Here is a 128,471-nt window from a genome sequence, read left to right as displayed (position 1 = left end):
GTTGTGGAGTCTCTGATGTAGCGTGAAAAGTCATAACTTTTCCACAATACCTGACAACCATTTAATTTCTGAGATTCCGTGGCTCAATGGTTAGCGCGTTCGGCTGTTAACCAATAGGTTGGTGGTTCGAGCCCACCCGGGAGCGGTGTTATGGGATCTCAAATGTAACGTAAAAAGGCAAAGTTTTTCCACAATACCTGACGAACATTTAATTTTTGGGCTTCCGTGGCGCAATGGTTAGCGCGTTCGGCTGTTAACCGAAAGGTTGGTGGTTCGAGCCCACCCGGGAGAGGTGTTGTGGAGTCTCAGATGTAGCGTAAAAATTCAAAACTTTTCCACAATACGTGACAACCATTTAATTTCTGAGATTCCGTGGCTCAATGGTTAACGCGTTCGGCTGTTAACCAATACGTTGGTGGTTCGAGCCCACCCGGGAGTGGTGTTGTGGGATCTTAAATTTAACGTGAAAAGTCATAACGTTTCCACAATACCTGACAACCATTCAATTTCTGAGCTTCCGTGGCTCAATGGTTAGCGCGTTCGGCTGTTAACCAATAGGTTGGTGGTTCGAGCCCACCCGGGAGCGGTGTTATGGGATCTCAAATGTAACGTAAAAAGTCAGAGTTTTTCCACAATACCTGACGAACATTTAATTTTTGGGCTTCCGTGGCACAATGGTTAGCGCGTTCGGCTGTTAACCGAAAGGTTGGTGGTTCGAGCCCACCCGGGAGAGGTGTTGTGGGGTCTCAAATGTAACGTAAAAAGTCAGAGTTTTTCCACAATACCTGACGAACACTTAATTTTTGGGCTTCCGTTGCGCAATGGTTAGCGCGTTCAGCTTTTATCCGAAAGGTTGGTGGTTCGAGCCCACCCGGAAGCGGTGTTATGGGTTCTTAAATTTAACGTAAAAAGTCAGAGTTTTTCCACAATACCTGACGAACATTTAATTTTTGGGCTTCCGTGGCGCATTTTTTAGCGCGTTCAGCTGTTAACCGAAAGGTTGGTGGTTCGATCCCACCCGGGAGAGGTGTTTTGGGATCTCAAATGTAACGTAAAAAGTCATAGTTTTTCCACAATACCTGACGAACATTTAATTTTTGGGCTTCCGTGGCGCATTTTTTAGCGCGTTCAGCTGTTAACCGAAAGGTTGTTGGTTCGAGCCCACCCAGGAGAGGTGTTGTGGGGTCTCAGTTGTAGCGTGAAAAGTCATAACTTTTCCACAATACCTGACAACCATTCAATTTCTGAGCTTCCGTGGCTCAATGGTTAGCGCGTTCGGCTGTTAACCAATAGGTTGGTGGTTCGAGCCCACCCGGGAGCGGTGTTGTGAAGTCTCAAATGTAACGTAAAAAGGCAAAGTTTTTCCACAATACCTGACGAACATTTAATTTTTGGGCTTCCGTGGCGCAATGGTTAGCGCGTTCGGCTGTTAACCGAAAGGTTGGTGGTTGGAGCCCACCCGGGAGAGGTGTTGTGGGGTCTCAGATGTAGCGTGAAAAGTCATAACTTTTCCACAATACCTGACAACCATTCAATTTCTGAGCTTCCGTGGCTCAATGGTTAGCGCGTTCGGCTGTTAACCAATAGGTTGGTGGTTCGAGCCCACCCGGGAGCGGTGTTGTGAAGTCTCAAATGTAACGTAAAAAGGCAAAGTTTTTCCACAATACCTGACGAACATTTAATTTTTGGGCTTCCGTGGCGCAATGGTTAGCGCGTTCGGCTGTTAACCGAAAGGTTGGTGGTTGGAGCCCACCCGGGAGCGGTGTTATGGGATCTCAAATGTAACGTAAAAAGTCAGAGTTTTTCCACAATACCTGACGAACATTTAATTTTTGGGCTTCCGTGGCACAATGGTTAGCGCGTTCGGCTGTTAACCGAAAGGTTGGTGGTTCGAGCCCACCCGGGAGAGGTGTTGTGGGGTCTCAAATGTAACGTAAAAAGTCATAGTTTTTCCACAATACCTGACGAACATTTAATTTTTGGGCTTCCGTGGCGCATTTTTTAGCGCGTTCAGCTGTTAACCGAAAGGTTGTTGGTTGGAGCCCACCCGGGAGAGGTGTTGTGGGGTCTCAGATGTAGCGTGAAAAGTCATAACTTTTCCACAATACCTGACAACCATTCAATTTCTGAGCTTCCGTGGCTCAATGGTTAGCGCGTTCGGCTGTTAACCAATAGGTTGGTGGTTCGAGCCCACCCGGGAGCGGTGTTGTGAAGTCTCAAATGTAACGTAAAAAGGCAAAGTTTTTCCAAAATACCTGACGAACATTTAATTTTTGGGCTTCCGTGGCGCAATGGTTAGCGCGTTCGGCTGTTAACCGAAAGGTTGGTGGTTGGAGCCCACCCGGGAGAGGTGTTGTGGGGTCTCAGATGTAGCGTGAAAAGTCATAACTTTTCCACAATACCTGACAACCTTTCAATTTCTGAGCTTCCGTGGCTCAATGGTTAGCGCGTTCGGCTGTTAACCAATAGGTTGGTGGTTCGAGCCCACCCGGGAGCGGTGTTGTGAAGTCTCAAATGTAACGTAAAAAGGCAAAGTTTTTCCACAATACCTGACGAACATTTTTTTTGGGCTTCCGTGGCGCAATGGTTAGCGCGTTCGGCTGTTAACCGAAAGGTTGGTTGTTCGAGCCCAGCCGGGAGCGGTGTTATGGGATCTCAAATGTAACGTAAAAAGTCAGAGTTTTTCCACAATACCTGACGAACATTTAATTTTTGGGCTTCCGTGGTACAATGGTTAGCGCGTTCGGCTGTTAACCGAAAGGTTGGTGGTTCGAGCCCACCCGGGAGAGGTGTTGTGGGGTCTCAAATGTAACGTAAAAAGTCAGAGTTTTTCCACAATACCTGACGAACACTTAATTTTTGGGCTTCCGTTGCGCAATGGTTAGCGCGTTCAGCTTTTATCCGAAAGGTTGGTGGTTCGAGCCCACCCGGAAGCGGTGTTATGGGTTCTTAAATTTAACGTAAAAAGTCAGAGTTTTTCCACAATACCTGACGAACATTTAATTTTTGGGCTTCCGTGGCGCATTTTTTAGCGCGTTCAGCTGTTAACCGAAAGGTTGGTGGTTCGATCCCACCCGGGAGAGGTGTTTTGGGATCTCAAATGTAACGTAAAAAGTCATAGTTTTTCCACAATACCTGACGAACATTTAATTTTTGGGCTTCCGTGGCGCATTTTTTAGCGCGTTCAGCTGTTAACCGAAAGGTTGTTGGTTCGAGCCCACCCAGGAGAGGTGTTGTGGGGTCTCAGATGTAGCGTGAAAAGTCATAACTTTTCCACAATACCTGACAACCATTCAATTTCTGAGCTTCCGTGGCTCAATGGTTAGCGCGTTCGGCTGTTAACTAATAGGTTGGTGGTTCGAGCCCACCAAGGAGCGGTGTTGTGAAGTCTCAAATGTAACGTGAAAAGGCAAAGTTTTTCCACAATACCTGACGAACAATTAATTTTTGGGCTTCCGTGGCGCAATGGTTAGCGCGTTCGGCTGTTAACCGAAAGGTTGGTGGTTGGAGCCCACCCGGGAGAGGTGTTTTGGGATCTCAAATGTAACGTAAAAAGTCATAGTTTTTCCACAATACCTGACGAACATTTAATTTTTGGGCTTCCGTGGCGCATTTTTTAGCGCGTTCAGCTGTTAACCGAAAGGTTGTTGGTTCGAGCCCACCCAGGAGAGGTGTTGTGGGGTCTCAGATGTAGCGTGAAAAGTCATAACTTTTCCACAATACCTGACAACCATTCAATTTCTGAGCTTCCGTGGCTCAATGGGTAGCGCGTTCGGCTGTTAACCAATAGGTTGGTGGTTCGAGCCCACCCGGGAGCGGTGTTGTGAAGTCTCAAATGTAACGTAAAAAGGCAAAGTTTTTCCACAATACCTGACGAACATTTAATTTTTGGGCTTCCGTGGCGCAATGGTTAGCGCGTTCGGCTGTTAACCGAAAGGTTGGTGGTTGGAGCCCACCCGGGAGAGGTGTTGTGGGGTCTCAGATGTAGCGTGAAAAGTCATAACTTTTCCACAATACCTGACAACCATTCAATTTCTGAGCTTCCGTGGCTCAATGGTTAGCGCGTTCGGCTGTTAACCAATAGGTTGGTGGTTCGAGCCCACCCGGGAGCGGTGTTGTGAAGTCTCAAATGTAACGTAAAAAGGCAAAGTTTTTCCACAATACCTGACGAACATTTAATTTTTGGGCTTCCGTGGCGCAATGGTTAGCGCGTTCGGCTGTTAACCGAAAGGTTGGTGGTTGGAGCCCACCCGGGAGCGGTGTTATGGGATCTCAAATGTAACGTAAAAAGTCAGAGTTTTTCCACAATACCTGACGAACATTTAATTTTAGGGCTTCCGTGGCACAATGGTTAGCGCGTTCGGCTGTTAACCGAAAGGTTGGTGGTTCGAGCCCACCCGGGAGAGGTGTTGTGGGGTCTCAAATGTAACGTAAAAAGTCATAGTTTTTCCACAATACCTGACGAACATTTAATTTTTGGGCTTCCGTGGCGCATTTTTTAGCGCGTTCAGCTGTTAACCGAAAGGTTGTTGGTTGGAGCCCACCCGGGAGAGGTGTTGTGGGGTCTCAGATGTAGCGTGAAAAGTCATAACTTTTCCACAATACCTGACAACCATTCAATTTCTGAGCTTCCGTGGCTCAATGGTTAGCGCGTTCGGCTGTTAACCAATAGGTTGGTGGTTCGAGCCCACCCGGGAGCGGTGTTGTGAAGTCTCAAATGTAACGTAAAAAGGCAAAGTTTTTCCAAAATACCTGACGAACATTTAATTTTTGGGCTTCCGTGGCGCAATGGTTAGCGCGTTCGGCTGTTAACCGAAAGGTTGGTGGTTGGAGCCCACCCGGGAGAGGTGTTGTGGGGTCTCAGATGTAGCGTGAAAAGTCATAACTTTTCCACAATACCTGACAACCTTTCAATTTCTGAGCTTCCGTGGCTCAATGGTTAGCGCGTTCGGCTGTTAACCAATAGGTTGGTGGTTCGAGCCCACCCGGGAGCGGTGTTGTGAAGTCTCAAATGTAACGTAAAAAGGCAAAGTTTTTCCACAATACCTGACGAACATTTTTTTTGGGCTTCCGTGGCGCAATGGTTAGCGCGTTCGGCTGTTAACCGAAAGGTTGGTGGTTCGAGCCCAGCCGGGAGCGGTGTTATGGGATCTCAAATGTAACGTAAAAAGTCAGAGTTTTTCCACAATACCTGACGAACATTTAATTTTTGGGCTTCCGTGGCACAATGGTTAGCGCGTTCGGCTGTTAACCGAAAGGTTGGTGGTTCGAGCCCACCCGGGAGAGGTGTTGTGGGGTCTCAAATGTAACGTAAAAAGTCAGAGTTTTTCCACAATACCTGACGAACACTTAATTTTTGGGCTTCCGTTGCGCAATGGTTAGCGCGTTCAGCTTTTATCCGAAAGGTTGGTGGTTCGAGCCCACCCGGAAGCGGTGTTATGGGTTCTTAAATTTAACGTAAAAAGTCAGAGTTTTTCCACAATACCTGACGAACATTTAATTTTTGGGCTTCCGTGGCGCATTTTTTAGCGCGTTCAGCTGTTAACCGAAAGGTTGGTGGTTCGATCCCACCCGGGAGAGGTGTTTTGGGATCTCAAATGTAACGTAAAAAGTCATAGTTTTTCCACAATACCTGACGAACATTTAATTTTTGGGCTTCCGTGGCGCATTTTTTAGCGCGTTCAGCTGTTAACCGAAAGGTTGTTGGTTCGAGCCCACCCAGGAGAGGTGTTGTGGGGTCTCAGATGTAGCGTGAAAAGTCATAACTTTTCCACAATACCTGACAACCATTCAATTTCTGAGCTTCCGTGGCTCAATGGTTAGCGCGTTCGGCTGTTAACTAATAGGTTGGTGGTTCGAGCCCACCAAGGAGCGGTGTTGTGAAGTCTCAAATGTAACGTGAAAAGGCAAAGTTTTTCCACAATACCTGACGAACAATTAATTTTTGGGCTTCCGTGGCGCAATGGTTAGCGCGTTCGGCTGTTAACCGAAAGGTTGGTGGTTGGAGCCCACCCGGGAGAGGTTTTGTGGGGTCTCAGATGTAGCGTGAAAAGTCATAACTTTTCCAAAATACCTGACAACCTTTCAATTTCTGAGCTTCCGTGGCTCAATGGTTAGCGCGTTCGGCTGTTAACCAATAGGTTGGTGGTTCGAGCCCACCCGGGAGCGGTGTTGTGAAGTCTCAAATGTAACGTAAAAAGGCAAAGTTTTTCCACAATACCTGACGAACATTTTTTTTTTGGGCTTCCGTGGCGCAATGGTTAGTGCGTTCGGCTGTTAACCGAAAGGTTGGTGGTTCGAGCTCAGCCGGGAGAGGTGTTATGGGATCTCAAATGTAACGTAAAAAGTCAGAGTTTTTCCACAATACCTGACGAACATTTAATGTTTGGGCTTCCGTGGCGCAATGGTAAGCGCGTTCGGCTGTTAACCAAAAGGTTGGTGGTTCGAGCCCACCCGGGAGAGGTTTTGTGGGGTCTCAGATGTAGCGTGAAAAGTCATAACTTTTCCACAATACCTGACAACCTTTCAATTTCTGAGCTTCCGTGGCTCAATGGTTAGCGCGTTCGGCTGTTAACCAATAGGTTGGTGGTTAAAGCCCACCCGGGAGCGGTGTTGTGAAGTCTCAAATGTAACGTAAAAAGGCAATTTTTTTCCACAATACCTGACGAACATTTTTTTTTTGGGCTTCCGTGGCGCAATGGTTAGTGCGTTCGGCTGTTAACCGAAAGGTTGGTGGTTCGAGCTCAGCCGGGAGAGGTGTTATGGGATCTCAAATGTAACGTAAAAAGTCAGAGTTTTTCCACAATACCTGACGAACATTTAATGTTTGGGCTTCCGTGGCGCAATGGTAAGCGCGTTCGGCTGTTAACCAAAAGGTTGGTGGTTCGAGCCCACCCGGGAGAGGTGTTGTGGAGTCTCAGATGTAGCGTGAAAAGTCATAACTTTTCCACAATACCTGACAACCATTTAATTTCTGAGCTTCCGTGGCTCAATGGTTATCGCGTTCGGCTGTTAACCAATAGGTTGGTGGTTCGAGCCCACACGGGAGCGGTGTTGTGGGATCTCAAATGTAACGTAAAAAGCCAAAGTTTTTCCACAATACCTGACAACCATTTAATTTCTGAGATTCCGTGGCTCAATGGTTAGCACGTTCGGCTGTTAACCGAAAGGTTGGTGGTTCAAGCCCACCCGGGAGCGGTGTTATGGGATCTCAAATGTAACGTAAAAAGCCAAAGCTTTTCCACAATACCTGACGACCATTTATTTTTTGGGCTTCCGTAACGCAATGGTTAGCGCGTTCGGCTGTTAACCGAAAGGTTGGTGGTTCGAGCCCACCCGGGAGCGGTGTTGTGAAGTCTCAAATGTAACGTAAAAAGCCAAACATTTTCCACAATACGTGACAACCATTTAATTTCTGAGCTCCCGTGGCTCAATGGTTATCGCGTTCGGCTGTTAACCAATAGGTTGGTGGTTCGAGCCCACCCGGGAGCGGTGTTGTGGGATCTCAAATGTAACGTAAAAAGCCAAAGTTTTTCCACAATACCTGACAACCATTTAATTTCTGAGATTCCGTGGCTCAATGGTTAGCGCGTTCGGCTGTTAACCGAAAGGTTGGTGGTTCGAGCCCACCCGGAAGAGGTGTTGTGGAGTCTCAGATGTAGCGTAAAAAGTCAAAACTTTTCCACAATACGTGACAACCATTTAATTTCTGAGCTCCCGTGGCTCAATGGTTATCGCGTTCGGCTGTTAACCAATAGGTTGGTGGTTCGAGCCCACACGGGAGCGGTGTTATGGGATCTCAAATGAAACGTAAAAAGTCAGAGTTTTTCCACAATACCTGACGACCATTTAATTTTTGGGCTTCCGTGGCGCAATGGTTAGCGCGTTTGGCTGTTAACCAAAATGTTGGTGGTTCGAGCCCACCCGGGAGCGGTGTTATGGGATCTCAAATTTAAGGTAAAAGTCAGAGTTTTTCCACAATAGCTGAAGACCATTTCATTTCTGAGCTTCTTTGGCTCCATGGTTAGCGCGTTCGGATGTTAACCGAAAGGTTGGTGGTTCGAGCCCACCCGGGAGAGGTGTTGTGGAGTCTCAAATGTAACTTAAAAAGCCAAAGTTTTTCCACAATACCTGACGACCATTTATTTTTTGGGCTTCCGTAGCGCAATGGTTAGCGCGTTCGGCTGTTAACCCAAAGGTTGGTGGTTCGAGCCCACCCAGGAGCGGTGTTGTGAAGTCTCAAATGTAACGTAAAAAGCCAAAGTTTTTCCACAATACGTGACAACCATTTAATTTCTGAGCTCCCATGGCTCAATGGTTATCGCGTTCGGCTGTTAACCAATAGGTTGGTGGTTCGAGCCCACCCGGGAGTGGTGTTGTGAGATCTCAAATGTAACGTAAAAAGCCAAAGTTTTCCCACAATACCTGACAACCATTTAATTTCTGAGCTTCCGTGGCTCAATGGTTAGAGCGTTCGGCTGTTAACCAATAGGTTGGTGGTTCGAGCCCAACCGGGAGCGGTGTAGTGGGATCTCAAATGTAACGTAAAAAGCCAAAGTTTTTCTACAATACCTGACGAACATTTTATTTTTGGGCTTCCGTGGCGCTATGGTTAGCGCGTTCAGCTGTTAACCGAAAGGTTGGTGGTTCGAGCCCACCCGGGAGAGGTGTTGTGGGGTCTCAGATGTAGCGTGAAAAGTCAAAACTTTTCCACAAAAAGGTTGGTGGTTCGAGCCCACCCGGGAGAGGTGTTGTGGAGTCTCAGATGTAGCGTGAAACGTCATAACTTTTCCACAATACTGACAACCATTTAATTTCTGAGCTTCCGTGGCTCAATGGTTAGAGCGTTCGGCTGTTAACCAATAGGTTGGTTGTTCGAGCCCATCCGGGAGCGGTGTTGTGGGATCTCAAATGTAACGTAAAAAGCCAAAGTTTTTCCACAATACCTGACGACCATTTAATTTTTGGGCTTCCGTGGCGCAATGGTTAGCGCGTTTGGCTGTTAACCAAAATGTTGGTGGTTCGAGCCCACCCGGGAGCGGTGTTATGGGATCTCAAATGTAAGGTAAAAGTCAGAGTTTTTCCACAATAGCTGAAGACCATTTCATTTCTGAGCTTCTTTGGCTCCATGGTTAGCGCGTTCGGATGTTAACCAAAAGGTTGGTGGTTGGAGCCCACCCAGGAGAAGTGTTGTGGGGTCTCAGATGTAGCGTGAAAAGTCATAATTTTTCCTCAATACCTGACAACCATTTATTTTTTGGGCTTCCGTAGCGCAATGGTTAGCTCGTTCGGCTGTTAACCGAAAGGTTGGTGGTTCGAGCCCACCCGGGAGCGGTGTTGTGAAGTCTCAAATGTAACTTAAAAAGCCAAAGTTTTTCCACAATACCTGACGACCTTTTATTTCTTGGGCTTCCGTAGCGCAATGGTTAGCGCGTTCGGCTGTTAACCGAAAGGTTGGTGGTTCGAGCCCACCCGGGAGCGGTGTTATGGGATCTCAAATGTAAGGTAAAAAGTCAGAGTTTTTCCACAATAGCTGAAGACCATTTAATTTCTGAGCTTCCGTGGCTCAATGGTTAGAGCGTTCGGCTGTTAACCAATAGGTTGGTGGTTCGAGCCCAACCGGGAGCGGTGTAGTGGGATCTCAAATGTAACGTAAAAAGCCAAAGTTTTTCCACAATACCTGACGAACATTTTATTTTTGGGCTTCCGTGGCGCTATGGTTAGCGCGTTCAGCTGTTAACCGAAAGGTTGGTGGTTCGAGCCCACCCGGGAGAGGTGTTGTGGGGTCTCAGATGTAGCGTGAAAAGTCAAAACTTTTCCACAAAAAGGTTGGTGGTTCGAGCCCACCCGGGAGAGGTGTTGTGGAGTCTCAGATGTAGCGTGAAAAGTCATAACTTTTCCACAATACCTGACAACCATTTAATTTCTGAGCTTCCGTGGCTCAATGGTTAGAGCGTTCGGCTGTTAACCAATAGGTTGGTTGTTCGAGCCCATCCGGGAGCGGTGTTGTGGGATCTCAAATGTAACGTAAAAAGCCAAATTTTTCCACAATACCTGACGACCATTTAATTTTTGGGCTTCCGTGGCGCAACGGTTAGCGCGTTTGGCTGTTAACCAAAATGTTGGTGGTTCGAGCCCACCCGGGAGCGGTGTTATGGGATCTCAAATGTAAGGTAAAAGTCAGAGTTTTTCCACAATAGCTGAAGACCATTTCATTTCTGAGCTTCTTTGGCTCCATGGTTAGCGCGTTCGGATGTTAACCAAAAGGTTGGTGGTTGGAGCCCACCCAGGAGAAGTGTTGTGGGGTCTCAGATGTAGCGTGAAAAGTCATAATTTTTCCTCAATACCTGACAACCATTTATTTTTTGGGCTTCCGTAGCGCAATGGTTAGCTCGTTCGGCTGTTAACCGAAAGGTTGGTGGTTCGAGCCCACCCGGGAGCGGTGTTGTGAAGTCTCAAATGTAACTTAAAAAGCCAAAGTTTTTCCACAATACCTGACGACCTTTTATTTCTTGGGCTTCCGTAGCGCAATGGTTAGCGCGTTCGGCTGTTAACCGAAAGGTTGGTGGTTCGAGCCCACCCGGGAGCGGTGTTATGGGATCTCAAATGTAAGGTAAAAAGTCAGAGTTTTTCCACAATAGCTGAAGACCATTTCATTTCTGAGCTTCTTTGGCTCCATGGTTAGCACGTTCGGATGTTAACCAAAAGGTTGGTGGTTCGAGCCCACCCGGGAGAGGTGTTGTGGAGTCTCAGAAGTAGCGTGAAAAGTCATAACTTTTCCACAATACCTGACAACCATTTAATTTCTGAGCTTCCGTGGCTCATTGGTTAGAGCGTTCGCCTTTTAACCAATAGGTTGGTGGTTCGAGCCCACACGGGAGCGGTGTTATGGGATCTCAAATGTAACGTAAAAAGTCAGAGTTTTTCCACAATACCTGACGACCATTTATTTTTTGGGCTTCCGTAGCGCAATGGTTAGTGCGTTCGGATGTTAACCAAAAGGTTGGTGGTTCGAGCCCACCCGGGAGAGGTGTTATGGAGTCTCAGATGTAGCGTGAAAAGTCATAACTTTTCCACAATACCTGACAACCATTTAATTTCTGAGCTTCCGTGGCTCATTGGTTAGAGCGTTCGGCTTTTAACCAATAGGTTGGTGGTTCGAGCACACCCGGGAGCGGTGATATGGGATCTCAAATGTAAGGAAAAAAGTCAGAGTTTTTCCACAATAGCTGAAGACCATTTCATTTCCGAGCTTCTTTGGCTCCATGGTTAGCGCGTTCGGCTGTTAACCAAAAGATTGGTGGTTCGAGCCCACCCGGGAGCGGTGTTGTGGGATATCAAATGGAACGAAAAAAGCCAAAGTTTTTCCACAATACCTGACGAACATTTAATTTTCGGGCTTCCGTGGCGCAATGGTTAGCGCGTTCAGCTGTTAACCGAAAGGTTGGTGGTTCGATCCCACCCGGGAGAGGTGTTGTGGGGTCTCAGATGTAGCGTGAAAACTCACAACTTTTCCACAATACCTGACAACCATTTAATTTCTGAGATTCCGTGGCTCAATGGTTAGCGCGCTCGGCTGTTAACCGAAAGGTTGGTGGTTCGAGCCCACCCGTGAGCGGTGTTGTGAAGTCTCAAATGTAACGTAAAAAGCCAAAGTTTTTCCTCAATACCTGACGACCATTTATTTTTTGGGCTTCCGTGGCGCAATGGTTAGCGCGTTCGGCTGTTAACCGAAAGGTAAGTGGTTCGAGCCCACCCGGGAGAGGTGTTGTAGAGTCTCAGATGTAGCGTAAAAAGTCAAAACTTTTCCACAATACGTGACAACCATATAATTTCTGAGCTCCCGTGGCGCAATGGTTAGCGCGTTCGGCTGTTAACGAAAAGGTTGGTGGTTCGAGCCCACCCGGGAGCGGTGTTATGGGATCTCAAATGTAAGGTAAAAAGTCAGAGTTTTTCCACAATAGCTGAAGACCATTTCATTTCTGAGCTTCTTTGGCTCCATGGTTAGCGCGTTCGGATGTTAACCAAAAGGTTGGTGGTTCGGCCCACCCGGGAGAGTTGTTGTGGAGTCTCAGATGTAGCGTGAAAAGTCATAACTTTTCCTCAATACCTGACGACCATTTATTTTTTGGGCTTCCGTGGCGCAATGGTTAGCGCGTTCGGCTGTTAACCGAAAGGTAAGTGGTTCGAGCCCACCCGGGAGCGGTGTTGTGGGATATCAAATGGAACGAAAAAAGCTAAAGTTTTTCCACAATACCTGACGAACATTTAATTTTCGGGCTTCCGTGGCGCAATGGTTAGCGCGTTCAGCTGTTAACCGAAAGGTTGGTGGTTCGATCCCACCCGGGAGAGGTGTTGTGGGGTCTCAGATGTAGCGTGAAAACTCACAACTTTTCCACAATACCTGACAACCATTTAATTTCTGAGTTTCCGTGGCTCAATGGTTAGCGCGCTCGGCTGTTAACCGAAAGGTTGGTGGTTCGAGCCCACCCGTGAGCGGTGTTGTGAAGTCTCAAATGTAACGTAAAAAGCCAAAGTTTTTCCTCAATACCTGACGACCATTTATTTTTTGGGCTTCCGTGGCGCAATGGTTAGCGCGTTCGGCTGTTAACCGAAAGGTAAGTGGTTCGAGCCCACCCGGGAGAGGTGTTGTAGAGTCTCAGATGTAGCGTAAAAAGTCAAAACTTTTCCACAATACGTGACAACCATATAATTTCTGAGCTCCCGTGGCGCAATGGTTAGCGCGTTCGGCTGTTAACGAAAAGGTTGGTGGTTCGAGCCCACCCGGGAGCGGTGTTATGGGATCTCAAATGTAAGGTAAAAAGTCAGAGTTTTTCCACAATAGCTGAAGACCATTTCATTTCTGAGCTTCTTTGGCTCCATGGTTAGCGCGTTCGGATGTTAACCAAAAGGTTGGTGGTTCGGCCCACCCGGGAGAGTTGTTGTGGAGTCTCAGATGTAGCGTGAAAAGTCATAACTTTTCCTCAATACCTGACGACCATTTATTTTTTGGGCTTCCGTGGCGCAATGGTTAGCGCGTTCGGCTGTTAACCGAAAGGTAAGTGGTTCGAGCCCACCCGGGAGCGGTGTTGTGGGATATCAAATGGAACGAAAAAAGCTAAAGTTTTTCCACAATACCTGACGACCATTTATTTTTTGGGCTTCCGTGGCGCAATGGTTAGCGCGTTCGGCTGTTAACCAAAAGGTTGGTGGTTCGAGCCCACCCGGGAGCGGTGTTATGGGATCTCAAATGTAAGGTAAAAAGTCAGAGTTTTTCCACAATAGCTGAAGACCATTTCATTTCTGAGCTTCTTTGGCTCCATGGTTAGCGCGTTCGGCTGTTAACCAAAAGATTGGTGGTTCGAGCCCACCCGGGAGCGGTGTTGTGGGATATCAAATGGAACGAAAAAAGCCAAAGTTTTTCCACAATACCTGACGAACATTTAATTTTCGGGCTTCCGTGGCGCAATGGTTAGCGCGTTCAGCTGTTAACCGAAAGGTTGGTGGTTCGATCCCACCCGGGAGAGGTGTTGTGGGGTCTCAGATGTAGCGTGAAAACTCACAACTTTTCCACAATACCTGACAACCATTTAATTTCTGAGATTCCGTGGCTCAATGGTTAGCGTGCTCGGCTGTTAACCGAAAGGTTGGTGGTTCGAGCCCACCCGTGGGCGGTGTTGTGAAGTCTCAAATGTAACGTAAAAAGCCAAAGTTTTTCCTCAATACCTGACGACCATTTATTTTTTGGGCTTCCGTGGCGCAATGGTTAGCGCGTTCGGCTGTTAACCAAAAGGTTGGTGGTTCGAGCCCACCCGGGAGCGGTGTTATGGGATCTCAAATGTAAGGTAAAAAGTCAGAGTTTTTCCACAATAGCTGAAGACCATTTCATTTCTGAGCTTCTTTGGCTCCATGGTTAGCGCGTTCGGCTGTTAACCAAAAGATTGGTGGTTCGAGCCCACCCGGGAGCGGTGTTGTGGGATATCAAATGGAACGAAAAAAGCCAAAGTTTTTCCACAATACCTGACGAACATTTAATTTTCGGGCTTCCGTGGCGCAATGGTTAGCGCGTTCAGCTGTTAACCGAAAGGTTGGTGGTTCGATCCCACCCGGGAGAGGTGTTGTGGGGTCTCAGATGTAGCGTGAAAACTCACAACTTTTCCACAATACCTGACAACCATTTAATTTCTGAGATTCCGTGGCTCAATGGTTAGCGCGCTCGGCTGTTAACCGAAAGGTTGGTGGTTCGAGCCCACCCGTGAGCGGTGTTGTGAAGTCTCAAATGTAACGTAAAAAGCCAACGTTTTTCCTCAATACCTGACGACCATTTATTTTTTGGGCTTCCGTGGCGCAATGGTTAGCGCGTTCGGCTGTTAACCGAAAGGTAAGTGGTTCGAGCCCACCCGGGAGAGGTGTTGTAGAGTCTCAGATGTAGCGTAAAAAGTCAAAACTTTTCCACAATACGTGACAACCATTTAATTTCTGAGCTCCCGTGGCGCAATGGTTAGCGCGTTCGGCTGTTAACGAAAAGGTTGGTGGTTCGAGCCCACCCGGGAGCGGTGTTATGGGATCTCAAATGTAAGGTAAAAAGTCAGAGTTTTTCCACAATAGCTGAAGACCATTTCATTTCTGAGCTTCTTTGGCTCCATGGTTAGCGCGTTCGGATGTTAACCAAAAGGTTGGTGGTTCGGCCCACCCGGGAGAGGTGTTGTGGAGTCTCAGATGTAGCGTGAAAAGTCATAACTTTTCCACAATACCTGACAACCATTTATTTTCTGAGCTTCCGTGGCTCAATGGTTAGAGCGTTCGGCTGTTAACCAATAGGTTGGTGGTTCGAGCAGACCCGGGAGCGGTGTTGTGGGATCTCAAATGTAACGTAAAAAGCCAAAGTTTTTCCACAATACCTTACGACCATTTAATTTTTGGGCTTCCGTGGCGCAATGGTTAGCGCGTTCGGCTGTTAACCAAAAGGTTGGTGGTTCGAGCCCACCCGGGAGCGGTGTTATGGGATCTCAAATGTAAGGTAAAAAGTCAGAGTTTTTCCACAATAGCTGAAGACCATTTCATTTCTGAGCTTCTTTGGCTCCATGGTTAGCGCGTTCGGCTGTTAACCAAAAGATTGGTGGTTCGAGCCCACCCGGGAGCGGTGTTGTGGGATATCAAATGGAACGAAAAAAGCCAAAGTTTTTCCACAATACCTGACGAACATTTAATTTTCGGGCTTCCGTGGCGCAATGGTTAGCGCGTTCAGCTGTTAACCGAAAGGTTGGTGGTTCGATCCCACCCGGGAGAGGTGTTGTGGGGTCTCAGATGTAGCGTGAAAACTCACAACTTTTCCACAATACCTGACAACCATTTAATTTCTGAGATTCCGTGGCTCAATGGTTAGCGCGCTCGGCTGTTAACCGAAAGGTTGGTGGTTCGAGCCCACCCGTGAGCGGTGTTGTGAAGTCTCAAATGTAACGTAAAAAGCCAACGTTTTTCCTCAATACCTGACGACCATTTATTTTTTGGGCTTCCGTGGCTCAATGGTTAGAGCGTTCGGCTGTTAACCAATAGGTTGGTGGTTCGAGCAGACCCGGGAGCGGTGTTGTGGGATCTCAAATGTAACGTAAAAAGCCAAAGTTTTTCCACAATACCTTACGACCATTTAATTTTTGGGCTTCCGTGGCGCAATGGTTAGCGCGTTCGGCTGTTAACCAAAAGGTTGGTGGTTCGAGCCCACCCGGGAGCGGTGTTATGGGATCTCAAATGTAAGGTAAAAAGTCAGAGTTTTTCCACAATAGCTGAAGACCATTTCATTTCTGAGCTTCTTTGGCTCCATGGTTAGCGCGTTCGGCTGTTAACCAAAAGATTGGTGGTTCGAGCCCACCCGGGAGCGGTGTTGTGGGATATCAAATGGAACGAAAAAAGCCAAAGTTTTTCCACAATACCTGACGAACATTTAATTTTCGGGCTTCCGTGGCGCAATGGTTAGCGCGTTCAGCTGTTAACCGAAAGGTTGGTGGTTCGATCCCACCCGGGAGAGGTGTTGTGGGGTCTCAGATGTAGCGTGAAAACTCACAACTTTTCCACAATACCTGACAACCATTTAATTTCTGAGATTCCGTGGCTCAATGGTTAGCGCGCTCGGCTGTTAACCGAAAGGTTGGTGGTTCGAGCCCACCCGTGAGCGGTGTTGTGAAGTCTCAAATGTAACGTAAAAAGCCAACGTTTCTCCTCAATACCTGACGACCATTTATTTTTTGGGCTTCCGTGGCGCAATCGTTAGCGCGTTCGGCTGTTAACCGAAAGGTAAGTGGTTCGAGCCCACCCGGGAGCGGTGTTGTGGGATATCAAATGGAACGAAAAAAGCTAAAGTTTTTCCACAATACCTGACGACCATTTATTTTTTGGGCTTCCGTGGCGCAATGGTTAGCGCGTTCGGCTGTTAACCAAAAGGTTGGTGGTTCGAGCCCACCCGGGAGCGGTGTTATGGGATCTCAAATGTAAGGTAAAAAGTCAGAGTTTTTCCACAATAGCTGAAGACCATTTCATTTCTGAGCTTCTTTGGCTCCATGGTTAGCGCGTTCGGCTGTTAACCAAAAGATTGGTGGTTCGAGCCCACCCGGGAGCGGTGTTGTGGGATATCAAATGGAACGAAAAAAGCCAAAGTTTTTCCACAATACCTGACGAACATTTAATTTTCGGGCTTCCGTGGCGCAATGGTTAGCGCGTTCAGCTGTTAACCGAAAGGTTGGTGGTTCGATCCCACCCGGGAGAGGTGTTGTGGGGTCTCAGATGTAGCGTGAAAACTCACAACTTTTCCACAATACCTGACAACCATTTAATTTCTGAGATTCCGTGGCTCAATGGTTAGCGCGCTCGGCTGTTAACCGAAAGGTTGGTGGTTCGAGCCCACCCGTGGGCGGTGTTGTGAAGTCTCAAATGTAACGTAAAAAGCCAAAGTTTTTCCTCAATACCTGACGACCATTTATTTTTTGGGCTTCCGTGGCGCAATGGTTAGCGCGTTCGGCTGTTAACCAAAAGGTTGGTGGTTCGAGCCCACCCGGGAGCGGTGTTATGGGATCTCAAATGTAAGGTAAAAAGTCAGAGTTTTTCCACAATAGCTGAAGACCATTTCATTTCTGAGCTTCTTTGGCTCCATGGTTAGCGCGTTCGGCTGTTAACCAAAAGATTGGTGGTTCGAGCCCACCCGGGAGCGGTGTTGTGGGATATCAAATGGAACGAAAAAAGCCAAAGTTTTTCCACAATACCTGACGAACATTTAATTTTCGGGCTTCCGTGGCGCAATGGTTAGCGCGTTCAGCTGTTAACCGAAAGGTTGGTGGTTCGATCCCACCCGGGAGAGGTGTTGTGGGGTCTCAGATGTAGCGTGAAAACTCACAACTTTTCCACAATACCTGACAACCATTTAATTTCTGAGATTCCGTGGCTCAATGGTTAGCGCGCTCGGCTGTTAACCGAAAGGTTGGTGGTTCGAGCCCACCCGTGAGCGGTGTTGTGAAGTCTCAAATGTAACGTAAAAAGCCAACGTTTTTCCTCAATACCTGACGACCATTTATTTTTTGGGCTTCCGTGGCGCAATGGTTAGCGCGTTCGGCTGTTAACCGAAAGGTAAGTGGTTCGAGCCCACCCGGGAGAGGTGTGGTAGAGTCTCAGATGTAGCGTAAAAAGTCAAAACTTTTCCACAATACGTGACAACCATTTAATTTCTGAGCTCCCGTGGCGCAATGGTTAGCGCGTTCGGCTGTTAACGAAAAGGTTGGTGGTTCGAGCCCACCCGGGAGCGGTGTTATGGGATCTCAAATGTAAGGTAAAAAGTCAGAGTTTTTCCACAATAGCTGAAGACCATTTCATTTCTGAGCTTCTTTGGCTCCATGGTTAGCGCGTTCGGATGTTAACCAAAAGGTTGGTGGTTCGGCCCACCCGGGAGAGGTGTTGTGGAGTCTCAGATGTAGCGTGAAAAGTCATAACTTTTCCACAATACCTGACAACCATTTATTTTCTGAGCTTCCGTGGCTCAATGGTTAGAGCGTTCGGCTGTTAACCAATAGGTTGGTGGTTCGAGCAGACCCGGGAGCGGTGTTGTGGGATCTCAAATGTAACGTAAAAAGCCAAAGTTTTTCCACAATACCTGACGACCATTTAATTTTTGGGCTTCCGTGGCGCAATGGTTAGCGCGTTCGGCTGTTAACCAAAAGGTTGGTGGTTCGAGCCCACCCGGGAGCGGTGTTATGGGATCTCAAATGTAAGGTAAAAAGTCAGAGTTTTTCCACAATAGCTGAAGACCATTTCATTTCTGAGCTTCTTTGGCTCCATGGTTAGCGCGTTCGGCTGTTAACCAAAAGATTGGTGGTTCGAGCCCACCCGGGAGCGGTGTTGTGGGATATCAAATGGAACGAAAAAAGCCAAAGTTTTTCCACAATACCTGACGAACATTTAATTTTCGGGCTTCCGTGGCGCAATGGTTAGCGCGTTCAGCTGTTAACCGAAAGGTTGGTGGTTCGATCCCACCCGGGAGAGGTGTTGTGGGGTCTCAGATGTAGCGTGAAAACTCACAACTTTTCCACAATACCTGACAACCATTTAATTTCTGAGATTCTGTGGCTCAATGGTTAGCGCGCTCGGCTGTTAACCGAAAGGTTGGTGGTTCGAGCCCACCCGTGAGCGGTGTTGTGAAGTCTCAAATGTAACGTAAAAAGCCAAAGTTTTTCCTCAATACCTGACGACCATTTATTTTTTGGGCTTCCGTGGCGCAATGGTTAGCGCGTTCGGCTGTTAACCAAAAGGTTGGTGGTTCGAGCCCACCCGGGAGCGGTGTTATGGGATCTCAAATGTAAGGTAAAAAGTCAGAGTTTTTCCACAATAGCTGAAGACCATTTCATTTCTGAGCTTCTTTGGCTCCATGGTTAGCGCGTTCGGCTGTTAACCAAAAGATTGGTGGTTCGAGCCCACCCGGGAGCGGTGTTGTGGGATATCAAATGGAACGAAAAAAGCCAAAGTTTTTCCACAATACCTGACGAACATTTAATTTTCGGGCTTCCGTGGCGCAATGGTTAGCGCGTTCAGCTGTTAACCGAAAGGTTGGTGGTTCGATCCCACCCGGGAGAGGTGTTGTGGGGTCTCAGATGTAGCGTGAAAACTCACAACTTTTCCACAATACCTGACAACCATTTAATTTCTGAGATTCCGTGGCTCAATGGTTAGCGCGCTCGGCTGTTAACCGAAAGGTTGGTGGTTCGAGCCCACCCGTGAGCGGTGTTGTGAAGTCTCAAATGTAACGTAAAAAGCCAACGTTTTTCCTCAATACCTGACGACCATTTATTTTTTGGGCTTCCGTGGCGCAATCGTTAGCGCGTTCGGCTGTTAACCGAAAGGTAAGTGGTTCGAGCCCACCCGGGAGAGGTGTTGTAGAGTCTCAGATGTAGCGTAAAAAGTCAAAACTTTTCCACAATACGTGACAACCATTTAATTTCTGAGCTCCCGTGGCGCAATGGTTAGCGCGTTCGGCTGTTAACGAAAAGGTTGGTGGTTCGAGCCCACCCGGGAGCGGTGTTATGGGATCTCAAATGTAAGGTAAAAAGTCAGAGTTTTTCCACAATAGCTGAAGACCATTTCATTTCTGAGCTTCTTTGGCTCCATGGTTAGCGCGTTCGGATGTTAACCAAAAGGTTGGTGGTTCGGCCCACCCGGGAGAGGTGTTGTGGAGTCTCAGATGTAGCGTGAAAAGTCATAACTTTTCCACAATACCTGACAACCATTTAATTTCTGAGCTTCCGTGGCTCAATGGTTAGAGCGTTCGGCTGTTAACCAATAGGTTGGTGGTTCGAGCAGACCCGGGAGCGGTGTTGTGGGATCTCAAATGTAACGTAAAAAGCCAAAGATTTTCCACAATACCTGACGACCATTTAATTTTTGGGCTTCCGTGGCGCAATGGTTAGCGCGTTCGGCTGTTAACCAAAAGGTTGGTGGTTCGAGCCCACCCGGGAGCGGTGTTATGGGATCTCAAATGTAACGTAAAAAGTCAGAGTTTTTCCACAATACCTGACGAACATTTAATTTTCGGGCTTCCGTGGCGCAATGGTTAGCGCGTTCAGCTGTTAACCGAAAGGTTGGTGGTTCGATCCCACCCGGGAGAGGTGTTGTGGGGTCTCAGATGTAGCGTGAAAACTCACAACTTTTCCACAATACCTGACAACCATTTAATTTCTGAGATTCCGTGGCTCAATGGTTAGCGCGCTCGGCTGTTAACCGAAAGGTTGGTGGTTCGAGCCCACCCGTAAGCGGTGTTGTGAAGTCTCAAATGTAACGTAAAAAGCCAAAGTTTTTCCTCAATACCTGACGACCATTTATTTTTTGGGCTTCCGTGGCGCAATGGTTAGCGCGTTCGGCTGTTAACCGAAAGGTAAGTGGTTCGAGCCCACCCGGGAGAGGTGTTGTAGAGTCTCAGATGTAGCGTAAAAAGTCAAAACTTTTCCACAATACGTGACAACCATTTAATTTCTGAGCTCCCGTGGCGCAATGGTTAGCGCGTTCGGCTGTTAACGAAAAGGTTGGTGGTTCGAGCCCACCCGGGAGCGGTGTTATGGGATCTCAAATGTAAGGTAAAAAGTCAGAGTTTTTCCACAATAGCTGAAGACCATTTCATTTCTGAGCTTCTTTGGCTCCATGGTTAGCGCGTTCGGATGTTAACCAAAAGGTTGGTGGTTCGGCCCACCCGGGAGAGGTGTTGTGGAGTCTCAGATGTAGCGTGAAAAGTCATAACTTTTCCACAATACCTGACAACCATTTAATTTCTGAGCTTCCGTGGCTCAATGGTTAGAGCGTTCGGCTGTTAACCAATAGGTTGGTGGTTCGAGCAGACCCGGGAGCGGTGTTGTGGGATCTCAAATGTAACGTAAAAAGCCAAAGTTTTTCCACGATACCTGACGACCATTTAATTTTTGGGCTTCCGTGGCGCAATGGTTAGCGCGTTCGGCTGTTAACCAAAAGGTTGGTGGTTCGAGCCCACCCGGGAGCGGTGTTATGGGATCTCAAATGTAACGTAAAAAGTCAGAGTTTTTCCACAATACCTGACGAACATTTAATTTTTGGGCTTCCGTGGCGCAATGGTTAGCGCGTTCGGCTGTTAACCAAAAGATTGGTGGTTCGAGCCCACCCGGGAGCGGTGTTGTGAAGTCTCAAATGTAGCGTGAAAAGCCAAAGTTTTTCCTCAATACCTGACGACCATTTATTTTTTGGGCTTCCGTGGCGCAATGGTTAGCGCGTTCGGCTGTTAACCGAAAGGTAAGTGGTTCGAGCCCACCCGGGAGCGGTGTTGTGGGATATCAAATGGAACGAAAAAAGCCAAAGTTTTTCCACAATACCTGACGAACATTTAATTTTCGGGCTTCCGTGGCGCAATGGTTAGCGCGTTCAGCTGTTAACCGAAAGGTTGGTGGTTCGATCCCACCCGGGAGAGGTGTTGTGGGGTCTCAGATGTAGCGTGAAAACTCACAACTTTTCCACAATACCTGACAACCATTTAATTTCTGAGATTCCGTGGCTCAATGGTTAGCGCGCTCGGCTGTTAACCGAAAGGTTGGTGGTTCGAGCCCACCCGTGAGCGGTGTTGTGAAGTCTCAAATGTAACGTAAAAAGCCAAAGTTTTTCCTCAATACCTGACGACCATTTATTTTTTGGGCTTCCGTGGCGCAATGGTTAGCGCGTTCGGCTGTTAACCAAAAGGTTGGTGGTTCGAGCCCACCCGGGAGCGGTGTTATGGGATCTCAAATGTAAGGTAAAAAGTCAGAGTTTTTCCACAATAGCTGAAGACCATTTCATTTCTGAGCTTCTTTGGCTCCATGGTTAGCACGTTCGGATGTTAACCAAAAGGTTGGTGGTTCGAGCCCACCCGAGAGAGGTGTTGTGGAGTCTCAGATGTAGCGTTAAAAGTCATAACTTTTCCACAATACCTGACAACCATTTAATTTCTGAGCTTCCGTGGCTCATTGGTTAGAGCGTTCGGCTTTTAACCAATTGGTTCGAGCCCACACGGGAGCGGTGTTATGGGATCTCAAATGTAACGTAAAAAGTCAGAGTTTTTCCACAATACCTGACGACCATTTATTTTTTGGGCTTCCGTAGCGCAATGGTTAGTGCGTTCGGCTGTTAACCGAAAGGTTGGTGGTTCGAGCCCACCCGGGAGCGGTGTTGTGAAGTCTCAAATGTAGCGTAAAAAGCCAAAGTTTTTCCACAATACCTGACGACAATTATTTTTTGGGCTTCCGTGGCGCAATGGTTAGCGCGTTCGGCTGTTAACCAAAACGTTGGTGGTTCGAGCACACCCGGGAGCGGTGTTATGGGATCTCAAATGTAAGGTAAAAAGTCAGAGTTTTTCCACAATAGCTGAAGACCATTTCATTTCCGAGCTTCTTTGGCTCCATGGTTAGCGCGTTCGGCTGTTAACCGAAAGGTTGGTGGTTCGAGCCCACCCGGGAGCGCTGTTGTGAAGTCTCAAATGTAACGTAAAAAGCCAAAGTTTTTCCACAATTCCTGACGACCATTTGTTTTTTGGGCTTCCGTGGCGCAATGGTTATCGCGTTCGGCTGTGGAAAAACTTTGGCTTTTTACGTTACATTTGAGACTTCACAACATAGCTCCCGGGTGGGCTCGAACCACCAACCTATTGGTTAACAGCCGAACGCGATAACCATTGAGCCACGGGAGCTCAGAAATTAAATAGTTGTCACGTATTGTGGAAAAGTTTTGAATTTTTACGCTACATCTGAGACTCCACAACACCTCTCCCGGGTGGGCTCGAACCACCAACCTTTCGGTTAACAGCCGAACGCGCTAACCATTAAGCTAAGGAAGCCCAAAAAGTAAATGGTCGTCAGGTATTGTGGAAAAACCCTGACTTTTTACGTTACATTTGAGATCCCATAACACCGCTCCCGTGTGGGCTCGAACCACCAACCTATTGGTTAACAGCCGAACGCTCTAACCATTGAGCCACGGAAGCTCAGAAATTAAATGGTCGTCAAGTATTGTGGAAAAGTTACGACTTTTTACCTTACATTTGAGATCCCACAACACCACTCCCGGGTGGGCTCGAACCACCAACCTATTGGTTAACAGCCGAACGCGCTAACCATTGAGCCACGTAAGCTCAGAAATTAAATGGTTGTCACGTATTGTGGAAAAGTTTTGACTTTTTACGCTACATCTGAGACCCCACAACACCTCTCCCGGGTGGGCTCGAACCACCAACCTATTGGTTAACAGCCGAACGCGCTAACCATTGCGCTACGGAAGCCCAAAAAATAAATGGTCGTCAGGTATTGTGGAAAAACTCTGACTTTTTACGTTACATTTGAGATCCCATAACACCGCTCCCGTGTGGGCTCGAACCACCAACCTATTGGTTAACAGCGGAACGCGCTAACCATTGCGCTACGGAAGCCCAAAAAATAAATGGTCGTCAGGTATTGTGGAAAAACTCTGATTTTTACATTACATTTGAGATCCCATAACACCGCTCCCGTGTGGGCTCGAACCACCAACCTATTGGTAAACAGCCGAACGCTCTAACCATTGAGCCACGGAAGCTCAGAAATTAAATGGTCGTCAAGTATTGTGGAAAAGTTATGACTTTTCACGTTACATTTGAGATCCCACAACACCACTCCCGGGTGGGCTCGAACCACCAACCTATTGGTTAACAGCCGAACGCGCTAACCATTGAGCCACGTAAGCTCAGAAATTAAATGGTTGTCACGTATTGTGGAAAAGTTTTGACTTTTTACGCTACATCTGAGACCCCACAACACCTCTCCCGGGTGGGCTCGAACCACCAACCTATTGGTTAACAGCCGAACGCGCTAATCATTGCGCTACGGAAGCCCAAAAAATAAATGGCCGTCAGGTATTGTGGAAAAACTCTGACTTTTTACGTTACATTTGAGATCCCATAACACCGCTCCCGTGTGGGCTCGAACCACCAACCTATTGGTTAACAGCGGAACGCGCTAACCATTGCGCTACGGAAGCCCAAAAAATAAATGGTCGTCAGGTATTGTGGAAAAACTCTGACTTTTTACGTTACATTTGAGATCCCATAACACCGCTCCCGTGTGGGCTCGAACCACCAACCTATTGGTAAACAGCCGAACGCTCTAACCATTGAGCCACGGAAGCTCAGAAATTAAATGGTCGTCAAGTATTGTGGAAAAGTTATGACTTTTCACGTTACATTTGAGATCCCACAACACCACTCCCGGGTGGGCTCGAACCACCAACCTATTGGTTAACAGCCGAACGCGCTAACCATTGAGCCACGTAAGCTCAGAAATTAAATGGTTGTCACGTATTGTGGAAAAGTTTTGACTTTTTACGCTACATCTGAGACCCCACAACACCTCTCCCGGGTGGGCTCGAACCACCAACCTATTGGTTAACAGCCGAACGCGCTAATCATTGCGCTACGGAAGCCCAAAAAATAAATGGTCGTCAGGTATTGTGGAAAAACTCTGACTTTTTACGTTACATTTGAGATCCCATAACACCGCTCCCGTGTGGGCTCGAACCACCAACCTATTGGTTAACAGCGGAACGCGCTAACCATTGCGCTACGGAAGCCCAAAAAATAAATGGTCGTCAGGTATTGTGGAAAAACTCTGACTTTTTACGTTACATTTGAGATCCCATAACACCGCTCCCGTGTGGGCTCGAACCACCAACCTATTGGTTAACAGCAGAACGCGCTAACCATTGCGCTACGGAAGCCCAAAAAATAAATGGTCGTCAGGTATTGTGGAAAAACTCTGATTTTTACATTATATTTGAGATCCCATAACACCGCTCCCGTGTGGGCTCGAACCACCAACCTATTGGTAAACAGCCGAACGCTCTAACCATTGAGCCACGGAAGCTCAGAAATTAAATGGTCGTCAAGTATTGTGGAAAAGTTATGACTTTTCACGTTACATTTGAGATCCCACAACACCACTCCCGGGTGGGCTCGAACCACCAACCTATTGGTTAACAGCCGAACGCGCTAACCATTGCGCCACGGAAGCCCAAAAATTAAATGGTCGTCAGGTTTTGTGGAAAAACTGTGGCTTTTTACGTTACATTTGAGATCCCACAACACCGCTCCCGTGTGGGCTCGAACCACCAACCTATTGGTTAACAGCCGAACGCGATAACCATTGAGCCACGGTTGCTCAGAAATTAAATGGTTGTCACGTATTGTGGAAAAGTTTTAACTTTTCACGCTACATCTGAGACTCCACAACACCTCTCCCGGGTGGGCTCGAACAACCAACCTTTCGGTTAACAGCAGAACGCGCTAACCATTGCGCTACGGAAGCCCAAAAAATAAATGGTCGTCAGGTATTGTGGAAAAACTCTGACATTTTACGTTACATTTGAGATCCCACAACACCGCTCCCGTGTGGGCTCAAACCACCAATCTATTGGTTAACAGCCGAACGCTCTAACAATTGAGCCACGGAAGCTCAGAAATTAAATGGTCGTCAAGTATTGTGGAAAAGTTATGACTTTTCACGTTAAATTTGAGATCCCACAACACCACTCCCGGGTGGGCTCGAACCACCAACCTATTGGTTAACAGCCGAACGCGCTAACCATTGCGCCACGGAAGCCCAAAAATTAAATGGTCGTCAGGTATTGTAGAAAAACTTAGGCTTTTTACGTTACATTTGAGATCCCACAACACCACTCCCGGGTGGGCTCGAACCACCAACGTATTGGTTAACAGCCGAACGCGTTAACCATTGAGCCACGGAATCTCAGAAATTAAATGGTTGTCACGTATTGTGGAAAAGTTTTGAATTTTTACGCTACATCTGAGACTCCACAACACCTCTCCCGGGTGGGCTCGAACCACCAACCTTTCGGTTAACAGCCGAACGCGCTAACCATTGCGCTACGGAAGCCCAAAAAATAAATGGTCGTCAGGTATTGTGGAAAAACTTTGGCTTTTTACGTTACATTTGAGACTGCACAACACCGCTCCCGGGTGGGCTCGAACCACCAACCTTTCGGTTAACAGCCGAACGCGCTAACCACTGAGCCACGGAATCTCAGAAATTAAATGTATGTCAGGTATTGTGGAAAAACTTTGGCTTTTTACGTTACATTTGAGATCCCACAACACCGCTCCCGGGTAGGCTCGACGCACCAACCTATTGGTTAACAGCCAAACGCGCTAACCATTGAGCCACGTAAGCTCAGAAATTAAATGGTTGTCACGTATTGTGGAAAAGTTTTGACTTTTTGCGCTACATCTGAGACCCCACAACACCTCTCCCGGGTGGGCTCGAACCACCAACCTATTGGTTAACAGCCGAACGTGCTAACCATTGCGCTACGGAAGCCCAAAAAATAAATGGTCGTCAGGTATTGTGGAAAAACTCTGATTTTTACGTTACATTTGAGATCCCATAACACCGCTCCCGTGTGGGCTCGAACCACCAACCTATTGGTCAACAGCCGAACGCTCTAACCATTGAGCCACGGAAGCTCAGAAATTAAATGGTCGTCAAGTATTGTGGAAAAGTTATGACTTTTCACGTTACATTTGAGATCCCACAACACCACTCCCGGGTGGGCTCGAACCACCAACCTATTGGTTAACAGCCGAACGCGATAACCATTGAGCCACGGTTGCTCAGAAATTAAATGGTTGTCACGTATTGTGGAAAAGTTTTAACTTTTCACGCTACATCTGAGACTCCACAACACCTCTCCCGGGTGGGCTCGAACCACCAACCTTTCGGTTAACAGCAGAACGCGCTAACCATTGCGCTACGGAAGCCCAAAAAATAAATGGTCGTCAGGTATTGTGGAAAAACTCTGACTTTTTAAGTTACATTTGAGATCCCACAACACCGCTCCCGTGTGGGCTCGAACCACCAACCTATTGGCTAACAGCCGAACGCTCTAACCATTGAGCGGCGGAAGCTCAGAAATTAAATGGTCGTCAAGTATTGTGGAAAAGTTATGAATTTTCACGTTAAATTTGAGATCCCACAACACCACTCCCGGGTGGGCTCGAACCACCAACCTATTGGTTAACAGCCGAACGCGCTAACCATTGCGCCAGGGAAGCCCAAAAATTAAATGGTCGTCAGGTATTGTAGAAAAACTTAGGCTTTTTACGTTACATTTGAGATTCCACAACACCACTCCCGGGTGGGCTCGAACCACCAACGTATTGGTTAACAGCCGAACGCGTTAACCATTGAGCCACGGAATCTCAAAAATTAAATGGTTGTCACGTATTGTGGAAAAGTTTTGAATTTTTACGCTACATCTGAGACTCCACAACACCTCTCCCGGGTGGGCTCGAACCACCAACCTTTCGGTTAACAGCCGAACGCGCTAACCATTGCGCTACGGAAGCCCAAAAAATAAATGGTCGTCAGGTATTGTGGAAAAACTTTGGCTTTTTACGTTACATTTGAGACTTCACAACACCGCTCCCGGGTGGGCTCGAACCACCAACTTTTCGGTTAACAGCCGAACGCGCTAACCACTGAGCCACGGAATCTCAGAAATTAAATGGTTGTCAGGTATTGTGGAAAGACTTTGGCGTTTTACGTTACATTTGAGATCCCACAACACCGCTCCCGGGTAGGCTCGACGCACCAACCTATTGGTTAACAGCCAAACGCGCTAACCATTGAGCCACGTAAGCTCAGAAATTAAATGGTTGTCACGTATTGTGGAAAAGTTTTGACTTTTTGCGCTACATCTGAGACCCCACAACACCTCTCCCGGGTGGGCTCGAACCACCAACCTATTGGTTAACAGCCGAACGTGCTAACCATTGCGCTACGGAAGCCCAAAAAATAAATGGTCGTCAGGTATTGTGGAAAAACTCTGATTTTTACGTTACATTTGAGATCCCATAACACCGCTCCCGTGTGGGCTCGAACCACCAACCTATTGGTCAACAGCCGAACGCTCTAACCATTGAGCCACGGAAGCTCAGAAATTAAATGGTCGTCAAGTATTGTGGAAAAGTTATGACTTTTCACGTTACATTTGAGATCCCACAACACCACTCCCGGGTGGGCTCGAACCACCAACCTATTGGTTAACAGCCGAACGCGATAACCATTGAGCCACGGTTGCTCAGAAATTAAATGGTTGTCACGTATTGTGGAAAAGTTTTAACTTTTCACGCTACATCTGAGACTCCACAACACCTCTCCCGGGTGGGCTCGAACCACCAACCTTTCGGTTAACAGCAGAACGCGCTAACCATTGCGCTACGGAAGCCCAAAAAATAAATGGTCGTCAGGTATTGTGGAAAAACTCTGACTTTTTAAGTTACATTTGAGATCCCACAACACCGCTCCCGTGTGGGCTCGAACCACCAACCTATTGGCTAACAGCCGAACGCTCTAACCATTGAGCGGCGGAAGCTCAGAAATTAAATGGTCGTCAAGTATTGTGGAAAAGTTATGAATTTTCACGTTAAATTTGAGATCCCACAACACCACTCCCGGGTGGGCTCGAACCACCAACCTATTGGTTAACAGCCGAACGCGCTAACCATTGCGCCAGGGAAGCCCAAAAATTAAATGGTCGTCAGGTATTGTAGAAAAACTTAGGCTTTTTACGTTACATTTGAGATTCCACAACACCACTCCCGGGTGGGCTCGAACCACCAACGTATTGGTTAACAGCCGAACGCGTTAACCATTGAGCCACGGAATCTCAAAAATTAAATGGTTGTCACGTATTGTGGAAAAGTTTTGAATTTTTACGCTACATCTGAGACTCCACAACACCTCTCCCGGGTGGGCTCGAACCACCAACCTTTCGGTTAACAGCCGAACGCGCTAACCATTGCGCTACGGAAGCCCAAAAAATAAATGGTCGTCAGGTATTGTGGAAAAACTTTGGCTTTTTACGTTACATTTGAGACTTCACAACACCGCTCCCGGGTGGGCTCGAACCACCAACTTTTCGGTTAACAGCCGAACGCGCTAACCACTGAGCCACGGAATCTCAGAAATTAAATGGTTGTCAGGTATTGTGGAAAGACTTTGGCGTTTTACGTTACATTTGAGATCCCACAACACCGCTCCCGGGTAGGCTCGAAGCACCAACCTATTGGTTAACAGCCAAACGCGCTAACCATTGAGCCACGTAAGTTCAGAAATTAAATGGTTGTCACGTATTGTGGAAAAGTTTTGACTTTTTACGCTACATCTGAGACCCCACAACACCTCTTCCGGGTGGGCTCGAACCACCAACCTATTGGTTAACAGCCGAACGCGCTAACCATTGTGCTACGGAAGCCCAAAAAATAAATGGTCGTCAGGTATTGTGGAAAAACTCTGACTTTTTACGTTACATTTGAGATCCCATAACACCGCTCCCGTGTGGGCTCGAACCACCAACCTATTGGTTAACAGCAGAACGCGCTAACCATTGCGCTACGGAAGCCCAAAAAATAAATGGTCGTCAGGTATTGTGGAAAAACTCTGATTTTTACGTTACATTTGAGATCCCATAACACCGCTCCCGTGTGGGCTCGAACCACCAAAATATTGGTCAACAGCCGAACGCTCTAACCATTGAGCCACGGAAGCTCAGAAATTAAATGGTCGTCAAGTATTGTGGAAAAGTTATGACTTTTCACGTTACATTTGAGATCCCACAACACCACTCCCGGGTGGGCTCGAACCACCAACCTATTGGTTAACAGCCGAACGCGCTAACCATTGCGCCACGGAAGCCCAAAAATTAAATGGTCGTCAGGTTTTGTGGAAAAACTGTGGCTTTTTACGTTACATTTGAGATCCCACAACACCGCTCCCGTGTGGGCTCGAACCACCAACCTATTGGTTAACAGCCGAACGCGATAACCATTGAGCCACGGTTGCTCAGAAATTAAATGGTTGTCACGTATTGTGGAAAAGTTTTAACTTTTCACGCTACATCTGAGACTCCACAACACCTCTCCCGGGTGGGCTCGAACCACCAACCTTTCGGTTAACAGCAGAACGCGCTAACCATTGCGCTACGGAAGCCCAAAAAATAAATGGTCGTCAGGTATTGTGGAAAAACTCTGACTTTTTACGTTACATTTGAGATCCCACAACACCGCTCCCGTGTGGGTTCGAACCACCAACCTATTGGTTAACAGCCGAACGCTCTAACCATTGAGCCACGGAAGCTCAGAAATTAAATGGTCGTCAAGTATTGTGGAAACGTTATGACTTTTCACGTTAAATTTAAGATCCCACAACACCACTCCCGGGTGGGCTCGAACCACCAACGTATTGGTTAACAGCCGAACGCGTTAACCATTGAGCCACGGAATCTCAGAAATTAAATGGTTGTCACGTATTGTGGAAAAGTTTTGAATTTTTACGCTACATCTGAGACTCCACAACACCTCTCCCGGGTGGGCTCAAACCACCAACCTTTCGGTTAACAGCCGAACGCGCTAACCATTGCGCTACGGAAGCCCAAAAAATAAATGGTCGTCAGGTATTGTGGAAAAACTTTGGCTTTTTACGTTACATTTGAGATCCCATAACACCGCTCCCGTGTTGGCTCGAACCTATTGGCTAACAGCCGAACGCTCTAACCATTGAGCCACGGAAGCTCAGAAATTAAATGGTTGTCAGGTATTGTGGAAACGTTATGACTTTTCACGCTACATCTGAGACTCCACAGGACCTCTCCCGGGTGGGCTCGAACCACCAACCTTTTGGTTAACATCCGAACGCGCTAACCATGGAGCCAAAGAAGCTCAGAAATGAAAATTTGTTTTCCTTTTTTTTCATATCTATTGGAATTTAAAAGGGGAAAAAAAGTGAAAAAGCCAACGGCACGCATTGTTCCTAAGTGGTCTCCCTCCGAAGTACAGACTGCGCTCGACGCTGCTTATTGTCGGTGATCGGACGAGAACCGGTGTTTTCAGCGTGATATGGCCGTTGCCAAGAGTGTTAGATAATAATTCGAATTTAAATTGAGTGAGACAAATTAACCTTCATCTTTTTAAAACAATAACAAAAAGAAAATAAGTTTGCTTTTTTTCATATCTATTGGAATTTAAATGAGGAAAAAAAAAAGTGAAAAAGCCATCGGCACGCAGTGTTCCTAAGTGGTCTCCCTCCCAAGTCCTGACTGCGCTCGACGCTGCTTAACTTCGATGATCGGACGAGAACCGGTGTATTCAGCGTGATATGGCCGTTGCCGAGAGTGCTAGATAATAATTTGCATTTAATTAACCTTAATCTTTATAAATCAATAACAAAATGAAGATATGTTTGCTTTTTTCATATCTGGTGGAATTTAAAAGAGGAAACAAAAAGGAAAAAGCCAACGGCACGCAGTGTTCCCAAGTACTGACTGCGCTCGACGCTGCTTATTGTCGGTGATCGGACTAGAACCGGTGTTTTCAGCGTGATATGGCCGTTGCCGAGAGTGCTAGTTTAAATTAAGTGAGACAAATTAACCTTCATCATTTTAAAACAATAACAAAAAGAAAATATGTTTGCTTTTTTTTCATATCTATTGGAATTTAAAAGAGGAAAAAAAAGTGAAAAAGCAAACGGCACGCATTGTTCCTAAGTGGTCTCCCTCCGAAGTACTGACTGCGCTCGACGCTGCTTATTGTCGGTGATCGGACGAGAACCGGTGTTTTCAGCGTGATATGGCCGTTGCCGAGAAAGCTAGTTAGTAATTCGAATTTAAATTAAGTGAGACAAATTAACCTTCATCTTTTTAATACAATATCAAAAATCTGGGGGCGGTGTTGTGGGGTCTCAGATGTAACGTAAAAAGCCGAAGCTTTTCCACAATACCTGACGACCATTTAATTTATGGGCTTCCGTTGCGCAATGGCTAGCGCGTTTAGCTATCAATCAAAAGGTTGGTGGTTCCAGCACACCCGGGAGCGGTGTTTTGGGGTCTCAGATGTAGCGTAAAAAGTCAAAATTTTTCCACAATACCTACGACCATTTAATTTTTTGGCTTCCGTTGCGCAATGGTTAGCGCGTTCGGCTGTTAACCGAAAGGTTGGTAGTTCGAGCACACCCAGGAGCGTTGTTGTGAGGTATCAGATGTAACGTAAAAAGCCAAAGTTTTCTCCACAATACCTGACGAACATTTAATTTTTGGGCTTCCGTGGCGCAATGGTTAGAGCGTTCTGCTGTTGACCGAAAGGTTGGTGGTTCGAGCCCACCCGGGAGCGGTGTTGTGAAGTCTCGAATGTAACGTAAAAAGGCTAAGTTTTTCCACAATACCTGACGAACATTTATTTTTTGGGCTTCCGTGGCGCAATGGTTAGCGCGTTCGGCTGTTAACTGAAAGGTTGGTGGTTCGAGTCCACACGGGAGCGGTGTTGTGAAGTCTCGAATGTAACGTAAAAAGGCTAAGTTTTTCCACAATACCTGACGAACATTTATTTTTTGGGCTTCCGTGGCGCAATGGTTAGCGCGTTCGGCTGTTAACCGAAAGGTTGGTGGTTCGAGCCCACCCGGGAGCGGTGTTATGGGATCTCAAATGTAACGTAAAAAGTCAGAGTTTTTCCACAATACCTGACAACCATTCAATTTCTGAGCTTCCGTGGCTCAATGGTTAGCGCGTTCGGCTGTTATCCAATAGGTTGGTGGTTCGAGCCCACCCGGGAGCGGTGTTATGGGATCTCAAATGTAACGTAAAAAGTCAGAGTTTTTCCACAATACCAGACGAACATTTAATTTTTTGCTTCCGTGGCGCAATGGTTAGCGCGTTCAGCTGTTAACCGAAAGGTTGGTGGTTCGAGCCCACCCGGGAGCGGTGTTATGGGATCTCAAATGTAACGTAAAAAGTCAGAGTTTTTCCACAATACCTGACGAACATTTAATTTTTGGGCTTCCGTGGCGCAATGGTTAGCGCGTTCAGCTGTTAACCGAAAGGTTGGTGGTTCGAGCCCACCCGGGAGCGGTGTTATGGGATCTCAAATGTAACGTAAAAAGTCAGAGTTTTTCCACAATACCTGACGAACATTAAATTTTTGGGCTTCCGTGGCGCAATGGTTAGCGCGTTCGGCTGTTAACCGAAAGGTTGGTGGTTCGAGCCCACCCGGGAGCGGTGTTGTGAAGTCTCGAATGTAACGTAAAAAGGCTAAGTTTTTCCACAATACCTGACGAACATTTATTTTTTGGGCTTCCGTGGCGCAATGGTTAACGCGTTCGGCTGTTAACCGAAAGGTTGGTGGTTCGAGTCCACCCGGGAGCGGTGTTGTGAAGTCTCGAATGTAACGTAAAAAGGCAAAGTTTTTCCACAATACCTGACGAACATTTATTTTTTGGGCTTCCGTGGCGCAATGGTTAGCGCGTTCGGCTGTTAACCGAAAGGTTGGTGGTTCGAGCCCACCCGGGAGCGGTGTTATGGGATCTCAAATGTAACGTAAAAAGTCAGAGTTTTTCCACAATACCTGACGAACATTAAATTTTTGGGCTTCCGTGGCGCAATGGTTAGCGCGCAGCACGTTCAGCTGTTAACCGAAAGGTTGGTGGTTCGAGCCCACCCGGGAGAGGTGTTGTGGAGTCTCTGATGTAGCGTGAAAAGTCATAACTTTTCCACAATACCTGACAACCATTTAATTTCTGAGCTTCCGTGGCTCAATGGTTAGCGCGTTCGGCTGTTAACCAATAGGTGGGTGGTTCGAGCCCACCCGGGAGCGGTGTTATGGGATCTCAAATGTAACGTAAAAAGTCAGAGTTTTTCCACAATACCTGACGAACATTAAATTTTTGGGCTTCCGTGGCGCAATGGTTAGCGCGTTCGGCTGTTAACCGAAAGGTTGGTGGTTCGAGCCCACCCGGGAGCGGTGTTATGGGATCTCAAATGTAAAGTAAAAAGTCAGAGTTTTTCCACAATACCTAACGAACATTTAATTTTTGGCCTTCCGTGGCGCAATGGTTAGCGCGTTCAGCTGTTAACCGAAAGGTTGGTAGTTCGAGCCCACCCGGAAGCGGTGTTATGGGATATCAAATGTAACGTAAAAAGTCAGAGTTTTTCCACAATACCTGACAACCATTCAATTTCTGAGCTTCTGTGGCTCAATGGTTAGCGCGTTCGGCTGTTATCCAATAGGTTGGTGGTTCGAGCCCACCCGGGAGCGGTGTTATGGGATCTCAAATGTAACGTAAAAAGTCAGAGTTTTTCTAAAATACCTGACGAACATTTAATTTTTGGGCTTCCGTGGCGCAATGGTTAGCGCGTTCAGCTGTTAACCGAAAGGTTGGTGGTTCGAGCCCACCCGGGAGGGGTGTTGTGGGGTCTCTGATGTAGCGTGAAAAGTCATAACTTTTCCACAATACCTGACAACCATTTAATTTCTGAGCTTCCGTGGCTCAATGCTTAGCGCGTTAGGCTGTTATCTAATAGGTTGGGGGTTCGAGCCCACCCGGGAGCGGTGTTATGGGTTCTCAAATGTAACGTAAAAAGCCAAAGTTTTTCCACAATACCTGACGAACATTAAATTTTTGGGCTTCCGTGGCGCAATGGTTAGCGCGAAGCGCGTTCAGCTGTTAACCGAAAGGTTGGTGGTTCGAGCCCACCCGGGAGCGGTGTTATGGGATCTCAAATGTAACGTAAAAAGTCAGAGTTTTTCCACAATACCTAACGAACATTTAATTTTTGGCCTTCCGTGGTGCAATGGTTAGCGCGTTCAGCTGTTAACCGAAAGGTTGGTGGTTCGAGCCCACCCGGAAGCGGTGTTATGGGATCTCAAATGTAACGTAAAAGTCTGAGTTTTTCCACAATACCTGACAACCATTCAATTTCTGAGCTTCCGTGGCTCAATGGTTAGCGCGTTCGGCTGTTATCCAATAGGTTGGTGGTTCGAGCCCACCCGGGAGCGGTGTTATGGGATCTCAAATGTAACGTAAAAAGTCAGAGTTTTTCCACAATACCTGACGAACATTTAATTTTTGGGCTTCCGTGGCGCAATGGTTAGCGCGTTCAGCTGTTAACCGAAAGGTTGGTGGTTCGAGCTCACCCGGGAGAGGTGTTGTGGGGTCTCTGATGTAGTGTGAAAAGTCATAACTTTTCCACAATACCTGACAACCATTTAATTTCTGAGCTTCCGTGGCTCAATGCTTAGCGCGTTGGGCTGTTATCTAATAGGTTGGGGGTTCGAGCCCACCCGGGAGCGGTGTTATGGGTTCTCAAATGTAACGTAAAAAGCCAAAGTTTTTCCACAATACCTGACGAACATTAAATTTTTGGGCTTCCGTGGCGCAATGGTTAGCGCGTTCAGCTGTTAACCGAAAGGTTGGTGGTTCGAGCCCACCCGGGAGCGGTGTTATGGGATCTCAAATGTAACGTAAAAAGTCAGAGTTTTTCCACAATACCTGACAACCATTCATTTTCTGAGCTTCCGTGGCTCAATGGTTAACGCGTTCGGTTGTTAACCAATAGGTTGGTGGTTCGAGCCCACCCGGGAGCGGTGTTATGGGATCTCAAATGTAACGTAAAAAGTCAGAGTTTTTCCACAATACCTGACAACCATTCAATTTCTGAGCTTCCGTGGCTCAATGGTTAGCGCGTTCGGCTGTTAACCAATAGGTTGGTGGTTCGAGCCCACCCGGGAGCGGTGTTGTGAAGTCTCAAATGTAACGTAAAAAGGCAAAGTTTTTCCACAATACCTGACGAACATTTAATTTTTAGGCTTCCGTGGCGCAATGGTTAGCGCGTTCAGCTGTTAACCGAAAGGTTGGTGGTTCGAGCCCACCCGGAAGCGGTGTTGTGGGGTCTCTGATGTAGCGTGAAAAGTCATAACTTTTCCACAATACCTGACAACCATTTAATTTCTGAGCTTCCGTGGCTCAATGCTTAGCGCGTTCGGCTTTTATCTAATAGGTTGGTGGTTCGAGCCTACCCGGGAGCGGTGTTATGGGTTCTCAAATGTAACGTAAAAAGCCAAAGTTTTTCCAAAATACCTGACGACCATTTATTGTTTAGGCTTCCGTGGCGCAATGGTTAGTGCGTGCGGCTGTTAACCGAAAGGTTGATGGTTCGAGGCCACCCGGGAGCGGTGTTATGGGATCTCAAATGTAACGTAAAAAGTGAGAGTTTTTCCACAATACCTGACAACCATTCAATTTCTGAGCTTCCGTGGCTCAATGCTTAGCGCGTTGGGCTGTTATCTAATAGGTTGGGGGTTCGAGCCCACCCGGGAGCGGTGTTATGGGTTCTCAAATGTAACGTAAAAAGCCAAAGTTTTTCCACAATACCTGACGAACATTAAATTTTTGGGCTTCCGTGGCGCAATGGTTAGCGCGTTCAGCTGTTAACCGAAAGGTTGGTGGTTCGAGCCCACCCGGGAGCGGTGTTATGGGATCTCAAATGTAACGTAAAAAGTCAGAGTTTTTCCACAATACCTGACAACCATTCATTTTCTGAGCTTCCGTGGCTCAATGGTTAACGCGTTCGGTTGTTAACCAATAGGTTGGTGGTTCGAGCCCACCCGGGAGCGGTGTTATGGGATCTCAAATGTAACGTAAAAAGTCAGAGTTTTTCCACAATACCTGACAACCATTCAATTTCTGAGCTTCCGTGGCTCAATGGTTAGCGCGTTCGGCTGTTAACCAATAGGTTGGTGGTTCGAGCCCACCCGGGAGCGGTGTTGTGAAGTCTCGAGTGTAACGTAAAAAGGCAAAGTTTTTCCACAATACCTGACGAACATTTATTTTTTGGGCTTCCGTGGCGCAATGGTTAGCGCGTTCGGCTGTTAACCGAAAGGTTGGTGGTTCGAGCCCACCCGGGAGCGGTGTTATGGGATCTCAAATGTAACGTAAAAAGTCAGAGTTTTTCCACAATACCTAACGAACATTTAATTTTTGGCCTTCCGTGGTGCAATGGTTAGCGCGTTCAGCTGTTAACCGAAAGGTTGGTGGTTCGAGCCCACCCGGAAGCGGTGTTATGGGATCTCAAATGTAACGTAAAAAGTCTGAGTTTTTCCACAATACCTGACAACCATTCAATTTCTGAGCTTCCGTGGCTCAATGGTTAGCGCGTTCGGCTGTTATCCAATAGGTTGGTGGTTCGAGCCCACCCGGGAGCGGTGTTATGGGATCTCAAATGTAACGTAAAAAGTCAGAGTTTTTCCACAATACCTGACGAACATTTAATTTTTGGGCTTCCGTGGCGCAATGGTTAGCGCGTTCAGCTGTTAACCGAAAGGTTGGTGGTTCGAGCTCACCCGGGAGAGGTGTTGTGGGGTCTCTGATGTAGTGTGAAAAGTCATAACTTTTCCACAATACCTGACAACCATTTAATTTCTGAGCTTCCGTGGCTCAATGCTTAGCGCGTTGGGCTGTTATCTAATAGGTTGGGGGTTCGAGCCCACCCGGGAGCGGTGTTATGGGTTCTCAAATGTAACGTAAAAAGCCAAAGTTTTTCCACAATACCTGACGAACATTAAATTTTTGGGCTTCCGTGGCGCAATGGTTAGCGCGTTCAGCTGTTAACCGAAAGGTTGGTGGTTCGAGCCCACCCGGGAGCGGTGTTATGGGATCTCAAATGTAACGTAAAAAGTCAGAGTTTTTCCACAATACCTGACAACCATTCATTTTCTGAGCTTCCGTGGCTCAATGGTTAACGCGTTCGGTTGTTAACCAATAGGTTGGTGGTTCGAGCCCACCCGGGAGCGGTGTTATGGGATCTCAAATGTAACGTAAAAAGTCAGAGTTTTTCCACAATACCTGACAACCATTCAATTTCTGAGCTTCCGTGGCTCAATGGTTAGCGCGTTCGGCTGTTAACCAATAGGTTGGTGGTTCGAGCCCACCCGGGAGCGGTGTTGTGAAGTCTCAAATGTAACGTAAAAAGGCAAAGTTTTTCCACAATACCTGACGAACATTTAATTTTTAGGCTTCCGTGGCGCAATGGTTAGCGCGTTCAGCTGTTAACCGAAAGGTTGGTGGTTCGAGCCCACCCGGAAGCGGTGTTGTGGGGTCTCTGATGTAGCGTGAAAAGTCATAACTTTTCCACAATACCTGACAACCATTTAATTTCTGAGCTTCCGTGGCTCAATGCTTAGCGCGTTCGGCTTTTATCTAATAGGTTGGTGGTTCGAGCCTACCCGGGAGCGGTGTTATGGGTTCTCAAATGTAACGTAAAAAGCCAAAGTTTTTCCAAAATACCTGACGACCATTTATTGTTTAGGCTTCCGTGGCGCAATGGTTAGTGCGTGCGGCTGTTAACCGAAAGGTTGATGGTTCGAGGCCACCCGGGAGCGGTGTTATGGGATCTCAAATGTAACGTAAAAAGTGAGAGTTTTTCCACAATACCTGACAACCATTCAATTTCTGAGCTTCCGTGGCTCAATGCTTAGCGCGTTGGGCTGTTATCTAATAGGTTGGGGGTTCGAGCCCACCCGGGAGCGGTGTTATGGGTTCTCAAATGTAACGTAAAAAGCCAAAGTTTTTCCACAATACCTGACGAACATTAAATTTTTGGGCTTCCGTGGCGCAATGGTTAGCGCGTTCAGCTGTTAACCGAAAGGTTGGTGGTTCGAGCCCACCCGGGAGCGGTGTTATGGGATCTCAAATGTAACGTAAAAAGTCAGAGTTTTTCCACAATACCTGACAACCATTCATTTTCTGAGCTTCCGTGGCTCAATGGTTAACGCGTTCGGTTGTTAACCAATAGGTTGGTGGTTCGAGCCCACCCGGGAGCGGTGTTATGGGATCTCAAATGTAACGTAAAAAGTCAGAGTTTTTCCACACTACCTGACAACCATTCAATTTCTGAGCTTCCGTGGCTCAATGGTTAGCGCGTTCGGCTGTTAACCAATAGGTTGGTGGTTCGAGCCCACCCGGGAGCGGTGTTGTGAAGTCTCAAATGTAACGTAAAAAGGCAAAGTTTTTCCACAATACCTGACGAACATTTAATTTTTAGGCTTCCGTGGCGCAATGGTTAGCGCGTTCAGCTGTTAACCGAAAGGTTGGTGGTTCGAGCCCACCCGGAAGCGGTGTTGTGGGGTCTCTGATGTAGCGTGAAAAGTCATAACTTTTCCACAATACCTGACAACCATTTAATTTCTGAGCTTCCGTGGCTCAATGCTTAGCGCGTTCGGCTGTTATCTAATAGGTTGGTGGTTCGAGCCTACCCGGGAGCGGTGTTATGGGTTCTCAAATGTAACGTAAAAAGCCAAAGTTTTTCCAAAATACCTGACGACCATTTATTGTTTAGGCTTCCGTGGCGCAATGGTTAGTGCGTGCGGCTGTTAACCGAAAGGTTGATGGTTCGAGGCCACCCGGGAGCGGTGTTATGGGATCTCAAATGTAACGTAAAAAGTGAGAGTTTTCCACAATACCTGACAACCATTCAATTTCTGAGCTTCCGTGGCTCAATGGTTAGCGCGTTCGGCTGTTAACCAATAGGTTGTTGGTTCGAGCCCACCCGGAAGCGGTGTTGTGGGGTCTCAAATGTAACGTAAAAAGTCAGAGTTTTTCCACAATACCTGACGAACATTTAATTTTTGGGCTTCCGTGGCATATTTTTTAGCACGTTCAGCTGTTAACCGAAAGGTTGGTGGTTCGAGCCCACCCGGGAGAGGTGTTGTGGGGTCTCAGATGTAGCCTGAAAAGTCATAACTTTTCCACAATACCTGACAATCATTCAATTTCTGAGCTTCCATGGCTCAATGGTTAGCGCGTTAGGCTGTTAACCAATAGGTTGGTGGTTCGAGCCCACCCGGGAGCGGTGTTATGGGATCTGAAATGTAATGTAAAAAGTCAGAGTTTTTCCACAATACCTGAAGAACATTTAATTTTTGGACTTCCGTGTAGCAATGGTTAGCGCGTTCAGCTGTTAACCGAAAGGTTGGTGGTTCGAGCCCACCCGGAAGCGGTGTTGTGGGGTCTCTGATGTAGCGTGAAAAGTCATAACTTTTCCACAATACCTGACAACCATTTAATTTCTGAGCTTCCGTGGCTCAATGCTTAGCGCGTTCGGCTGTTATCTAATAGGTTGGTGGTTCGAGCCTACCCGGGAGCGGTGTTATGGGATCTCAAATGTAACGTAAAAAGTCAGAGTTTTTCCACAATACCTAACGAACATTTAATTTTTGGCCTTCCGTGGCGCAATGGTTAGCGCGTTCAGCTGTTAACCGAAAGGTTGGTGGTTCGAGCCCACCCGGAAGCGGTGTTATGGGATCTCAAATGTAACGTAAAAAGTCTGAGTTTTTCCACAATACCTGACAACCATTCAATTTCTGAGCTTCCGTGGCTCAATGGTTAGCGCGTTCGGCTGTTATCCAATAGGTTGGTGGTTCGAGCCCACCCGGGAGCGGTGTTATGGGATCTCAAATGTAACGTAAAAAGTCAGAGTTTTTCCACAATACCTGACGAACATTTAATTTTTGGGCTTCCGTGGCGCAATGGTTAGCGCGTTCAGCTGTTAACCGAAAGGTTGGTGGTTCGAGCTCACCCGGGAGAGGTGTTGTGGGGTCTCTGATGTAGTGTGAAAAGTCATAACTTTTCCACAATACCTGACAACCATTTAATTTCTGAGCTTCCGTGGCTCAATGCTTAGCGCGTTGGGCTGTTATCTAATAGGTTGGGGGTTCGAGCCCACCCGGGAGCGGTGTTATGGGTTCTCAAATGTAACGTAAAAAGCCAAAGTTTTTCCACAATACCTGACGAACATTAAATTTTTGGGCTTCCGTGGCGCCATGGTTAGCGCGTTCAGCTGTTAACCGAAAGGTTGGTGGTTCGAGCCCACCCGGGAGCGGTGTTATGGGATCTCAAATGTAACGTAAAAAGTCAGAGTTTTTCCACAATACCTGACAACCATTCATTTTCTGAGCTTCCGTGGCTCAATGGTTAACGCGTTCGGTTGTTAACCAATAGGTTGGTGGTTCGAGCCCACCCGGGAGCGGTGTTATGGGATCTCAAATGTAACGTAAAAAGTCAGAGTTTTTCCACAATACCTGACAACCATTCAATTTCTGAGCTTCCGTGGCTCAATGGTTAGCGCGTTCGGCTGTTAACCAATAGGTTGGTGGTTCGAGCCCACCCGGGAGCGGTGTTGTGAAGTCTCAAATGTAACGTAAAAAGGCAAAGTTTTTCCACAATACCTGACGAACATTTAATTTTTAGGCTTCCGTGGCGCAATGGTTAGCGCGTTCAGCTGTTAACCGAAAGGTTGGTGGTTCGAGCCCACCCGGAAGCGGTGTTGTGGGGTCTCTGATGTAGCGTGAAAAGTCATAACTTTTCCACAATACCTGACAACCATTTAATTTCTGAGCTTCCGTGGCTCAATGCTTAGCGCGTTCGGCTGTTATCTAATATGTTGGTGGTTCGAGCCTACCCGGGAGCGGTGTTATGGGTTCTCAAATGTAACGTAAAAAGCCAAAGTTTTTCCAAAATACCTGACGACCATTTATTGTTTAGGCTTCCGTGGCGCAATGGTTAGTGCGTGCGGCTGTTAACCGAAAGGTTGATGGTTCGAGGCCACCCGGGAGCGGTGTTATGGGATCTCAAATGTAACGTAAAAAGTGAGAGTTTTTCCACAATACCTGACAACCATTCAATTTCTGAGCTTCCGTGGCTCAATGGTTAGCGCGTTCGGCTGTTAACCAATAGGTTGTTGGTTCGAGCCCACCCGGAAGCGGTGTTGTGGGGTCTCAAATGTAACGTAAAAAGTCAGAGTTTTTCCACAATACCTGACGAACATTTAATTTTTGGGCTTCCGTGGCATATTTTTTAGCACGTTCAGCTGTTAACCGAAAGGTTGGTGGTTCGAGCCCACCCGGGAGAGGTGTTGTGGGGTCTCAGATGTAGCCTGAAAAGTCATAACTTTTCCACAATACCTGACAATCATTCAATTTCTGAGCTTCCATGGCTCAATGGTTAGCGCGTTAGGCTGTTAACCAATAGGTTGGTGGTTCGAGCCCACCCGGGAGCGGTGTTATGGGATCTGAAATGTAATGTAAAAAGTCAGAGTTTTTCCACAATACCTGAAGAACATTTAATTTTTGGACTTCCGTGTAGCAATGGTTAGCGCGTTCAGCTGTTAACCGAAAGGTTGGTGGTTCGAGCCCACCCGGAAGCGGTGTTGTGGGGTCTCTGATGTAGCGTGAAAAGTCATAACTTTTCCACAATACCTGACAACCATTTAATTTCTGAGCTTCCGTGGCTCAATGCTTAGCGCGTTCGGCTGTTATCTAATAGGTTGGTGGTTCGAGCCTACCCGGGAGCGGTGTTATGGGTTCTCAAATGTAACGTAAAAAGCCAAAGTTTTTCCAAAATACCTGACGACCATTTATTGTTTGGGCTTCCGTGGCGCAATGGTTAGTGCGTGCGGCTGTTAACCGAAAGGTTGAGGGTTCGAGCCCACCCGGGAGCGGTGTTATGGGGTCTCTGATGTAGCGTGAAAAGTCATAACTTTTCCACAATACCTGACAACCATTTAATTTCTGAGCTTCCGTGGCTCAATGCTTAGCGCGTTCGGCTGTTATCTAATAGGTTGGTGGTTCGAGCCTACCCGGGAGCGGTGTTATGGGTTCTCACATGTAACGTAAAAAGCCAAATTTTTCCAAAATACCTGACGACCATTTATTGTTTAGGCTTCCGTGGCGCAATGGTTAGTGCGTGCGGCTGTTAACCGAAAGGTTGATGGTTCGAGCCCCCCGGGGAGCGGTGTTATGGGATCTCAAATGTAACGTAAAAAGTCAGAGTTTTTCCACAATGCCTGACAACCATTCAACCTCGGAGGAACCAACTTAACTGGAGGGGAAAAGTGTATACCTTTTACAGAGAGGTCTTACACCCACGGTTGGCAGTATAAAACACCCAGCATGCATCTCGCGTAAAGTGGGCCTACTCTTTAGGTAGCACCTCGTGGACAAAATTGTAAATAAGTTCCACCAGAGAGGTTTTTTTTTATAATTTACTGGCGTCTGCTAAATTTTAAATTTTTGGAAGAGGTTCAACTTTCAAGTTTCAACCGTCGGATTAGTCGTGTCACTTGTGTGCTTATTATGTGGTAGAATTAATTTGAAAATAAGTATTACCACTTATTTAAACTACTAATTAATAATGAAGTATTGCTGTTTCCAAAAATGTAAAAGTGATTCAAGGTATCACAAAGATCGTAAATTTTATCCCATACCAAAGCCTGGTAGGAATCCCCTAAATTATGATAAATGTCTTAAATGGATTGAGGCTATTAACCGTGATGATATAACGGTGGATAATGTAAAACCACATCATCGTGTATGTAATCTACATTTTGCTGACAGTCAAGGTCCATCACTACAAAATCCATATCCAAGTTCAGGTCTTTGTGAACACACGGTAAGATTGAATGTTCGTGAGCCGTTACAAGAATTTCAAGTTAACAAAACTAATGACACTAATTACTCAAAAACAAGGGTAAATGCTTATTTATATGTATTATTTCATCTTGCAAAGTTTATTTAGTTTCAAAATTTCTAGGAGATATTGAAAAACGTGCAAACACATTTAGTTCCTAGCAACTTGACAACTTTTAGTTTTTTGGACACGGAAATGGATATTGAGCAAACTCCACCAATAGAAGCGAATTCCGACTTTATTCAAGGGTCGTGCTTAAATACAACTATGGTAAAGTATTAAAAATAAATAAGCAAACCAATTTCAAATAGTATTTGATTAAATAGAGAGTGAATGGTAAAGAGGAGATAGCAACTAAAGAAATACCTTTCTTGCCTTCATCTTCTAACAATATAACTATGGTAAAGTATTAACATTAAATAAGCAAACCAATTTTAAATTATATTTGATTAAATAGAGAGTGAATGGTAAAGAGGAGATCACAACTAAAGAAATACCTTCCTTGCCGTCATCTTCTAACAATATTAACGCTGATAGCAATTCTGTTGAAAAATGTCAAGAAACCATTAAGAGAATTGAAAATTTTACTTTTGAAGAACTAAGTCAAAAGATCCGAACACACCATGAAAAAAATAAGACAACCTTTGAATGGTCAATATCCTTGGAAACAGATAAACTTATTTTATCAAAACAAAGCACAATTACTACAGCAATTAGGATTGAAATTGATAAAACAATAGCTTTTGATATAACCGTATTTGAGAAGAAAATTGATAGAAGACATGAAGTTTATGCAAGTGAAAACCTTCGCGTGAAATCATTTGAAGAGCTTTTAGACTTACTAAGTAATTTTGATAAGAATTGGAATGTGTGCTTGGGTGTTTCTGGAAGTAGTTTTGAACCTTATTTTCGTCATAAACTTAAAACAGCATACTATTGCTCAAAATCCAACAGCCTACGCTCTAATAAGTGTGAGTTTTTGAAAAGTAAATCTCACAGTTGGTGTCCAAAATGTTTTCTACTTCGAAATTGCCTCCTAAAACGAATACGTCGAAAATCTAAAAATGTCCATTGCCCGAAAAGTACTAATATTCGCTACTTGAACCTTGAAGAAATAAGACGAGCAATAGCTGCCAGAAAACAGAAAAATAAAGCCCTTTTACGAAGTAACAAGTCTTTAAAACAGAGAATTCAGAACCTAATTCAGAAAGATGGAGTTCAGGTAACTCCTGAAGAAAGTGAAGATTTGAAAAAGGTTATAGATGAAAATCCTTTTGAAACGCCAAGCAAGTTTCTAAGATTTTTCCTACAACAACAGTTGAAATATATCGATTCTAAAACCAGACGACCTCAAAAGTGGCATCCAGCAATAATACACTGGTGTTTATATTTGAAGAGCAAATCTACAACAACATACGAAGCTCTGCGTCAAGTTTTCACACTGCCAACCAAAAGAACGCTCTACAGTTATTCCGCAAATTTGAGAGCAGAGAGTGGTTTTCACCCAGAAACAATTATCGAAATGAAGGAAGATATAAAATTTGACACGTTAAAACAACACCAAAAATATATCTCAATCATGATAGATGAAATGACCATAAAAAAGATTTAATATATCGAGTTAGCACCGGGGAAATAGTTGGACTTACTAACTCAAATGATAGCCAAAATAAAATAAAGACCCTAATGAATAACGTGGGAAATAACACAGTGGAAACTCCAGAGCTCGCTACTCACGTGATGCAATTTATGATTCGGGGTTTAACTACAAGTTTTAAGTATCCATACGCTTATTTCCCATGCGACAATATGAAAGCCGATGAACTTTACAGTCTTTTGTGGGAGGCTGTGGAAAATTTGCAACTCGGAGGTTTTAACGTTCTGACAGTCGTGTGTGACAAGGCTGGAATTAACCAGAAACTTATTAAAATGTGTTGTGCTGATGATGGAAACCGTTTCCAAGTTGGATATAAAACTAAGAATCTCTTTTCTAAAGGAGAGTATATTTATTTTATATCAGATGTGCCACATTTGATTAAAACAATTCGCAATGGATTAGAAGCCAGTGGTAATTGTAAAAATACACGGTTTCTCAAGAAAAATGGGAAACACATGCTATGGTCTCACGTTGAAGAAGTCTTCAAAAAAGACTGTGAACTGGAATCTGGTTTAAAATTAGCATCGAAAATAAAATATGACCATATATACCTCACATCTTTTTCAAGAATGAAAGTGAACTACGCAGCGCAGGTTTTAAGTAAAACAATGGCAAGTGCTATGAAAATGCTGGTGGGAGACGAGGCCTCCGAGACTATCACTTTTATTGAGCTGGTAAACAACTTTTTTGATGCTGTAAATGTTACAAATCTCACCGATGGGAAACATAACCGCAACCATTTCAAAAATCCATATACAAGCTTATACGATTGGCGTTTTAAGGTAAATATTTAATCCTATCACTAAAAAAGGGTCAATTCCTTTTTTTATTATTAATTTATTGAAATATATATAATTGATTATTTTTGGTAGTGGCTCAAAGAAACCTTTTTGGGATACTTTGAGGAATGGCAAGTTGAAGTTGAAAACCTAGTTGTGCCCAAAGGCTTTGATAAATCAAAAATGCTTCTAAGCCGTGACACTCGAGATGGTATAACGATTACAGGTAATTTAATTTCCCTCCTTGAACCCCAAGTTTGTAAATGGAAGAAGTTTAAAAGTCTAATTGTTTGTGTAGTTAATTCAATAATTGAAGCAACTCAGACCTTGCTAAAACAAGGAGCGGACTTTGTTTTGACTGAAAGATTCAACCAAGATCCACTGGAAAGATACTTCGGAAAACAAAGAGCAGCATCAGGAGCCAATGATAATCCAAATGTCCTGAGTTATCAACAAAATATCCCAAACATTAAATGCCTGAGAAAGAGTTTTCCAAATGTTAGAAATGGAAACATCTCAGTAAAATCAAAAAAGGTCAAAATACTCCGAAGGCTCTTGATTGAAAATAGTAAAGAATGAGATAATAAAATTCAACATTGAACTTTTGTTTTACTGAAACTATTTTTGTTCATATTTACACTTTTGTGCCCTTAAATGTGACACGAAATTAATGTTTCTATAATTCATTAGAATAGGTTTTAACATTCACAGTCTGATAATATCTCATTTTAACTTTTTAAGGAGCTAGAAATCATTTCTGAAACTTTTTTAAACATATCATAAACTCTTTTCGGAACATTTGTACCTTCAAATCATGAGATTCAGATTTAATACTATCAGTAATTAATGATATCACATTTTAAGGAGCTAGAAAACCTTTCTTCGTTTTCTTAACTCGAGGAACTTTAACTTTGTTTTCATTTGGCACATCCTTGCATTTATCACAAGCCTTTTGATTTTTCATTTGCTTTCGCAAACTACTTGACTTAAGAGAAGCTTTTTTATCAATTTGTACATTTGTTTTAATTTTTCCCACATATCCCTTCCCCAGACAATTTAAAAATATTTGGTATGCCTTTTTCTTCGCAGCTTGCGAAACTTTACCATCCCCCCAAAGCTCTAACCATGTTTTCTCTAGAAAATCATTACTTTCTAAATCTTTAAAAGCTTTCGCTAATCTATATTTCATGGTAGCATTTCCTTTCTGAAAATTCACTTTTGAAAGAACATTCAGCTTAAATATAAAGTTAAATGCGTTGGGTTTTAACTTAATTAAGCGGCCATTGCTTAACAGCTGTGTCGATTTTGAGTAATTTTCAGTTTCTTCACTTGCATTAGCAGGTGTAGTAATGGAATTTCTTACAAACAAACGTGCATCGTTCCCGTATTGTAGAATCAGCTCGTGAGCAATGTAACCACCAATATGGTGAACCACATTTTCTTCCTTCTCAAGAGAATCTTTTATGGACATAAGAGGATATGGCCGGACTAGATTTGATTTTTTTGGTAATAACGAGCATTCTATTTCGACTTTCCTAACCAAAGCTTCATTTAGGAACCTTCTATTAAAGCATTGAACGAACTGATACCTTTCCATTTCAGACATTGACAAAAATCCCTGTTTAAAGACCATTTGACATGATTTAGAGTCCTTGTCCTATTTTTGGTCAAATCGTAACATACCTTAATATCTTTAAATACTATTTCCATTGCATCAGTAAACTTATCGTTGCTCATCAGTTTGTGAATGGAATGGATGAAAGTTGGTCTATCACTAACGTTCTTTTCACTGAATATATCAAGAAACATGTAAATATCTTCACTGAACGTAACTCTCTCTGGAAACTCTGCGATGTCTATTACACATCCCTTTAAAATATATATATTGAATATTGGCCCAATTAATTCATAAATATTTCAACTTCATGAGCCTTGTTTTATGGTCGTCACAAGTCGTTACTGGCTTATTGTACCAAACTCTCAAATAAATAAATAAATAAATGATTCGAATACTTACTTTAAACTCCTCGCTAACATTTTCTGAAATAGCACTTTTCATTTCCTGAGTGATTTTCTTTAATATAAGATTCCCGTTTTCAAGAAAGAACGAAGAATGTATTACTTGACTAGCCTGACTAGGTTCAGCTTTTCTTTTTACAACTCCTTTGGTCACATCTTAAATTATAACAGTGTTAATCTTTTTAACAATATGAATATATTATTCATATTCTTCAAAATTTATGAAACAAATGTAGTCACCTTTTCTTTCCTTAGTAGGCACTTTCGAATTCTTCGTGTAATTATGATCATGTAAATGATGAATTTCCATTATCATCGACCAAGGCCCGACAAGCTGAGCTCGGCTGACGGAACCTCGAGAGTCGAGACTGACCCTGAACCGTGAAAGTAAATAACTCCTGACCCGAAGTCCCGAGGCTCGCAATAGAAGGCGCTGCAATCTTAGGCCCACGTAAACTAAAGCATCATGGGTAACTTATTCTGCCGAGCGCGACGCACGAGATTCCGGCATATTTTCCCCTCCAGTTAAGTTGGTTCCTCCGAGATTCAACTTCTGAGCTTCCGTGGCTCAATGGTTAGCGCGTTCGGCTGTTAACCAATAGGTTGGTGGTTCGAGCCCACCCGGAAGCGGTGTTGTGGGGTCTCAAATGTAACGTAAAAAGTCAGAGTTTTTCCACAATACCTGACGAACATTTAATTTTTGGGCTTCCGTGGCATATTTTTTAGCGCGTTCAGCTGTTAACCGAAAGGTTGGTGGTTCGAGCCCACCCGGGAGAGGTGTTGTGGGGTCTCAGATGTAGCCTGAAAAGTCATAACTTTTCCACAATACCTGACAACCATTTAATTTCTGAGCTTCCGTGGCTCACTGCTTAGCGCGTTCGGCTGTTATCTAATAGGTTGGTGGTTCGAGCCTACCCGGGAGCGGTGTTATGGGTTCTCACATGTAACGTAAAAAGCCAAATTTTTCCACAATACCTGACAACCATTCAATTTCTGAGCTTCCGTGGCTCAATGGTTAGCGCGTTCGGCTCTTAACCAATAGGTTGGTGGTTCGAGCCCACCCGGAAGCGGTGTTGTGGGGTCTCAAATGTAACGTAAAAAGTCAGAGTTTTTCCACAATACCTGACGAACATTTAATTTTTGGGCTTCCGTGGCATATTTTTTAGCGCGTTCAGCTGTTAACCGAAAGGTTGGTGGTTCGAGCCCACCCGGGAGAGGTGTTGTGGGATCTCAAATGTTACGTAAAAAGTCACAGTTTTTCCACAATACCTGACAACCATTCAATTTCTGAGCTTCCGTGGCTCAATGGTTAGCGCGTTCGGCTGTTAACCAGTAGGTTGGTGGTTCGAGCCCACCCAGGAGCGGTGTTGTGAAGTCTCAAATGTAACGTAAAAAGGCAAAGGTTTTCCACAATACCTGACGAACATTTATTTTTTGGGCTTCCGTGGCGCAATGGATAGCGCGTTCGGCTGTTAACCGAAAGGTTGGTGGTTCGAGCCCACACGGGAGCGGTGTTATGGAATCTCAAATGTAACGTAAAAAGTCAGAGTTTTTCCACAATACCTGACGAACATTTAATTCTTAGGCTTCCGTGGCGCAATGTTTAGCGCGTTCAGCTGTTAACCGAAAGGTTGGTGGTTCGAGCCCACCCGGAAGCGGTGTTGTGGGGTCTCAAATGTAACGTAAAAAGTCAGAGTTTTTCCACAATACCTGACGAACATTTAATTTTTGGGCTTCCGTGGCATATTTTTTAGCGCGTTCAGCTGTTAACCGAAAGGTTGGTGGTTCGAGCCCACCCGGGAGAGGTGTTGTGGGGTCTCTGATGTAGCGTGAAAAGTCATAACTTTTCCACAATACCTGACAACCATTTAATTTCTGAGCTTACGTGGCTCAATGGTTTGCGCGTTCGGCTGTTAACCAATAGGTTGGTGGTTCGAGCCCACCCGGGAGCGGTGTTATGGGATCTCAAATGTAACGTAAAAAGTCAGAGTTTTTCCACAATACCTGACGAACATTAAATTTTTGGGCTTCCGTGGCGCAATGGTTAGCGCGTTCGGCTGTTAACCGAAAGGTTGGTGGTTCGAGCCCACCCGGGAGCGGTGTTGTGAAGTCTCGAATGTAACGTAAAAAGGCAAAGTTTTTCCACAATACCTGACGAACATTTATTTTTTGGGCTTCCGTGGCGCAATGGTTAGCGCGTTCGGCTGTTAACCGAAAGGTTGGTGGTTCGAGCCCACCCGGGAGCGGTGTTATGGGATCTCAAGTGTAACGTAAACGCGCTAACCATTGCGCCTCGGATGCCCAAAAATTAAATGTTCGTTAGGTATTGTGGAAAAACTCTGACTTTTTATGTTACATTTGAGATCCCATAACACCGCTCCCGGGTGGGCTCGAACCACCAACCTATTGGATAACAGCCGAACGCGCTAACCATTGAGCCACGGAAGCTCAGAAATTAAATGGTTGTCAGGTATTGTGGAAAAGTTATGACTTTTCACGCTACATCTGAGACCCCACAACACCTCTCCCGGGTGGGCTCGAACCACCAACCTTTCGGTTAACAGCTGAACGCGCTAACCTTTGCCCCACGGAAGCCCAAAAATTAAAGGTTCGTCAGGTATTGTGGAAAAACTTTGGGTTTTTACGTTACATTTGAGATCCCATAATCCGCTCACGGGTGGGCTCGAACCACCAACCTATTAGTTAACAGCCGAACGCGCTAACCATTGCGCCACGGAAGCCCAAAAATTAAATGTTCGTCAGGTATTGTGGCAAAACTCTGACTTTTTACGTTACATTTGAGATCCCATAACACCGCTCCCGGGTGGGCTCGAACCACCAACCTATTGGTTAACAGCCGAACGCGCTAACCATTGAGCCACGGAAGCTCAGAAATTAAATGTTTGTCAGGTATTGTGGAAACGTTATGACTTTTCACGCTACATCTGAGACCCCACAACACCTCTCCCGGGTGGGCTCGAACCACCAACCTTTCGGTTAACAGCTTAATGCGCTAACCATTGCGCCACGGAAGCCCAAAAAATAAATGGTCGTCAGGTATTATGGAAGAACCTTTCTATTTACGTTACAATTGAGACTTCACAACACCGCTCCCGGGTGGGCTCGAACCACCAACCTATTGGTTAACAGCCGAACACGCTAACCATTTGCCACGGAAGCTCAGAAATTAATTGGTTGTCAGGAATTGTGGAAAAGTTATGACTTTTCACGCTACTTCTGAGACCCCACAACACCTCTCCCGGGTGGGCTCGAACCACCACCCTATTGGTTAACAGCCAAACGCGCTAACCATTGAGCCACGGAAGCTCAGAAATTGAATGGTTGTCAGGTATTGTGGAAAAACTGTGACTTTTTACGTAACATTTGAGATCCCATAACACCGCTCCCGGGTGGGCTCGAACCACCAACCTTTCGGTTAACAGCCGCACGCGCTAACCATTGCGCCACGCAAGCCCAAACAATAAATGGTCGTCAGGTATTTTGGAAAAACTTTGGCTTTTTACGTTACATTTGAGAACCCATAACACCGCTTCCGGGTAGGCTCGAACCACCAACCTATTAGATAACAGCCGAACGCGCTAAGCATTGAGCCACGGAAGCTCAGAAATTAAATGGTTGTCAGGTATTGTGTAAAAGTTATGACTTTTCACGCTACATCAGAGACCCCACAACACCTCTCCCGGGTGGGCTCGAACCACCATCCTTTCGGTTAACAGCTGAACACGCTAACCTTTGCCCCACGGAAGCCCAAAAATTAAAGGTTCGTCAGGTAGTGTGGAAAAACTTTGGGTTTTTACGTTACATTTGAGATCCCATAACATCGCTCCCGGGTGGGCTCGAACCACCAACCTATTAGTTAACAGCCGAACACGCTAACCCTTGCGCCACGGAAGCCTAAAAATTAAATGTTCGTCAGGTATTGTGGCAAAACTCTGACTTTTTACGTTACATTTGAGATCCCATAACACCGCTCCCGGGTGGGCTCGAACCACCAACCTATTGGTTAACAGCCGAACGCGCTAACCATTGAGCCACGGAAGCTCAGAAATTAAATGTTTGTCAGGTATTGTGGAAACGTTATGACTTTTCACGCTACATCTGAGACCCCACAACACCGCTCCCGGGTGGGCTCGAACCACCAAACTTTCGGTTAACAGCCGAACGCGCTAACCATTGCGCCACGGAAGCTCAGAAATTAAATGGTTGTCAGGTATTGTGGAAAAGTTATGACTTTTCACGCTGCATCTGAGACCCCACAACACCTCTCCCGGGTGGGCTCGAACCACCAACCTTTCGGTTAACAGCTGAACGCGCTAAAAAATGCGACAGCGGAAGCCCAAAAATTAAATGTTCGTCAGGTATTGTGGAAAAACTCTGACTTTTTACGTTACATTTGAGACCCCACAACACCTCTCCCGGGTCGGCTCGAACCACCAACCTTTCGGTTAACAGCTGAACGCGCTAACCATTGCGCCACGGAAGCCCAAAAATTAAATGTTCGTCAGGTATTGTGAAAAACTCTGACTTTTTACGTTACATTTGAGATCCCATAACACCGCTCCCGGGTGGGCTCGAACCACCAACCTATTGGTTAACAGCCAAACGCGCTAACCATTGCGCCACGGAAGCCCAAACAATAAATGGTCGTCAGGTATTTTAGAAAAACTTTGGCTTTTTACGTTACAATTGAAAACCCATAACACCGCTCCCGGGTGGGCTTGAACCACCAACCTATTAGATAACAGCCGAACGCTCTAAGCATTGAGTCACGGAAGCTCAGAAATTAAATGGTTGTCAGGTATTGTGGAAAAGTTATGACTTTTCACGCTGCATCTGAGACCCCACAACACCTCTCCCGGGTGGGCTCGAACCACCAACCTTTCGGTTAACAGCTGAACGCGCTAACCATTGCGCCACGGAAGCCCAAAAATTAAATGTTCGTTAGGTATTGTGGAAAAACTCTGGCATTTTACGTTACATTTGAGATCCCATAACACCGCTCCCGGGTGGGCTCGAACCACCAACCTTTCAGTTAACAGCCGAACGCGCTAACCATTGCGCCACGGAAGCCCAAAAAGTAAATGTTCGTCAGGTATTGTGGAAAAACTTTGCCTTTTTACGTTACATTCGAGACTTCACAACACCGCTCCCGGGTGGGCTCGATTCACCAACCTTTCGGTTAACAGCCGAACGCGCTAACCATTGCGCCACGGAAGCCCAACAATTCAATGTTTGTCAGGTATTGTGGAAAAACTCTGACTTTTTACGTTACATTTGAGATCCCATAACACCGCTCCCGGGTGGGCTCGAACCACCAACCTACTGGTTAACAGCCGAACGCGCTAACCATTGAGCCACGGAAGCTCAGAAATTAAATGGTTGTCAGGTATTGTGGAAAAGTTATGACTTTTCACGCTACATCTGAGACCCCACAACACCTCTCCCGGGTGGGCTCGAACCACCAACCTTTCGGTTAACAGCTGAACGCGCTAAAAAATGCGACAGCGGAAGCCCAAAAATTAAATGTTCGTCAGGTATTGTGGAAAAACTCTGACTTTTTACGTTACATTTGAGACCCCACAACACCTCTCCCGGGTCGGCTCGAACCACCAACCTTTCGGTTAACAGCTGAACGCGCTAACCATTGCGCCACGGAAGCCCAAAAATTAAATGTTCGTCAGGTATTGTGAAAAACTCTGACTTTTTACGTTACATTTGAGATCCCATAACACCGCTCCCGGGTGGGCTCGAACCACCAACCTATTGGTTAACAGCCGAACGCGTTAACCATTGAGCCACGGAAGCTCAGAAATTGACTGGTTGTCAGGTATTTTGGAAAAACTCTGACTTTTTACGTTACATTTGAGATCTCATAACACCGCTTCCGGGTGGGCTCGAACCACCAACTTTTCGGTTAACAGCTGAACGCGCTAACTATTGCGCCACGGAAGCCCAAAATTTAAATGTTCGTTAGCTATAGTGGAAAAACTCTGACTTTTTACGTTACATTTGAGAGCCCATAACACCGCTCCCGGGTGGGCTCGAACCACCAACCTTTCGGTTAACAGCCGAACGCGCTAACCATTGCGCCACGGAAGCCCAAACAATAAATGGTCGTCAGGTATTTTGGAAAAACTTTGGCTTTTTACGTTACATTTGAAAACCCATAACACCGCTCCCGGGTGGGCTTGAACCACCAACCTATTAGATAACAGCCGAACGCTCTAAGCATTGAGTCACGGAAGCTCAGAAATTAAATGGTTGTCAGGTATTGCGGAAAAGTTATGACTTTTCACGCTACATTTGAGATCCCATAACACCGCTTCCGGGTGGGCTCGATTCACCAACCTTTCGGTTAACAGCCGAACGCGCTAACCATTGCGCCACGGAAGCCCAACAATTCAATGTTTGTCAGGTATTGTGGAAAAACTCTGACTTTTTACGTTACATTTGAGATCCCATAACACCGCTCCCGGGTGGGCTCGAACCACCAACCTACTGGTTAACAGCCGAACGCGCTAACCATTGAGCCACGGAAGCTCAGAAATTAAATGGTTGTCAGGTATTGTGGAAAAGTTATGACTTTTCACGCTACGTCTGAGACCCCACAACACCTCTCCCGGGTGGGCTCGAACCACCAACCTTTCGGTTAACAGCTGAACGCGCTAAAAAATGCGACAGCGGAAGCCCAAAAATTAAATGTTCGTCAGGTATTGTGGAAAAACTCTGACTTTTTACGTTACATTTGAGACCCCACAACACCTCTCCCGGGTCGGCTCGAACCACCAACCTTTCGGTTAACAGCTGAACGCGCTAACCATTGCGCCACGGAAGCCCAAAAATTAAATGTTCGTCAGGTATTGTGAAAAACTCTGACTTTTTACGTTACATTTGAGATCCCATAACACCGCTCCCGGGTGGGCTCGAACCACCAACCTATTAGATAACAGCCGAACGCTCTAAGCATTGAGTCACGGAAGCTCAGAAATTAAATGGTTGTCAGGTATTGTGGAAAAGTTATGACTTTTCACGCTACATTTGAGATCCCATAACACCGCTTCCGGGTGGGCTCGAACCACCAACCTTTCGGTTAACAGCTGAACGCGCTAACCATTGCGCCACGGAAGCCCAAAAATTAAATGTTCGTTAGGTATTGTGGTAAAACTCTGGCATTTTACGTTACATTTGAGATCCCATAACACCGCTCCCGGGTGGGCTCGAACCACCAACCTTTCAGTTAACAGCCGAACGCGCTAACCATTGCGCCACGGAAGCCCAAAAAGTAAATGTTCGTCAGGTATTGTGGAAAAACTTTGCCTTTTTACGTTACATTCGAGACTTCACAACACCTCTCCCGGGTCGGCTCGAACCACCAACCTTTCGGTTAACAGCTGAACGCGCTAACCATTGCGCCACGGAAGCCCAAAAATTAAATGTTCGTCAGGTATTGTGAAAAACTCAGACTTTTTACGTTACATTTGAGATCCCATAACACCGCTCCCGGGTGGGCTCGAACCACCAACCTATTGGTTAACAGCCGAACGCGTTAACCATTGAGCCACGGAAGCTCAGAAATTGACTGGTTGTCAGGTATTTTGGAAAAACTCTGACTTTTTACGTTACATTTGAGATCTCATAACACCGCTTCCGGGTGGGCTCGAACCACCAACTTTTCGGTTAACAGCTGAACGCGCTAACTATTGCGCCACGGAAGCCCAAAATTTAAATGTTCGTTAGCTATAGTGGAAAAACTCTGACTTTTTACGTTACATTTGAGAGCCCATAACACCGCTCCCGGGTGGGCTCGAACCACCAACCTTTCGGTTAACAGCCGAACGCGCTAACCATTGCGCCACGGAAGCCCAAACAATAAATGGTCGTCAGGTATTTTGGAAAAACTTTGGCTTTTTACGTTACATTTGAAAACCCATAACACCGCTCCCGGGTGGGCTTGAACCACCAACCTAATAGATAACAGCCGAACGCTCTAAGCATTGAGTCACGGAAGCTCAGAAATTAAATGGTTGTCAGGTATTGTGGAAAAGTTATGACTTTTCACGCTACATTTGAGATCCCATAACACCGCTTCCGGGTGGGCTCGAACCACCAACCTTTCAGTTAACAGCCGAACGCGCTAACCATTTGCCACGGAAGCTCAGAAATTAAATTGTTGTCAGGAATTGTGGAAAAGTTATGACTTTTCACGCTACTTCTGAGACCCCACAACACCTCTCCCGGGTGGGCTCGAACCACCAACCTATTGGTTAACAGCCGAACGCGCTAACCATTGAGCCACGGAAACTCAGAAATTGAATGGTTGTCAGGTATTGTGGAAAAGTTATGACTTTTCACGCTACATTTGAGATCCCATAACACCGCTCCCGGGTGGGCTCGAACCACCAACCTTTCGGTTAACAGCCGAACGCGCTAACCATTGCGCCACGGAAGCCCAAAAAGTAAATGTTCATCAGGTATTGTGGAAAAACTTTGCCTTTTTACGTTACATTCGAGACTTCACAACACCGCTCCCGGGTGGGCTCGATTCACCAACCTTTCGGTTAACAGCCGAACGCGCTAACCATTGCGCCACGGAAGCCCAACAATTCAATGTTTGTCAGGTATTGTGGAAAAACTCTGACTTTTTACGTTACATTTGAGATCCCATAACACCGCTCCCGGGTAGGCTCGAACCACCAACCTACTGGTTAACAGCCGAACGCGCTAACCATTGAGCCACGGAAGCTCAGAAATTAAATGGTTGTCAGGTATTGTGGAAAAGTTATGACTTTTCACGCTACATCTGAGACCCCACAACACCTCTCCCGGGTGGGCTCGAACCACCAACCTTTCGGTTAACAGCTGAACGCGCTAAAAAATGCGACAGCGGAAGCCCAAAAATTAAATGTTCGTCAGGTATTGTGGAAAAACTCTGACTTTTTACGTTACATTTGAGACCCCACAACACCTCTCCCGGGTCGGCTCGAACCACCAACCTTTCGGTTAACAGCTGAACGCGCTAGCCATTGCGCCACGGAAGCCCAAAAATTAAATGTTCGTCAGGTATTGTGAAAAACTCTGACTTTTTACGTTACATTTGAGACCCCATCCCATAACACCGCTCCCGGGTGGGCTCGAACCACCAACCTATTGGTTAACAGCCGAACGCGTTAACCATTGAGCCACGGAAGCTCAGAAATTGACTGGTTGTCAGGTATTTTGGAAAAACTCTGACTTTTTACGTTACATTTGAGATCTCATAACACCGCTTCCGGGTGGGCTCGAACCACCAACCTTTCGGTTAACAGCTGAACGCGCTAACTATTGCGCCACGGAAGCCCAAAATTTAAATGTTCGTTAGCTATAGTGGAAAAACTCTGACTTTTTACGTTACATTTGAGAGCCCATAACACCGCTCCCGGGTGGGCTCGAACCACCAACCTTTCGGTTAACAGCCGAACGCGCTAACCATTGCGCCACGGAAGCCCAAACAATAAATGGTCGTCAGGTATTTTGGAAAAACTTTGGCTTTTTACGTTACATTTGAAAACCCATAACACCGCTCCCGGGTGGGCTTGAACCACCAACCTATTAGATAACAGCCGAACGCTCTAAGCATCGAGTCACGGAAGCTCAGAAATTAAATGGTTGTCAGGTATTGTGGAAAAGTTATGACTTTTCACGCTACATTTGAGATCCCATAACACCGCTTCCGGGTGGGCTCGAACCACCAACCTTTCGGTTAACAGCTGAACGCGCTAACCATTGCGCCACGGAAGCCCAAAAATTAAATGTTCGTTAGGTATTGTGGAAAAACTCTGACATTTTACGTTACATTTGAGATCCCATAACACCGCTCCCGGGTGGGCTCGAACCACCAACCTTTCAGTTAACAGCCGAACGCGCTAACCATTGCGCCACGGAAGCCCAAAAAGTAAATGTTCGTCAGGTATTGTGGAAAAACTTTGCCTTTTTACGTTACATTCGGGACTTCACAACACCGCTCCCGGGTGGGCTCGAACCACCAACCTTTCGGTTAACAGCCGAACGCGCTAACCATTGCGCCACGGAAGCCCAAACAATTTAATGTTTGTCAGGTATTGTGGAAAAACTCTGACTTTTTACGTTACATTTGAGATCCCATAACACCGCTCCCGGGTGGGCTCGAACCACCAACCTACTGGTTAACAGCCGAACGCGCTAACCATTGAGCCACGGAAGCTCAGAAATTAAATGGTTGTCAGGTATTGTGGAAAAGTTATGACTTTTCACGCTACATCAGAGACCCCACAACACCTCTCCCGGGTGGGCTCGAACCACCAACCTTTCGGTTAACAGCTGAACGCGCTAAAAAATATGCCACGGAAGCCCAAAAATTAAATGTTCGTCAGGTATTGTGGAAAAACTCTGACTTTTTACGTTACATTTGAGACCCCACAACACCGCTTCCGGGTGGGCTCGAACCACCAACCTTTCGGTTAACAGCTGAACGCGCAGCGCGCTAACCATTGCGCCACGGAAGCCCAAAAATTTAATGTTCGTCAGGTATTGTGGAAAAACTCTGACTTTATACGTTACATTTGAGACCCCACAACACCGCTTCCGGGTGGGCTCGAACCACCAACCTTTCGGTTAACAGCTGAACGCGCTAACCATTGCGCCATGGAAGCCTATAAATTAAATGTTCGTCAGGTATTGTGGAAAAACTCTGACTTTTTACGTTACATTTGAGACCCCACAACACCGCTCCCGGGTGGGCTCGAACCACCAACCTTTCGGTTAACAGCCGAACGCGCTAACCATTGCGCCACGGAAGCCCAAAAAGTAAATGTTCGTCAGGTATTGTGGAAAAACTTTGCCATTTTACGTTACATTCGAAACTTCACAACACCGCTCCCGGGTGGGCTCGAACCACCAACCTTTCGGTTAACAGCCGAACGCGATAACCATTGCGCCACGGAAGCCCAACAATTTAATGTTCGTCAGGTATTGTGGAAAAACTCTGACTTTTTACGTTACATTTGAGATCCCATAACACCGCTCCCGGGTGGGCTCGAACCACCAACCTATTGGTTAAAAGCCGAACGCGCTAACCATTCAGCCACGGAAGCTCAGAAAGTAAATGGTTGTCAGGTATTGTGGAAAAGTTATGACTTTTCACGCTACATCAGAGACCCCACAACACCTCTCCCGGGTGGGCTCGAACCACCAACCTTTCGGTTAACAGCTGAACGCGCTAAAAAATATGCCACGGAAGCCCAAAAATTAAATGTTCGTCAGGTATTGTGGAAAAACTCTGACTTTTTACGTTACATTTGAGACCCCACAACACCGCTTCCGGGTGGGCTCGAACCACCAACCCTTCGGTTAACAGCTGAACGCGCTAACCATTGCGCCACGGAAGCCTAAAAATTAAATGTTCGTCAGGTATTGTGGAAAAACTCTGACTTTTTACGTTACATTTGAGACCCCACAACACCGCTCCCGGGTGGGCTCGAACCACCAACCTTTCGGTTAACAGCCGAACGCGCTAACCATTGCGCCACGGAAGCCCAACAATTTAATGTTCGTCAGGTATTGTGGAAAAACTCTGACTTTTTACGTTACATTTGAGATCCCATAACACCGCTCCCGGGTGGGCTCGAACCACCAACCTATTGGTTAACAGCCGAACGCGCTAACCATTGAGCCACGGATGCTCAGAAATTAAATGGTTGTCAGGTATTGTGGAAAAGTTATGACTTTTCACGCTACATCAGAGACCCCACAACACCTCTCGCGGGTGGGCTCGAACCACCAACCTTTCGGTTAACAGCCGAACGCGATAACCATTGCGCCACGGAAGCCCAAAAATTTAATGTTCGTCAGGTATTGTGGAAAAACTCTGACTTTTTACGTTACATTTGAGACCCCACAACACCGCTTCCGGGTGGGCTCGAACCACCAACCTTTCGGTTAACAGCTGAACGCGCTAAACATTGCGCCATGGAAGCCTAAAAATTAAATGTTCGTCAGGTATTGTGGAAAAACTCTGACTTTTTACGTTACATTTGAGACCCCACAACACCGCTCCCGGGTGGGCTCGAACCACCAACCTTTCGGTTAACAGCCGAACGCGATAACCATTGCGCCACGGAAGCCCAACAATTTAATGTTCGTCAGGTATTGTGGAAAAACTCTGACTTTTTACGTTACATTTGAGATCCCATAACACCGCTCCCGGGTGGGCTCGAACCACCAACCTATTGGTTAAAAGCCGAACGCGCTAACCATTGAGCCACGGAAGCTCAGAAAGTAAATGGTTGTCAGGTATTGTGGAAAAGTTATGACTTTTCACGCTACATCAGAGACCCCACAACACCTCTCCCGGGTGGGCTCGAACCACCAACCTTTCGGTTAACAGCTGAACGCGCTAAAAAATATGCCACGGAAGCCCAAAAATTAAATGTTCGTCAGGTATTGTGGAAAAACTCTGACTTTTTACGTTACATTTGAGACCCCACAACACCGCTTCCGGGTGGGCTCGAACCACCAACCCTTCGGTTAACAGCTGAACGCGCTAACCATTGCGCCACGGAAGCCTAAAAATTAAATGTTCGTCAGGTATTGTGGAAAAACTCTGACTTTTTACGTTACATTTGAGACCCCACAACACCGCTCCCGGGTGGGCTCGAACCACCAACCTTTCGGTTAACAGCCGAACGCGCTAACCATTGCGCCACGGAAGCCCAACAATTTAATGTTCGTCAGGTATTGTGGAAAAACTCTGACTTTTTACGTTACATTTGAGATCCCATAACACCGCTCCCGGGTGGGCTCGAACCACCAACCTATTGGTTAACAGCCGAACGCTCTAACCATTGAGCCACGGATGCTCAGAAATTAAATGGTTGTTGGTATTGTGGAAAAGTTATGACTTTTCACGCTACATCAGAGACCCCACAACACCTCTCGCGGGTGGGCTCGAACCACCAACCTTTCGGTTAACAGCCGAACGCGATAACCATTGCGCCACGGAAGCCCAAAAATTTAATGTTCGTCAGGTATTGTGGAAAAACTCTGACTTTTTACGTTACATTTGAGACCCCACAACACCGCTTCCGGGTGGGCTCGAACCACCAACCTTTCGGTTAACAACTGAACGCGCTAAACATTGCGCCATGGAAGCCTAAAAATTAAATGTTCGTCAGGTATTGTGGAAAAACTCTGACTTTTTACGTTACATTTGAGACCCCACAACACCGCTCCCGGGTGGGCTCGAACCACCAACCTTTCGGTTAACAGCCGAACGCGCTAACCATTGCGCCATGGAAGCCTATAAATTAAATGTTCGTCAGGTATTGTGGAAAAACTCTGACTTTTTACGTTACATTTGAGACCCCACAACACCGCTCTCGGGTGGGCTCGAACCACCAACCTTTCGGTTAACAGCCGAACGCGCTAACCATTGCGCCACGGAAGCCCAAAAAGTAAATGTTCGTCAGGTATTGTGGAAAAACTTTGCCTTTTTACGTTACATTCGAAACTTCACAACACCGCTCCCGGGTGGGCTCGAACCACCAACCTTTCGGTTAACAGCCGAAAGCGCTAACCATTGCGCCACGGAAGCCCAACAATTTAAAGTTCGTCAGGTATTGTGGAAAAACTCTGACTTTTTACGTTACATTTGAGATCCCATAACACCGCTCCCGGGTGGGCTCGAACCACCAACCTATTGGTTAAAAGCCGAACGCGCTAACCATTGAGCCACGGAAGCTCAGAAAGTAAATGGTTGTCAGGTATTGTGGAAAAGTTATGACTTTTCACGCTACATCAGAGACCCCACAACACCTCTCCCGGGTGGGCTCGAACCACCAACCTTTCGGTTAACAGCTGAACGCGCTAAAAAATATGCCACGGAAGCCCAAAAATTAAATGTTCGTCAGGTATTGTGGAAAAACTCTGACTTTTTACGTTACATTTGAGACCCCACAACACCGCTTCCGGGTGGGCTCGAACCACCAACCCTTCGGTTAACAGCTGAACGCGCTAACCATTGCGCCACGGAAGCCTAAAAATTAAATGTTCGTCAGGTATTGTGGAAAAACTCTGACTTTTTACGTTACATTTGAGATTCCATAACACCGCTCCCGGGTGGGCTCGAACCACCAACCTATTGGTTAACAGCCGATCGCGCTAACCATTGAGCCACGGATGCTCAGAAATTAAATGGTTGTCAGGTATTGTGGAAAAGTTATGACTTTTCACGCTACATCAGAGACCCCACAACACCTCTCGCGGGTGGGCTCGAACCACCAACCTTTCGGTTAACAGCCGAACGCGATAACCATTGCGCCACGGAAGCCCAAAAATTTAATGTTCGTCAGGTATTGTGGAAAAACTCTGACTTTTTACGTTACATTTGAGACCCCACAACACCGCTTCCGGGTGGGCTCGAACCACCAACCTTTCGGTTAACAGCTGAACGCGCTAAACATTGCGCCATGGAAGCCTAAAAATTAAATGTTCGTCAGGTATTGTGGAAAAACTCTGACTTTTTACGTTACATTTGAGACCCCACAACACCGCTCCCGGGTGGGCTCGAACCACCAACCTTTCGGTTAACAGCCGAACGCGCTAACCATTGCGCCATGGAAGCCTATAAATTAAATGTTCGTCAGGTATTGTGGAAAAACTTTGCCTTTTTACGTTACATTCGAAACTTCACAACACCGCTCCCGGGTGGGCTCGAACCACCAACCTTTCGGTTAACAGCCGAAAGCGCTAACCATTGCGCCACGGAAGCCCAACAATTTAAAGTTCGTCAGGTATTGTGGAAAAACTCTGACTTTTTACGTTACATTTGAGATCCCATAACACCGCTCCCGGGTGGGCTCGAACCACCAACCTATTGGTTAAAAGCCGAACGCGCTAACCATTGAGCCACGGAAGCTCAGAAAGTAAATGGTTGTCAGGTATTGTGGAAAAGTTATGACTTTTCACGCTACATCAGAGACCCCACAACACCTCTCCCGGGTGGGCTCGAACCACCAACCTTTCGGTTAACAGCTGAACGCGCTAAAAAATATGCCACGGAAGCCCAAAAATTAAATGTTCGTCAGGTATTGTGGAAAAACTCTGACTTTTTACGTTACATTTGAGACCCCACAACACCGCTTCCGGGTGGGCTCGAACCACCAACCCTTCGGTTAACAGCTGAACGCGCTAACCATTGCGCCACGGAAGCCTAAAAATTAAATGTTCGTCAGGTATTGTGGAAAAACTCTGACTTTTTACGTTACATTTGAGACCCCACAACACAGCTCCCGGGTGGGCTCGAACCACCAACCTTTCGGTTAACAGCCGAACGCGCTAACCATTGCGCCACGGAAGCCCAACAATTTAATGTTCGTCAGGTATTGTGGAAAAACTCTGACTTTTTACGTTACATTTGAGATCCCATAACACCGCTCCCGGGTGGGCTCGAACCACCAACCTATTGGTTAACAGCCGAACGCGCTAACCATTGAGCCACGGATGCTCAGAAATTAAATGGTTGTCAGGTATTGTGGAAAAGTTATGACTTTTCACGCTACATCAGAGACCCCACAACACCTCTCGCGGGTGGGCTCGAACCACCAACCTTTCGGTTAACAGCTGAACGCGCTGCGCGCTAACCATTGCGCCACGGAAGCCCAAAAATTTAATGTTCGTCAGGTATTGTGGAAAAACTCTGACTTTTTACGTTACATTTGAGACCACACAACACCGCTTCCGGGTGGGCTCGAACCACCAAGCTTTCGGTTAACAGCTGAACGCGCTAAACATTGCGCCATGGAAGCCTAAAAATTAAATGTTCGTCAGGTATTGTGGAAAAACTCTGACTTTTTACGTTACATTTGAGACCCCACAACACCGCTCCCGGGTGGGCTCGAACCACCAACCTTTCGGTTAACAGCCGAACGCGCTAACCATTGCGCCATGGAAGCCTATAAATTAAATGTTCGTCAGGTATTGTGGAAAAACTCTGACTTTTTACGTTACATTTGAGACCCCACAACACCGCTCCCGGGTGGGCTCGAACCACCAACCTTTCGGTTACAAGCCGAACGCGCTAACCATTGCGCCACGGAAGCCCAACAATTTAATGTTCGTCAGGTATTGTGGAAAAACTCTGACTTTTTACGTTACATTTGAGATCCCATAACACCGCTCCCGGGTGGGCTCGAACCACCAACCTATTGGTTAAAAGCCGAACGCGCTAACCATTGAGCCACGGAAGCTCAGAAAGTAAATGGTTGTCAGGTATTGTGGAAAAGTTATGACTTTTCACGCTACATCAGAGACCCCATAACACCGCTCCCGGGTGGGCTCGAACCACCAACCTTTCGGTTAACAGCTGAACGCGCTAAAAAATATGCCACGGAAGCCCAAAAATTAAATGTTCGTCAGGTATTGTGGAAAAACTCTGACTTTTTACGTTACATTTGAGACCCCACAACACCGCTTCCGGGTGGGATCGAACCACCAACCCTTCGGTTAACAGCTGAACGCGCTAACCATTGCGCCACGGAAGCCTAAAAATTAAATGTTCGTCAGGTATTGTGGAAAAACTCTGACTTTTTACGTTACATTTGAGACCCCACAACACCGCTCCCGGGTGGGCTCGAACCACCAACCTTTCGGTTAACAGCCGAACGCGCTAACCATTGCGCCACGGAAGCCCAACAATTTAATGTTCGTCAGGTATTGTGGAAAAACTCTGACTTTTTACGTTACATTTGAGATCCCATAACACCGCTCCCGGGTGGGCTCGAACCACCAACCTATTGGTTAACAGCCGAACGCGCTAACCATTGAGCCACGGATGCTCAGAAATTAAATGGTTGTCAGGTATTGTGGAAAAGTTATGACTTTTCACGCTACATCAGAGACCCCACAACACCTCTCGCGGGTGGGCTCGAACCACCAACCTTTCGGTTAACAGCTGAACGCGCTGCGCGCTAACCATTGCGCCACGGAAGCCCAAAAATTTAATGTTCGTCAGGTATTGTGGAAAAACTCTGACTTTTTACGTTACATTTGAGACCCCACAACACCGCTTCCGGGTGGGCTCGAACCACCAACCTTTCGGTTAACAGCTGAACGCGCTAAACATTGCGCCATGGAAGCCTAAAAATTAAATGTTCGTCAGGTATTGTGGAAAAACTCTGACTTTTTACGTTACATTTGAGACCCCACAACACCGCTCCCGGGTGGGCTCGAACCACCAACCTTTCGGTTAACAGCCGAACGCGCTAACCATTGCGCCATGGAAGCCTATAAATTAAATGTTCGTCAGGTATTGTGGAAAAACTCTGACTTTTTACGTTACATTTGAGACCCCACAACACCGCTCCCGGGTGGGCTCGAACCACCAACCTTTCGGTTAACAGCCGAACGCGCTAACCATTGCGCCACGGAAGCCCAAAAAGTAAATGTTCGTCAGGTATTGTGGAAAAACTTTGCCTTTTTACGTTACATTCGAAACTTCACAACACCGCTCCCGGGTGGGCTCGAACCACCAACCTTTCGGTTAACAGCCGAACGCGCTAACCATTGCGCCACGGAAGCCCAACAATTTAATGTTCGTCAGGTATTGTGGAAAAACTCTGACTTTTTACGTTACATTTGAGATCCCATAACACCGCTCCCGGGTGGGCTCGAACCACCAACCTATTGGTTAAAAGCCGAACGCGCTAACCATTGAGCCACGGAAGCTCAGAAAGTAAATGGTTGTCAGGTATTGTGGAAAAGTTATGACTTTTCACGCTACATCAGAGACCCCACAACACCTCTCCCGGGTGGGCTCGAACCACCAACCTTTCGGTTAACAGCTGAACGCGCTAAAAAATATGCCAGGGAAGCCCAAAAATTAAATGTTCGTCAGGTATTGTGGAAAAACTCTGACTTTTTACGTTACATTTGAGACCCCACAACACCGCTTCCGGGTGGGCTCGAACCACCAACCCTTCGGTTAACAGCTGAACGCGCTAACCATTGCGCCACGGAAGCCTAAAAATTAAATGTTCGTCAGGTATTGTGGAAAAACTCTGACTTTTTACGTTACATTTGAGACCCCACAACACCGCTCCCGGGTGGGCTCGAACCACCAACCTTTCGGTTAACAGCCGAACGCGCTAACCATTGCGCCACGGAAGCCCAACAATTTAATGTTCGTCAGGTATTGTGGAAAAACTCTGACTTTTTACGTTACATTTGAGATCCCATAACACCGCTCCCGGGTGGGCTCGAACCACCAACCTATTGGTTAACAGCCGAACGCGCTAACCATTGAGCCACGGATGCTCAGAAATTAAATGGTTGTCAGGTATTGTGGAAAAGTTATGACTTTTCACGCTACATCAGAGACCCCACAACACCTCTCGCGGGTGGGCTCGAACCACCAACCTTTCGGTTAACAGCTGAACGCGCTGCGCGCTAACCATTGCGCCACGGAAGCCCAAAAATTTAATGTTCGTCAGGTATTGTGGAAAAACTCTGACTTTTTACGTTACATTTGAGACCCCACAACACCGCTTCCGGGTGGGCTCGAACCACCAACCTTTCGGTTAACAGCTGAACGCGCTAAACATTGCGCCATGGAAGCCTAAAAATTAAATGTTCGTCAGGTATTGTGGAAAAACTCTGACTTTTTACGTTACATTTGAGACCCCACAACACCGCTCCCGGGTGGGCTCGAACCACCAACCTTTCGGTTAACAGCCGAACGCGCTAACCATTGCGCCATGGAAGCCTATAAATTAAATGTTCGTCAGGTATTGTGGAAAAACTCTGACTTTTTACGTTACATTTGAGACCCCACAACACCGCTCCCGGGTGGGCTCGAACCACCAACCTTTCGGTTAACAGCCGAACGCGCTAACCATTGCGCCACGGAAGCCCAAAAAGTAAATGTTCGTCAGGTATTGTGGAAAAACTTTGCCTTTTTACGTTACATTCGAAACTTCACAACACCGCTCCCGGGTGGGCTCGAACCACCAACCTTTCGGTTAACAGCCGAACGCGCTAACCATTGCGCCACGGAAGCCCAACAATTTAATGTTCGTCAGGTATTGTGGAAAAACTCTGACTTTTTACGTTACATTTGAGATCCCATAACACCGCTCCCGGGTGGGCTCGAACCACCAACCTATTGGTTAAAAGCCGAACGCGCTAACCATTGAGCCACGGAAGCTCAGAAAGTAAATGGCTGTCAGGTATTGTGGAAAAGTTATGACTTTTCACGCTACATCAGAGACCCCACAACACCTCTCCCGGGTGGGCTCGAACCACCAACCTTTCGGTTAACAGCTGAACGCGCTAAAAAATATGCCACGGAAGCCCAAAAATTAAATGTTCGTCAGGTATTGTGGAAAAACTCTGACTTTTTACGTTACATTTGAGACCCCACAACACCGCTTCCGGGTGGGCTCGAACCACCAACCCTTCGGTTAACAGCTGAACGCGCTAACCATTGCGCCATGGAAGCCTAAAAATTAAATGTTCTTCAGGTATTGTGGAAAAACTCTGACTTTTAACGTTACATTTGAGACCCCACAACACAGCTCCCGGGTGGGCTCGAACCACCAACCTTTCGGTTAACAGCCGAACGCGCTAACCATTGCGCCACGGAAGCCCAACAATTTAATGTTCGTCAGGTATTGTGGAAAAACTCTGACATTTTACGTTACATTTGAGATCCCATAACACCGCTCCCGGGTGGGCTCGAACCACCAACCTTTCGGTTAACAGCTGAACGCGCTAAACATTGCGCCATGGAAGCCTGAAAATTAAATGTTCGTCAGGTATTGTGGAAAAACTCTGACATTTTACGTTACATTTGAGATCCCATAACACCGCTCCCGGGTGGGCTCGAACCACCAACCTTTCGGTTAACAGCCGAACGCGCTAACCATTGCGCCACGGAAGCCCAAACAATAAATGGTCGTCAGGTATTTAGGAAAAACTTTGGCTTTTTACGTTACATTTGAAAACCCATAACACCGCTCCCGGGTGGGCTTGAACCACCAACCTATTAGATAACAGCCGAACGCTCTAAGCATTGAGTCACGGAAGCTCAGAAATTAAATGGTTGTCAGGTATTGTGGAAAAGTTATGACTTTTCACGCTACATTTGAGATCCCATAACACCGCTTCCGGGTGGGCTCGAACCACCAACCTTTCGGTTAACAGCTGAACGCGCTAACCATTGCGCCACGGAAGCCCAAAAATTAAATGTTCGTTAGGTATTGTGGAAAAACTCTGACATTTTACGTTACATTTGAGACCCCACAACACAGCTCCCGGGTGGGCTCGAACCACCAACCTTTCGGTTAACAGCCGAACGCGCTAACCATTGCGCCACGGAAGCCCAACAATTTAATGTTCGTCAGGTATTGTGGAAAAACTCTGACATTTTACGTTACATTTGAGATCCCATAACACCGCTCCCGGGTGGGCTCGAACCACCAACCTTTCGGTTAACAGCTGAACGCGCTAAACATTGCGCCATGGAAGCCTAAAAATTAAATGTTCGTCAGGTATTGTGGAAAAACTCTGACTTTTTACGTTACATTTGAGACCCCACAACACCGCTCCCGGGTGGGCTCGAACCACCAACCTTTCTGTTAACAGCCGAACGCGCTAACCATTGCGCCACGGAAGCCCACAAATTTAATGTTCGTCAGGTATTGTGGAAAAACTCTGACATTTTACGTTACATTTGAGATCCCATAACACCGCTCCCGGGTGGGCTCGAACCACCAACCTTTCGGTTAACAGCCGAACGCGCTAACCATTGCGCCACGGAAGCCCAAACAATAAATGGTCGTCAGGTATTTAGGAAAAACTTTGGCTTTTTACGTTACATTTGAAAACCCATAACACCGCTCCCGGGTGGGCTTGAACCACCAACCTATTAGATAACAGCCGAACGCTCTAAGCATTGAGTCACGGAAGCTCAGAAATTAAATGGTTGTCAGGTATTGTGGAAAAGTTATGACTTTTCACGCTACATTTGAGATCCCATAACACCGCTTCCGGGTGGGCTCGAACCACCAACCTTTCGGTTAACAGCTGAACGCGCTAACCATTGCGCCACGGAAGCCCAAAAATTAAATGTTCGTTAGGTATTGTGGAAAAACTCTGACATTTTACGTTACATTTGAGATCCCATAACACCGCTCCCGGGTGGGCTCGAACCACCAACCTTTCAGTTAACAGCCGAACGCGCTAACCATTGCGCCACGGAAGCTCAAAAAATAAATGTTCGTCAGGTATTGTGGAAAAACTTTGCCTTTTTACGTTACATTCGGGACTTCACAACACCGCTCCCGGGTGGGCTCGAACCACCAACCTTTCGGTTAACAGCTGAACGCGCTAACCATTGCGCCACGGATGCTCAGAAATTAAATGGTTGTCAGGTATTGTGGAAAAGTTATGACTTTTCACGCTACATCAGAGACCCCACAACACCTCTCGCGGGTGGGCTCGAACCACCAACCTTTCGGTTAACAGCTGAACGCGCTGCGCGCTAACCATTGCGCCACGGAAGCCCAAAAATTTAATGTTCGTCAGGTATTGTGGAAAAACTCTGACTTTTTACGTTACATTTGAGACCCCACAACATCGCTTCCGGGTGGGCTCGAACCACCAACCTTTCGGTTAACAGCTGAACGCGCTAAACATTGCGCCATGGAAGCCTAAAAATTAAATGTTCGTCAGGTATTGTGGAAAAACTCTGACTTTTTACGTTACATTTGAGACCCCACAACACCGCTCCCGGGTGGGCTCGAACCACCAACCTTTCTGTTAACAGCCGAACGCGCTAACCATTGCGCCACGGAAGCCCACAAATTTAATGTTCGTCAGGTATTGTGGAAAAACTCTGACATTTTACGTTACATTTGAGATCCCATAACACCGCTCCCGGGTGGGCTCGAACCACCAACCTTTCGGTTAACAGCCGAACGCGCTAACCATTGCGCCACGGAAGCCCAAACAATAAATGGTCGTCAGGTATTTAGGAAAAACTTTGGCTTTTTACGTTACATTTGAAAACCCATAACACCGCTCCCGGGTGGGCTTGAACCACCAACCTATTAGATAACAGCCGAACGCTCTAAGCATTGAGTCACGGAAGCTCAGAAATTAAATGGTTGTCAGGTATTGTGGAAAAGTTATGACTTTTCACGCTACATTTGAGATCCCATAACACCGCTTCCGGGTGGGCTCGAACCACCAACCTTTCGGTTAACAGCTGAACGCGCTAACCATTGCGCCACGGAAGCCCAAAAATTAAATGTTCGTTAGGTATTGTGGAAAAACTCTGACATTTTACGTTACATTTGAGATCCCATAACACCGCTCCCGGGTGGGCTCGAACCACCAACCTTTCAGTTAACAGCCGAACGCGCTAACCATTGCGCCACGGAAGCCCAAAAAGTAAATGTTCGTCAGGTATTGTGGAAAAACTTTGCCTTTTTACGTTACATTCGGGACTTCACAACACCTCTCGCGGGTGGGCTCGAACCACCAACCTTTCGGTTAACAGCTGAACGCGCTGCGCGCTAACCATTGCGCCACGGAAGCCCAAAAATTTAATGTTCGTCAGGTATTGTGGAAAAACTCTGACTTTTTACGTTACATTTGAGACCCCACAACATCGCTTCCGGGTGGGCTCGAACCACCAACCTTTCGGTTAACAGCTGAACGCGCTAACCATTGCGCCATGGAAGCCTATAAATTAAATGTTCGTCAGGTATTGTGGAAAAACTCTGACTTTTTACGTTACATTTGAGACCCCACAACACCGCTCCCGGGTGGGCTCGAACCACCAACCTTTCGGTTAACAGCCGAACGCGCTAACCATTGCGCCACGGAAGCCCAAAAAGAAAATGTTCGTCAGGTATTGTGGAAAAACTCTGACTTTTTACGTTACATTTGAGATCCCATAACACCGCTCCCGTGTGGGCTCGAACTACCAACCTATTGGTTAACAGCCGAACGCGCTAACCAATGAGCCACGGAAGCTCAGAAAGTAAATGGTTGTCAGGTATTGTGGAAAATTTATGACTTTTCACGCTACATAAGAGACCCCACAACACCTCTCCCGGGTGGGCTCGAACCACCAACCTTTCGGTTAACAGCTGAACGCGCTAAAAAATATGCCACGGAAGCCCAAAAATTAAATGTTCGTCAGGTATTGTGGAAAAACTCTGACTTTTTACGTTACATTTGAGACCCCACAACACCGCTTCCGGGTGGGCTCGAACCACCAACCATTCGGTTAACAGCTGAACGCGCTAACCATTGCGCCACGGAAGCCTAAAAATTAAATGTTCGTCAGGTATTGTGGAAAAACTCTGACTTTTTACGTTACATTTGAGACCCCACAACACCGCTCCCGGGTGGGCTCGAACCACCAACCTTTCGGTTAACAGCCGAACGCGCTAACCATTGCGCCACGGAAGCCCAACAATTTAATGTTCGTCAGGTATTGTGGAAAAACTCTGACTTTTTACGTTACATTTGAGATCCCATAACACCGCTCCCGGGTGGGCTCGAACCACCAACCTATTGGTTAAAAGCCGAACGCGCTAACCATTGAGCCACGGAAGCTCAGAAAGTAAATGGTTGTCAGGTATTGTGGAAAATTTATGACTTTTCACGCTACATCAGAGACCCCACAACACCTCTCCCGGGTGGGCTCGAACCACCAACCTATTGGTTATCAGCCGAACGCGTTAACCATTGAGCCACGGAAGCTCAGAAATTGACTGGTTGTCAGGTATTTTGGAAAAACTCTGACTTTTTACGTTACATTTGAGATCTCATAACACCGCTTCCGGGTGGGCTCGAACCACCAACCTTTCGGTTAACAGCTGAACGCGCTAACTATTGCGCCACGGAAGCCCAAAATTTAAATGTTCGTTAGCTATTGTGGAAAAACTCTGACTTTTTACGTTACATTTGAGACCCCACAACACCGCTCCCGGGTGGGCTCGAACCACCAACCTTTCGGTTAACAGCCGAACGCGCTGCGCGCTAACCATTGCGCCACGGAAGCCCAACAATTTAATGTTTGTCAGGTATTGTGGAAAAACTCTAACTTTTTACGTTACATTTGAGATCCCATAACACCGCTCCCGGGTGGGCTCGAACCACCAACCTATTGGTTAACAGCCGAACGCGCTAACCATTGAGCCACGGATGCTCAGAAATTAAATGGTTGTCAGGTATTGTGGAAAAGTTATGACTTTTCACGCTACATCAGAGACCCCACAACACCTCTCGCGGGTGGGCTCGAACCACCAACCTTTCGGTTAACAGCTGAACGCGCTGCGCGCTAACCATTGCGCCACGGAAGCCCAAAAATTTAATGTTCGTCAGGTATTGTGGAAAAACTCTGACTTTTTACGTTACATTTGAGACCCCACAACACCGCTTCCGGGTGGGCTCGAACCACCAACCTTTCGGTTAACAGCTGAACGCGCTAAACATTGCGCCATGGAAGCCTATAAATTAAATGTTCGTCAGGTATTGTGGAAAAACTCTGACTTTTTACGTTACATTTGAGACCCCACAACACCTCTCCCGGGTGGGCTCGAACCACCAACCTTTCGGTTAACAGCTGAACGCGCTAAAAAATATGCCACGGAAGCCCAAAAATTAAATGTTCGTCAGGTATTGTGGAAAAACTCTGACTTTTTACGTTACATTTGAGACCCCACAACACCGCTTCCGGGTGGGCTCGAACCACCAACCTTTCGGTTAACAGCCGAACGCGCTTAACCATTGCGCCACGGAAGCCCAAAAAGAAAATGTTCGTCAGGTATTGTGGAAAAACTCTGACTTTTTACGTTACATTTGAGATCCCATAACACCGCTCCCGTGTGGGCTCGAACCACCAACCTATTGGTTAACAGCCGAACGCGCTAACCATTGAGCCACGGAAGCTCAGAAAGTAAATGGTTGTCAGGTATTGTGGAAAATTTATGACTTTTCACGCTACATCAGAGACCCCACAACACCTCTCCCGGGTGGGCTCGAACCACCAACCTTTCGGTTAACAGCTGAACGCGCTAAAAAATATGCCACGGAAGCCCAAAAATTAAATGTTCGTCAGGTATTGTGGAAAAACTCTGACTTTTTACGTTACATTTGAGACCCCACAACACCGCTCCCGGGTGGGCTCGAACCACCAACCTTTCGGTTAACAGACGAACGCGCTAACCATTGCGCCACGGAAGCCCAACAATTAAATGTTCGTCAGGTATTGTGGAAAAACTCTGACTTTTTACGTTACATTTGAGACCCCACAACACCGCTTCCGGGTGGGCTCGAACCACCAACCTTTCGGTTAACAGCTGAACGCGCTAACCATTGCGCCATGGAAGCCTATAAATTAAATGTTCGTCAGGTATTGTGGAAAAACTCTGACTTTTTACGTTACATTTGAGACCCCACAACACCGCTCCCGGGTGGGCTCGAACCACCAACCTTTCGGTTAACAGCCGAACGCGCTAACCATTGCGCCACGGAAGCCCAAAAAGTAAATGTTCGTCAGGTATTGTGGAAAAACTTTGCCTTTTTACGTTACATTCGAGACTTCACAACACCGCTCCCGGGTGGGCTCGAACCACCAACCTTTCGGTTAACAGCCGAACGCGCTAACCATTGCGCCACGGAAGCCCAACAATTTAATGTTTGTCAGGTATTGTGGAAAAACTCTGACTTTTTACGTTCCATTTGAGATCCCATAACACCGCTCCCGGGTGGGCTCGAACCACCAACCTATTGGTTAACAGCCGAACGCGCTAACCATTGAGCCACGGAAGCTCAGAAAGTAAATGGTTGTCAGGTATTGTGGAAAAGTTATGACTTTTCACGCTACATCAGAGACCCCACAACACCTCTCCCGGGTGGGCTCGAACCACCAACCTATTGGTTATCAGCCGAACGCGTTAACCATTGAGCCACGGAAGCTCAGAAATTGACTGGTTGTCAGGTATTTTGGAAAAACTCTGACTTTTTACGTTACATTTGAGATCTCATAACACCGCTTCCGGGTGGGCTCGAACCACCAACCTTTCGGTTAACAGCTGAACGCGCTAACTATTGCGCCACGGAAGCCCAAAATTTAAATGTTCGTCAGCTATTGTGGAAAAACTCTGACTTTTTACGTTACATTTGAGAGCCCATAACACCGCTCCCGGGTGGGCTCGAACCACCAACCTTTCGGTTAACAGCCGAACGCGCTAACCATTGCGCCACGAAAGCCCAAACAATAAATGGTCGTCAGGTATTTTGGAAAAACTTTGGCTTTTTACGTTACATTTGAAAACCCATAACACCGCTCCCGGGTGGGCTTGAACCACCAACCTATTAGATAACAGCCGAACGCTCTAAGCATTGAGTCACGGAAGCTCAGAAATTAAATGGTTGTCAGGTATTGTGGAAAAGTTTTGACTTTTCACGCTACATTTGAGATCCCATAACACCGCTTCCGGGTGGGCTCGAACCACCAACCTTTCAGTTAACATCCGAACGCGCTAACCATTGCGCCACGGAAGCCCAAAAAGTAAATGTTCGTCAGGTATTGTGGAAAAACTTTGCCTTTTTACGTTACATTCGGGACTTCACAACACCGCTCCCGGGTGGGCTCGAACCACCAACCTTTCGGTTAACAGCCGAACGCGCTAACCATTGCGCCACGGAAGCCCAAACAATTTAATGTTTGTCAGGTATTGTGGAAAAACTCTGACTTTTTACGTTACATTTGAGATCCCATAACACCGCTCCCGGGTGGGCTCGAACCACCAACCTACTGGTTAACAGCCGAACGCGCTAACCATTGAGCCACGGAAGCTCAGAAATTAAATGGTTGTCAAGTATTGTGGAAAAGTTATGACTTTTCACGCTACATCAGAGACCCCACAACACCTCTCCCGGGTGGGCTCGAACCACCAACCTTTCGGTTAACAGCTGAACGCGCTAAAAAATATGCCACGGAAGCCCAAAAATTAAATGTTCGTCAGGTATTGTGGAAAAACTCTGAATTTTTACGTTACATTTGAGACCCCACAACACCGCTTCCGGGTGGGCTCGAACCACCAACCTTTCGGTTAACAGCTGAACGCGCTAACCATTGCGCCACGGATGCTCAGAAATTAAATGGTTGTCAGGTATTGTGGAAAAGTTATGACTTTTCACGCTACATCAGAGACCCCACAACACCTCTCGCGGGTGGGCTCGAACCACCAACCTTTCGGTTAACAGCTGAACGCGCTAAAAATTGCGCCATGGAAGCCTAAATATTAAATGTTCGTCAGGTATTGTGGAAAAACTCTGACTTTTTACGTTACATTTGAGACCCCACAACACCGCTTCCGGGTGGGCTCGAACCACCAACCTTTCGGTTAACAGCTGAACGCGCTAACCATTGCGCCATGGAAGCCTATAAATTAAATGTTCGTCAGGTATTGTGGAAAAACTCTGACTTTTTACGTTACATTTAGACCCCACAACACCGCTCCCGGGTGGGCTCGAACCACCAACCTTTCGGTTAACAGCCGAACGCGCTAACCATTGCGCCACGGAAGCCCAAAAAGTAAATGTTCGTCAGGTATTGTGGAAAAACTTTGCCTTTTTACGTTACATTCGAGACTTCACAACACCGCTCCCGGGTGGGCTCGAACCACCAACCTTTCGGTTAACAGCCGAACGCGCTAACCATTGCGCCACGGAAGCCCAACAATTTAATGTTTGTCAGGTATTGTGGAAAAACTCTGACTTTTTACGTTACATTTGAGATCCCATAACACCGCTCCCGGGTGGGCTCGAACCACCAACCTATTGGTTAACAGCCGAACGCGCTAACCATTGAGCCACGGAAGCTCAGAAAGTAAATGGTTGTCAGGTATTGTGGAAAAGTTATGACTTTTCACGCTACATCAGAGACCCCACAACACCTCTCCCGGGTGGGCTCGAACCACCAACCTTTCGGTTAACAGCTGAACGCGCTAAAAAATATGCCACGGAAGCCCAAAAATTAAATGTTCGTCAGGTATTGTGGAAAAACTCTGACTTTTTACGTTACATTTGAGACCCCACAACACCGCTTCCGGGTGGGCTCGAACCACCAACCCTTCGGTTAACAGCTGAACGCGCTAACCATTGCGCCACGGAAGCCTAAAAATTAAATGTTCGTCAGGTATTGTGGAAAAACTCTGACTTTTTACGTTACATTTGAGACCCAACAACACCGCTCCCGGGTGGGCTCGAACCACCAACCTTTCGGTTAACAGCCGAACGCGCTAACCATTGCGCCACGGAAGCCCAACAATTTAATGTTCGTCAGGTATTGTGGAAAAACTCTGACTTTTTACGTTACATTTGAGATCCCATAACACCGCTCCCGGGTGGGCTCGAACCACCAACCTATTGGTTAACAGCCGAACGCGCTAACCATTGAGCCACGGATGCTCAGAAATTAAATGGTTGTCAGGTATTGTGGAAAAGTTATGACTTTTCACGCTACATCAGAGACCCCACAACACCTCTCGCGGGTGGGCTCGAACCACCAACCTTTCGGTTAACAGCTGAACGCGCTAAACATTGCGCCATGGAAGCCTAAAAATTAAATGTTCGTCAGGTATTGTGGAAAAACTCTGACTTTTTACGTTACATTTGAGACCCCACAACACCGCTCCCGGGTGGGCTCGAACCACCAACCTTTCGGTTAACAGCCGAACGCGCTAACCATTGCGCCACGGAAGCCCAAAAAGTAAATGTTCGTCAGGTATTGTGGAAAAACTTTGCCTTTTTACGTTACATTCGAGACTTCACAACACCGCTCCCGGGTGGGCTCGAACCACCAACCTTTCGGTTAACAGCCGAACGCGCTAACCATTGCGCCACGGAAGCCCAACAATTTAATGTTTGTCAGGTATTGTGGAAAAACTCTGACTTTTTACTTTACATTTGAGATCCCATAACACCGCTCCCGGGTGGGCTCGAACCACCAACCTATTGGTTAACAGCCGAACGCGCTAACCATTGAGCCACGGAAGCTCAGAAAGTAAATGGTTGTCAGGTATTGTGGAAAAGTTATGACTTTTCACGCTACATCAGAGACCCCACAACACCTCTCCCGGGTGGGCTCGAACCACCAACCTTTCGGTTAACAGCTGAACGCGCTAAAAAATATGCCACGGAAGCCCAAAAATTAAATGTTCGTCAGGTATTGTGGAAAAACTCTGACTTTTTACGTTACATTTGAGACCCCACAACACCGCTTCCGGGTGGGCTCGAACCACCAACCCTTCGGTTAACAGCTGAACGCGCTAACCATTGCGCCACGGAAGCCTAAAAATTAAATGTTCGTCAGGTATTGTGGAAAAACTCTGACTTTTTACGTTACATTTGAGACCCAACAACACCGCTCCCGGGTGGGCTCGAACCACCAACCTTTCGGTTAACAGCCGAACGCGCTAACCATTGCGCCACGGAAGCCCAACAATTTAATGTTCGTCAGGTATTGTGGAAAAACTCTGACTTTTTACGTTACATTTGAGATCCCATAACACCGCTCCCGGGTGGGCTCGAACCACCAACCTATTGGTTAACAGCCGAACGCGCTAACCATTGAGCCACGGATGCTCAGAAATAAAATGGTTGTCAGGTATTGTGGAAAAGTTATGACTTTTCACGCTACATCAGAGACCCCACAACACCTCTCGCGGGTGGGCTCGAACCACCAACCTTTCGGTTAACAGCCGAACGCGCTAACCATTGCGCCACGGAAGCCCAAAAAATTAATGTTCGTCAGGTATTGTGGAAAAACTCTGACTTTTTACGTTACATTTGAGATCCCATAACACCGCTCCCGGGTGGACTTGAACCACCAACCTATTGGTTAACAGCCGAACGCGCTAACCATTGAGCCACGGTAGCTCAGAAATTAAATGGTTGTCAGGTATTGTGGAAAAGTTATGACTTTTCACGCTACATCAGAGACCCCACAACACCTCTCGCGGGTGGGCTCGAACCACCAACCTTTCGGTTAACAGCTGAACGCGCTGCGCGCTAACCATTGCGCCACGGAAGCCCAAAAATTTAATGTTCGTCAGGTATTGTGGAAAAACTCTGACTCTTTACGTTACATTTGAGATCCCATAACACCGCTCCCGGGTGGGCTCGAACCACCAACCTATTTGTTAACAGCCTAACGCGCTAACCATTGAGCCACGGAAACTCAGAAATTGAATGGTTGTCAGGTATTGTGGAAAAGTTATGACTTTTCACGCTACATCTGAGACTCCACAACACCGCTTCCGGGTGGGCTCGAACCACCAACCTTTCGGTTAACAGCTGAACGCGCTAACCATTGCGCCACGGAAGCCTGAAAATTAAATGTTCGTCAGGTATTGTGGAAAGACTCTGACTTTTTACGTTACATTTGAGATCCCATAACACCGCTCCCGTGTGGGCTCGAACCACCAACCTTTCGGTTAACAGCCGAACGCGCTATCCATTGCGCCACGGAAGCCCAAAAAACAAATGTTCGTCAGGTATTGTTGAAAAACTTTGCCTTTTTACGTTACATTTGAGACCCCACAACACCGCTTCCGGGTGGGCTCGAACCACCAACCTTTCGGTTAACAGCTGAACGCGCTAACCATTGCGCCACGGAAGCCTGAAAATTAAATGTTCGTCAGGTATTGTGGAAAAACTCTGACTTTTTACGTTACATTTGAGACCCCACAACACCGCTTCCGGGTGGGCTCGAACCACCAACCTTTCGGTTAACAGCTGAACGCGCTAAAAATTGCGCCATGGAAGCCTAAATATTAAATGTTCGTCAGGTATTGTGGAAAAACTCTGACTTTTTACGTTACATTTGAGACCCCACAACACCGCTTCCGGGTGGGCTCGAACCACCAACCTTTCGGTTAACAGCTGAACGCGCTAACCATTGCGCCACGGAAGCCCAAAAATTAAATGTTCGTTAGGTATTGTGGAAAAACTCTGACATTTTACGTTACATTTGAGATCCCATAACACCGCTCCCGGGTGGGCTCGAACCACCAACCTATTGGTTAACAGCCGAACGCGCTAACCATTGAGCCACGGATGCTCAGAAATTAAATGGTTGTCAGGTATTGTGGAAAAGTTATGACTTTTCACGCTACATCAGAGACCCCACAACACCTCTCGCGGGTGGGCTCGAACCACCAACCTTTCGGTTAACAGCTGAACGCGCTGCGCGCTAACCATTGCGCCACGGAAGCCCAAAAATTTAATGTTCGTCAGGTATTGTGGAAAAACTCTGACTTTTTACGTTACATTTGAGACCCCACAACACCGCTTCCGGGTGGGCTCGAACCACCAACCTTTCGGTTAACAGCTGAACGCGCTAAAAATTGCGCCATGGAAGCCTAAATATTAAATGTTCGTCAGGTATTGTGGAAAAACTCTGACTTTTTACGTTACATTTGAGACCCCACAACACCGCTTCCGGGTGGGCTCGAACCACCAACCTTTCGGTTAACAGCTGAACGCGCTAACCATTGCGCCACGGAAGCCCAAAAATTAAATGTTCGTTAGGTATTGTGGAAAAACTCTGACATTTTACGTTACATTTGAGATCCCAACACCGCTCCCGGGTGGGCTCGAACCACCAACCTTTCAGTTAACAGCCGAACGCGCTAACCATTGCGCCACGGAAGCCCAAAAAGTAAATGTTCGTCAGGTATTGTGGAAAAACTTTGCCTTTTTACGTTACATTCGGGACTTCACAACACCGCTCCCGGGTGGGCTCGAACCACCAACCTTTCGGTTAACAGCCGAACGCGCTAACCATTGCGCCACGGAAGCCCAAACAATTTAATGTTTGTCAGGTATTGTGGAAAAACTCTGACTTTTTACGTTACATTTGAGATCCCATAACACCGCTCCCGGGTGGGCTCGAACCACCAACCTACCGGTTAACAGCCGAACGCGCTAACCATTGAGCCACGGAAGCTCAGAAATTAAATGGTTGTCAGGTATTGTGGAAAAGTTATGACTTTTCACGCTACATCAGAGACCCCACAACACCTCTCCCGGGTGGGCTCGAACCACCAACCTTTCGGTTAACAGCTGAACGCGCTAAAAATATGCCACGGAAGCCCAAAAATTAAATGTTCGTCAGGTATTGTGGAAAAACTCTGACTTTTTACGTTACATTTGAGACCCCACAACACCGCTTCCGGGTGGGCTCGAACCACCAACCTTTCGGTTAACAGCTGAACGCGCTAACCATTGCGCCACGGATGCTCAGAAATTAAATGGTTGTCAGGTATTGTGGAAAAGTTATGACTTTTCACGCTACATCAGAGACCCCACAACACCTCTCGCGGGTGGGCTCGAACCACCAACCTTCCGGTTAACAGCTGAACGCGCTGCGCGCTAACCATTGCGCCACGGAAGCCCAAAAATTTAATGTTCGTCAGGTATTGTGGAAAAACTCTGACTTTTTACGTTACATTTGAGACCCCACAACACCGCTTCCGGGTGGGCTCGAACCACCAACCTTTCGGTTAACAGCTGAACGCGCTAACCATTGCGCCATGGAAGCCTATAAATTAAATGTTCGTCAGGTATTGTGGAAAAACTCTGACTTTTTACGTTACATTTGAGACCCCACAACACCGCTCCCGGGTGGGCTCGAACCACCAACCTTTCGGTTAACAGCCGAACGCGCTAACCATTGCGCCACGGAAGCCCAAAAAGTAAATGTTCGTCAGGTATTGTGGAAAAACTTTGCCTTTTAACGTTACATTCGAGACTTCACAACACCGCTCCCGGGTGGGCTCGAACCACCAACCTTTCGGTTAACAGCCGAACGCGCTAACCATTGCGCCACGGAAGCCCAACAATTTAATGTTTGTCAGGTATTGTGGAAAAACTCTGACTTTTTACGTTACATTTGAGATCCCATAACACCGCTCCCGGGTGGGCTCGAACCACCAACCTATTGGTTAACAGCCGAACGCGCTAACCATTGAGCCACGGAAGCTCAGAAAGTAAATGGTTGTCAGGTATTGTGGAAAAGTTATGACTTTTCACGCTACATCAGAGACCCCACAACACCTCTCCCGGATGGGCTCGAACCACCAACCTTTCGGTTAACAGCTGAACGCGCTAAAAATTGCGCCATGGAAGCCTAAATATTAAATGTTCGTCAGGTATTGTGGAAAAACTCTGACTTTTTACGTTACATTTGAGACCCCACAACACCGCTTCCGGGTGGGCTCGAACCACCAACCTTTCGGTTAACAGCTGAACGCGCTAACCATTGCGCCACGGAAGCCCAAAAATTAAATGTTCGTTAGGTATTGTGGAAAAACTCTGACATTTTACGTTACATTTGAGATCCCATAACACCGCTCCCGGGTGGGCTCGAACCACCAACCTTTCAGTTAACAGCCGAACGCGCTAACCATTGCGCCACGGAAGCCCAAAAAGTAAATGTTCGTCAGGTATTGTGGAAAAACTTTGCCTTTTTACGTTACATTCGGGACTTCACAACACCGCTCCCGGGTGGGCTCGAACCACCAACCTTTCGGTTAACAGCCGAACGCGCTAACCATTGCGCCACGGAAGCCCAAACAATTTAATGTTTGTCAGGTATTGTGGAAAAACTCTGACTTTTTACGTTACATTTGAGATCCCATAACACCGCTCCCGGGTGGGCTCGAACCACCAACCTACCGGTTAACAGCCGAACGCGCTAACCATTGAGCCACGGAAGCTCAGAAATTAAATGGTTGTCAGGTATTGTGGAAAAGTTATGACTTTTCACGCTACATCAGAGACCCCACAACACCTCTCCCGGGTGGGCTCGAAATACCAACCTTTCGGTTAACAGCTGAACGCGCTAAAAATATGCCACGGAAGCCCAAAAATTAAATGTTCGTCAGGTATTGTGGAAAAACTCTGACTTTTTACGTTACATTTGAGACCCCACAACACCGCTTCCGGGTGGGCTCGAACCACCAACCTTTCGGTTAACAGCTGAACGCGCTAACCATTGCGCCACGGATGCTCAGAAATTAAATGGTTGTCAGGTATTGTGGAAAAGTTATGACTTTTCACGCTACATCAGAGACCCCACAACACCTCTCGCGGGTGGGCTCGAACCACCAACCTTCCGGTTAACAGCTGAACGCGCTGCGCGCTAACCATTGCGCCACGGAAGCCCAAAAATTTAATGTTCGTCAGGTATTGTGGAAAAACTCTGACTTTTTACGTTACATTTGAGACCCCACAACACCGCTTCCGGGTGGGCTCGAACCACCAACCTTTCGGTTAACAGCTGAACGCGCTAACCATTGCGCCATGGAAGCCTATAAATTAAATGTTCGTCAGGTATTGTGGAAAAACTCTGACTTTTTACGTTACATTTGAGACCCCACAACACCGCTCCCGGGTGGGCTCGAACCACCAACCTATTTGTTAACAGCCTAACGCGCTAACCATTGAGCCACGGAAACTCAGAAATTGAATGGTTGTCAGGTATTGTGGAAAAGTTATGACTTTTCACGCTACATCTGAGACTCCACAACACCGCTCCCGGGTGGGCTCGAACCAACAACCTTTCGGTTAACAGCTGAACGCGCTAACCATTGCGCCACGGAAGCCTGAAAATTAAATGTTCGTCAGGTATTGTGGAAAAACTCTGACTTTTTACGTTACATTTGAGATCCCATAACACCGCTCCCGTGTGGGCTCGAACCACCAACCTTTCGGTTAACAGCCGAACGCGCTATCCATTGCGCCACTGAAGCCCAAAAAATAAATGTTCGTCAGGTATTGTGGAAAAACTTTGCCTTTTTACGTTACATTTGAGACCCCACAACACCGCTTCCGGGTGGTCTCGAACCACCAACCTTTCGGTTAACAGCTGAACGCGCTAACCATTGCGCCACGAAAGCCTGAAAATTAAATGTTCTTCAGGTATTGTGGAAAAACTCTGACTTTTTACGTTACATTTGACATCCCATAACACCGCTCCCGTGTGGGCTCGAACCACCAACCTTTCGGTTAACAGCTGAACGCGCTAACCATTGCGCCACGGAAGCCTGAAAATTAAATGTTCGTCAGGTATTGTGGAAAAACTTTGCCTTTTTACGTTACATTTGACACTTCACAACACCGCTCCCGGGTGGGCTCGAACCACCAATCTATTGGTTAACAGCCGAACGCGCTAACCATTGAGCCACGGAAGCTCAGAAATTAAATGGTTGTCAGGTATTGTGGAAAAACTCTGACTTTTTACGTTACATTTGAGATCCCATAACACCGCTCCCGGGTGGGCTCGAACCACCAACCTTTCGGTTAACAGCTGAACGCGCTAACCATTGCGCCACGGAAGCCTAAAAGTTAAATGTTCGTCAGGTATTGTGGAAAAACTCTGACTTTTTACGTTACATTTGAGACCCCACAACACCGCTCCCGGGTGGGCTCGAACCACCAACCTTTCGGTTAACAGCTGAACGCGCTAACCATTGCGCCACGGAAGCCTAAAAATTAATGTTCGTCAGGTATTGTGGAAAAACTTTGCCTTTTTACGTTACATTTGAGACTTCACAACACCGCTCCCGGGTGGGCTCGAACCACCAACCTATTGGTTAACAGCCGAACGCGCTAACCATTGCGCCACGGAAGCCCAACAATTTAATGTTCGTCAGGTATTGTGGAAAAACTCTGACTTTTTACGTTACATTTGAGATCCCATAACACCGCTCCCGGGTTGGCTCGAACCACCAACCTATTGGTTAACAGCCGAACGCGCTAACCATTGAGCCACGGATGCTCAGAAATTAACTGGTTGTCAGGTATTCTGTAAAAGTTATGACTTTTCACGCTACATCAGAGACCCCACAACACCTCTCGCGGGTGGGCTCGAACCACCAACCTTTCGGTTAACAGCTGAACGCGCTGCGCGCTAACCATTGCGCCACGGAAGCCCAAAAATTTAATGTTCGTCAGGTATTGTGGAAAAACTCTGACTTTTTACGTTACATTTGAGACCCCGCAACACCGCTTCCGGGTGGGCTCGAACCACCAACCTTTCGGTTAACAGCTGAACGCGCTAAACATTGCGCCATGGAAGCCTAAAAATTAAATGTTCGTCTGGTATTATGGAAAAACTCTGACTTTTTACGTTACATTTGAGACCCCACAACACCGCTCCCGGGTGGGCTCGAACCACCAACCTTTCGGTTAACAGCCGAACGCGCTAACCATTGCGCCACGGAAGCCCAAAAATTTAATGTTCGTCAGGTATTGTGGAAAAACTCTGACTTTTTACGTTACATTTGAGATCCCATAACACCGCTCCCGGGTGGACTCGAACCACCAACCTATTGGTTAACAGCCGAACGCGCTAACCATTGAGCCACGGTAGCTCAGAAATTAAATGGTTGTCAGGTATTGTGGAAAAGTTATGACTTTTCACGCTACAGCAGAGACCCCACAACACCTCTCGCGGGTGGGCTCGAACCACCAACCTTTCGGTTAACAGCCGAACGCGCTAACCATTGCGCCACGGAAGCCCAAACAATAAATGGTCGTCAGTTATTTTGGAAAAACTTTGGCTTTTTACGTTACATTTGAGAACCCATAACACCGCTCCCGGGTGTGCTCGAACCACCAACCTATTAGATAACAGCCAAACGCTCTAAACATTGAGCCACGGAAGCTCTGAAATTAAATGGTTGTCAGGTATTGTGGAAAAATTATGACTTTTCACGCTACATCAGAGACCCCACAACACCTCTCCCGGGTGGGCTCGAACCACCAGACTTTCGGTTAACAGCTGAACGCGCTAAAAAATGCGCCACGGAAGCCCAAAAATTAAATGTTCGTCAGGTATTGTGGAAAAACTCTGACTTTTTACGTTACATTTGAGACCCCACAACACCTCTTCCAGGTGGGCTCGAACCACCAGCCTTTCGGTTAACAGCTGAACGCGCTAACCATTGCGCCACGGAAGCCCAAAAACTAAATGTTCGTCAGGTATTGTGGAAAAACTCTGACTTTTTACGTTACATTTGAGATCCCATAACACCGCTCCCGGGTGGGCTCGAACCACCAACCTTTCGTTTAACAGCCGAACGCGCTAACCATTGCGCCATGGAAGCCCAAAAAAATATTGTTCGTCAGGTATAGTGGAAAAACTTTGCCTTTTTACGTTACATTTGACACTTCACAACACCGCTCCCGGGTGGGCTCGAACCACCAACCTATTGGTTAACAGCCGAACGCGCTAACCATTGAGCCACGGAAGATCAGAAATTAAATGGTTGTCAGGTATTGTGGAAAAGTTATGACTTTTCACGCTACATCTGAGATCCCACAACACCTCTCCCGGGTGGGCTCGAGCCACCAACCTTTCGGTTAACAGCTGAACGCGCTAACCATTGCGCCACGGAAGCTCAGAAATTGAATGGTTGTCAGGTATTGTGGAAAAACTCTGACTTTTTACGTTACATTGAGATCCCATAACACCGCTTCCGGGTGGGCTCGAACCACCAACCTTTCGGTTAACAGCTGAACGCGCTAACCATTGCGCGACGGAAGGCCAAAATTTAAATGTTCGTTAGCTATTGTGGAAAAACTCTGACTTTTTACGTTACATTTGAGATCCCATAACACCGCTCCCGGGTGGGCTCGAACCACCAACCTTTCGGTTAACAGCCGAACGCGCTAACCATTGCGCCACGGAAGCCCAAACAATAAATGGTCGTCAGGTATTTTGGAAAAACTTTGGCTTTTTACGTTACATTTGAGAACCCATAACACCGCTCCCGGGTGGGCTCGAACCACCAACCTATTAGATAACAGCCGAACGCTCTAAGCATTGAGCCACGGAAGCTCAGAAATTAAATGGTTGTCAGGTATTGTGGAAAAATTATGACTTTTCACGCTACATCAGAGACCCCACAACACCTCTCCCGGGTGGGCTCGAACCACCAGACTTTCGGTTAACAGCTGAACGCGCTAAAAAATGCGCCACGGAAGCCCAAAAATTAAATGTTCGTCAGGTATTGTGGAAAAACTCTGACTTTTTACGTTACATTTGAGACCCCACAACACCTCTTCCGGGTGGGCTCGAACCACCAACCTTTCGGTTAACAGCTGAACGCGCTAACCATTGCGCCACGGAAGCCCAAAAACTAAATGTTCGTCATGTATTGTGGAAAAACTCTGACTTTTTACGTTACATTTGAGATCCCATAACACCGCTCCCGGGTGGGCTCGAACCACCAACCTTTCGGTTAACAGCCGAACGCGCTAACCATTGCGCCACGGAAGCCCAAAAAATAAATGTTCGTCAGGTATAGTGGAAAAACTTTGCCTTTTTACGTTACATTTGAGACTTCACAACACCGCTCCCGGGTGGGCTCGAACCACCAACCTATTGGTTAACAGCCGAACGCGCTAACCATCGAGCCACGGAAGCTCAGAAATTGAATGGTTGTCAGGTATTGTGGAAAAGTTATGACTTTTCACGCTACATCTGAGACCCCACAACACCTCTCCCGGGTGGGCTCGAGCCACCAACCTTTCGGTTAACAGCTGAACGCGCTAACCATTGCGCCACGGAAGCCCAAAAATTAAATGTTCGTCAGGTATTGTGGAAAAACTTTGCCTTTTTACGTTACATTTGAGACTTCACAACACCGCTCCCGGGTGGGCTCGAACCACCAACCTATTGGTTAACAGCCGAACGCGCTAACCATTGAGCCACGGAAGCTCAGAAATTGAATGGTTGTCAGGTATTGTGGAAAAGTTATGACTTTTCACGCTACATCTGAGACCCCACAACACCTCTCCCGGGTGGGCTCGAGCCACCAACCTTTCGGTTAACAGCTGAACGCGCTAACCATTGCGCCACGGAAGCCCAAAAATTAAATGTTCGTCAGGTATTGTGGAAAAACTCTGACTTTTTACGTTACATTTGAGATCCCATAACACCGCTTCCGGGTGGTCTCGAACCACCAACCTATTGGTTAACAGCCGAACGCGTTAACCATTGAGCCACGGAAGCTCAGAAATTGAATGGTTGTCAGGTATTGTGGAAAAAGTCTGACTTTTTACGTTACATTTGAGATCCCATAACACCGCTTCCGGGTGGGCTCGAACCACCAACCTTTCGGTTAACAGCTGAACGCGCTAACCATTGCGCGACGGAAGCCCAAAATTTAAATGTTCGTTAGCTATTGTGGAAAAACTCTGACTTTTTACGTTACATTTGAGATCCCATAACACCGCTCCCGGGTGGGCTCGAACCACCAACCTTTCGGTTAACAGCCGAACGCGCTAACCATTGCGCCACGGAAGCCCAAACAATAAATGGTCGTCAGGTATTTTGGAAAAACTTTGGCTTTTTACGTTACATTTGAGAACACATAACACCGCTCCCCGGTGGGCTCGAACCACCAACCTACTAGATAACAGCCGAACGCTCTAAGCATTGAGCCACGGAAGCTCAACAAGTTGGGAAAGCCAAAATATTACCTCTCCGAGTGGAGATGACTATCACTACCCCTTAAACAACCTAAATATATGCATCTATCGCTTTTTTTAATTCTTTGCAAGTGCAGGAATTGAATTTTAAAATAGTCACTTAATTACCCCTATATTATAAAACTTATCGACTTCATACATGTATATTATCATCATTATTTGTCTTAAATTACCTTCGACGGCTGAACGAGGTTCATCTTACATAATATAGGGACGATGTCATATATTTTAACGTTCACTTTATTTACTTTTCATTTAATTCAAGATGATAACATTTTGAAAGTACATTAGGCTCAGAAGACGGCATTTATAATATTATATTAGGCTCAAAAGACAGTTTTTATAACACTTCAACAATACTTCAATATATAAAAAGAAATAAATAACATAATACATTAAACTGTACAGTAAAAGTTAGATATGACCCAATTAAAACCATAAAACCCACAATACATATGGGAACAAAAGGTTATTGAAAAACCATTAACAGAACAGTATTTATAATACAACGTTTCTATCTATATACAACATTGAATAGTTATTTAACATTATATATTGGAACCTTCAGTATAATTTAACATTAAGCAAATTCGAACCATAAAAACCCACAGCGCATATGGGAAAAAAGGTTCTGGGAAAACCCATTTGGGAAAAAACCATAATCACAGTTGAATTATTAATATTAAAACACTTATTTTTAAATTGTTAGCTGATTTTTCACACTAACGTCTGAGCTATCCACGAATAAATTTATTAATAGCATTATCGAACGCTGCAATGGATGTCAAATATTCATGTCATAATACAAGCTAATTCGAGCCATAAAAACCCACAGCGCATGTGGGAAAAAGGGCTCTGGGAAAACCCATTTGGGAAAAAACCATAATCACAGTTGAATTATTAATATTAAAACACTTATTTTTATATTGTGAGTTGATTTTTCACTCTGACGTCTGAGCTATCCACGAATAAATTTATTAATAGCATTATCGAACGATGCAATGGATGTCAAATATTCGTGTCATAATACAAGCTAATTCGAGCCATAAAAACCCACAGCGCATGTGGGAAAAAAGGCTCTGGGAAAACCCATTTGAGAAAAAACCACAATCAAATTAGGACTATTAATATTAAAAACTTCTTCAGACTGTTTAAGGATGAATGTTTGGTGGATAGCGTCCGAAAGAAAGCAATAACCTAGTAGATGAGGCGTAGTTCATAAAGTTTCGTTTTTTCGAAACTATTACATAAGTGTATTGGCGCTGTACGTTTCAGATAACAAAGACCAAGACGACTCCAGTTCCACAAAATAGGAAAACTCTGCCTCTTGGCGTTAAGTTTTTCTACTTTCTGTATTTCCACTGCTAGACCGCTATGCAGCCCGCCCTTGTATTGCTCTACTTGCTGCTCCCATAACATTGAACGTGCTAGAACTATAGTTCTAGTCGATAACTTGCGGCGCAGTCCAACTTCCGCTTTGAGCGTTGGCCAACGTTTGAAGACGCTGCAGTGTTACCAACGGCAGATAACGCCGCCAGGAACATTTTCAAAATCACCTCGGCCGCGTTTTGCCGAAAAAAGGGGATTTTCGACTAGGACTGTTGAATTGTCGCCGATTATTAAGCCATTTCCGCTTCGCCATACCTAAAACATTTTTAAAGTACGCTATACAAAATTGCTCCATTCTTCACCAAACCTATGAAACTTGGTGCAACACTTACACTTTGTTCAGTGGTTCGCCTTTACATGAACCCACAGTTGCCGCTCCAGATCTCAGTCATCTGACGCAACCATTTTAACGTTTTCAGAGTTGTATTTCACCTTTATTAAGCCTAAGGATAAGCCTTGAGATATATTTGCCGACGTATTTTCTGAAGAACCACAATAAATCACCTCAACGATTATCCCCATTAACTAATTATCACTATTACATACCTTGTTTACAATTTCGTTGACCTTGTCCTCCATGGTTACCCATGAACTAAACCAATGCTGTAGGGTTACTCATGAATCATTCCAATCCTCTAGGGCATTCATGAACTACGCATATCCTCTACGGCATTCATGAACTACGCATATCCTCTAGGGCATTCATGAACTACGCATATCCTCTAGGCTACTCATGAACTACGCCAATCCTCCAGGTTACTCATAAAATATACCATATTTTTAAATGGATTAATACCAAACTTATATGACCGTCAATTACAATAATGATACTTACCATTTTTTTTTCAAATCTTGAAGTCAGATGTGGGTTCTTTAGTCAAGGATCCCAAGCCTTGTGTGGGTCTCTTAGTCAAGGATCCCAAGCCTTAAGTGGGTCTCTTAGTACAGGATCCCAAGCCTTATTTTAGGTTTCTTAGTACAGGATCCCAAGCCTAATTTTAGGTTTCTTAGTACAGGATCCCAAGCCTAATTTTAGGTTTCTTAGTACAGGATCCCAAGCCATATGTGGGTTTCTTAGCCAAGGATCCCAAGCCTATTTCTCGTAGTTTATACCCTTAAAGCAACATGCGGCTCCATTGGCGCCCCTACCATGATGCCTAACCTTGTATATATACATAATAATTTTACCTTGCCGTAGGTAGGTAACAATGAGACTTAATGCATTAGGGAGGATCTGAAAATTATCCTAACAAGCTAAACCCAATGTACAATAGAAAGGTCGTCAATAAGGGGCGCACTGGAGCTCCACCTTGCTTTAAATAAATTTTTCCATTTCAAACTATGTTCTTTTAAAAATGCAAATACCCTTGTGGTAAGAATAATAAGACTCTCTATAACATGCATCGTATCGGTCTCGAAAAAGTTGGTTACCAAATGCCAAATCTAATTGACAATGATAGTCAGTCGAATACTTTTGTTCTAGACCCGGCAAAAGAGATATTCCATGTGAATCAAAGAACATTCTCAGTGCCGTTTGGCTCTTTAAAAAGTTAATATTGAAATCTCCAACCACAACTGTTGGAATAGACGAATCATATTTCATGTCAAACAAAGGGTTAAAGTCCTCAAACACAGTTCTCAAACTTCCTAAGGGAGATTTGTACAACAATACCACAGATATAAGTTCTCCTTCTATGTAAACATCTAACCAGCAACGAACGTTCCACGTGAGAATTTCTAACAGGAATGTCGCTTCGTAAAACTCTAGTATCTATCTCTTTAACTTCGTTTTTAGGCGTGTCTCTTAAATATATGGACGAACCAAAAGCAACTCTGCGTGCCGTACTTGGCAAGTAAATACCACCTACTTCCTTAAAAGATGGCACTCTAAAATCGTCCGTCTCTTTTTTCCACGTTTCAACAAAACATAACATTTGACTTTTTATTATTACATTGTCTGCTAAAACATCATCTAAATGAGCATTTAAAGACTGCACGTTATGAACATAAATGTAAAGGGGATCATGCAAGAAAGGTAGTTCGATGCTTTTTGTGTCTCGCAACCTCTTAAGTTCCAATTCTACTAGGTTGTTTTTGGGTGAATTAGGAACTTTAAATTTTCCATCAATATATAAACCGGAAGCGGTTTTCGCTCTACTACAAGCCACATATAAATGCGCTCTTTCAATTTTTTTTGTAGCCTTACAATGAACCACTACCGAGGAGTAAGTATCACCCTGACTTTTATGTATCGTAATGGCCTCAGAAACAACCAAAGGCAATTGTTTCCTAGAAACTGAGGCATTATTTTGTCTCCATTTTCTATTAAACGACTTGATGACCTTTTCAACAGGCGTCCACGAAGCGTTAATATCACTATTCAAATATAAACCATGACATTTTTGCCTCAACATTTTCCCAACTTTGGGATCGTCAAACTCCATCCATACCCTGAACGGGATTTTATCCCCGACCCTATTTGTGCCGTACTCTATCTTTCTTAACCAACCTGTCGCGCCATTAGTTAGTCCGTCAGAGGTGTCAACATTGTTGGTCATCATATATCTCGCGCCACACGCAAGAGTCAATTGTTTGGGCAGACCATACGTATCAGACGTTGCTAACTTTTCAACTTGGGAAAGTATGTTATTTTTAACTTCACCATTGACAACATCTACTGAAACCGAAACAGCCTTTTCCGTATTCATGTTTAAAAGCTTATTTTGATTGAATTGGTTTACTTCCGCGTTAGTGGCGAAAAGATGTATCGCTTCTTTTGGGGGTACACGCTCAGGCGTTACCTCCAGACTACTAAAGAAATCAATATCATTTTGAGTCATACTTCCCACAGCCATTCTATTTAAAGCTTCAGCAAATATTTTATCATCTCTCTGTCTCATAATTTCCTCAAGTTCGGCAAATTCAAATTGCTCCCATATTGGGTTACCAATTAACGACGCGTAAGGATTATCTTTCTCACTTTGACCTTGAAATGCGAAACTATCGCAAACTGGTCTCAATTGGTTAAAGTCTCCAACTAGAACGACAGACACACCACCAAAATAATCAGGACAACCCATAATCTCTTGTAACCTAGCGTTTACCCGATTAAACACTTTCGCTCCAACCATTGAAATTTCGTCAATTATTACTAGTTTTACTTGACCATAGAGTAACCTGCATTTATGAAGTGTTTCACTTTCCAATCTCGATATATTTCCACCAAATTGGCTAACGGGTAAACTAAAAGTACTGTGCAAAGTTGCCCCACCTATGTTAAAGGCAGCCTTGCCATTAGGTGCGCAACGGATTACTTTCGCTTGCGATGGATTACTCCCAGGTTGTTTGTTGTAAAACCTTGACACAGATTCAAATATAGCACTAATCAAAAGACTTTTCCCCACACCAGCGCCCCCTGTAACAAAGAGGCGCAACGGAGTTTCCTTGCTTTTTACATGATACAAAACATGGTAATATATCTCTCTTTGTTTGGAATTCAATTTTCTAAGAAGGGCGTTGTACTCAGAGTCATTAATTAAGGTAATTGACGGAGCAACAGTATTTTCGGCATTGCCATCAATAATTTCTCTATTAATATTTCCTACAGGTTCTTGAACCGTATTAATTAAAAAATCGGAATCATCTATAGCTAAAGATCTATCAACTTCATTTCTATGTTCTAATTCAGGCTGGATATTAGTAACATCCACTTGAATTTCTCCATTTTCAAAATCAGCTACAGCCTGTTCTACGGCTTCTTCGTCAATTTCATTGTGAAATTCTTTCCTAACTTCATTAATAGTTTCGCGACAAAGCTCATATTCTGATTTCATATCCTTTGTCAAAATATCATTACTTTCATCGCGCCAAGGCTTAAACAACATTAATTGTTCACGATAAAAGTTATCGGGATCTTTTTCTAAATTGAATCTTCTGTACCTAATAATTTTAGCACGGCCACGTTTCCTAATAAACCCTGATTCATCTTTAAGTTTCAGCCATTTACCACAAGCTTCAACTTCATTGCTCTCTCCCTCATCAACGTGATCGTGGGCGGCTTTAGTCACTCTACGGGCTTTGGAATATTCGTACCAGGCACCAAATTGAGCTAACGTTATTGCCTCTAGTTCCTCTGGCCTTTGAACATAATGTTCTAGCATCCCAGAGGCAAAAACATTATTACTGTCTGCTGGTAGTTCTTCAAGTTCAGATTGACTCTTAAGAATGTGTACACGATTTTCCGGGGCATTGGTGTTTATAAAAACACAGGCGCGACTGCACCTGGACACAGGAATTTGTAAACCACAGTAAGCCGCTTCCTGAGCGCTTACCTCGTGGGCATTCAAGAACTGATTAGCAATTAGTTTCAACTTCCTTTTTACTGAAAATTTATCATTTTTTGCCTGTTTAGAAGCTTCGCGCAGAAGCAAAGACATCCCTCTTTGAGACTTTCCTATATATGATACAATATACATAACCAGTGCGTAAGCATCAAGAACGAATTGAATGTCCATATTCGCCTGCCAAAGACGCAAAGCGCACGGATTGTAAGGATTAACTCTAGTATCTTTAGGGTGTCTTTTCAACAAAACTGTTTTCCTTTTGAGGTCATAAGTAACGGCAGAAATATATTCCACTTCTGACCAACCCAACTTAGCTAGCAACTCCTCAAAACTATCTACCCAAAACTCTTTTTCTTTCGATTGCAACATCTCATACAATCTCTTTGACCTTGCCTTACATCTGAGTTCTTTCTGTACGCTACCAAGCTCTCTTAAACTAGGGTCGTAAATTATGGTTCTGGGCATAGGTGGAAACGGGATTCCAAAACGACAAACTGAATTATTATCGACTTTCTTTCTACAAGTCGTTGTGTGTTTGTGAATTTGTAATCGTGTTAACAAATCTAAATGTTCGTCATTGTGCTCAGCAGCACAAGAAATAACATTATCAATAAATTCCTCTACTTCCTTAACATTTGAGAGATCATTTTTAAGTTTTGGAGCATCTTTTATCCAAATCAAACCATGTTGGTGGGGCGAACCTCTTTGCTGTATTTCAACTCTAAAATAATAGTCTTCTATAACGCCAAGAGGACCTAATTTCTGTAACGCCTTAAGCAAAGCCCGAAAACGGTGGTCAAAATATCTAGCGCAAGTAACAGGATCATCCTGAATCAATTTTGTCCTTTCCGAAAAACTTAAATTATTAATATCATCGTTAGGTAAACTCTATTGCCCAGAGGTTAGTCTCAAAATATTCAGTAGCTCAGGCCATTTACTTTCGGCAGCCGAAAACGTTATGAAAAAGGTAGCCGTACCAAGCTGTCTAATCATACCCATCAATTCCTTTTGTCTGTGTTGCCAATAAGAAGGCGAGCTCTGTAGTCTTTCTAAAACCCTAAAACCATCATCCTGCTTAATTAAAGCATCAAGAGAACCTGCAGAGGCTAAAAGTCCAGCAGTATAATTCGACCCATCTGTTCTTTTAGTTTTCCTCATGCAAACCTGTATAGATTGACTAACTTTCAAGGTTTCCAATTTGACAAAAGAGTAAAACAATTTCGAAGGATTTTTAGCACAGCGCCTATCAATATTACGAAGCTCCCATTTAAAAATATCACCAAAACTTCCCTTAACCTTAAGGTTCATTTTTTGACCCACGTAAATGCTCGGGAATGACAATTCTTCCGCATCCTCGTCAAAGAGTAAAGACATTGGGGTTTGACCTTCACCAGGAGCAAACTTAACATGCATGGTATTACTTGGCAAGAAATTACTTAAAGAAACTAATAATGTGTCTTGATTCCCAACTGTTAACGAACTACTTTCGTTGGGTTCATTCCACATATCATCGCTATCATTCTCTGCGTTTATTGGCGCTACTGGATTATCTCCTGATACATCAACTTGATTTACCTGACGGTCATTTTCGTCAACAATAAATTCAAGTTCTTCAGGAATGGGGTCTAATATGTCACTCTTAACCGTAATTCCATGTTTAACATACAAAGGCGTTTTTACCAGAACGTTCAGGGCCTCTAAAATGACTTTGGGTCTCACAGTTTCGTACAAATAGGGTGTGTTATACTGCATTCTTCTCATAAACTCAATTTGAATAGTATCCGTGTCTCGAGGTAACCTGGGTAAAACCGAGGCGGTGGACTCTACATTTATAGGGACGTTAACCACATTTCCTTTAATACCACGTTGTTGGTCACACCCTAACCTTCGTATTTGCATGAATGGTATTCGTGGTGATATCATTCTTTCTTCTAAATTACTTATGTTACTTAATTGCGCAGGTATTTCAGGAAACACAAATCCATTTTCCCTTGAAAATTTTGGAATTTGCTTTCTCTTAACGCTTTTATTACAAGTACTACACAAAAATATTTCATCATTCAACTCTCTTTGTTCAATATCGGGGACTGACAAAAAATCTATGGACTTTACAATGGTGCCAGATGACTTAAAAAAAAGATTTGAACATCCTTCACACGGCCACGTTGGGCCATCTTTTATGCTATCAAAATAGGTCTGCTCAATAAGCGAGGGGTTTGCTCGCCTATCTGCGGCTGAAGATCTTTTTCTAGCACGTTCAACATCTCTATACTCGGGATCTTGGCGTTTAGCCGCCATACCTGTCTGGTTTCTAGCACGTTCAACATCTCTATACTCGGGATCTTGGCGTTTAGCCGCCATACCCGTCTGGTTTCTAGCACGTTCAACATCTCTAAACTCGGTATCTTGGCGTTTAGCCGACTTATACAATTGGTTTCTGACACGTTCTCTTTCCCTATAATTTGGATCTTGGCGTTCAGTAGCCTTACTTATCTGATTTCTTACACGTTCGCTTGCTTTATACGATTCATCAACCCTTTTTAATTTCTTGGTAAATGTTCCACCCTGATTTTCAATTTCACAATTTGACTCATTCTCTCGCTTTTCCCCCTTACCTAGCGACTCCCTCTTACTGCATTCTTCATTTTGTCTCAAGATTCTTAATCTTTCTAAGGGATAGACATTACCATGGGACGTACAAGGTACTTGTTCATCGCCTTCGATTATTTCACTAATATTAGCATTATCATTTTGTACATTATTGGGTTCCTCATTAATAGATATGCCTACGCTTACGGTACTTTCAATAGAGCTTTTATTTAATGCGTCATCTTTCGCAGAATCATGGCCAACTGGCCTCGCGGTAGGACCAACATTGGGTGTGCTAGAACCTGTTCCCGAAACAGCCTTTTTTTCAGCTGCTAACACTCTTCTCCTTTCATTTTCTCGTTTCCTAAATTCAGGATCTGACCTTTTTGCCCTCATTCTTTCCCTCGCTTTACGTTTTCTGATTTCCTCTTTACTTAAATTATTATCTTCCTCCATTTTATTATTCAGTTAAATACTCACAAAGATTGGCAAATCAATCTCCTTCAGTAATACGTAACGCTGAAATATATTATTTGCCGAACAAAATTAATCGAGCAAAGTTAACGCTAACTTCTGCCTTAGAAATTCTTTCAAAGAATGATTCAACTGTTTAAAAAAAGGTTTTTGTCGCGAATAGGGCGCTATCATATCAACCGCAATTCCGTCATATTTAAAAAATATACATTGCCAACACTTTTTTAGACACAATAGTGGAAGTTTTAGTCTCATTTAAAACATGTAAAACAATTATCTCATCTACAAATAGCTTACACATGTCTTTTTTTACCAATATCTAGCCGTTTGGATTTTTCTAAAGAAATCTTAGCACCAAAATATTTTTTGATACAGAATAAATGTTCTATGTTCTTCATTTTTGAAAATATATTTTTAAGCGTTTGTAATGATTACTCTCTACACCTACACTAATCTAAGATGGAGTATAAATCCACTAGTGGAAGCGGTGTTTTTATTGAAAATATATTTTTTTAAGCGTTTATCATGATTACGCTCTACAGCTACACTAATCTTACACAAACAAGGAGTACTATAAACCCACTACTGGAAGCGGTATTTTTATTCAAACGTAAAACAATTTCGCTTAAGCTTAACATCTCTAGACATCGGTAAAAATGTCTCTATCACTCCTAGGTAACTGTATGCACAGGATTTTGGGACATTGTAACTCAAATTCATCTGATTATGTTTTAACAAGGTTAAATCTATCTGGGAGTAAGATGAAAGGAGTAGAAGCTTATCTGTCTTAGGAAATATGAAATTTTATCTTAACAGTTCGTTAAATCATAAGTTTATAACGAAAAAACGCGGAAGGGGAAAACGAGCAGATAACAGCGATTTTTGGGGGTAGAAGTTTAAGAGCGCCATCTGTCGTCAGTGCCAAAGTTGAACTTCCACTCGAAAGGCAATGAGAAAGTGGATAAAATAATGCCATCAGGTATTTAACTGCGTCGATATATTTAACGACTTGACCCATGACATGCCCTTAACACTGGCTTCTATGAATCCTATTTATTCTTGGATGCTAGGAAACTTGGTAGACGTAACAGTCTGTACCAAGTACCCAAGCATCCTGGCAACATTGTGGTACGCATGGTACAACTAAAAAATAGGATGTGTATTTATCTTTCGACTCACTCCAAGCCTTTAAGCCCTCATTACAGAGGATTTGAAACACTATCGTAATTCCTAGTGTCTCGAATCTCTACGTTCCTGTCCATTATGAACAGTGCTGAGAGAATTATACATCAGAAAGAGCCATTCAAATCGAATTGACGAAAATATTATCCATATTTTCATTTCATATAACAGAGAAAACAAATTATTATGGTTCTGAGAGGAGCTTCCCATTTTGGTTGTTGTTCTCAAAAATATATCGCAATGCACGGGCCTCGATAGATATAGGAGGCAATGAAGGAAATATATCACAATGCGTGGGCCTTGATGGATACAGGAGGCAATGTAGGAAATATAACGCAATGCACGGGCCTAAATAGATATAAGAGGCAATGTAGGAAATATAACGCTATGCACGGGCCTTGACAGATATAGGAGGCAATGATTTAACGACTTCGGTACTTGGGTTTATCTTTAATATTTAAATAAATATAATTATTTTTAATTATTTTAATCGCCAGTAAATAACTTTAAAAATAGTTAAATCGTTTAAAATAAAGTTGTTCCTATTATCTTTCGAAACTTTGCTAATATTGACGTTTAAAGTGAAGGGTACCCCTCTTGCCCGCTTTTTTCAAATTTTGGGATATATATACGATTCGTTTCCATTATAATAATAGATAAAAACGCATTCACGTGAACCGATGGTGGAAGCCCTGCCATTGGGAGGCTAGACGTTTCTCGTAACCCTAGCCGATCGCCGCGTATATCTTGAAACCAATAATAGATAAAAACGCATTCGCGTGAACTGATGGTGGAAGCCCTGCCATTGGGAGGCTAGACGTTTCTCGTAACCCTAGCCGCTCGCCGCGTACATCTTAAGATGATGGAGTAGAAGCCAATGTTACAGATTGGTGTCTATGTGGTATAGACGAAAGTCCAGTAGATGGTGGTGTTAGAAGCCAATGTTGCAGATTGGTGTCTATGTGGTATAGACGAAAGTCCAGTAGATGGTGGTGTTAGAAGCCAATGTTGCAGATTGGTGTCTATGTGGTATAGACGAAAGACGAAGAACAGAAGATGGTTGTGCTTGGAAGCTAGCAAGTACAGACTAGTGTCCATGTGGAGTGGACGAAAACCAAAGCTGGTGGTGTTGGAACTCAAGTAGAATAGCCAGAGGAGACAAACCCAAATTTCCGTGAACTGTCAATGCAGTCCGGAAATTGGGAACACGTTTGCTCCGATACGCAAACTGCGAACGCGGTCACGTGGGGCGTGACAGACAGACAGACACACACACACACGTCCAGTGTAATACCTCTCCGTGACATACGTCACTCGGAGAGGTAAAAATTAAATGGTTGTCAGGTATTGTGGAAAAATTATGACTTTTCACGCTACATCAGAGACCCCACAACACCTCTCCCGGGTGGGCTCGAACCACCAACCTTTCGGTTAACAGCTGAACGCGCTAACCATTGCGCCACGGAAGCCCAAAAACTAAATGTTCGTCAGGTATTGTGGAAAAACTCTGACTTTTTACGTTACATTTGAGATCCCATAACACCGCTCCCGGGTGGGCTCGAACCACCAACCTTTCGTTTAACAGCCGAACGCGCTAAAGATTGCGCCACGGAAGCCCAAAAATTAAATGTTCGTCAGGTATTGTGGAAAAACTCTGACTTTTTACGTTACATTTGAGATCCCATAACACCGCTCCCGGGTGGGCTCGAACCACCAACCTATTGGTTAACAGCCGAACGCGTTAACCATTGAGCCACGGAAGCTCAGAAATTGAATGGTTGTCAGGTATTGTGGAAAAACTCTGACTTTTTACGTTACACTTGAGATCCCATAACACCGCTTCCGGGTGGGCTCGAACAACCAACCTTTCGGTTAACAGCTGAATGCGCTAACCATTGCGCCACGGAAGCTCAGAAATTGAACGGTTGTCAGGTATTGTGGAAAAACTCTGACTTTTTACGTTACACTTGAGATCCCATAACACCGCTTCCGGGTGGGCTCGAACAACCAACCTTTCGGTTAACAGCTGAATGCGCTAACCATTGCGCCACGGAAGCCCAAAAATTAAATGTTCGTTAGGTATTGTGGAAAGACTCTGACTTTTTACGTTACATTTGAGATCCCATAACACCGCTCCCGTGTGGGCTCGAACCACCAACCTTTCGGTTAACAGCCGAACGCACTAACCATTGCGCCACGGAAGCCCAAAAATTAAATGTTCGTCAGGTATTGTGGAAAAACTTTGCCTTTTTACGATACATTTGAGACTTCACAACACCGCTCCCGGGTGGGCTCGAACCACCGACCTTTCGGTTAACAGCCGAACGCACTAACCATTGCGCCACGGAAGCCCAAAAATTAAATGTTCGTCAGGTATTGTGGAAAAACTTTGCCTTTTTACGTTACATTTGAGATCCCATAACACCGCTCCCGGGTGGGCTCGAACCACCAACCTTTCGGTTAACAGCTGAACGCGCTAACCATTGCGCCACGGAAGCCCAAAAATTAAATGTTCGTCAGGTATTGTGGAAAAACTCTGACTTTTTACGTTACATTTGACATCCCATAACACCGCTCCCGGGTGGGCTCGAACCACCAACCTTTCGTTTAACAGCCGAACGCGCTAACCATTGCGCCACGGAAGCCTAAGAAATAAATGTTCGTCAGGTATTGTGGAAAAACTCTGACTTTTTACGTTACATTTGACATCCCATAACACCGCTCCCGGGTGGGCTCGAACCACCAACATTTCGTTTAACAGACGAACGCGATAACCATTGCGCCACGGAAGCCCAAAAATTAAATGTTCGTCAGGTATTGTGGAAAAACTTTGCCTTTTTACGTTACATTTGAGACTTCACAACACCGCTCCCGGGTGGGCTCGAACCACCGACCTTTCGGTTAACAGCCGAACGCACTAACCATTGCGCCACGGAAGCCCAAAAATTAAATGTTCGTCAGGTATTGTGGAAAAACTTTGCCTTTTTACGATACATTTGAGACTTCACAACACCGCTCCCGGGTGGGCTCGAACCACCGACCTTTCGGTTAACAGATGAACGCACTAACCATTGCGCCACGGAAGCCCAAAAATTAAATGTTCGTCAGGTATTGTGGAAAAACTTTGCCTTTTTACGTTACATTTGAGATCCCATAACACCGCTCCAGGGTGGGCTCGAACCACCAACCTTTCGGTTAACAGCTGAACGCGCTAACCATTGCGCCACGGAAGCCCAAAAATTAAATGTTCGTCAGGTCTTGTGGAAAAACTCTGACTTTTTACGTTACATTTGACATCCCATAACACCGCTCCCGGGTGGGCTCGAACCACCACCCTTTCGTTTAACAGCCGAACGCGCTAACCATTGCGCCACGGAAGCCTAAGAAATAAATGTTCGTCAGGTATTGTGGAAAAACTCTGACTTTTTACGTTACATTTGACATCCCATAACACCGCTCCCGGGTGGGCTCGAACCACCAACATTTCGTTTAACAGACGAACGCGATAACCATTGCGCCACGGAAGCCCAAAAATTAAATGTTCGTCAGGTATTGTGGAAAAACTCTGACTTTTTACGTTACATTTGACATCCCATAACACCGCTCCCGTGTGGGCTCGAACCACCAACCTTTCGTTTAACAGCCGAACGCGCTAACCATTGCGCCACGGAAGCCTAAGAAATAAATGTTCGTCAGGTATTGTGGAAAAACTTTGCCTTTTTACGTTACATTTGAGACTTCACAACACCGCTCCCGGGTGGGCTCGAACCACCGACCTTTCGGTTAACAGCCGAACGCACTAACCATTGCGCCACGGAAGCCCAAAAATCAAATGTTCGTCAGGTATTGTGGAAAAACTTTGCCTTTTTACGATACATTTGAGACTTCACAACACCGCTCCCGGGTGGTCTCGAACCACCGACCTTTCGGTTAACAGCCGAACGCACTAACCATTGCGCCACGGAAGCCCAAAAATTAAATGTTCGTCAGGTATTGTGGAAAAACTTTGCCTTTTTACGTTACATTTGAGATCCCATAACACCGCTCCCGGGTGGGCTCGAACCACCAACCTTTCGGTTAACAGCTGAACGCGCTAACCATTGCGCCACGGAAGCCCAAAAATTAAATGTTCGTCAGGTATTGTGGAAAAACTCTGACTTTTTACGTTACATTTGACATCCCATAACACCGCTCCCGGGTGGGCTCGAACCACCAACCTTTCGTTTAACAGCCGAACGCGCTAACCATTGCGCCACGGAAGCCTAAGAAATAAACGTTCGTCAGGTATTGTGGAAAAACTCTGACTTTTTACGTTACATTTGAGATCCCATAACACCGCTACCGGGTGGGCTCGAACCACCAACCTATTTATTAACAGCCGAACGCGCTAACCATTGAGCCACGGAAGCTCAGAAATTAAATGGTTGTCAGGTATTGTGGAAAAGTTATGACTTTTCACGCTACATCTGAGACCCCACAACACCTCTCGCGGGTGGGCTCGAACCACCAACCTTTCGGTTAACAGCTGAACGCGCTAACCATTGCGCCACGGAAGCCTAAGAAATAAATGTTCGTCAGGTATTGTGGAAAAACTCTGACTTTTTACGTTACATTTGACATCCCATAACACCGCTCCCGGGTGGGCTCGAACCACCAACATTTCGTTTAACAGACGAACGCGATAACCATTGCGCCACGGAAGCCTAAGAAATAAATGTTCGTCAGGTATTGTGGAAAAACTTTGCCTTTTTACGTTACATTTGAGACTTCACAACACCGCTCCCGGGTGGGCTCGAACCACCGACCTTTCGGTTAACAGCCGAACGCACTAACCATTGCGCCACGGAAGCCCAAAAATTAAATGTTCGTCAGGTATTGTGGAAAAACTTTGCCTTTTTACGATACATTTGAGACTTCACAACACCGCTCCCGGGTGGGCTCGAACCACCGACCTTTCAGTTAACAGCCGAACGCACTAACCATTGCGCCACGGAAGCCCAAAAATTAAATGTTCGTCAGGTATTGTGGAAAAACTATGACTTTTTACGTTACATTTGAGATCCCATAACACCGCTACCGGGTGGGCTCGAACCACCACTCTATTGGTTAACAGCCGAGCGCGCTAACCATTGAGCCACGGAAGCTCAGAAATTAAATGGTTGTCAGGTATTGTGGAAAAGTTATGACTTTTCACGCTACATCTGAGACCCCACAACACCGCTCCCGGGTGGGCTTGAACCACCAACCTTTCGTTTAAGAGCCGAACGCGCTAACCATTGCGCCACGGAAGCCCAAAAATTAAATGTTCGTCAGGTATTGTGGAAAAACTCTGACTTTTTACGTTACACTTGAGATCCCATAACACCGCTTCCGGGTGGGCTCGAACAACCAACCTTTCGGTTAACAGCTGAATGCGCTAACCATTGCGCCACGGAAGCCCAAAAATTAAATGTTCGTTAGGTATTGTGGAAAGACTCTGACTTTTTACGTTACATTTGAGATCCCATAACACCGCTCCCGTGTGGGCTCGAACCACCAACCTTTCGGTTAACAGCCGAACGCACTAACCATTGCGCCACGGAAGCCCAAAAATTAAATGTTCGTCAGGTATTGTGGAAAAACTTTGCCTTTTTACGATACATTTGAGACTTCACAACACCGCTCCCGGGTGGGCTCGAACCACCGACCTTTCGGTTAACAGCCGAACGCACTAACCATTGCGCCACGGAAGCCCAAAAATTAAATGTTCGTCAGGTATTGTGGAAAAACTTTGCCTTTTTACGTTACATTTGAGATCCCATAACACCGCTCCCGGGTGGGCTCGAACCACCAACCTTTCGGTTAACAGCTGAACGCGCTAACCATTGCGCCACGGAAGCCCAAAAATTAAATGTTCGTCAGGTATTGTGGAAAAACTCTGACTTTTTACGTTACATTTGACATCCCATAACACCGCTCCCGGGTGGGCTCGAACCACCAACCTTTCGTTTAACAGCCGAACGCGCTAACCATTGCGCCACGGAAGCCTAAGAAATAAATGTTCGTCAGGTATTGTGGAAAAACTCTGACTTTTTACGTTACATTTGACATCCCATAACACCGCTCCCGGGTGGGCTCGAACCACCAACATTTCGTTTAACAGACGAACGCGATAACCATTGCGCCACGGAAGCCCAAAAATTAAATGTTCGTCAGGTATTGTGGAAAAACTTTGCCTTTTTACGTTACATTTGAGACTTCACAACACCGCTCCCGGGTGGGCTCGAACCACCGACCTTTCGGTTAACAGCCGAACGCACTAATCATTGCGCCACGGAAGCCCAAAAATTAAATGTTCGTCAGGTATTGTGGAAAAACTTTGCCTTTTTACGATACATTTGAGACTTCACAACACCGCTCCCGGGTGGGCTCGAACCACCGACCTTTCGGTTAACAGATGAACGCACTAACCATTGCGCCACGGAAGCCCAAAAATTAAATGTTCGTCAGGTATTGTGGAAAAACTTTGCCTTTTTACGTTACATTTGAGATCCCATAACACCGCTCCCGGGTGGGCTCGAACCACCAACCTTTCGGTTAACAGCTGAACGCGCTAACCATTGCGCCACGGAAGCCCAAAAATTAAATGTTCGTCAGGTCTTGTGGAAAAACTCTGACTTTTTACGTTACATTTGACATCCCATAACACCGCTCCCGGGTGGGCTCGAACCACCACCCTTTCGTTTAACAGCCGAACGCGCTAACCATTGCGCCACGGAAGCCTAAGAAATAAATGTTCGTCAGGTATTGTGGAAAAACTCTGACTTTTTACGTTACATTTGACATCCCATAACACCGCTCCCGGGTGGGCTCGAACCACCAACATTTCGTTTAACAGACGAACGCGATAACCATTGCGCCACGGAAGCCCAAAAATTAAATGTTCGTCAGGTATTGTGGAAAAACTCTGACTTTTTACGTTACATTTGACATCCCATAACACCGCTCCCGTGTGGGCTCGAACCACCAACCTTTCGTTTAACAGCCGAACGCGCTAACCATTGCGCCACGGAAGCCTAAGAAATAAATGTTCGTCAGGTATTGTGGAAAAACTTTGCCTTTTTACGTTACATTTGAGACTTCACAACACCGCTCCCGGGTGGGCTCGAACCACCGACCTTTCGGTTAACAGCCGAACGCACTAACCATTGCGCCACGGAAGCCCAAAAATCAAATGTTCGTCAGGTATTGTGGAAAAACTTTGCCTTTTTACGATACATTTGAGACTTCACAACACCGCTCCCGGGTGGTCTCGAACCACCGACCTTTCGGTTAACAGCCGAACGCACTAACCATTGCGCCACGGAAGCCCAAAAATTAAATGTTCGTCAGGTATTGTGGAAAAACTTTGCCTTTTTACGTTACATTTGAGATCCCATAACACCGCTCCCGGGTGGGCTCGAACCACCAACCTTTCGGTTAACAGCTGAACGCGCTAACCATTGCGCCACGGAAGCCCAAAAATTAAATGTTCGTCAGGTATTGTGGAAAAACTCTGACTTTTTACGTTACATTTGACATCCCATAACACCGCTCCCGGGTGGGCTCGAACCACCAACCTTTCGTTTAACAGCCGAACGCGCTAACCATTGCGCCACGGAAGCCTAAGAAATAAACGTTCGTCAGGTATTGTGGAAAAACTCTGACTTTTTACGTTACATTTGAGATCCCATAACACCGCTACCGGGTGGGCTCGAACCACCAACCTATTTATTAACAGCCGAACGCGCTAACCATTGAGCCACGGAAGCTCAGAAATTAAATGGTTGTCAGGTATTGTGGAAAAGTTATGACTTTTCACGCTACATCTGAGACCCCACAACACCTCTCGCGGGTGGGCTCGAACCACCAACCTTTCGGTTAACAGCTGAACGCGCTAACCATTGCGCCACGGAAGCCTAAGAAATAAATGTTCGTCAGGTATTGTGGAAAAACTCTGACTTTTTACGTTACATTTGACATCCCATAACACCGCTCCCGGGTGGGCTCGAACCACCAACATTTCGTTTAACAGACGAACGCGATAACCATTGCGCCACGGAAGCCTAAGAAATAAATGTTCGTCAGGTATTGTGGAAAAACTTTGCCTTTTTACGTTACATTTGAGACTTCACAACACCGCTCCCGGGTGGGCTCGAACCACCGACCTTTCGGTTAACAGCCGAACGCACTAACCATTGCGCCACGGAAGCCCAAAAATTAAATGTTCGTCAGGTATTGTGGAAAAACTTTGCCTTTTTACGATACATTTGAGACTTCACAACACCGCTCCCGGGTGGGCTCGAACCACCGACCTTTCAGTTAACAGCCGAACGCACTAACCATTGCGCCACGGAAGCCCAAAAATTAAATGTTCGTCAGGTATTGTGGAAAAACTATGACTTTTTACGTTACATTTGAGATCCCATAACACCGCTACCGGGTGGGCTCGAACCACCACTCTATTGGTTAACAGCCGAGCGCGCTAACCATTGAGCCACGGAAGCTCAGAAATTAAATGGTTGTCAGGTATTGTGGAAAAGTTATGACTTTTCACGCTACATCTGAGACCCCACAACACCGCTCCCGGGTGGGCTTGAACCACCAACCTTTCGTTTAAGAGCCGAACGCGCTAACCATTGCGCCACGGAAGCCCAAAAATTAAATGTTCGTCAGGTATTGTGGAAAAACTCTGACTTTTTACGTTACATTTGAGACCCCACAACACCTCTCCCGGGTGGGTTCGAACCACAAACCTTTCGGTTAACAGCTGAACGCGCTAACCATTGCGCCACGGAAGCCCAAATATTAAATGTTCGTCAGGTATTGTGGAAAAACTCTGACTTTTTAGGTTACATTTGAGATCCCATAACTCCGCTCCCGGGTGGGCTCGAACCACCAACCTTTCGGTTAACAGCCGCACGCGCTAACCATTGCACCACGGAAGCCCAAACAATAAATGGTCGTCAGGTATTTTGGAAAAACTTGGGCTTTTTACGTTACATTTGAGAACCCATAACACCGCTCCCGGGTGGGCTCGAACCGCCAACCTTTCGTTTAACAGCCGAACGCGCTAACCATTGCGCCACGGAAGCCCAAAAATTAAACGTTCGTCAGGTATTGTGGAAAAACTCTGACTTTTTACGTTACATTTGAGATCCCATAACACCGCTACCGGGTGGGCTCGAACCACCAACCTATTTATTAACAGCCGAACGCGCTAACCATTGAGCCACGGAAGCTCAGAAATTAAATGGTTGTCAGGTATTGTGGAAAAGTTATGACTTTTCACGCTACATCTGAGACCCCACAACACCTCTCGCGGGTGGGCTCGAACCACCAACCTTTCGGTTAACAGCTGAACGCGCTAACCATTGCGCCACGGAAGCCCAAAAATTAAATGTTCGTTAGGTATTGTGGAAAAACTCTGACTTTTTACGTTACATTTGAGATCCCATAACACCGCTCCCGTGTGGGCTCGAACCACCAACCTTTCGGTTAACAGCCGAACGCGCAATCCATTGCGCCACGGAAACCCAAAAATTAAATGTTCGTCAGGTATTGTGGAAAAACTTTGCCTTTTTACGTTACATTTGAGACTTCACAACACCGCTCCCGGGTGGGCTCGAACCATCAACCTATTGGTTAACAGCCGAACGCGCTAACCATTGAGCCACGGAAGCTCAGAAATTGAATGGTTATCAGGTATTGTAGAAAAACTCTGACTTTTTACGTTACATTTGAGATCCCATAACACCGCTCCCGGGTGGGCTCGAACCACCAACCTTTCGGTTAACAGCTGAACGCGCTAACCATTGCGCCACGGAAGCCCAAAAATTAAATGTTCGTTAGGTATTGTGGAAAAACTTTGCCTTTTTACGTTACATTTGAGACTTCACAACACCGCTCCCGTGTGGGCTCGAACCACCAACCTTTCGGTTAACAGCCGAACGCGCAATCCATTGCGCCACGGAAGCCCAAAAAATAAATGTTCGTCAGGTATTGTGGAAAAACTTTGCCTTTTTACGTTACATGTGAGACTTCACAACACCGCTCCCGGGTGGGCTCGAACCACCAACCTATTGGTTAACAGCCGAACGCGCTAACCATTGAGCCACGGAAGCTCAGAAATTGAATGGTTGTCAGGTATTGTAGAAAAACTCGGACTTTTTACGTTACATTTGAGATCCCATAACACCGCTCCCGGGTGGGCACGAACCACCAACCTTTCGGTTAACAGCTGAACGCGCTAACCATTGCGCCACGGAAGCCCAAAAATTAAATGTTCGTCAGGTATTGTGGAAAAACTCTGACTTTTTACGTTACATTTGAGATCCCATAACACCGCTCCCGGGTGGGCTCGAACCACCAACCTTTTGTTTAACAGCCGAACGCGCTAACCATTGCGCCACAGAAGCCCAAAAATTGAATGTTCGTCAGGTATTGTGGAAAAACTCTGACTTTTTACGTTACATTTGAGATCCCATAACACCGCTCCCGTGTGGGCTCGAACCACCAACCTTTCGGTTAACAGCCGAACGCGCAATCCATTGCGCCACGGAAGCCCAAAAAATAAATGTTCGTTAGGTATTGTGGAAAAACTCTGACTTTTTACGTTACATTTGAGATCCCATAACACCGCTCCCGTGTGGGCTCGAACCACCAACCTTTCGGTTAACAGCCGAACGCGCTATCCATTGCGCCACGGAAGCCCAAAAAATAAATGTTCGTCAGGTATTGTGGAAAAACTTTGCCTTTTTACGTTACATTTGAGACTTCACAACACCGCTCCCGGGTGGGCTCGAACCACCAACCTAGTGGTTAACAGCCGAACGCGCTAACCATTGAGCTACGGAAGCTCAGAAATTGAATGGTTGTCAGGTATTGTAGAAAAACTCTGACTTTTTACGTTACATTTGAGATCCCATAACACCGCTCCCGGGTGGGCTCGAACCACCAACCTTTCGGTTAACAGCTGAACGCGCTAACCATTGCGCCACGGAAGCCCAAAAATTAAATGTTCGTTAGGTATTGTGGAAAAACTTTGCCTTTTTACGTTACATTTGAGACTTCACAACACCGCTCCCGGGTGGGCTCGAACCACCAACCTATTGGTTAACAGCCGAACGCGCTAACCATTGAGCCACGGAAGCTCAGAAATTGAATGGTTGTCAGGTATTGTAGAAAAACTCGGACTTTTTACGTTACATTTGAGATCCCATAACACCGCTCCCGGGTGGGCACGAACCACCAACCTTTCGGTTAACAGCTGAACGCGCTAACCATTGCGCCACGGAAGCCCAAAAATTAAATGTTCGTCAGGTATTGTGGAAAAACTCTGACTTTTTACGTTACATTTGAGATCCCATAACACCGCTCCCGGGTGGGCTCGAACCACCAACCTTTTGTTTAACAGCCGAACGCGCTAACCATTGCGCCACAGAAGCCCAAAAATTAAATGTTCGTCAGGTATTGTGGAAAAACTCTGACTTTTTACGTTACATTTGAGATCCCATAACACCGCTCCCGTGTGGGCTCGAACCACCAACCTTTCGGTTAACAGCCGAACGCGCAATCCATTGCGCCACGGAAGCCCAAAAAATAAATGTTCGTTAGGTATTGTGGAAAAACTCGGACTTTTTACGTTACATTTGACATCCCATAACACCGCTCCCGGGTGGGCTCGAACCACCAACCTTTCGTTTAACAGCCGAACGCGCTAACCATTGCGCCACGGAAGCCTAAGAAATAAATGGTCGTCAGGTATTTTGGATAAACTTTGCCTTTTTGCGTTACATTTGAGAACCCATAACACCGCTCCCGGGTGGGCTCGAACCACCGACCTTTCGGTTAACAGCCGAACGCGCTAACCATTGCGCCACGGAAGCCCAAAAATTAAACGTTCGTCAGGTATTGTGGAAAAACTCTGACTTTTTACGTTACATTTGAGATCCCATAACACCGCTACCGGGTGGGCTCGAACCACCAACCTATTGGTTAACAGCCGAACGCGCTAACCATTGAGCCACGGAAGCTCAGAAATTAAATGGTTGTCAGGTATTGTGGAAAAGTTATGACTTTTCACGCTACATCTGAGACCCCACAACACCTCTCGCGGGTGGGCTCGAACCACCAACCTTTCGGTTAACAGCTGAACGCGCTAACCATTGCGCCACGGAAGCCCAAAAATTAAATGTTCGTTAGGTATTGTGGAAAAACTCTGACTTTTTACGTTACATTTGAGATCCCATAACACCGCTCCCGTGTGGGCTCGAACCACCAACCTTTCGGTTAACAGCCGAACGCGCAATCCATTGCGCCACGGAAGCCCAAAAAATAAATGTTCGTCAGGTATTGTGGAAAAACTTTGCCTTTTTACGTTACATGTGAGACTTCACAACACCGCTCCCGGGTGGGCTCGAACCACCAACCTATTGGTTAACAGCCGAACGCGCTAACCATTGAGCCACGGAAGCTCAGAAATTGAATGGTTGTCAGGTATTGTAGAAAAACTCTGACTTTTTACGTTACATTTGAGATCCCATAACACCGCTCCCGGGTGGGCTCGAACCACCAACCTTTCGGTTAACAGCTGAACGCGCTAACCATTGCGCCACGGAAGCCCAAAAATTAAATGTTCGTCAGGTATTGTGGAAAAACTCTGACTTTTTACGTTACATTTGACATCCCATAACACCGCTCCCGGGTGGGCTCGAACCACCAACCTTTCGTTTAACAGCCGAACGCGCTAACCATTGCGCCACGGAAGCCTAAGAAATAAATGGTCGTCAGGTATTTTGGATAAACTTTGCCTTTTTGCGTTACATTTAAGAACCCATAACACCGCTCCCGGGTGGGCTCGAACCACCGACCTTTCGGTTAACAGCCGAACGCGCTAACCATTGCGCCACGGAAGCCCAAAAATTAAACGTTCGTCAGGTATTGTGGAAAAACTCTGACTTTTTACGTTACATTTGAGATCCCATAACACCGCTACCGATTGGGCTCGAACCACCAACCTATTGGTTAACAGCCGAACGCGCTAACCATTGAGCCACGGAAGCTCAGAAATTAAATGGTTGTCAGGTATTGTGGAAAAGTTATGACTTTTCACGCTACATCTGAGACCCCACAACACCTCTCGCGGGTGGGCTCGAACCACCAACCTTTCGGTTAACAGCTGAACGCGCTAACCATTGCGCCACGGAAGCCCAAAAATTAAATGTTCGTTAGGTATTGTGGAAAAACTCTGACTTTTTACGTTACATTTGAGATCCCATAACACCGCTCCCGTGTGGGCTCGAACCACCAACCTTTCGGTTAACAGCCGAACGCGCAATCCATTGCGCCACGGAAGCCCAAAAAATAAATGTTCGTCAGGTATTGTGGAAAAACTTTGCCTTTTTACGTTACATGTGAGACTTCACAACACCGCTCCCGGGTGGGCTCGAACCACCAACCTATTGGTTAACAGCCGAACGCGCTAACCATTGAGCCACGGAAGCTCAGAAATTGAATGGTTGTCAGGTATTGTAGAAAAACTCGGACTTTTTACGTTACATTTGAGATCCCATAACACCGCTCCCGGGTGGGCTCGAACCACCAACCTTTCGGTTAACAGCTGAACGCGCTAACCATTGCGCCACGGAAGCCCAAAAATTAAATGTTCGTCAGGTATTGTAAAAACTCTGACTTTTTACGTTACATTTGACATCCCATAACACCGCTCCCGGGTGGGCTCCAACCACCAACCTTTCGTTTAACAGCCGAACACGCGCTAACCATTGCGCCACGGAAGCCCAAAAAATAAATGTTCGTCAAGTATTGTGGAAAAACTTTGCCTTTTTACGTTACATTTGAGACTTCACAACACCGCTCCCGGGTGGGCTCGAACCACCAACCTTTCGGTTAACAGCCGAACGCGCTATCCATTGTGCCACGGAAGCCCAAAAAATAAATGTTCGTCAGGTATTGTGTAAAAACTTTGCCTTTTTACGTTACATTTGAGACTTCACAACACCGCTCCCGGGTGGGCTCGAACCACCAACCTATTGGTTAACAGCCGAACGCGCTAACCATTGAGCCACGGACGCTCAGAAATTGAATGGTTGTCAGTTATTGTGGAAAAACTTTGCCTTTTTACGTTACATTTGAGACTTCACAACACCGCTCCCGGGTGGGCTCGAACCACCAACCTTTCGGTTAACAGCTGAACGCGCTAACCATTGCGCCACGGAAGCCCAAAAATTAAATGTTCGTTAGGTATTGTGGAAAAACTCTGACTTTTTACGTTACATTTGAGATCCCATAACACCGCTCCCGTGTGGGCTCGAACCACCAACCTTTCGGTTAACAGCCGAACGCGCAATCCATTGCGCCACGGAAGCCCAAAAAATAAATGTTCGTCAGGTATTGTGGAAAAACTTTGCCTTTTTACGTTACATGTGAGACTTCACAACACCGCTCCCGGGTGGGCTCGAACCACCAACCTATTGGTTAACAGCCGAACGCGCTAACCATTGAGCCACGGAAGCTCAGAAATTGAATGGTTGTCAGGTATTGTAGAAAAACTCGGACTTTTTACGTTACATTTGAGATCCCATAACACCGCTCCCGGGTGCGCTCGAACCACCAACCTTTCGGTTAACAGCTGAACGCGCTAACCATTGCGCCACGGAAGCCCAAAAATTAAATGTTCGTCAGGTATTGTAAAAACTCTGACTTTTTACGTTACATTTGACATCCCATAACACCGCTCCCGGGTGGGCTCGAACCACCAACCTTTCGTTTAACAGCCGAACACGCGCTAACCATTGCGCCACGGAAGCCCAAAAAATAAATGTTCGTCAGGTATTGTGGAAAAACTTTGCCTTTTTACGTTACATTTGAGACTTCACAACACCGCTCCCGGGTGCGCTCGAACCACCAACCTTTCGGTTAACAGCCGAACGCGGTATCCATTGCGCCACGGAAGCCCAAAAAATAAATGTTCGTCAGGTATTGTGTAAAAACTTTGCCTTTTTACGTTACATTTGAGACTTCACAACACCGCTCCCGGGTGGGCTCGAACCACCAACCTATTGGTTAACAGCCGAACGCGCTAACCATTGAGCCACGGAAGCTCAGAAATTGAATGGTTGTCAGGTATTGTGGAAAAACTTTGCCTTTTTACGTTACATTTGAGACTTCACAACACCGCTCCCGGGTGGGCTCGAACCACCGACCTTTCGGTTAACAGCCGAACGCACTAACCATTGCGCCACGGAAGCCCAAAAATTAAATGTTCGTCAGGTATTGTGGAAGAACTCTGACTTTTTACGTTACATTTGAGATCCCATAACACCGCTACCGGGTGGGCTCGAACCACCAATCTATTGGTTAACAGCCGAGCGCGCTAACCATTGAGCCACGGAAGCTCAGAAATTAAATGGTTGTCAGGTATTGTGGAAAAGTTATGACTTTTCACGCTACATATGAGACCCCACAACACCTCTCCCGGGTGGGCTCGAACCACCAACCTTTCGGTTAACAGCTAAACGCGCTAAAAAATGCGCCACGTAAGCCCAAAAATTAAATGTTCGTCAGGTATTGTGGAAAAACTCTGACTTTTTACGTTACATTTAAGACCCCACAACACCTCTCCCGGGTGGGCTTGAACCACCAACCTTTCGGTTAACAGCTGAACGCGCTAACCATTGCGCAACGGAAGCCCAAAAATTAAATGTTCGTCAGGTATTGTGGTAAAACTTTGGCTTTTTACGTTACATTTGAGAACCCATAACACCGCTCCCGGGTGGGCTCGAACCACCAACCTTTCGTTTAACAGCCGAACGCGCTAACCATTGCGCCACGGAAGCCCAAACAATAAATGTTCGTCAGGTATTGTGGAAAAACTATGCCTTTTTACGTTACATTTGAGACTTCACAACACCGCTCCCGGGTGGGCTCGAACCACCGACCTTTCGGTTAACAGCCGAACGCACTAACCATTGCGCCACGGAAGCCCAAAAATTAAATGTTCGTCAGGTATTGTGGAAAAACTCTGACTTTTTACGTTACATTTGAGATCCCATAACACCGCTACCGGGTGGGCTCGAACCACCAATCTATTGGTTAACAGCCGAGCGCGCTAACCATTGAGCCACGGAAGCTCAGAAATTAAATGGTTGTCAGGTATTGTGGAAAAGTTATGACTTTTCACGCTACATATGAGACCCCACAACACCTCTCCCGGGTGGGCTCGAACCACCAACCTTTCGGTTAACAGCTGAACGCGCTAACCAATGCGCCACGGAAGCCCAAAAATTAAATGTTCGTCAGGTATTGTGTAAAAACTTTGCCTTTTTACGTTACATTTGAGACTTCACAACACCGCTCCCGGGTGGGCTCGAACCACCGACCTTTCGGTTAACAGCCGAACGCGCTAACCATTGCGCCACGGAAGCCCAAAAATTAAATGTTCGTCAGGTATTGTGGAAAAACTCTGACTTTTTACGTTACATTTGAGACTTCACAACACCGCTCCCGGGTGGGCTCGAACCACCGACCTTTCGGTTAACAGCCGAACGCACTAACCATTGCGCCACGGAAGCCCAAAAATTAAATGTTCGTCAGGTATTGTGGAAAAACTCTGACTTTTTACGTTACATTTGAGATCCCATAACACCGCTACCGGGTGGGCTCGAACCACCAATCTATTGGTTAACAGCCGAGCGCGCTAACCATTGAGCCACGGAAGCTCAGAAATTAAATGGTTGTCAGGTATTGTGGAAAAGTTATGACTTTTCACGCTACATATGAGACCCCACAACACCTCTCCCGGGTGGGCTCGAACCACCAACCTTTCGGTTAACAGCTGAACGCGCTAACCAATGCGCCACGGAAGCCCAAAAATTAAATGTTCGTCAGGTATTGTGGAAAAACTCTGACTTTTTCCGTTACATTTGACATCCCATAACACCGCTCCCGGGTGGGCTCGAACCACCAACCTTTCGTTTAACAGCCGAACACGCGCTAATCATTGCGCCACGGAAGCCCAAAAAATAAATGTTCGTCAGGTATTGTGGAAAAACTTTGCCTTTTTACGTTACATTTGAGACTTCACAACACCGCTCCCGGGTGGGCTCGAACCACCAACCTTTCGGTTAACAGCCGAACGCGCTATCCATTGCGCCACGGAAGCCCAAAAAATAAATGTTCGTCAGGTATTGTGTAAAAACTTTGCCTTTTTACGTTACATTTGAGACTTCACAACACCGCTCCCGGGTGGGCTCGAACCACCAACCTATTGGTTAACAGCCGAACGCGCTAACCATTGAGCCACGGAAGCTCAGAAATTGAATGGTTGTCAGGTATTGTGGAAAAACTTTGCCTTTTTACGTTACATTTGAGACTTCACAACACCGCTCCCGGGTGGGCTCGAACCACCGACCTTTCGGTTAACAGCCGAACGCGCTAACCATTGCGCCACGGAAGCCCAAAAATTAAATGTTCGTCAGGTATTGTGGAAAAACTCTGACTTTTTACGTTACATTTGACATCCCATAACACCGCTCCCGGGTGGGCTCGAACCACCAACCTTTCGTTTAACAGCCGAACACGCGCTAACCATTGCGCCACGGAAGCCCAAAAAATAAATGTTCGTCAGGTATTGTGGAAAAACTTTGCCTATTTACGTTACATTTGAGACTTCACAACACCGCTCCCGGGTGGGCTCGAACCACCAACCTTTCGGTTAACAGCCGAACGCGCTATCCATTGCGCCACGGAAGCCCAAAAAATAAATGTTCGTCAGGTATTGTGGAAGAACTCTGACTTTTTACGTTACATTTGAGATCCCATAACACCGCTACCGGGTGGGCTCGAACCACCAATCTATTGGTTAACAGCCGAGCGCGCTAACCATTGAGCCACGGAAGCTCAGAAATTAAATGGTTGTCAGGTATTGTGGAAAAGTTATGACTTTTCACGCTACATATGAGACCCCACAACACCTCTCCCGGGTGGGCTCGAACCACCAACCTTTCGGTTAACAGCTAAACGCGCTAAAAAATGCGCCACGTAAGCCCAAAAATTAAATGTTCGTCAGGTATTGTGGAAAAACTCTGACTTTTTACGTTACATTTAAGACCCCACAACACCTCTCCCGGGTGGGCTTGAACCACCAACCTTTCGGTTAACAGCTGAACGCGCTAACCATTGCGCAACGGAAGCCCAAAAATTAAATGTTCGTCAGGTATTGTGGTAAAACTTTGGCTTTTTACGTTACATTTGAGAACCCATAACACCGCTCCCGGGTGGGCTCGAACCACCAACCTTTCGTTTAACAGCCGAACGCGCTAACCATTGCGCCACGGAAGCCCAAAAATTAAATGTTCGTCAGGTATTGTGGAAAAACTCTGACTTTTTACGTTACATTTGAGACTTCACAACACCGCTCCCGGGTGGGCTCGAACCACCGACCTTTCGGTTAACAGCCGAACGCACTAACCATTGCGCCACGGAAGCCCAAAAATTAAATGTTCGTCAGGTATTGTGGAAAAACTCTGACTTTTTACGTTACATTTGAGATCCCATAACACCGCTACCGGGTGGGCTCGAACCACCAATCTATTGGTTAACAGCCGAGCGCGCTAACCATTGAGCCACGGAAGCTCAGAAATTAAATGGTTGTCAGGTATTGTGGAAAAGTTATGACTTTTCACGCTACATATGAGACCCCACAACACCTCTCCCGGGTGGGCTCGAACCACCAACCTTTCGGTTAACAGCTGAACGCGCTAACCAATGCGCCACGGAAGCCCAAAAATTAAATGTTCGTCAGGTATTGTGGAAAAACTCTGACTTTTTCCGTTACATTTGACATCCCATAACACCGCTCCCGGGTGGGCTCGAACCACCAACCTTTCGTTTAACAGCCGAACACGCGCTAACCATTGCGCCACGGAAGCCCAAAAAATAAATGTTCGTCAGGTATTGTGGAAAAACTTTGCCTTTTTACGTTACATTTGAGACTTCACAACACCGCTCCCGGGTGGGCTCGAACCACCAACCTTTCGGTTAACAGCCGAACGCGCTATCCATTGCGCCACGGAAGCCCAAAAAATAAATGTTCGTCAGGTATTGTGTAAAAACTTTGCCTTTTTACGTTACATTTGAGACTTCACAACACCGCTCCCGGGTGGGCTCGAACCACCAACCTATTGGTTAACAGCCGAACGCGCTAACCATTGAGCCACGGAAGCTCAGAAATTGAATGGTTGTCAGGTATTGTGGAAAAACTTTGCCTTTTTACGTTACATTTGAGACTTCACAACACCGCTCCCGGGTGGGCTCGAACCACCGACCTTTCGGTTAACAGCCGAACGCGCTAACCATTGCGCCACGGAAGCCCAAAAATTAAATGTTCGTCAGGTATTGTGGAAAAACTCTGACTTTTTACGTTACATTTGACATCCCATAACACCGCTCCCGGGTGGGCTCGAACCACCAACCTTTCGTTTAACAGCCGAACACGCGCTAACCATTGCGCCACGGAAGCCCAAAAAATAAATGTTCGTCAGGTATTGTGGAAAAACTTTGCCTATTTACGTTACATTTGAGACTTCACAACACCGCTCCCGGGTGGGCTCGAACCACCAACCTTTCGGTTAACAGCCGAACGCGCTATCCATTGCGCCACGGAAGCCCAAAAAATAAATGTTCGTCAGGTATTGTGTAAAAACTTTGCCTTTTTACGTTACATTTGAGACTTCACAACACCGCTCCTGGGTGGGCTCGAACCACCAACCTATTGGTTAACAGCCGAACGCGCTAACCATTGAGCCACGGAAGCTCAGAAATTGAATGGTTGTCAGGTATTGTGGAAAAACTTTGCCTTTTTACGTTACATTTGAGACTTCACAACATCGCTCCCGGGTGGGCTCGAACCACCGACCTTTCGGTTAACAGCCGAACGCGCTAACCATTGCGCCACGGAAGCCCAAAAATTAAATGTTCGTCAGGTATTGTGGAAAAACTCTGACTTTTTACGTTACATTTGACATCCCATAACACCGCTCCCGGGTGGGCTCGAACCACCAACCTTTCGTTTAACAGCCGAACACGCGCTAACCATTGCGCCACGGAAGCCCAAAAAATAAATGTTCGTCAGGTATTGTGGAAAAACTATGCCTTTTTACGTTACATTTGAGACTTCACAACACCGCTCCCGGGTGGGCTCGAACCACCGACCTTTCGGTTAACAGCCGAACGCACTAACCATTGCGCCACGGAAGCCCAAAAATTAAATGTTCGTCAGGTATTGTGGAAAAACTCTGACTTTTTACGTTACATTTGAGATCCCATAACACCGCTACCGGGTGGGCTCGAACCACCAATCTATTGGTTAACAGCCGAGCGCGCTAACCATTGAGCCACGGAAGCTCAGAAATTAAATGGTTGTCAGGTATTGTGGAAAAGTTATGACTTTTCACGCTACATATGAGACCCCACAACACCTCTCCCGGGTGGGCTCGAACCACCAACCTTTCGTTTAACAGCCGAACACGCGCTAACCATTGCGCCACGGAAGCCCAAAAAATAAATGTTCGTCAGGTATTGTGGAAAAACTTTGCCTTTTTACGTTACATTTGAGACTTCACAACACCGCTCCCGGGTGGGCTCGAACCACCAACCTATTGGTTAACAGCCGAACGCGCTAACCATTGAGCCACGGAAGCTCAGAAATTGAATGGTTGTCAGGTATTGTGGAAAAACTTTGCCTTTTTACGTTACATTTGAGACTTCACAACACCGCTCCCGGGTGGGCTCGAACCACCAACCTTTCGGTTAACAGCTGAACGCGCTAACCAATGCGCCACGGAAGCCCAAAAATTAAATGTTCGTCAGGTATTGTGGAAAAACTCTGACTTTTTCCGTTACATTTGACATCCCATAACACCGCTCCCGGGTGGGCTCGAACCACCAACCTTTCGTTTAACAGCCGAACACGCGCTAACCATTGCGCCACGGAAGCCCAAAAAATAAATGTTCGTCAGGTATTGTGGAAAAACTTTGCCTTTTTACGTTACATTTGAGACTTCACAACACCGCTCCCGGGAGGGCTCGAACCACCAACCTTTCGGTTAACAGCCGAACGCGGTATCCATTGCGCCACGGAAGCCCAAAAAATAAATGTTCGTCAGGTATTGTGTAAAAACTTTGCCTTTTTACGTTACATTTGAGACTTCACAACACCGCTCCCGGGTGGGCTCGAACCACCAACCTATTGGTTAACAGCCGAACGCGCTAACCATTGAGCCACGGAAGCTCAGAAATTGAATGGTTGTCAGGTATTGTGGAAAAACTTTGCCTTTTTACGTTACATAAGAGACTTCACAACACCGCTCCCGGGTGGGCTCGAACCACCGACCTTTCGGTTAACAGCCGAACGCGCTAACCATTGCGCCACGGAAGCCCAAAAATTAAATGTTCGTCAGGTATTGTGGAAAAACTCTGACTTTTTACGTTACATTTGACATCCCATAACACCGCTCCCGGGTGGGCTCGAACCACCAATCTATTGGTTAACAGCCGAGCGCGCTAACCATTGAGCCACGGAAGCTCAGAAATTAAATGGTTGTCAGGTATTGTGGAAAAGTTATGACTTTTCACGCTACATATGAGACCCCACAACACCTCTCCCGGGTGGGCTCGAACCACCAACCTTTCGGTTAACAGCTGAACGCGCTAACCAATGCGCCACGGAAGCCCAAAAATTAAATGTTCGTCAGGTATTGTGTAAAAACTTTGCCTTTTTACGTTACATTTGAGACTTCACAACACCGCTCCCGGGTGGGCTCGAACCACCAACCTATTGGTTAACAGCCGAACGCGCTAACCATTGAGCCACGGAAGCTCAGAAATTGAATGGTTGTCAGGTATTGTGGAAAAACTTTGTCTTTTTACGTTACATTTGAGACTTCACAACACCGCTCCCGGGTGGGCTCGAACCACCGACCTTTCGGTTAACAGCCGAACGCGCTAACCATTGCGCCACGGAAGCCCAAAAATTAAATGTTCGTCAGGTATTGTGGAAAAACTCTGACTTTTTACGTTACATTTGAGACTTCACAACACCGCTCCCGGGTGGGCTCGAACCACCGACCTTTCGGTTAACAGCCGAACGCACTAACCATTGCGCCACGGAAGCCCAAAAATTAAATGTTCGTCAGGTATTGTGGAAAAACTCTGACTTTTTACGTTACATTTGAGATCCCATAACACCGCTACCGGGTGGGCTCGAACCACCAATCTATTGGTTAACAGCCGAGCGCGCTAACCATTGAGCCACGGAAGCTCAGAAATTAAATGGTTGTCAGGTATTGTGGAAAAGTTATGACTTTTCACGCTACATATGAGACCCCACAACACCTCTCCCGGGTGGGCTCGAACCACCAACCTTTCGGTTAACAGCTAAACGCGCTAAAAAATGCGCCACGTAAGCCCAAAAATTAAATGTTCGTCAGGTATTGTGGAAAAACTCTGACTTTTTACGTTACATTTAAGACCCCACAACACCTCTCCCGGGTGGGCTTGAACCACCAACCTTTCGGTTAACAGCTGAACGCGCTAACCATTGCGCAACGGAAGCCCAAAAATTAAATGTTCGTCAGGTATTGTGGTAAAACTTTGGCTTTTTACGTTACATTTGAGAACCCATAACACCGCTCCCGGGTGGGCTCGAACCACCAACCTTTCGTTTAACAGCCGAACGCGCTAACCATTGCGCCACGGAAGCCCAAACAATAAATGTTAGTCAGGTATTGTGGAAAAACTATGCCTTTTTACGTTACATTTGAGACTTCACAACACCGCTCCCGGGTGGGCTCGAACCACCGACCTTTCGGTTAACAGCCGAACGCACTAACCATTGCGCCACGGAAGCCCAAAAATTAAATGTTCGTCAGGTATTGTGGAAAAACTCTGACTTTTTACGTTACATTTGAGATCCCATAACACCGCTACCGGGTGGGCTCGAACCACCAATCTATTGGTTAACAGCCGAGCGCGCTAACCATTGAGCCACGGAAGCTCAGAAATTAAATGGTTGTCAGGTATTGTGGAAAAGTTATGACTTTTCACGCTACATATGAGACCCCACAACACCTCTCCCGGGTGGGCTCGAACCACCAACTTTTCGGTTAACAGCTAAACGCGCTAAAAAATGCGCCACGTAAGCCCAAAAATTAAATGTTCGTCAGGTATTGTGGAAAAACTCTGACTTTTTACGTTACATTTAAGACCCCACAACACCTCTCCCGGGTGGGCTCGAACCACCAACCTTTCGGTTAACAGCTGAACGCGCTAACCATTGCGCCACGGAAGCCCAAAAATTAAATGTTCGTCAGGTATTGTGGTAAAACTTTGGCTTTTTACGTTACATTTGAGAACCCATAACACCGCTCCCGGGTGGGCTCGAACCACCAACCTTTCGTTTAACAGCCGAACGCGCTAACCATTGCGCCACGGAAGCCCAAACAATAAATGGTCGTCAGGTATTGTGGAAAAACTCTGACTTTTTACGTTACATTTGAGATCCCTTAACACCGCTACCGGGTGGGCTCGAACCACCAACCTATTGGTTAACAGCCGAACGCGCTAACCATTGAGCCACGGAAGCTCAGAAATTAAATGGTTGTCAGGTATTGTGGAAAAGTTATGACTTTTCACGCTACATCTGAGACCCCATAACACCGCTTCCGGGTGGGCTCGAACCACCAATCTATTGGTTAACAGCCGAGCGCGCTAACCATTGAGCCACGGAAGCTCAGAAATTAAATGGTTGTCAGGTATTGTGGAAAAGTTATGACTTTTCACGCTACATATGAGACCCCACAACACCTCTCCCGGGTGGGCTCGAACCACCAACCTTTCGGTTAACAGCTAAACGCGCTAAAAAATGCGCCACGGAAGCTCAAAAATTAAATGTTCGTCAGGTATTGTGGAAAAACTCAGACTTTTTACGTTACATTTGAGACCCCACAACACCTCTCCCGGGTGGACTCGAACCACCAACCTTTCGGTTAACAGCTGAACGCGCTAACCATTGCGCCACGGAAGCCCAAAAATTAAATGTTCGTCAGGTATTGTGGAAAAACTCTGACTTTTTACGTTACATTCGAGATCCCATAACACCGCTCCCGGGTGGGCTTGAACCACCAACCTATTGGATAACAGCCGAACGCGCTAACCATTGAGCCACGGAAGCTCAGAAATTGAATGGTTGTCAGGTATTGTGGAAAAACTCTGACTTTTTACGTTACACTTGAGATCCCATAACACCGCTTCCGGGTGGGCTCGAACAACCAACCTCTCGGTTAACAGCTGAATGCGCTAACCATTGCGCCACGGAAGCCCAAAAATTAAATGTTCGTTAGGTATTGTGGAAAAACTCTGACTTTGTACGTTACATTTGAGATCCCATAACACAGCTCCCGTGTGGGCTCGAACCATTAACCTTTCGGTTAAGAGCCGAACGCGCAATCCATTGCGCCACGGAAGCCCAAAAAATAAATGTTCGTTAGGTATTGTGGAAAAACTCTGACTTTTTACGTTACATTTGAGATCCCATAACACCGCTCCCGTGTGGGCTCGAACCTATTGGTTAACAGCCGAACGCTCTAACCATTGAGCCACGGAAGCTCAGAAATTAAATGGTTGTCAGGTATTGTGAAAAAGTTATGACTTTTCACGCTACATCTGAGACTCCACAACACCTCTCCCGGGTGGGCTCGAACCACCAACCTTTTGATTAACATCCGAACGCGCTAACCATGGAGCCAAAGAAGCTTAGAAATGAAATGGTCTTCAGCTATTGTGGAAAAACTCTGACTTTTTACCTTACATTTGAGATCCCATAACACCACTTCCGGGTGGGCTCGAACCACCAACTTTTTGCTTAACAGCCGAACGCGCTAACCATTGCGCCACGGAAGCCCAAAAATTAAAAGGTCGTCAGGTATTGTGGAAAAACTTTGGCTTTTTACGTTACATTTGAGATCCCACAACACGACTCCCGGGTGGGCTCGAACCACCAACCTATTGGTTAACAGCCGAACGCGATAACCATTGCGCCACGGAAGCCCAAAAAATAAATGTTCGTCAGGTATTGTGGAAAAACTTTGGCTTTTTACGATTTATTTGAGACTTCACAACACCGCTCCCGGGTGGGCTCGAACCACCAACCTTTCGGTTAACAGCCGAACGCGCTAACCATTGAGCCAAGGAATCTCAGAAATTAAATGGTTGTCAGGTATTGTGGAAAAACTTTGGCTTTTTACGTTACATTTGAGATCCCACAACACCGCTCCCGGTTAGGCTCGAACCACCAACCTATTGGTTAACAGCCAAACGCGCTAACCATTGAGCCACGTAAGCTCAGAAATTAAATGGTTGTCACGTATTGTGGAAAAGTTATGACTTTTCACGCTACATCTGAGACACCACAACACCGCGCCCGGGTGTGCTCGAACCACCAACCTTTTGATTGATAGCTAAACGCGCTAACCATTGCGCTACGGAAGCCCAAAAAATAAATGGTCGTCAGGTATTGTGGAAAAACTCTGACTTTTTACGTTGCATTTGAGATCCCACAACACCAATCCCGGGTGGGCTCGAACGACCAACCTATTGGTTAACAGCCGAACGCGGTAACCATTGCGCCACGGAAGCCCAAAAAATAAATGGTCGTCAGGTATTGTGGACAAACTTTGGCTTTTTACGTTACATTTGAGACTTCACAACACCGCTCCCGGGTGGGCTCGAACCACCAACCTTTCGGTTAACAGCCGAACGCGCTAACCATTGAGCCAAGGAATCTCAGAAATTAAATGGTTGTCAGGTATTGTGGAAAAACTTTGGCTTTTTACGTTACATTTGAGATCCCACAACACCGCTCCCGGTTAGGCTCGAACCACCAACCTATTGGTTAACAGCCAAACGCGCTAACCATTGAGCCACGTAAGCTCAGAAATTAAATGGTTGTCACGTATTGTGGAAAAGTTATGACTTTTCACGCTACATCTGAGACACCACAACACCGCGCCCGGGTGTGCTCGAACCACCAACCTTTTGATTGATAGCTAAACGCGCTAACCATTGCGCTACGGAAGCCCAAAAAATAAATGGTCGTCAGGTATTGTGGAAAAACTCTGACTTTTTACGTTACATTTGAGATCCCACAACACCAATCCCGGGTGGGCTCGAACCACAAACCTATTGGTTAACAGCCGAACGCGGTAACCATTGCGCCACGGAAGCCCAAAAAATAAATGGTCGTCAGGTATTGTGGACAAACTTTGGCTTTTTACGTTACATTTGAGACTTCACAACACCGCTCCCGGGTGGGCTCGAACCACCAACCTTTCGGTTAACAGCCGAACGCGCTAACCATTGAGCCAAGGAATCTCAGACATTAAATGGTTGTCAGGTATTGTGGAAAAACTTTGGCTTTTTACGTTACATTTGAGATCCCACAACACCGCTCCCGGTTAGGCTCGAACCACCAACCTATTGGTTAACAGCCAAACGCGCTAACCATTGAGCCACGTAAGCTCAGAAATTAAATGGTTGTCACGTATTGTGGAAAAGTTATGACTTTTCACGCTACATCTGAGACACCACAACACCGCGCCCGGGTGTGCTCGAACCACCAACCTTTTGATTGGTAGCTAAACGCGCTAACCATTGCGCTACGGAAGCCCAAAAAATAAATGGTCGTCAGGTATTGTGGAAAAACTCTGACTTTTTACGTTACATTTGAGATCCCACAACACCAATCCCGGGTGGGCTCGAACCACCAACCTATTGGTTAACAGCCGAACGCGGTAACCATTGCGCCACGGAAGCCCAAAAAATAAATGGTCGTCAGGTATTGTGGACAAACTTTGGCTTTTTACGTTACATTTGAGACTTCACAACACCGCTCCCGGGTGGGCTCGAACCACCAACCTTTCGGTTAACAGCCGAACGTGCTAACCATTGAGCCACGGAATCTCAGAAATTATATGGTTGTCAGGTATTGTGGAAAAACTTTGGCTTTTTACGCTCCATCTGAGACTCCACAACACCTCTCCCGGGTGAGCTCGAACCACCAACCTTTCGGTTAACAGCCGAACGCGCTAACCATTGCGCTACGGAAGCCCAAAAAATAAATGGTCGTCAGGTATTGTGGAAAAACTCTGACTTTTTACGTTACATTTGAGATCCCATAACACCGCTCCCGTGTGGGCTCGAACCTATTGGTTAACAGCCGAACGCTCTAACCATTGAGCCACGGAAGCTCAGAAATTAAATGGTTGTCAGGTATTGTGGAAAAGTTATGACTTTTCACGCTACATCTGAGACTCCACAACACCTCACCCGGGTGGGCTCGAACCACCAACCTTTTGTTTAACATCCGAACGCGCTAACCATGGAGCCAAAGAAGCTCAGAAATGAAATGGTCTTCAGCTATTGTGGAAAAACTCTGACTTTTTACCTTACATTTGAGATCCCATAACACCACTCCCGGGTGGGCTCGAACCACCAACTTTTTGGTTAACAGCCGAACGCGCTAACCATTGCGCCACGGAAGCCCAAAAATTAAAAGGTCGTCAGGTATTGTGGAAAAACTTTGGCTTTTTACGTTACATTTGAGATCCCACAACACGACTCCCGGGTGGGCTCGAACCACCAACCTATTGGTTAACAGCCGAACGCGATAACCATTGCGCCACGGAAGCCCAAAAAATAAATGGTCGTCAGGTATTGTGGAAAAACTTTGGCTTTTTACGTTACATTTGAGACTTCACAACACCGCTCCCGGGTGGGCTCGAACCACCAACCTTTCGGTTAACAGCCGAACGCGCTAACCATTGAGCCACATAATCTCAGAAATTAAATGGTTGTCAGGTATTGTGGAAAAACTTTGGCTTTTTACGTTACATTTGAGATCCCACAACACCTCTCCCGGGTGGGCTCGAACCACCAACCTTTCGGTTAACAGCCGAACGCGCTAACCATTGCGCTACGGAAGCCCAAAAAATAAATGGTCGTCAGGTATTGTGGAAAAACTTTGGCTTTTTACGTTACATTTGAGACTTCACAACACCGCTCCCGGGTGGGCTCGAACCACCAACCTTTCGGTTAACAGCCGAACGCGCTAACCATTGAGCCAAGGAATCTCAGAAATTAAATGGTTGTCAGGTATTGTGGAAAAATTTTGGCTTTTTACGTTACATTTGAGATACCACAACACCGCTCCCGGTTAGGCTCGAACCACCAACCTATTGGTTAACAGCCAAACGCGCTAACCATTGAGCCACGTAAGCTCAGAAATTAAATGGTTGTCACGTATTGTGGAAAAGTTATGACTTTTCACGCTACATCTGAGACACCACAACACCGCGCCCGGGTGTGCTCGAACCACCAACCTTTTGATTGATAGCTAAACGCGCTAACCATTGCGCTACGGAAGCCCAAAAAATAAATGGTCGTCAGGTATTGTGGAAAAACTCTGACTTTTTACGTTACATTTGAGATCCCACAACACCAATCCCGGGTGGGCTCGAACCACCAACCTATTGGTTAACAGCCGAACGCGGTAACCATTGCGCCACGGAAGCCCAAAAAATAAACGGTCGTCAGGTATTGTGGACAAACTTTGGCTTTTTACGTTACATTTGAGACTTCACAACACCGCTCCCGGGTGGGCTCGAACCACCAACCTTTCGGTTAACAGCCGAACGTGCTAACCATTGAGCCACGGAATCTCAGAAATTAAATGGTTGTCAGGTATTGTGGAAAAACTTTGGCTTTTTACGCTCCATCTGAGACTCCACAACACCTCTCCCGGGTGAGCTCGAACCACCAACCTTTCGGTTAACAGCCGAACGCGCTAACCATTGCGCTACGGAAGCCCAAAAAATAAATGGTCGTCAGGTATTGTGGAAAAACTCTGACTTTTTACGTTACATTTGAGATCCCATAACACCGCTCCCGTGTGGGCTCGAACCTATTGGTTAACAGCCGAACGCTCTAACCATTGAGCCACGGAAGCTCAGAAATTAAATGGTTGTCAGGTATTGTGGAAAAGTTATGACTTTTCACGCTACATCTGAGACTCCACAACACCTCACCCGGGTGGGCTCGAACCACCAACCTTTTGTTTAACATCCGAACGCGCTAACCATGGAGCCAAAGAAGCTCAGAAATGAAATGGTCTTCAGCTATTGTGGAAAAACTCTGAATTTTTAACTTACATTTGAGATCCCATAACACCACTCCCGGGTGGGCTCGAACCACCAACTTTTTGGTTAACAGCCGAACGCGCTAACCATTGCGCCACGGAAGCCCAAAAATTAAAAGGTCGTCAGGTATTGTGGAAAAACTTTGGCTTTTTACGTTACATTTGAGATCCCACAACACGACTCCCGGGTGGGCTCGAACCACCAACCTATTGGTTAACAGCCGAACGCGATAACCATTGCGCCACGGAAGCCCAAAAAATAAATGGTCGTCAGGTATTGTGGAAAAACTTTGGCTTTTTACGTTACATTTGAGATCCCACAACACCTCTCCCGGGTGGGCTCGAACCACCAACCTTTCGGTTAACAGCCGAACGCGCTAACCATTGCGCTACGGAAGCCCAAAAAATAAATGGTCGTCAGGAATTGTGGAAAAACTTTGGCTTTTTACGTTACATTTGAGACTTCACAACACCGCTCCCGGGTGGGCTCGAACCACCAACCTTTCGGTTAACAGCCGAACGCGCTAACCATTGAGCCAAGGAATCTCAGAAATTAAATGGTTGTCAGGTATTGTGGAAAAACTTTGGCTTTTTACGTTACATTTGAGATACCACAACACCGCTCCCGGTTAGGCTCGAACCACCAACCTATTGGTTAACAGCCAAACGCGCTAACCATTGAGCCACGTAAGCTCAGAAATTAAATGGTTGTCACGTATTGTGGAAAAGTTATGACTTTTCACGCTACATCTGAGACACCACAACACCGCGCCCGGGTGTGCTCGAACCACCAACCTTTTGATTGATAGCTAAACGCGCTAACCATTGCGCTACGGAAGCCCAAAAAATAAATGGTCGTCAGGTATTGTGGAAAAACTCTGACTTTTTACGTTACATTTGAGATCCCACAACACCAATCCCGGGTGGGCTCGAACCACCAACCTATTGGTTAACAGCCGAACGCGGTAACCATTGCGCCACGGAAGCCCAAAAAATAAATGGTCGTCAGGTATTGTGGACAAACTTTGGCTTTTTACGTTACATTTGAGACTTCACAACACCGCTCCCGGGTGGGCTCGAACCACCAACCTTTCGGTTAACAGCCGAACGTGCTAACCATTGAGCCACGGAATCTCAGAAATTAAATGGTTGTCAGGTATTGTGGAAAAACTTTGGCTTTTTACGCTCCATCTGAGACTCCACAACACCTCTCCCGGGTGAGCTCGAACCACCAACCTTTCGGTTAACAGCCGAACGCGCTAACCATTGCGCTACGGAAGCCCAAAAAATAAATGGTCGTCAGGTATTGTGGAAAAACTCTGACTTTTTACGTTACATTTGAGATCCCATAACACCGCTCCCGTGTGGGCTCGAACCTATTGGTTAACAGCCGAACGCTCTAACCATTGAGCCACGGAAGCTCAGAAATTAAATGGTTGTCAGGTATTGTGGAAAAGTTATGACTTTTCACGCTACATCTGAGACTCCACAACACCTCACCCGGGTGGGCTCGAACCACCAACCTTTTGTTTAACATCCGAACGCGCTAACCATGGAGCCAAAGAAGCTCAGAAATGAAATGGTCTTCAGCTATTGTGGAAAAACTCTGACTTTTTACCTTACATTTGAGATCCCATAACACCACTCCCGGGTGGGCTCGAACCACCAACTTTTTGGTTAACAGCCGAACGCGCTAACCATTGCGCCACGGAAGCCCAAAAATTAAAAGGTCGTCAGGTATTGTGGAAAAACTTTGGCTTTTTACGTTACATTTGAGATCCCACA

General features: G+C 46.0%; 2 protein-coding genes, 1 long non-coding RNA gene, 20 other non-coding genes and 3 pseudogenes across 24 annotated transcripts; 9 read left to right on the top strand and 17 right to left on the bottom strand.

Moving 5' to 3' along the window:
• Positions 1-30,851: 30,851 nt before the first annotated feature.
• On the bottom strand, positions 30,852-30,970 carry LOC149590184 (5S ribosomal RNA; annotated as a pseudogene).
• A 140-nt stretch (positions 30,971-31,110) lies between these two features.
• On the bottom strand, positions 31,111-31,229 carry LOC149590183 (5S ribosomal RNA; annotated as a pseudogene).
• A 351-nt stretch (positions 31,230-31,580) lies between these two features.
• LOC149590182 (5S ribosomal RNA) lies at positions 31,581-31,699 on the bottom strand (annotated as a pseudogene).
• Positions 31,700-32,448: 749 nt separating this feature from the next.
• Positions 32,449-32,521, top strand: TRNAN-GUU (transfer RNA asparagine (anticodon GUU)). Its single transcript has one exon. It is a non-coding gene; the product is annotated as a tRNA-Asn (tRNA).
• A 514-nt stretch (positions 32,522-33,035) lies between these two features.
• Positions 33,036-33,108, top strand: TRNAN-GUU (transfer RNA asparagine (anticodon GUU)). The gene has a single exon. It is a non-coding gene; the product is annotated as a tRNA-Asn (tRNA).
• Positions 33,109-33,329: 221 nt separating this feature from the next.
• TRNAN-GUU (transfer RNA asparagine (anticodon GUU)) lies at positions 33,330-33,402 on the top strand. Its single transcript has one exon. It is a non-coding gene; the product is annotated as a tRNA-Asn (tRNA).
• A 375-nt stretch (positions 33,403-33,777) lies between these two features.
• On the top strand, positions 33,778-33,850 carry TRNAN-GUU (transfer RNA asparagine (anticodon GUU)). The gene has a single exon. It is a non-coding gene; the product is annotated as a tRNA-Asn (tRNA).
• A 2,873-nt stretch (positions 33,851-36,723) lies between these two features.
• Positions 36,724-36,796, top strand: TRNAN-GUU (transfer RNA asparagine (anticodon GUU)). Its single transcript has one exon. It is a non-coding gene; the product is annotated as a tRNA-Asn (tRNA).
• A 6,196-nt stretch (positions 36,797-42,992) lies between these two features.
• Positions 42,993-44,961, top strand: LOC149590176 (uncharacterized). 2 transcript variants are annotated; one of them, XM_089861777.1, is made up of 5 exons: positions 43,119-43,250; positions 43,315-43,409; positions 43,473-43,619; positions 43,676-43,750; positions 43,807-44,961. In XM_089861777.1, exons 3-5 carry the CDS (start codon positions 43,545-43,547, stop codon positions 44,959-44,961), a joined length of 1,305 nt encoding a protein of 434 aa, XP_089717903.1. In that variant the 5' UTR covers positions 43,119-43,250; positions 43,315-43,409; positions 43,473-43,544. The 2 variants fall into 2 exon arrangements, with proteins under 2 accessions (XP_089717902.1, XP_089717903.1); XM_089861776.1 differs by having other exon boundaries at positions 42,993-43,409.
• Positions 44,962-46,644: 1,683 nt separating this feature from the next.
• LOC149590175 (uncharacterized) lies at positions 46,645-48,315 on the bottom strand. The gene is made up of 6 exons (XM_089861790.1): positions 48,303-48,315; positions 48,045-48,260; positions 47,803-47,960; positions 47,469-47,654; positions 47,375-47,403; positions 46,645-47,320 (listed from the first exon to the last, which is right to left on the bottom strand). The coding sequence occupies exons 1-6, from the start codon at positions 48,313-48,315 to the stop codon at positions 46,645-46,647; spliced, it is 1,278 nt and encodes a 425-aa protein (XP_089717916.1).
• A 486-nt stretch (positions 48,316-48,801) lies between these two features.
• TRNAK-CUU (transfer RNA lysine (anticodon CUU)) lies at positions 48,802-48,874 on the top strand. The gene has a single exon. It is a non-coding gene; the product is annotated as a tRNA-Lys (tRNA).
• Positions 48,875-49,830: 956 nt separating this feature from the next.
• Positions 49,831-49,903, top strand: TRNAN-GUU (transfer RNA asparagine (anticodon GUU)). The gene has a single exon. It is a non-coding gene; the product is annotated as a tRNA-Asn (tRNA).
• Positions 49,904-49,977: 74 nt separating this feature from the next.
• TRNAN-GUU (transfer RNA asparagine (anticodon GUU)) lies at positions 49,978-50,050 on the top strand. The gene has a single exon. It is a non-coding gene; the product is annotated as a tRNA-Asn (tRNA).
• Positions 50,051-63,864: 13,814 nt separating this feature from the next.
• TRNAT-UGU (transfer RNA threonine (anticodon UGU)) lies at positions 63,865-63,937 on the bottom strand. Its single transcript has one exon. It is a non-coding gene; the product is annotated as a tRNA-Thr (tRNA).
• A 24,841-nt stretch (positions 63,938-88,778) lies between these two features.
• On the bottom strand, positions 88,779-89,477 carry LOC149590170 (uncharacterized). Its single transcript, XR_016379553.1, has 3 exons — positions 89,358-89,477; positions 89,144-89,293; positions 88,779-89,066 (listed from the first exon to the last, which is right to left on the bottom strand). It is a non-coding gene; the product is annotated as an uncharacterized LOC149590170 (long non-coding RNA).
• Positions 89,478-102,617: 13,140 nt separating this feature from the next.
• On the bottom strand, positions 102,618-102,690 carry TRNAK-CUU (transfer RNA lysine (anticodon CUU)). The gene has a single exon. It is a non-coding gene; the product is annotated as a tRNA-Lys (tRNA).
• Positions 102,691-105,998: 3,308 nt separating this feature from the next.
• TRNAK-CUU (transfer RNA lysine (anticodon CUU)) lies at positions 105,999-106,071 on the bottom strand. Its single transcript has one exon. It is a non-coding gene; the product is annotated as a tRNA-Lys (tRNA).
• Positions 106,072-109,232: 3,161 nt separating this feature from the next.
• TRNAN-GUU (transfer RNA asparagine (anticodon GUU)) lies at positions 109,233-109,305 on the bottom strand. The gene has a single exon. It is a non-coding gene; the product is annotated as a tRNA-Asn (tRNA).
• A 956-nt stretch (positions 109,306-110,261) lies between these two features.
• Positions 110,262-110,334, bottom strand: TRNAN-GUU (transfer RNA asparagine (anticodon GUU)). Its single transcript has one exon. It is a non-coding gene; the product is annotated as a tRNA-Asn (tRNA).
• A 3,455-nt stretch (positions 110,335-113,789) lies between these two features.
• Positions 113,790-113,862, bottom strand: TRNAN-GUU (transfer RNA asparagine (anticodon GUU)). Its single transcript has one exon. It is a non-coding gene; the product is annotated as a tRNA-Asn (tRNA).
• Positions 113,863-114,820: 958 nt separating this feature from the next.
• Positions 114,821-114,893, bottom strand: TRNAN-GUU (transfer RNA asparagine (anticodon GUU)). Its single transcript has one exon. It is a non-coding gene; the product is annotated as a tRNA-Asn (tRNA).
• A 1,842-nt stretch (positions 114,894-116,735) lies between these two features.
• On the bottom strand, positions 116,736-116,808 carry TRNAN-GUU (transfer RNA asparagine (anticodon GUU)). The gene has a single exon. It is a non-coding gene; the product is annotated as a tRNA-Asn (tRNA).
• A 517-nt stretch (positions 116,809-117,325) lies between these two features.
• On the bottom strand, positions 117,326-117,398 carry TRNAN-GUU (transfer RNA asparagine (anticodon GUU)). Its single transcript has one exon. It is a non-coding gene; the product is annotated as a tRNA-Asn (tRNA).
• Positions 117,399-118,801: 1,403 nt separating this feature from the next.
• Positions 118,802-118,874, bottom strand: TRNAN-GUU (transfer RNA asparagine (anticodon GUU)). Its single transcript has one exon. It is a non-coding gene; the product is annotated as a tRNA-Asn (tRNA).
• A 515-nt stretch (positions 118,875-119,389) lies between these two features.
• Positions 119,390-119,462, bottom strand: TRNAN-GUU (transfer RNA asparagine (anticodon GUU)). Its single transcript has one exon. It is a non-coding gene; the product is annotated as a tRNA-Asn (tRNA).
• Positions 119,463-121,888: 2,426 nt separating this feature from the next.
• On the bottom strand, positions 121,889-121,961 carry TRNAK-CUU (transfer RNA lysine (anticodon CUU)). Its single transcript has one exon. It is a non-coding gene; the product is annotated as a tRNA-Lys (tRNA).
• Between the last annotated feature and the right edge of the window lie 6,510 nt (positions 121,962-128,471).

The sequence above is a fragment of the Phalangium opilio genome, unplaced genomic scaffold (genome assembly GCF_054372755.1).
Source record: "Phalangium opilio isolate 3A_F unplaced genomic scaffold, DU_Popi_V2 ptg000505l_1, whole genome shotgun sequence".
NCBI lineage: Eukaryota > Metazoa > Arthropoda > Arachnida > Opiliones > Phalangiidae > Phalangium > Phalangium opilio.
The sequence above is the reverse complement of the archived record's forward strand: the minus strand, read 5'-3'. Positions and strand labels throughout refer to the sequence as shown.

What these genes read in the sequence shown, in the direction of transcription:
- LOC149590175 (XM_089861790.1), bottom strand. An exon ending in GCCTACTAAGGAAAGAAAAG is followed by an intron (nt 47,961 to 48,044) that starts GTGACTACATTT and finishes TTATAATTTAAG; the next exon opens with ATGTGACCAAAGGAGTTGTA. An exon ending in ATGTTAGCGAGGAGTTTAAA is followed by an intron (nt 47,655 to 47,802) that starts GTAAGTATTCGA and finishes TATATTTTAAAG; the next exon opens with GGATGTGTAATAGACATCGC.
- LOC149590176 (XM_089861776.1), top strand. Translation starts at nt 43,074, where the DNA reads ATGAAGTATTGCTGTTTCCAAAAATGTAAAAGTGATTCAAGGTATCAC. An exon ending in CGTGCTTAAATACAACTATG is followed by an intron (nt 43,620 to 43,675) that starts GTAAAGTATTAA and finishes TTGATTAAATAG; the next exon opens with AGAGTGAATGGTAAAGAGGA. An exon ending in CTTCTAACAATATAACTATG is followed by an intron (nt 43,751 to 43,806) that starts GTAAAGTATTAA and finishes TTGATTAAATAG; the next exon opens with AGAGTGAATGGTAAAGAGGA.